The sequence below is a fragment of the Pezoporus occidentalis genome, unplaced genomic scaffold (genome assembly GCF_034315485.1).
Source record: "Pezoporus occidentalis ecotype Australia unplaced genomic scaffold, CSIRO_AGI_Poc_V1 ctg11, whole genome shotgun sequence".
Lineage (NCBI taxonomy): Eukaryota > Metazoa > Chordata > Aves > Psittaciformes > Psittacidae > Pezoporus > Pezoporus occidentalis.
In genome coordinates this window covers 4911841-5056019 of record NW_026912886.1, presented here as the reverse complement: position 1 = coordinate 5056019, position 144179 = coordinate 4911841, and the positions used below count along the sequence as shown (strand labels likewise).

General features: G+C 36.8%; 1 protein-coding gene across 5 annotated transcripts; it reads right to left on the bottom strand.

Annotated features, from left to right (window-relative positions):
* Positions 1-29189: 29189 nt before the first annotated feature.
* On the bottom strand, positions 29190-141883 carry WDR72 (WD repeat domain 72). Of its 5 annotated transcripts, none has more exons than XM_062628122.1 (20): positions 141747-141883; positions 131790-131951; positions 130632-130738; positions 127423-127501; positions 124279-124453; positions 123674-123750; positions 122231-122350; positions 120275-120420; positions 119817-119913; positions 118415-118556; positions 117678-117920; positions 117068-117288; positions 115541-115736; positions 99502-99707; positions 80688-81505; positions 77836-77927; positions 75887-75969; positions 70557-70668; positions 37053-37151; positions 29190-31152 (listed from the first exon to the last, which is right to left on the bottom strand). In XM_062628122.1, the coding sequence occupies exons 2-20, from the start codon at positions 131940-131942 to the stop codon at positions 31097-31099; spliced, it is 3222 nt and encodes a 1073-aa protein (XP_062484106.1). In that variant the 5' UTR covers positions 131943-131951; positions 141747-141883; the 3' UTR covers positions 29190-31096. The 5 variants fall into 5 exon arrangements, with proteins under 5 accessions (XP_062484106.1, XP_062484096.1, XP_062484126.1 ...); XM_062628112.1 differs by lacking the exon at positions 141747-141883 and adding an exon at positions 141372-141464; XM_062628142.1 differs by lacking the exon at positions 141747-141883 and adding an exon at positions 141372-141464 and having other exon boundaries at positions 123674-123747.
* Between the last annotated feature and the right edge of the window lie 2296 nt (positions 141884-144179).

Genomic DNA, 144179 nt, shown 5'->3' with positions numbered 1-144179 from the left:
GGGTGGGGCTTATTTTTGCGTATGCTGTGTTTGACTCTCAGGACTTAATTTCCAAAAGGAGAGAGTGCCTTGGCAACAGCCACAGTTATGTATCTGGAAATGATATACTGCTCTCTTTTCCTAAATATATTATTTCTCATTAAATAACTTTCATTTAGGGAAGTAAACCTTCAAATAAAAAGACTTTGGGGAAACCAGCTGTAACTTTTATTGCAAATGTGTCTCTGAAAATATATGTTATTTGCAAAACAATGATCTAATACACAAAACCTTTGTGTTATCAGATTTATATGATAAAAGGGTAGTTTTTTTACTAATCTCTTTGTTTAGGATTAGCCCTCACTTATTATAACTTTCTGGGTAAAATCCATCTCTGTATGGGGACTGCAAGGGCCCAAGAATTACTTGCATCCCAAACAATTGTTTCTACCTGAGGTGCTGTCTAGCTAGGTTTTCAGAGAAAAGCAATTAAAATCTGCCATTTTCTGCCTTAAAAACCTGGAAATCCCTGTAGACGTTAGTAAGGCACTATCAGCTGTGTCTGCTCATGGGATTCTCACACTATCACCAAGTAGGTGTGGATTTGATCCTTCTTAATAAATAGCATTTTTATTTTGATGATAGAAAAAAGCCTGAGAAAGTAGGATCTACCAAATTCTAAATCTGTAGAGATCCAGGGAAATAAATATATAGGAAAGGAAAAGGAAGGACAAATAACCATAGGCTAGAAAAAATGATACAGGATTTAAGAATGCAAATTCTCAGAGGACAGTAACAGGCAAGTGTTAAGGATGACAATGGTCAATACTTTTACTTTCTTTAATGGAGACAGCAGAGAATGCAAATGGAAGCATTGGAAAGCAGCACTTTTACAAATATTTTTTGCATGAATAGGTAGCAAAATATTTTGTTTTGCTTTGTTTTTTACTTTTCCAGAACTTTAGTTTCTTACCCTTTCAATTCAGACTTTCTTTTTTTCATTCCATTTGTCCTATTTTGACTATAAGTGACAGCTATTTATATCACACTTATATTCAAAGAAACAATGCCTTTTATATAACATTTGCTAGTTGAAATTTTGCTCCCATAAGGGCTGTTTGAATTTGGACAGACAAATCTAGGTGAATCTAGGTGAATTAAGGTGGTAAATTTGAGCTTAATTAGGAATAACGGATAATGTTGTTATTACTGTCTAATAAGGTACATATTCAGTAGCTTTAAAAAACCCAGACATCTTCCTGCTGGGAGAAACTGAGTAGTCTCCAGTGCTTCAAGGTACCCTGGAGAGTTGCACTTTGACAACTACATTCCCTGTCTTTTGGAAAAGTCCCTGAGAAATTGTCTCATGTAGAAAAGATCTGTTTAAGAGCCAGAGTCCAACTGGATCACAAATATGTTTATTGATTTCAATACACAAGGTGGTCCAGTTTCCATTCTCACTTACATGTGTGTGAGCTTGCTGAACAGAATTGCTCAGATGCAAGTCATGGTAGAGCCTGGCCTACTCAGTACTGAAAACCATTTCACAGTGCTGTACACTATCCTAAAATTTACACATTTACACAACAAGGAAAGATGCTGCAGGAGTCTGCCTTAAAAAAATTTAGAGAATAGGAAGATAACGAATGTGGACTATGCATAACCATGTAGCCTTAAGATTTCTACACATCCCTGGCTCCTGTGTGCTCTTTTTTCTGGCTGAGTTCAGCATCCCAGCAGACACTGTCTGCTCCCTTTTGCCATCTCATTTCCCATCATCTACTCAGATGTAATGCATGACTCCTCCCAGTGTACCATAAATTTCAATTCACATTTCCAAATAGTTAACAAAGAATGGTAAAACACAATAGTGTAAAACACGTTCGTCAGTCTCCGAATTAGGCTGCTATTGGCTATCCAGGAACATTTCAGTGTGACCGAGCTCCTCCTTTCTCTGAGGGAGGACAGCTAGAGTCACAAATATTGTCATTGCTGGTATCAGTGTCACCTCTGAGACAAACTTTTTCTTTCTTGTACTATTTTCAGAAGTAATAGTTAAGAGGACAGTTCAAGAGTGTGTCTATTCTAGGAAGGAAAGGAAAAGCCTCATTGTAGCATCTGTTTCTGCCTCTTAAGTACCTGCTTTTTATGCTATTGAGCTTGCTCTATCTGGTGAGACATAATGTCATACTGAACCTGTCTACCCTTCTTTTGATCACTCCACCAGAAAGTGGTTCTCACTTTTGATTGTACATGCTCTTTTCATTTTTATTGGTGACTCTTACCTAACACTTCTAAAAGCAGTGCAAAATTCCTATTGTCCTTAAAATGTACTTTGACTCTGTATATTCTCCACTAGTTCAGCATGCAAGGATGCTGTGCCTCAATAAAAAAGCAAAAATCAGCAGCAACTCAGAGAGGTGGTTCCATCTGTCATCACATTTACCATGCATAAGAAAACAAAATACAGAATTCCTCTTATAAATAAACCCTACCAACACCAGCTATGTAAAAGATATGGCCTTTCTTCTTTTTCAGTGCTTGCTGCAATCTAATACACTGATGTTAAAGGAAATTATGGGACTGTGATTTTATTAATATGATATTAATCAAAAAGAAAGAATAATTACTTTTCTTGTCTCTGTGAAAATTACTTTCTCAAAAAAAAAAAAAAAAAAGCTCTTGTGAATCTTTTTTCAACATTACCCTTGTTTCATGTCTTACTGTCTTCTGTTTATGTCCCTGGTGAAACAATCACAACCTACCTGTCTGAACTGACCCACATCGCTCTCCCATCTGAGTGCAGATAAAATAAGCAAAGAGATTACAAGATTAACTCTTCTGTCAAATCTTCTGGATGTTGTGAACAATGCATATATAAAATGCAATGGTAGGCTGGACTTTCAAACTGCTGCTCACTTTAGATGTTAGCAGCATCTCATCATCTTAATTAACCTTTGCACTCCTGTGTTCCTTACATGCTAGATTCTTGCATATATTAACCCTATCTATAAGCAAAGTCTGAAAAAATATCTATTTAAAGGATAATAAGCACTACAGTTTCCACCAGCTTTTGCAAATGACATGGTTTAGGGGTGGACTTGACAGTGCCGGGCCAATGGTTGGACTTGATGAACTTAAAAGTCTTTTCCAACCTAGCTGATTCTACGATTCTATGTGGAGTATCATAAAGGTATGAAGAAATGCAGCCAAGTAAAAGCCATCAACCCATCAAACTGAGTAAACTCTATCTTTGAATGAAACCAAGAGAAAACTTCATATTTACCTGATACCGTGTTTCAGTCCAAATAATTGATATTTATATTTGGCTATAGGTACATTTTTACAAGGGCATGTAGTGATAGGACATGGAGAAGGGTTTTAAACTGAAAGAGGGTAGATTTAGATTAGACATTAGGAAGGAATTCTTTACTATGAAGGTGCTGACACACTGGAACAGGTTGCCAGGAGAAGTTGTGGATGCTCCATCCCTGGAAGTGTTCAAGATGGGGTTGGATGGAGCCTTGAGCAACCTGCTCTAGTGGAAGGTGTCCCTGCCTATGGCAGGGAGGTGGAACTAGATGAGCTTTAAGGTCCCTTCCAGCCCAAACTATTCTATGATTCTATGATTCTGTGATATTAGACTTGGATCTGACTCACAGAGAAAGGATTGTTCATGCTTTGTCTCGTGTTCAAACACTCCTCCACTGTAAACTCTGGAAACATAACTTTGGGCACAATTCCCTTGCCACTCCACAAACCAAACTGAGATGAGGACAATTATGGGAATCTTTCATCTTGCAGAAGTGAGGTAGCAGAGGGGGTAGTTCTATAGAGGCAAAAACTTCTAGTGAGACATTATCATTTGCATTACACTCATACATGGGACTACATACATAAAAGATGAATGTAGGAGAGTACTAAAAGGTTGATTTTCAGGATTTCCTGGATATTCAAGGGTTCAGCATATATTTCTTTCAGACAGGATGCTGGAGAGAGACTCTTCATTAGGGACCGTAGTGACAGGACAAGGGGTAACGGGTTCAAACTTAAACAGGGGAGGTTTAGATTGGATCTAAGGAGGAAATTCTTTCCTGTTAGGGTGGTGAGGCACTGGAATGGGTTGCCCAGGGAGGTTGTGAATGCTCCATCCCTGGCAGTGTTCAAGGCCAGGTTGGACAGAGCCTTGGGTGGCATGGTTTAGTGTGAGGTGTCCCTGCCCATGGCAGGGGGGTTGGAACTTGATGATCTTAAGGTCCTTGCCAACCCTAACTATTTTGTGATTCTGTGACAGCTGAACAAATGCAATTTAAATGAAAAAAACCTGCATGTGGACTGCTGGTCAACTTCCCAGACCTTTCTTACTTGCCAGTGTAGAAAGTCAAAGATGAAACAAGCATTTAAAAATATGTCTGTTATATATTTAAAGGTTTTTTTAACAGAAGAATCAGCTTTAAGTAGGTTTTAGGCTCATCAAATAATGGCTCCTGCATTTTCCCACAAATGGTAATTTAATAAATATAGCAACAGGATTTTTAAAGGGTAGAAGAGATCCTTCTTCAGGAAAAAAAAAATTAAAAAAATTTTTTTTTTTTTTTGTTGGTTTGCTGTGATTACAGTCTCTTAAGAAATTTACTATTTTTAAAATTTTATTTATATAGAATTTTTTCCAAAACTATTGTTTAAAATCATACCAGAAAGTTACACAATTGTACCTAAAAACAGGTGTTTGAAAAGTACAGCTATAACTAGAGTAATTTTTGAAAAGGAGAAGTTTAACTGAAAGCTACCAATTGAGCCTTAAATTTTCCCTGAGAAAAGAAACGTTTTTGTCCAGGAAGAATTTGTAGATTTGCAGAACTTCTTAAAGAAACTTCAGTCTTTCCAAAAGCTGGTTTTGCCTCATTCTTCTCTCCTTTTCTCACCCCCACATACTGCCCAGAAATACACATACACACAACACAGACAGGAAAGATGTTTGTGAAAACTGCAGTTTCCGCAATCAAAAGTACAACATTTACTATGGCTTTTATCAAAGATTTCAATTCCCTCATCTTAAGGAAAATGACCCTTTTATTTTGTTGTGGACATAAAATTATGGCCCAGGGAAAATTGGAAGCATTTCTGTTGAGGGAAATCAATTTTCTCACTGCCATATATGATCAACATGTCACAGCCATCACCTAGATAATAATAGTAAAGTACAAGTAAAATGGCTGGTAATACTGGCTTCAGGAGAAAAAAAAAAGGGAAACAAAAAAGAGCAAGATAACACCTTTTTTTTCCCCCAACATGTTTTCAATAAAAAGAGAGAATGCAAAGGTTTCTCCTGTGATCATAGCCTTTCAGAACAAGAGTGGTTTATTTTGTATATTGATAGTCTGAAGTGTTGATGAAGCTGATGAGAAATTTGGTCTTCCTGGAAAATAGTCAGCACTTTGTGTAAGCTGTGCTGGGTCCTTTTCAATCAGCTTGTTAATGGGTGGCTAATAGTAAGGAGATGTGACCAGCCTGAGATTACCCAGGAGTATGTTTATGTACAGGCAACACTCAGAGCACAGAAGCATCTTCTTAATTTGGATACTACAAACAAAGGAAACATCAAATCTGACCTTGCTGGGGAAATGTTAATGGCTTCTACTCATCCTCCTTCTGCCACTTAGCATCTCTTGTGCCCCACCTTGGGAAGCTTCCCGGCAGAAGTGTGCATTAGCAGAACTCTACTCTTACAAAACCCTGGCCCAGACAAGGAGAAAACATTTCAAGTGATTAAATGGTCTTTTGATGTTCACTTCAACAGACATAATACGTCACCACAGTTAAGCACTTCTCCAGTGATGCCACAGTAGTATATACAAGGTAAATCAGAACTGTGTTAAACAAAAGAAAATCATTTAGATTTTCAGGTTAAAATTTGAATGGTGTCAAGAAAAATCAAGAAACTACAGTTAAAAAGTTTAACAGCTGCAACACTGAAAGTGAGGACAGAAACCAATGGCATTTTATTCATTGAAGAAATCTAAATGCGATAGAATCCTTCAAGCCCTGGTGGTAACTGATAATGAATAGTTTCTAGGAAATAAAATTATCATCCCCTCTAGCTCTTCTGCCTCTCTTGTACTTTGAACTTTATAAAAATTTAAAGAGGAAATGGTGTCATTCATATCATGCTGAATGGCAGTGGGCTTACAGAACAAGCTGAGAAATTAGTATAATCAGGTTTGATTTAAGACAGAGTGGACGAAAAAGAAAACTGGGGCTGCTCAATCTCCCAGGGGTGCTGCTGATGCTTTTGGACTGTGCTACTGTTCCTAACGGCTAAATCTTGAAAGAGCATTCTAATTAACTAGTTGCTGTAACATCCACACCTGGAAATAAATCTTTTTACCCTTGCAAATCTAATAGGTTGTGCATTCCTATGAGCTTATGTGGGATCTAAGAGCAAAATTGTTGATACTAGATCATCAAATGAGTTAGACTCTTTGAAGAAAGATGTCATCAAACTGGCCCCAAATATTCAGGGCTTGTTTTTAGAACCAGTTAAGCAATATTTGGTATAGTACACAGATGAATAATGAGACAAGATCTCCCTTGGTTTTGCTCGACCCATACCTTCGAACTACCCCCTCCAAATATGTCCCAAGTGGCATGATTATGTAAGGTGATGCACACTGGCATGATTGCACAGCAAGATATGGAAAAGAAATGACAGCACCAGACTGTGGTCACTTATAAGTATAGCATCTATAATTTCTTTTGGAGAAGTTTCCATTGTTTCTGCAAATGGAATACTACTGGCCAAAAATAAACAGTGATCTACAGGTCTGGGGAATAATGCCATCAGTCTAAATCTATGTACTGTATTACCAAACAGCCATTCTTTTATATGCTTTATGATTAAAAAATTCCCAACAAATAAACTATAAAGCTTCCATAAAACTAGATCTATGGCAGGCATTTTATGTCTTTGAGCTTCTGCAATACAAAAATATACTGGAGGTTCCCCGAGAACCTATAGTACAATTACCATAAATACAATTCAAATAGACATGGTGATTTTTGGCAAGCAAATTGTAATTTTACATTATGCAGTTAAAGCAAAAAATCTCATCTAAAAGTAAGGTTTCTAAATCATCAAATTTCTGGGACCAGAGCCCTGGTATTACTGGATTGACATGCATTATAATAAATCATATAAAATATGTCTTGGTCAAATGCAAAGGTAAGAATATGTATTTGAATATTAGTAGCTTAGAAAAATACAAGAGCTGAGCTCAGACACCCAATTATAGATACTCTGACTCTAATATTTGCTTAAAAAATAGGATGGAAGTTTGTCAGTTCTCCAAAACACAGCTTGAGCAGCAATGGTCAAGCATATTTCTCATCATATATTTAATTATGGAAATCAACTAATCATGCATGGAAATAAAATGCTTCCTTGATAAGTTAAGCCATTTTCACACAGAAAGATAAAAAGGTAACAATTTGGTAGAACAATTACCAATTACTGACATTTTTAATCCTTGCTATTGCAGTATGAGGACTTTGAACATGAAGCCAGGACACTGCTGATGAGGATGACAGAAGACAAGCAGTACTAAGAAAGTCAATTAACAACTATAATTTCTTTTTCACTCACTGTACTGCTGAGGTGTCCTGTAGTAGAAGCAGAAGCAGATAGATACTGCAAACAAAATACCACCCTCTGCTTTTACTTTTTAGCTGAATAGTGCTGATTTTTTTAAAGCCTCAGAACTAGCCTTCCTCTGTATAAAACATGTTCAGGCTCCATGTGCAGAGTACTTCATAGGAACGTTCCATTCCAAACACTCAACACAAGTGGAACTTGTGTGTTGGCTGTCAGATTCCCATGAGAATTCCTTTGAAGGTACTGCGAGAGAGGACCTGGTTTGCTTTCTTACTCATGGCAAAAGTGGGGAAGAGACTTTCTACTTAGGTTGTTAGACAGCAAAAGCATCTAACTTAAACACTCTGGTAGTCACATTCATTATTAACTGTATAAGCAAACAATATGCTTATATTTCTTACAGGACTCCTTGTGAATTTCATGAAAGTCTGCTCTGTCCTCAGTTCCGTAAAGTGTTTAAGATTAAAACTAGTGTGGCTACTAACATGCTTAAAATGAAACATCTGCTTTGTTAAATAAACAGCTCCGTGTAATAATTGAAGTTTAAACATTAAATTTTCCAAGCCTACCTGATCATTCTAGGAATATGCAAAGCTTCAAATTTAAATACAGTCTTTAAATACACACCTCAAATTTAAATGCAGTCTGGAAGTGTGCTTCTAAGGGGTAAAAAGCATAACTGAAATGTGCTAAAAATACAGCGAAGACCTTTCAAATCCTCTTTTAGCCTTTAATCCATTATTTAGCACTTCATTCTTTAAAAGAAACCTGCAGAGCTATATCCTCAGAAGCACAACCTTGAAACAAAGTGTTTTTAGACATGCACAGAAAGCATTAGCAGCTTTCATTGCAAAATGACACCTGTGCACCCATATGTCCTGATCCCTGAAGTCATACTTCAGAGTATAGACTTATCCATTCAAAAACACTTCATCTGATTTATATCAAAGTACCTGCTCCTGACTACAGAGACTAAGTAAATGTCCAGCTCAGACAGCAAACACTGTTGTCTTGAAATCTTTCATTCTGGTGTATTATCATACATTTATCATTATGGTGTTTCATACCCACATACCCATAAATATTTGGCTTTTGGTTGTAGGCAGACCTGAGTGTCATGGAAAGCTGACCTGCAAGTAAGGAAAAGGAAAATTTTATCTCTGGCCTTGGAGAAAGGGAGATAAAAATGAAGGGAAAGCTTGAGTGGTGTGAGGAAAGCTTTTTTTAAAACTAAATTAAGTAAATGCCTTGTAGTCAGTTATTAACTTCGCATGGTTAATGTGGCTGTTTGGTCTAGAAAGGTTATCTGCTGTAACATTTCTTAACATTTTCATAATGTTATCAAGAATTAAAAAGGTAACATTTATCAAACATTCACAGTGTCTGTGAGTGAGAACAAAGAGCAGTCACACAGTTGTGATAACGTCCAAACTGTCAGTTAGAAGCAAGTCCAAATACCTTGCAGATATTTGCTTTTGGATGGTGCATTCTTTGTCATGTAAAAATGTAACTTTTCAAAGTACACGTTACTGATTAAGTTAAAGTCAGAAAATCTTATTTCCATCTAATTATTCCTAAAGCCCCTATGCAAAAGATGGAGAAGGATAATCAATGGGATGATCCAGATAAAAGAAAGCCTTAGCATGAAGAGAAATCAAAGGGCCCAATCCTCCAAATCCTTCTATGATTAGTCTGTAATCGGCAGTGAGATTGCTCATGTGAAACGGAATTTGCAGGAACAGATCTTAAATCTCCCAACTGTAATTTTTCCTAAGAAAAGAGGTGAATAAAAACCTAGACCTAATGTCTTATTGTGTCTGGCAATGTTAAAGAAACAATGGTAGCAGCTACTGAGTTTAAAAGACTCATACCATTCCAGTAGGCTTCAATTTGACCAGTTAGGACTAATCCTCAATGCAGCAAGTGGAAAATGTTGGTTATATTGCTTTGTGTTAGTTTCCTTGCCAGCAGAGCAAGTGAACCCAACAAATGACCATGCTAAAGGCAGCCAAGAAGCTAGGATTCCCAAAACCTTCCTCTACACTAAACAGCATAACCTCTGATTGAAAAGCTTACTATCATTTCAATGTACAAGCTAGCTGCACTGCCTTCACTTTCTAACTTTTCTAGCAATGGCTATTGTTACTGCCAGGGTGTTAGAAGTCGACTAGGGTTATGACATTGTATTCTCATTCACATTTGTGTTCTGATTTACAATTATACTTATGTGGAGACTATTCCAAGAAACTGCAATGTGCAAGTTAGAAAATGGAGAGGCTTGGAAACCATGGAACTGAACAGCCTTGATTACAACCCAGATCAGTCTCAGGTTCACCTCCAACCATTCATTCCCCTATTCAAATCTAGGCAGTATCTGGCACTTCTGTATTAACAGTTCTCATCCAGACCTATTTCTAGTCAATAATAAATAACTCGGGAAGAGTAAATAGGTGAATAGAATTGCTAGTTACAATCTCTAACAAATTAAAAGGCATCAAATCAATATTATGTTTCAGTGGGACTCCACACTTTCCAATTCACTCAATACTTCCTAAAATTATCATTTCACTAGTTAATCAGGGATTATTTAAATTATGTGTCAGCTATGGCTTTGCTGTCAGTGTGTCTTCCATTAAGTCCAGTAAATCCTACATCAGGAAGTGGGACTTGCATTCCTCTGTATTGTAGGTACATACAGAGGCCACAAACTAGACTCTGCCTCCCCTCCTTGGCTTACAGCATCTCTTATAGGAGGAGTGAGCAGACAGGTTGGCTTTGCTTCTGTGTCAATGGGACAAGAGGCATGGACAAAGGGAGCAGCATGGAAGAGATCCTCTTACTTCCAGCTGTAGGTATCCCTAGGAGTCACAAATGCCCCCATTTCTCAGGAAGGAGAATGAACTTCTGTTCTACATTTTTCTTCTTTCTCAGAGTTGCTAATGTCTTAATGTAAAATAGATCAAAATGATAGATAGTTCCTTGTCTTCTTTCTGTTTTGAACACCATGTTACATTGCTTTCTGATGTCCTGATTCCTCTGTATAACAGGTCTTAGAATAAACCTGCTGAACAGATCTGTACACATTACTGATTCTGCTGCCCTTCCTGATAAGCATGAAATAAATCCCTTCTCAAAATATATTGTGGGTTTTGTAGCATAATGCAAAATCAGGGAAACAACGTTGTTAATTGACTGGGTTTTTTTAATTATGCACTTAAAATGTTTGCTATTTTATGTAATATTTTATATTCATTACAATCATTGATGTTCTCCTTAGAGAGCTGTGATTGGAATTACCCAGGCTAGTTCAGGATGAATAATGAGTTCCAGGCCAAATTCTGATCAAGGTTATAACCAACAAGTACAGGATGATCTTTTGATTTCAGTGACACTGCTCTAGATTTATTCTAGTCTAACCAAGATCATTATCAGGATTTCTTTAAAGACATTGCTCTTTCAGATGCCTTTCCAGATTAATTGGCACCAATTACATCCTTCTTTCCCTCTTCCCCCTCAGGTTGATCTGTATGTCAGAGGCTTACAAGCTCTGCTGATTCAGAGCTGAATGAATGCTGTAGGGAAACAAGTTACAACAGTTCCCCTCATCCCTGATGGTCCAAACTCCTTTGGTTTTGATGTAGAAGTCACAAAAATACACTAATCTTTCATTCACTCAGACTTCCTCTTCTTCATTTGAAGAGTAAGAGACACTTCGAGAGCACAATGGGCTGTCTCCCTTCACCTGTGAAGCACTTCATGAAACCTTTATATGCACTTATTTCTTCTTCAGCTACCAGAGAGAGTAAAAAGACTATTGGCATTCAGAGTCAGAAAGTAATCTTTCACCTGGAGAATTGCTAAGCCAGAGGGTATAGCTTAGTGATCTGAACACCTAGGATCAAATTAAGCTTTGGTGCAAGTGAAAGCAACTCTGCTGACTTCAATGGAACTGTGCTCATTTACATCAGAGGTGAATTTGTCCTGCAAGACTGCATGGAAGCACAGATTCAAATCTCAGCAGCCAGGGATAAGTTGAGTGGTTTGTTCACACAGCAATAGGAGAGAACGTTTCTTATGAATGCTAGGTTAGGAAGGGCTATTGTGAATAAAACCAGAATCCTTATTTTCCTGAAAGATATGGCACACCCACAAATGAAGAAGTCTTGGTTCAGAAATGTGTTTGCAAATATATTGCATTTCATATGGAGAAAAAAAAAAACACAAACCAAACCAAAACCAAACCTCCCCTTTTTCCTTTGGGAAATTCCACTTTCTTTTTTTTTTTTTTTTTGCTTATTTCCTCCAAAAATTAATTGAAGACGTCATTGGCTTTCAAAAATGCTCATCAACGCATCTTACCAAAATATGCTCAAACAGTTTTCTTTAAATAAAAAGTTATTTCACCTAGTAAAAATCCCCAAGAACTAAACCATACGAAATACAGAGAAGTTTACAGTTTGCCATAAATAGGAGCAGCCAGCAAGATGCTCATGTTAATTTTTCCTAGGGAATGCCGGTAATATGCTGGTGATAACAGTGTTTTGTCCTGTTCTATCTTTCAAAATGATTTGCTCAAGTAGCTGACAAATTTTCATCTGAACAGAAAACGCTGTTAGACATATTTCAATTGGCTATCCCATATGCAGTATGAATAACGTCACTTAAAAAGTCCATTAAATAAGAATTTGCACATTTTCCCCATTTTTCTGCACTGTTCCTCTGTTTTTATTTTCATTGTATTAAAAACCAACCAAACAAAAAAAGAATACTCTTTCTTCTTTTAAACCATGGGGGATCAATTTGTACTGTATTTTCTTTTTTTCCACTGTACTTTGACTACATATTTTCATGATTTCATCAAGGCTAAGTAATCAATATTTTCATTTAGAAATACGGATGAAAATATTATTATTAGCAACATAAATGTCATTTTCAGACCTGCCATATCACACTTTCACAGGGAAAGTGGAAGGGGAAATCAACAGCAGCTTCTATTCTCTCCTCTCCTGTTTAGACTTCCAGGGGAAAAGGCTCTGGTTTAGTAGCATGCAAAGACAATGTTCCAATATAGAAATCTCCCAACCAGAAAGCTGTATTTTGGGTTTGTGTTTCCCAGACCTCTGCAATAGCAAAGTCCCTAAATGCTGTGAGATGGCAATTACACCTTAAGCAAAAAGATATTACAGATCATTGATTTCTGCAAATCTCCTCTCCTTTGAAGTAGCAGCCCTTGCTTATGAATGAAGACACACACACTTTCACCTTGAAATCACATGAACTTATTTTCTCTATTTAGTCCTGGAAGCACAAGAATTAGGTGTTCCAAATTGGATACATCTCATCTTAAGAAAAGAGGTTTGATCTTGAGAGTCTCACTTTAAGCAGGCAAGATACTTGCATGTGTAGTCTCAGCAATATGATTGAGAATGTTTGTGCAAGTGAGAATTAAGAAAATGAAGTTGGCAGAATGCAGTTCCTGTCTGTCTTGGACCTAAACACTTATAACTTCCGTCAGGTGAGTAAGATCCAAGTCATGCCGCTGTCTCCCACCTGAATGCTTGTGCGCGTGAAGATTCCTTCAGGGAGGAAGGCTCACAGAACTGTGCTCTGTGAAACTACACAGTTGATTGAAGGAGAAAAAAATAGTAGAATTAAGCTCTTCTTTGATTTTACAGAACATTGACTTTTGCAAATGTGACCTTAAATTCAAATTGATTTGATCTTAAATGCAGGAGATTTCATCTACCTTCCAGGCAAATATGCTCCATATGTTAAATACCAGTAAATATAGTTAAGTTCTCCATTGTCTATTAATGGAATACAGAACAGCTTTTCTGTAAAGACCAGATCCTCCCTTAGCAGCAGAGGATTTAAAAAGTCAGAACTAGTAATGATCAGCTGAAAACAAGGGCTTGCGTGAAAGCTGTTAGAGGGTTTGCATTTCCAGTAGGTCCTAAAGCCCATTGCTTGACAGTCATTACAGAAAAATTCAGGTGAAACGGCACCTCGTGGGTTTTTTTTCTGCTGGTGATGCTTCTTTTTTTCTTTACCTTCTGATGATAAACAATAAAACTGCAGTGTTATTTTTAGGAAATACAATCAAAGTCAGATAATTCCTCAGTTATCCCGTGAAAACTGCCCCAGGTTCAGGATTTAAACTGACCACTGCTGACTGGGGTAAGGAATAACTTTTTCTATTTATTAGTTATCTCATAATTGCTTGCTGTAATTTGTAATTTTCTTAAGTGTATTTTACTGCTCACCACCTGAAGAATATTTCTTTGACAATTTTGGCTCCTTATTTGTTATGCAGCCCTCTGATATTGTTCTGTATTGCTTCTATTTTTAGTTCTTGGATTGTACATCCCAGGAAGAAGAGTGATGCTGTTCTCTCTCCCAAAGATAGATTATCCCCGAGTGCCAAAAGCGTGCACAGGAAAAAAACAAAAACAACAACAAAGTGCTCATGGCAGAAGGCTTGATTGAAGCTTTAGGGGACTAATTCTGATATGTTTATTTTCCTTTTAATGGGTTGTCAGCTGAGGAGAACAAACAGCTTTTCCTGCATCCAGAAGCATAAGCATTTATTGGTCCAGATAAAGCACAGAGAAGAAATATTATTCAGGGTGTACTATAAGTCATCACCATGTCTCTTCAGGTAAAGTGCCGAAGTATTTCTGTTGTACAGTTTTCACTGTACAACAGTGCTGCTCTGCGCAACCCAGATTGGTACTGGCATGTACTCATGACCACTGGAATAGTGCAGAGTTTAATTTTGAATATATCCTCTTAATCTTACCCTGTAATAGCCTCTCAGGTATCAGTATTTAGGACATCATTAACAGAAAAATCAGTTTGCCTGGGAATGATATATACTTGCTTTCAGTAGAAGGCTATACACTCATATGCATGTTCTAAACCCTCCAGAAGCTAGAAGGGGTTTGGAAAGCTTCGAAAAGTCAAGGATTGCAGTGTCCCAACTCTGACAAACATATACTGGGAATCCCTACTTAACCAGCCCTTCTTCCTGGGCAAAAGAAGCCTGCTATATTTTCCTCTTCTCAATCCGTATCACATGAAAAGCCTTTTTTTCTTATATTGGCATTGGATGAAGCAAATGGTAGACGCACAAATCACTTTCCCAGCTTTTCAGAATATGCATAATCACAGGATTATTTGCAAAGTGTCTGGGAAAGGAAAACGCATTGATACTGTTTAGATATGGTTCAGAATGCTGTCAAATATAGAGTGCAAAAATACATCTACCCATGCTCACACAAGTTGGCTGGTAGATGTACTACTGACCTGACATTCAGTGTTCTTGTAATGAATCAAGTCTGTCTTTACAGAACCCAGGGGTTACAGCAGTGTGCTCTGGGTTTATAGCAGAAAGTAGTCTTACAGATACATGTTTCCTTTATGTATTTCAAATTGCTTTAAACCATAAGCCTTTCTTTGCAAAGAATTCTTTAAAAAAGTAAACCTCGTAATTGCATCGTATGCTCTGGCTCAGCTCCTCAACTCTCACACTAGGTTTCATTATGACTGCATCTGTGTTGCTGTGTAAAACTGCCCAGAGGGAGACCAGAATGGCCAATAAATGTTATTTCCCCAAATGAATATCCTTCTGCTCAGCTTTGGTGTGACTCAGTTAAACTGCCCAGGGGTAGAACTTGTGGGCATTGGCTCTGTTTATGACCTCCAGTATCTATCTACTTGGCATGTCAAGGAGTCAAATACTCTAGGCAGCCTTTGGCTCTCTGATGTGCCTTTGTGGTGACAATGACATTACCCTCAAAGGCATCCCAAGGACATTCTTAGATTGTCACTAGTTGAACAAATAGGTTTTGATGGTAGCTGGAGCACATGCTGATACCAGGCTCTCAGGAATTGGTGGAACCCTGTCAGACACAGTGGGAATACAGCCAACAGAGATCAGCAACCCAAAAAACAGCTGGGTAACTATAACTTTTCACTGTTTCATGGATGTGAGAAAGCTAAGGTTGCCAATTTACCAACAGCATCTCATTTATAAATTGCCATCTTATTCACTTTAAGTCGATTACTAACAGCACCATTTATACTTTTGGAGAATCTGTGATGCTACTGTTCAAAAAATTCCAATCCCAGGTTCTCTCAGGCATAATCATTCATATATATCAGCTAATGACAATTTAATTGCATGTCCTTATCATCATAAATACTGAAATATTTGTATACGATAATACGTGCTAAAGAACACATTGAATTTCAGTTTCCCATTAATTTCAGTTTGCTATTTATATACAGCATATGGATTTCAACTTTTCCCTTGACACTGGCATTGTTGATCTATGAAATTTTTTGAGTAGCTCTTTAAATTATAAATAGTGCCCAGTTGTTTATTTCAAGTGCTTTCAGTACTCCAAATGTGGTTTAATTGTATTTGAAAACTGCCAAATATCAATGGAGATCAATCCTGTCCCATTGATCTGTTTATGCAGTTAAACATGTAGAATATCAGATTCAGGCTCTAACATATTTAAATACTCCTCTATTGATCAGCTACTGCCATGATCCAGCACAGATGATGGCACAGATGATTACAGGGAACTGCTTGCTCTGGTTTGTTCAGCTGATACCTCTGTCTTTTGAAAAGCATGGAAAAACTGATCCACAGCTCAAAACCTGGGGGTGAGTCAGATGAGCACACAAGTTTGCCATAGAAAAGTGTTCAATCCATGGAAAGATTTTGCATCTGATGTGGGAAACCACAAAAACACATACTGAAAAGTGTGGGAAAGCACACAAAAATCCCTGCACCTTACTTCTTGAATGTGACAAGAGGTGAGTTAGGGAGCTCAGGCAATCTTTGCTCCTTTAAGAAAGCAACAAACTACTGTCCAGGACTGTTTGTCCAGCTAAAGGAAAAAGGTCTAAACATAAGACAGAGAACTGTTTCTGTAGGTTATGGGACAAAAATGTAGACATTTGAGCTCGTGTAAGGATGTTACTTCAGTGTTTTGGATTAGTATGTGATCCTTGTTAGAGCTCTACAAGCAAGTAAAAAATACTTTGCTGTAACCTGCTGAACAGATTTTCTAGAACTAAATAGATGTCCCTTTTATTTATTAAATACTTTTAATATCCATGAAAAAGCTGACTATAGACCAAAGAAACACAGACCTCTTGTATTTGTAGTTCAGAACTAACTGGGCACAGGGAGAGTGCGTGGGGAAGGATGAAGTGTTTGTTGCCAATACCATACATAGATCAGAGCCAAATATGAGATGAAAATCACCATCTTGCCAGTGATGAGGCTTCAAGGGAGCAGTTCTGTGTTGGTACCTCTCAGATAGCAGAGGGGAAAGCACCTCTCCTATCCTCCAGGCATGCACAAGGCAGAAGGGTTTAGATCTTGGGGGAAAAAAGGAGGAGTGGGATGGATTAAAAAGGAAAACTATGCTAGAGGATTGGCTGAGCCCTTCTAGGTCAGGAGATAAAGCAAAGCCATATACAGTTCCAGAGGGTGCCCAATGCGTGTGATTGTTGCAGAGAGAAGAGTGATACAATGAAGTCCAGGAGTGTGGTCTTCCCACTCCTAATACAGGGTCTCAGAAAAACCCATCACTGCTGTGGATGAATAAGCATAGCTTCCTGCAGTTCAGTAACTCTTTCTGAGAGCTGAATGCTTTATCTCTTGGCCCTCTTTGGAAATCCCACCTAGCTGGGTATTACTATGGTGAAAGCAAAGAACAACTACATATAAATTGCTCTGTGGCATTTCAGGTGGGTGAAAGCTTGGAATGCAACCACTGATCATTATTATTTTTTGTGCTTTGTCACCTAGTAAAGGCAAGTAAGAAATTGTCCTTGTCAAGTTTTCTTCAAAATTGAACCTTGCTTCAGGCTTTAAGTAAACAGCCTTCTCGGTGCATGGGAACAGGTGCATGTGGTACTGTCATCAGCTTATCAGATATGTACATTTTCCTGAACTGTACACAAGACAGTGTTTGAACAAAGTCAAAATGTTTTTAAGCTTTTCTTCATATGTTAAAATAAGACTAAATCTATAGCTTAAGATAACCTACATACATGTTATAAGGTCATATTAACTGCTGCTGAAATAAGTTCATGTGATACCAGATTAAAAGAAAAACACTGGTTTTACTTGCAATATTTTTTGAGGAGAATACCACACCTGCTTTAGACTCATGGTTCACCTTCTAGCTGATGACTGGCAGGATTTGGGAGATTTTAGCAGCTGCTGAAAATTAATCTTGACAGAGATAACAGCAGTATTTTGCACATAAAGAAATCTGAAATAAGTAAAAGATTGTGTTGAGTATAGAAGACTTCCTTCTTAGCAGGAGTCAAGCACTGCAGATAATACTGTGCTGGTAACAGGAACTTGGACTAGCACTTATCAATATTTCTAAATTACTAAGAAGAGTCTAGCTAATGATTAGTTTCTTTACACCTTCTGGCAACCTTGTAAAGATTGCTATGAGTTAATATAAATCCCATAAAGTTCACAAAATGTCCTATGCCTACTGGAACTTTGTGGGAAACACTAATTTAATAACCAACCAAGAGGTTACAATACAAAACGTTTGTTGAAGGTACCTTGGTATCTGAATGTGACTGACAGTGTGATGAATGATGATTGCTGAGCTAGCTTTGAACAAGCATTCCTCCTCCAGCAAAGTCAAACAGACCTTGCAGGAAGTTTTGGAATTCACTTTTTGTTAAGGCGACTCAGAGATCAAAATACATATGCCAAATCTTTAAAACTCTGAATCCAACCTCAGGAGTGGATGATTCTTCTCAAAAGAATCTCTCTGGAGCTCTCACATCATCGCTACATATTGGCTAAAGACTCTGATACCTCTGTGCTCACAACAGCAGAGACTTTGCTAACAAAGCCCTGTGCAGCATTCAGAGGACAGTGTGGTGCCCTGTCCTGCCTGCCTGGCAAACTGCAAAATACCTGTACAGGAGTGATATAAAGTATGTTTCATTGTGTGTGCACTTAGTAAATCCTTTGCAGAGGGCTTCAAAGCAGGCAGAAAGAAGTAAATGTTGTCTTTGTATGTGTGAATTAGAAAGCCTCTGTTAAACTTTACCACCTATGTTTAAAGGCTTACCATTCACACAACCCTTCTTATCACAGACAATACAAATGCATAGCATCCAAACACAAATGCAAACCAGTCTCATATATAAAGTGGAAAAAGTAAGGATGGAAGGGGGTAAAATATGCAGGAAGCCATTCTATCCCCATATGGCCTGAAATTTGCTCAGGGTATTATACTTGTGATTAGCAACTGTCTGCCAACTAAAAGGGAGAAAAAAAGCCCTTTGGAAAATTTAAGGAGGATATGGCTTTTAATGAAGATGCAGTAGTCAAACAATAATTAAATATAAGAAGTAAATTATAAATTTATGCCTCACAGATGAAGATTTGAAGACAGGGAAATAGGAGGTAAGATTTTCTTTTTTTTTTGTTTGTTGGCATGTTTGCCAAGACCTGCCTTGTAACAAGTTAATATTTCAAATGTGGCTTCAAATGTATCAATTGTATTGCTCTGGTCCAGTTGTCAGGACCAAAATTAGACCCATTTAACTTTAAAATCTCTTTAAGAGTGTTAAACATACGTGTATATGAAAGTATAGAAGAGTTTGATGCAGCAGTATTATTGATTATAAAAGCACATGGATTAATGCATAAATTGGTGTGTAACACGTATGTGCAGTAAGAAGAGTAAAGCGTTGCCACGTCCATTCCTTCTGCAGTCCTGTCACTGACATTTCTTCTACTGCAACCTTCACATTCACTTTTAAAACAGGACTTGATATGTATTCTACAATACAAGATATTAAATAAATACATATAAAACCCCCATATATACACATACATACAAGATTTGACTCAAAATACTTTAGAATGAGTTAGCCTGTTTCAGTGGGATGACAGCAAATAAACGTGATGCTTTAACAGAAATTTACAATCTTATATTGTAATGCATTTTAAAATGCATTAATAATTTTAATTTAGCATCTGGAATAGGAGATGCTTTACATTCTAACATATATGTTTCAGAAACCGAACATTCAGCATAAGCAAACATAATTTTGTCTGACAGTAGAATTTTTTGGATTCATGTGCAAGATGAACCCTAATAGTGTATTCATACTGTGCTTTCTTAAGACACCACTCAGAATATCTCATAGTCAGTTCAGAGTTATTGCTGTTACTTTAGGCTACACGGGAAAAGATCGTCCCTTTTTTAAAAGTATGATGAAGCTTATTGAGAGAAAAAAAATTACATTTAAGCACTTAGTATAATGTTTCTCTTACTTTTACAGTAGTAAGGGGTTGACAGCATCTAGCTATTATTTACCCACATGCTTACGTAGCTCACTTCCACTATAGTATCTGATTCACAAAACTGAATGAACTGACACTCACAAAACTCCCATGAAGCTGGAAATTTTTCCTCAATTTATAGAGGAACAGAGACTTAAAGAGATTCACATGACTTTTGCCCAAGAGCAGATGAGAAATTTGAACTTGAATCAAACTCAAGTTTGGTTTCAGTGCAGCGTGTATTTATAAACAGTTCTGATGCTCAGGTTACATCTTAACTGACTTACTACAGTATATTACACTCACTTCAGTCTTGTCCCCTTTATTGCTATCTAGCTGCCACGCAAAAGCTGTAACGAAACATGCACAACTGACTCACCTATTATTTACATAACAAAATCAAGAATAAAAGCTTATGCAGCGTGTCCTATCAACTACAGTACTTATATTTGACATCTACATTTATGTACATCATAAGAACTTATATGAGTCAGTTTACCTGCATTTGTGCTGTTAAAGAAATATAACAGCTTGGCTCACTAACTTCTTCTGAAACAACATTTGTGATTCCCTCCCTCATCTGTGGCTGTGGAATAGCACAGACCACTATATTCTCAGCAGTAAAATGGTCTGTCTACTTAGCTAATTTCCCCACACACTCTGTAGCTCAGTGGTGACATATGTCTAATATTTCCCCAGGCTTAAAAGAAAAAGAACTCACATTCTGCTAAAGAACAGCCAAGACCATAGAGGAGGTGAAATATAAGATAAAGTAGTAACACTGAAGGAGAATGAACCCATATGAGACCCTGATTTTTTCAAGTGACACAATACAGACATAAACCTGAGTTGGAAGGATCAAATCTGTATCAGCAGCAAGAGCTAAGCTCTCCAAAACTCAGCAGGACTCAGATCTCCTGCCTGGTCTTGCTCCTATACTTCAGTGAGATGAAAATGCAATAAGAAACTCTGCAAGAACATGTATTTTCAGCTCCATGATTTGATTAATATTGGTAGAACACTTTCAGGATGACTCATAGTGCAATACCATGTGTTTCTGTTGAAGAGGATTCAATCCACTTCTATACTAAGCCTTATCACATCCAATGTACAAATACTACACACAATATGCACTCTATTATTCTGTATATACCCTTTGTATTTATGTCTGTAATAGCAAGTTAAATGTGCCTAGGACTGTTTTCTGGCAATAAAGCCAGCTGCCAGAAGACCCGAAAGCAAGGTTGAGTGAAAAAACTCTTTTACCTTCCAGAAGAGCGTGGACAAACGCTTCCCAGCAGGTGTAGTCATCAGGGGTGTATTAGTTGTTGTAGATCAAGAACATGGAGATTGTTCCATCATTTTATCGATATATATGAGTTTCCATACTGGAGAATGTTCCCTTACTCTAGTTTACCAGTACAGCATTTATTTCTACAGGCACCTTACAGTGAGGGCCCAGGAATGCCTGCTCATAAAAATACATAGACACAGCACTAAGACCATGGAAAAATAATAGAAATACCTCATAAGGGGAAACAGATCAGTACTTAATCTCATGGAGCTGGGCTCAAACAGACCAAGGCTGTCAGAGAAGCACAGCTGTAGGGCCATTTTTTTCCTATCAGCTTTTAAGTATTCTATTTTCATTATTACTTACTTTCTAAGGGTAACTCCAAGCACCCAGGCTTACTAGTGTGATTTCATTAGTAGAACTTCATTCATTAGTAGCAACTCAGCTGACAGTCATTGCTGGTAAAAGGTAAGATAAGCAAAGTCAGATATGGGTTCTGTCAGTATATGGGCACAGTGTTCTGAGAAGAACAGAATGAGAACACTGGTGGGGTTGCTGGGAAGTGTATGTGGGCAGAGGAGAATGAAGTATCTGCTAGTTTTTGCTTCAGATGCCAAACCAAAGCTTTAACCAGTGGCTGTCACTGAGGATCCTACGATAGCTTTCACAAGAACTATCTAATGCATTTCACTCAGTTGTCGCTTTTTCCGAAATCACTGTTGTGCAATGGCATTGGTGTGGAATAGAAGCAGAATTTCACTACAGAGACAGCTACGTTTCAGTGGTGGGTGAAGTGATCCCAGCAGACTTTGTAGAGAACTTTGGGATCCTTACAGATGAGAGGTGCTACATAAATGTCAGGTATTGTTATACACCACTTAGGAGAAATGTTTCCATTTATTCCTCTGGATTTACTGTTGAACATTTAGAGATAATAGTCATTGCTGATAATAACAGTAAGAATAGCATCTTGAACACTGCAGACTGTAGACTGTTCTGCATTCTGCTTGTCTGTAACAGGAGGTCGCATACTGATAAGAAGGAGGAATTTTTTGACAATGTAATTATGGAGAACAAGCTATTTTTCATATTACATGGTCAAAGTGCAACTGTCAGTGTTATTTACATGGCTACATCATTCACAGCCCTGGATTATTGAAAAGATTTAGCAAGATATGCTGAAGGTATTCTGAAGCAAAGCAAGGTAAGCTGCTTTCATGTTGATATCCAAAACAACATAGTACAACAGCTTACTGTACTAGGGACATTTGTTTTATTGTACTACCTCTCTATATTTGTTGAAGTTCTCCTTATTCATTTTATTAATAGATTTTATTTAAATGCATGACAGATGTTTCTAGTTAGAATTTTTTAGAGATATTCCATTGTTATCATGAGTGCCTTTGGATTTTGGTGGTTTGTTTGGGGTTCAAGGAAGGGGAGGACCTTTTTGGCATAACAGAGTTCTGAATGTAGTCCAGCATTGATTTTGATAGGAGTGTAAAAGGACGACTATTTTTGCCAGATAGATGAGTAATTTTGGCTATGCTCTAACAAATCAAATGGCCTTTATAATGCTGGAAAACAGTCCTGCCCCAGCAATTCTCTCTGCTGAGTAACATCTGAATATAAAGGCCCTCATATTCCCCCTTCCTCTTCTGCTTCCCAAGTCTCTCTCAGATTTCTGCCTTCCAGTTGGGGAATCTCATTAATCTGCAGGCTCTATCCCTGTCTCATTATCTTCTCCTGAACATCTGAGAGAGGCAGAAGCCAGGCTGTATTAACCCACTGATTGCTGCTGACCAAGTGATGCCCCTGAGCCCTTTTGGAAGCAGCTTTGGCTGAATAAAAGCTGCTGCAGGATACAGTCTGGGACTGAATACTGGGTGAGAAAATAGGAGTAATCTACTGTGGGGATTCATTTTGTCAAAACCTTTCTGTGCAAGGGAGCAGAATCTAGCTCTATGGAAGCCATTCAAGCTTCCCTCTTATTCCCAGTGTCTTTTGGTATAGAAACTGTAAAAGCATTAAAATGTACAGAACTAGCTCCTTCCCTCCCTGCTAGCCAGAAAGGGCCCTTTCCTGGATAATCCAGAAAAACTACCCCCAGGAAAAGGAGTAAATGCTGAAGAAAATGTAAATGTTTCTGAGATTAATTTTATACTTCCATCCCCTATTAAGAATGCCACATGCGAGCTAAATGCAGTGGGTACTGTACCATACACTTGCAGGATGCGGGTCATGGCTACATGTATCCTAAGCAAAGTCCCAGAAATTCCCAGTCTTCCTAGAGTATTGACATTTACATCCACCTCCAGCAGCTCTGTTCAGAATTACCATAAAAGATCAGAGTGCAGCTTGGAGGTCAATGTGATCATAATTTGGCCATGCTGGTATATTTACTCTTGCTAATAGAGTTTACTTCTTTTTATCTTTCCTTATTGCTGCTTTTACCTTGTTCTGTCCCTGTGGAAGTTTAACCACGGCCTATCAGGGAGGAAAAAAAAATCAAAATTCTGGGAAGAGTGTGATAGATTTATCCCACACACAAGGAAGAAGAGAAACAACCAAATAGCAGAAACACAGATGAGCAATAGGCATTGTAAAAAAGTGGGGTAACACAGGGCACTACATGTTCTGGGAGCTAAGCAAAAAGCTAACGCCAATAATGCCTGCTTATAGGACATAGCTGAATAAACACGTAAACCTACAAAGACACATGTTCATCATATGATAGATGGTGGATCCACCTAACTCTTCCCAGAGATTTCTTTATGGAAACCACCAAAGAACCTCTGTAATTTAATCACTAGCCACTGCAACTGCCTGACTGCTTGTTAATTACTCAGACAATACCCAAATTGTCAGACCAAAAGACCACCCAATGATTCATTGGGCTGTCACTCCATATAACTGAAGCAACAAATATAAGAAACAGTGCCTGGAATGAGTCTTCACTTCTGATGTCTTCCCTGATGCTTTTCTCAGTTTACAACCCATTAAAAGTGTTCATCAACTTCTTTAAAAGCTTGAAATCTTATTGCAGCAAATCTCAAGCTCCTAAGGAGCAGTGATACTCCAAGGTGATTCTGCAAAAATACCTCTTAGAAAGCCATGTTTGGTAGTTCTCAGAGTTTCTATATGATATTGCTCAGACGGTTTTGTCAATTCAGCCTAACAAGTTTGGGCAGGTGTAACAAAAATCTATCGAGCTTTTTATTATGTAACTTTGGTTGTGTATTTTACTTACAAAATGCCATTACCACCCACACAGCCCTTATTATATCCTAACAAAACTTCTCTGAGGTAGGGCCTTGCAGGTATTTCCATGCCACAGACAAAATACTAACACACATAAAGTGATTTCAAGTTTCCAAGAGCTTTTAAAATATGTATTCTTTATAGGTCATAATCAGCACTAATATGAACTGTTTGAATCTTAATGCAGTTTTGGTTGCAAGGCACAAAATTCTTCCGTAAGTGTACTACCAGTGTGACAGAGGAAAGGTGAAGAGATATTTTTATTACTTAAGCAGTGGCATCATTCTGAAAATATCAAATTCCCCCATGTGGATTTGGGAGACCTTGAAGCAGCTTTCTGACAAATATCTGCTCACTGGCATGGAATCTAACATTGACTTAATGGTTGCTATGAAGTGGGGAGTAAAACCCACCAAATCTCCAAAACATGCCCTATAAGCAGCTAAAATATATTTGCTCTTGGCATGAATTTATGTGGAAGAGGTGTAAAAAGGGAAATGCTTTTCCCATTCACACTGTCCAATACAGCAACTGTAGCATTGGATTCAATGTTATGCAGGAGAGACAAAAGCTGGCTATCCCAGTGTTTTGATGGGCCATGTATCCTGTTGCTGGTTTTTTCCTAACCATCATTAATTCTACTTTTATTGTTGTCAGAAGTTTTATCAGACACAAATTCATACTTTCCCTGTGTTAGTCCTTTACCTGAAGTACATGTATCATGACAAGTGTAATGGCTTTTTGGTTCTTGCCCCATTAGGTATTAGGAGCCTGTGTGGTCACAGATCATCCATTGACCATAGCTTGAAGCTGTAATGGACCCTCCAGTGTGGAATTCTGTCCCCTGAAGATTGTCTGCCTGACTACAAATGGCTGGATGATATACTGGGCCACGGATTTCTACTTCATACCATATAACAAGGGCATCAGAGGGATATTGGTGCCTGTTTCTCTCCCACCTTCTGCAGAAGCCTGGAACAGACCTGTCCAAATTTGCAGCTCTGGCACTTCGATGGGGATAGTGAAGCGCCACAGTCTGCCTACTTTACCAGGTACCTTAGCTGATTCCATGCTCAGTGTGGATTAAACATCCACCAAATGCATGCCCAGATAGGATTCTGTGTACTGAGAAATGCTTTCCATTGGATATTTAATCTCTCTGTTACTTCAGCTGCTACTGCTTAAGAAACATGGAGAGAATTAGTGCCGATCTACTTTGTATGACAGCTTACTAAACCACAACCGTTTGCCTCCAGCATTTAAACAGTATTTCCTAGTTCAAGCAACTACAATCATTATGCCTTTTTGTGCTAGTTTTTTCCTCTGTGCACAGTCACGTGTGTAACACCTGCTTTTATCTCCCAGGGCCTGGAAATGATCCCACAAAGCCTCCCTGAGGTTTCAGCTGATGCTGCAGAGACAGGCTGCCAGACAGCTTTGATTCTGGGTCTCAGTTTTGTTGCCTCTCTTACAAAACCCCTCTCTACTTCTTAGCCAAAGCAAATGTCAGAGCGTAGACAATTCCACAATGCCAAGCTAAAAGATATCTGGACCTTCAAAATGTTTTTTCCCAGGATAATTTATGATATTTTTTATAGATCAGTATGATTAGTAGAGCCCATAGCACAAAATCCTACACTGTGTATCCCACTGCCTTTCTCTGTCCTTTGTATCATTGACAAGGATACCCACAGCCAACAGCCTTCCTGCCCAAGCACCTCCTAGCTGCATCTTATTCTGCAGAAATGGGTGTAGGGATTATCCTAGTAAATCTCAACATTTTTCAACTTTCAGAAACACCCCGTGTGTCCTGGCACCTAGCACAGGAGAAAAACATACTAGCAATTTAATTTAGAGAAAGAAAATACATCATAACGTACAAACCCCCCAAACAGTGGCATCTATATTAATGCAGGTATTGTGCCTTTAGAACACTGATATAACGAAGTTACAGGCTTCATTAAAGGTGTAGATATAACCAAGCTGATATGCACCTTTAAGGTAATCATGCTTTCAGTTCACCCTCAACAATAATATTCTTAAACATGGTGTTTCAGAATAAACTCAAGAAAAAGCCAGACTGAATTTCAAGGCTTGAGTGCTGCTGCCATCTACATGGCAGGAAGACTATAAACCAAAACAAACAACAAAAATATGTATGCTGCATCTATTGGGCAGGGCTGCAAGTCTGTTTGCCAGTGTGATTATGGAAAATACAGTTCTGAAACTCAACAGAATCTTTTATTCACCTGAGCTTCTGTGCAGAAAATTCACGACTGAGAGTATGATTTCCCCAGGTCCTGATTATGAAGAAGTTTAGACGTTATTTAGGTAAGTTTAGACATTATTTAGATAAGGAATATAATAAGGAAAATATTATTTTACTAATGTTGAATATTTTTAATATTTCTCTGCTGAGTATTAAGCTTTCAAATGCTAATATATATATATATATATATGTCAAATCTCCCAGTTGCTGTAAAAAAAGGGAGTAATGAACTTAAGGGAATGACATATACTACTTATTTCAGCAATGCTATTTTCCACAGCTATCTTACTGAGAGTGTTGCCAGAAGAAGAAAACCAGTTTTTATCCCTGTTTATAAGACACAATGTAAATTTAGGCTGCACAACTCACTCTTCTCAAGCTAAGGTTTCTAGAAATACATGACAGAAAAAGAAAAGTGCAATTAAATTTGTACTGTGTAAGAATTTCATCAAATGCACAGTCCACTCTAAAAAACCCTTAAGCTTCATGTTTAAAATTCTTTAGCAACTTGCACTGCTTCACCTTGACACTATATTTGTACTTACCCATCGCACCATATCCAGGACACTCGGATTCATTGGATGACAGGGAAGGTAGGCTTCATGCGATGTGCCTCTGTCCCGCAGCACAGTTCTTGGACACTCTAGACTTTCCAGCAGGTGTCATTCAAGAAACAAACTTCCCATGGTCCCTCATAAGACAATTCCAGGTTATTGTGTGAATTTTATGTTGCATCCAACATAAAATTACTTCTTCAAAACTAAGACTGATGAATTTTCACTTTGAGAATCTACGAATTCAAATTACAACCCATCTCAAACCCTAGTAATAATCCTAAAAGCTTTGTCTAACAGTTCAGACTGCATATCCTGTGAGTAAGGAAAAGCAGGAAGACCAGCCCTTGAAATTCCTCTGCATCCTCTTCTATGCAAGAAAAACGGCCTGCAAAATTCAGCAGAGATATCCAGTACAAGAAGCAGGACTTTGTTGTCACAGATGCCCTGTCAGGAATGTGCATGCAACTCCACGGTTTTGTTAAAAGAGTCTCTTTTTAAAGAAACACTGAATCTCTCATACATATTTCAAGTTCCATGTCAATTTGCTTTCAGAACATCTTTCATTGGACTGGGGAAGAGCATTGCTCAACAAAACACAACCCAAAATACAACAAAATACAGAAGCCATTGATTTCAATGATCAAATTTAAAATATGTAAATAGCACAAGAGATTTCAAAATATAATATTTTGATTTGGAACCATAAATATTCAAAGTTTAGGAATATTTCAAGGCAGGAATCTAGGTCAGTGACCACTTAACAAGTATGAATCATTTGGAAAACTCAAACCCCCTGAAATCAAGGAGACATCAGTGAGTTTTTGTTTGGGCTTATACTCAAGGATCAGTAACTTGCTTTTTAATTTTCTGTTAATAATATAATGAATTATGCACATAACATAAAAAATGCCTACAGGCTCTGAAAGCTGAAAGTCTATGTTCAAGACAGACCCCTGCATATATCATCTTAAAACTGCAATTTCATGCTGAAATAATGCTGATGTATGTGTGGGTCGTCTCACATTTCTGTGGTATCTCTACCTTCTTCTGGCTTGCTTGTTCCTCCTCTGCTCTTTGCACTGACGCCAGTGCTCGTCTTGACACAGCCTGGCCGTATAAGCACTAGTGCAAACCTAAGTGAGGAGACATAGAAGCATATGGCTGGAGAGGGGAGAAGTCATCCTGACTATGAAACCACAACAGTTTATTGAGCCCTGTGACTTCCGGGGGATCAAAAAAAAAAGACCTTGCTCCTTAAGCAGTTTAGGCATTCATGAATTTTTTAACCCCATCTAAAATTTAGACAACTAATCTAAAATATCCTCCCTTTGGAAGGATTCCTTCAGTGTAACCCAATGGAAAAATATATTCTTAATTACCTTGCAACTTCGTTATAAAATCAATCTCCATAAGCATTAATACAGCAGTACATCAGACTGCATTAGTATAGAGACGTTTCTTCAGTTATGGCTTACAAGAAGCAATTGCAGGAGGTTAATATGTATTTTTGTATATAGCTCTAAAGTTGTCACTTTGATGCAAAAAGAATGTTCTAAGCAAGAGTTCATCTTGAGCATATACTATAAGACTGGTATTTGAAAGACATCCAGACCACATGGGAAATATGTTTGCTTTACTGGGAAATAAATGTACCTACAAAAAAGTTCCTGCTTTACCTTACTGACACTGCAATTATAATTAGCACAAAGCACGCATAAGCATGTGCCAAACACCAATCATGACTGCACAAACCATTCCAAAAGGCCGTCTATATTGGCAGGCTGCTGATGTGCACTGCTTTGCAGAATTAAAGACAAGCAATCAAATACTGTGTTGCACAAATGTAATTGCTACTACAGCATTACTGGGTGTTATGGACAATGCCAATTCCTTGAGCTATGAGACCTCTTTGAACCTATCAGGTTTTAAAATAGCTAATAGAAATAGTCTTAAGGAGGTTTGTTACCCTGGCACTAGGAACAGAGCTGGCCCAAGCGAGCAGATGCTGATGCAAAGCAGGAATGTTTGCTGTTAAGGGAAATGGACATTTCAATGCCAGTGGAAGCCTACTGCAGCAAACCAGAGCTGACTGGTGACAAGGATGTGTGGCAAAGGAGATAGCAAGGTCCATCCTTTATTTGCCACTTATTTTACAGACTGCAAGGTTTCTATAGAGTTATTAAGTTCCTCTAGTTATATTCGCAATTTTATTTTTTACATTCTTGATGTCTGCATCTCTGATTTAACCATAAAAGAGTATATATGTCAGCTGAAGACAAGTCCTGCTCTCAGCTGTATTGTACAGGTATAAATAAGTCAATGAAATTATCCCAGACAACCAGCACAATAAATGAAAGAACGAAGCTATAACACTCAACATCCAGATTGTTTAGTCACCGTAATTCAAATACAAGCTCATATAAGCAAAAGATACATAAAATATCTTTATCTTCTCTGGATTGCAACCTATTTTAAAGACATATTCTTTAGGTGAATAAAAAAGGAAATGCTACTTCTCAAAAGGCCCATCCATCAATGTTTCTGTAGACCTCGCTGCATCTAGACTGCATTTAGAGATACAGACTTATGAGATATAAATAAACAAACAAACAAAAAAAGGTTTAATGTTTGTTTAACCCAAATCAGGCCACAGTATGGCAATAGAAACCTGGTTTTGTCACTCCTGCAGCCACGACATTCCCCCCCAATTAAGAAAGAGATTCATTGCCAGGGAATCTCTCCACACAGAAGAAATCTTCACTCTGCTAGGTAAGGCAGCCTGACAGTTAGGAAGGATCACATCAGATCATTATCTCACCAAAAAGTACACATCCAGAAAAGCACATCAAGTCCCTTTGGCTTCATTAGCACTCTGACAATTTGCAATACAGAAAGTGAGCTTACTGCTCTGTGTAGCCATTATTTATCAAACCAGCATAAATCCCCAAGAACATTAGGTGTTCAATGAGTCTAATAAACTCCAAATATTCTCCAAACATAATAGTATATATTTTTTAAAAGACAAAAACGTATAGTTACTTTTCCCAGTGAGCACAAATAGAAACTCAGTATCATTTCAGAAGAGGCCTCCCATCAGCTTCTCCAACTTCATTTTGGTACTACATTTCCAGAGATGACGGTGATGGCAGTACTTATAGAAAAGGAAAATTCACATCCTAGATACCACCAGATTTATAATGTATTTCCCATGCTCTTCTCTGCAAATAACATTTGTTGTGTTTTAATTGTTTCTAACTACTCCACGTTCATTCCTTGAAATGCAAACAATGTTTCTAATTATTTCAAACGCATTTGCTTTCGATCGGTGTTAAAATGTTACTGGTAATAAAAGCCAGAAGCAAGGAGAGATAAAATTTAAATTTTAGGTATATAAAAGACTATTCAAACCGATGCAAATTTTTATGGTAAAAGTTCTAAGATTTGTGATCACTACATAAACTAGAGAAAAACATCTAAAAATAAAGAGTTGATATTTTCTATGCTAGAACTATCTAAATTTAGTTAAATAAACATAAACCTATTAGTGATGGAAGTGTGAATTGAAGCCAATAAATCAGCAAAAAGAAGCTGATCTTATGGAATGTATTTGTTCTGAAAATGAATTGTGAAATGCATACAATAACAACTACAATAATCCAGTTCATGTCCAGACCGCATATATTCTTTCTTGCTTGTTCTTGTGCATCTTCTAATTCTTCTGGCTAAGCAGGTTTTTCTAACACACCTTGCAGGAGCACACCTTAGATATCCAGGGATGTGACTTCATGTCATCTGAAAAAGAAATGTATTCATGTGCCTTAACGCTTTTACAATTTGAGGTAAGAGGCAGGATTTTTTATAGAGTACTAAGCTCTATAATTTTTGTTACAGAATGAAAACTTTCAGCACTATCATGCTAGTGTTAACGAATATCAAAAGTCTACCTCCAGAAGACTCTTTACACTATAATTGCTATAGCACAGGGGGCAATATGGAACACAGAAGAGCTCAAGAGCAGAAATGGCATTCCTCAAAAAATTTTCACCTGAACAACCTTCTCCTTTGTCTTCCGTTTTTGTTTTAAAGGAAAACATTCCAGCGGATCAGCAGAGAGCTAATTTCTGTTCTAAAGGAATAGACTGTTGATGTTTCCTCTGCAAATGTAATTTTCAAATTATGTGTATTTCCTTTTAGCAGAAACAATCGTACAATAGCTGTAAACAGGAGTAATAGGAAGTTACACTAATGAGACACTATATTTTAATTCTGTCATGTCTTATTAGAATTCCACAGAAGAACACTTTCAATCATCAGTTTTCAGCTTCATGATTTCTTCTCATTTGACATATGGTAATACTTACAACCTGAGTTTTAAATATTACTTGTATCAGGAACACTGCCTAAACACATGCAACACCTTCTATGAGTCCATGATTATGAAGAAAGCTTCACACGCTGCATTTTCCCAATATAATGGATATCTTGTACATTTATCATATCATCTATCATCTTTCTGTCTCTGTGTCCTAAAGACAGAGGTGTACGTTTTCCTGATGTCCACTGTGTAGTCTTCTGGTTTTAGAGTTTACTATTAAAAACAAAACCAAACCTGTGATTCAAGACACTAATAACCTAAAATGCTGATAGTTTGTGACACTGCATCTACTGCAGTGAAGCTCTTATGGGTTCATCTCTGCCTGCATTCCAGAAATTCTTTCTGGAATAATTCCTAGACAAAACCACTGAGCAGTATGGGTGATCAGTGCCTGAGATCAGCAGGCTGCCCCTACATTGCATCCTAATCCTGCTTATTATCAACAACCTCAAGCACTCCAGTCCACAATCTGTCCTACTTATCATGATGATGCAGACAGAGAAAATCATGCTTTTCTAGGGTGTTTCATACTTGGAAATTTACTGACTATTTATTTTTACATTCTGCCTGTGTACTGATAAACAGCCATATTGGTGACACAGGGATGATTTCAATAACATTCTCTTCAGTGGATGAAACATGGAGCTGGCAAGTGAATATTCAACAGAATAATCATAACCTGCCTGATAACAAGATAGTCGCAATTTTAGTGCTGTATTTTTAAGCACGTTGTGGCTAATAAGAATCTGTTCTTGATACATTCTCATTTCTATTTGCTGCAGTTCTGTCTCTCATAGACTGTATTTCATGGACAGTCAGAGATCTTTCCCCTCTCTATGCCAAGGTCTATCTCAGATAAGCAAGGCTGTGGAAACTGTTTGGATATTCACTATTATTTGCTGTTCACCCAGAATCACATTCTGCCTTGAAAAGTAAAAAAAATGAAGAGGGAAAAATTTAATATGGGCAATGTTTCTGGAATGAATGGGTGGAAGAGATCATGAGCTGCAGAAGGATCAGCTGACTCAGGTAGAGACTGGCTACTGAAGGCCATAAGCATATAGGGCTCTTACCATTTACATGGTTTTCATCCAGAAGATAGAAAACACTGTAATTTCTGTCTACAGCTTCCAACTCCATCTTCCATTAGAGAGACTCAATTTCCCCCTATAACCAAGTGAAGTAACAGTCTGTTGCCTAGACTACTGCAGTATCTCTGCAGATCTTCATAGGAGATGGCTTGTGCTACTGCTTGTAGTGCACTGATTAGGGCATATTTGGAGTTTGATGCTCAGCCTGACCACAGGATTGAGTAGACTGATAGAGGGGATATAGTTAGGAGGAAGAGAAGGCCTAGGTTTGGGTCTATGAGGGGAAATGGGAGGGGGAGTGGGGAAATAAGAGGCAAAGGACATTTGTGCCTACATTGTTTCCTGTCACTTCAGCTAAAATCTACTGCTTTTTCTCACCAAAGCTGTACTTGCAGAACCCTCCTTAGCGGGCTTGCACCGCATATGAAAGCTAAGACACCTCAAATTGTGTCAATCCTCTTACATTTTGACTGACAAAACTCAGAGCGTTTTCAATCCCCTCAAAACCCTTCTCAAGCAACTCCCTTTGGACAAGACGATCTGCCCTCTGGAGGGGTGAATTTTCCACCACTGTTTGTACAAGCAAACTTGGGTGAAGAGCTCAGACCTAGAAGTGTAACTTACACATCTGTGCTCACCCAGTTGTGGCCTTTTTCTCTGTTTCCCTGAACGTGGAAAATTTGTGTGATAAAACAAAAAATGCTGCTGAGAATATTTATTTATACTAAAGAAGCACTCTAAGGGATAGTGAATTCTTTATAGGAGGTTGATATGATCAAAAGTAAAGTTCTATAAAAGGCTGATGTAATTCTTATCAGATTATTACATTTAAGGCCAAAGCAGAGACAAGTTTGAAAAGCCAAGGCTTTGCATGTCAAACAGAAGTAGTCCTCAGCATGGGGGGAAAATGGCAGTGATAAACCTACTATTAGGCATCTGGGAGAGAAACCCAGCATCTCCTCTGTGTGTGGGCTAAAATAGACATGAGCCACTATCACAGATAATGGCAGCTTGTAGGCACATGAAGGGAGCAACTAAAATCCATTTCACTTAGACAAGAAACTGCAGTCTGATATTTACGTGTGTCCATCACATGTGAAAAGTGTTTAGTGTGAATTATCCAAGAGAAAAGTGCAGGTTGAGGGGTTTTATTACCTATCTGAGAGTAGCTCTGATCACACACTGAATACAAGAAATCACGGGTAAATCTCAGATTGGTGTCTTGGGTAGTCAAATGGAATCCTGCTATTCATCTGAGTATATGCCTTTTTCTACAATTGCTGGAGGCCCACGTCCAGAGCAGTGAGAACATGTTCAGGACACAGAAAATGTGGAAGTGAAATAAGCACAGTAAGCTTTATGTGATTTTAGGAAATTAAGATCAATTTAAAAATAAGTCTCAGCTGAATGTCAAGGTTAGAGACTGCTCCTTTCACGACTAGAAAACAGAATTCACAGAGATGTCTGTTAATGGCTGCTCTAGAGCCTTCCTGATTCTTGTACAAGTTGTACTAAAGGACCCTTTCTAGGAATAGCTGGAATTCCTTGCAGGTGCATTGTCATATTTTCACCTTTTCCTCATCAGGAGAGATAAGAAAATTAACGTATTTCTTAACACCTTTTTTTTCACATATGACAACATATTGTAAGCGAAGCGGAAGAGGCTCCGCAAAACACATACAGTGACTTGAAAATGAAAACTGCAAAATGGAGTTTGTAAGTTTGCCCAGACTGTCAAAGACTTTGAAGTCAGAGGCTGCACCAAACCAAATGCTGACTTCCCAGGCAGATTCCAAGATACTATTCAAAGTTAATGCACCTGAGAAATACTAGAGAAAATCATAGCCAACGGATTGTCATATTATTGTTTCAATGTTTGCTACTAAAAGTAAACGGTAAGTTTTAAGTAAATGTATTGTGTTACCAAGTCTTTCCTTTCAAACAAGCACTTCTGTCAGAAGTGTCTTAATTTCTTATCACAGAATTTCATCCGCACAAGGAGCAATAAATAATTCATGTTCCTAGCTCTTTGTTGTGTGTCCCTGAACTGCACAGAGCTGGAAGGCTGACAGCTGTGTCAGGACAAGCACCAAAGATCTGACATGACAAGTGACTAACAAGTTTCTTTCAGTCTATAGTGAAAGAAGACAATGGCATAAAGTGCAAAACCGAAATCCTGAAACAAAATGAAACTGTTTCTTTCTCTTTACCTAAGTGTTTGCTATGAGCTTATTTCCGACCCATAACCTCTGGTCATTTTATAGTACTGCCCAACCCCCTTTACTCCTCACATTCGCCTGGCCATTTACGCCTGTCCACGGATCAATATGAGCAATTCTTGGAGAAATACGATGTCTCCATGACAACCAAGCCACAAATTCTCAGTGGAAAGCAGTGAGACCAGTAGTGAAATCTCCTGAGGTTTTCAGACCTATAAGACAAGATGTCTTAAAATGCAGGAATGGACAGAAACAAAAGCCAGAGTAATTCATTGTTTATTACTAGTTTAATGATGTCAGATGGACCGAATGGAACTCAGTTTTTAAGTTTAGATGCTTTATCAACATGTATTTTTGCCAGTCAATATTACCTCCTGACAGGCTTTTATCCTTTCCATTACTTCATACAGATATGCAGAGTGCAGAATTGGATATTCAAGTTCCCATCCAAATGTGTACACTTTGCCACAGAGAAGTAATTTAAGGTTAAAAATAATGTTCTCTTTAAGGTACGTGAGTTCTTTATCTGGACACTTTAGTGTCACCTCTTTTTTAATTTTTAAAGTGTTTTAATTCTCTCTCACTTCAGAACAATCACAACTTGGACAATCCACATTTTTGCCCATAGTCATCATTGAAGGGACGGTAGACAGTTTCTGAAGGAGCTGCCATGCACCACCGCAGGTGTGGTAAGGAACCAAACCTGGCTCCTTCCTGAGCAGATTATGTATCTCTTTCTAATCTCATGCTGGTTTCTGCTGTACAGTGGTGAGTCCAAGCCTATGTGGCTTTAAAACGAATATGGATTTACAATTCATTGGTTTCAATTATTCCAACATATACGGGTGTTCATTTCTGTGGAAAAGATGAAAAGGGAATGTAGTTCAAATCAGGTATATGACAGCAGTTGAACTCCCAAGGAATCTTGGAGGAGTGGAGTGTGCTGAAATATAATCCCCCAGACATGGGTCCTATCTGGGGTCTGAGATGACTTAGGGGACCTGACATGGATTTCAGACTGCACCCTTTGACTGAAAATTAAATCTCAGCAGTGTTCCTTGGGGAAGGATCAGGGGACTGTTGGCAGCTGCCCCCTGTCAGCACAGGCTGCAAGATTTGGAAATCTCTTAACTAAGCTGACAGGCCGCAGAGACGATGAATCAAAAATATGATACACGGATCAGCACACAAAGATGCAAGAGGGTACACAGAGACCAGATAAAGCAGGGAAGGGAAACAGCAAGTGAAGAAAGATGTTTAACTCTTTCACTAATGAGTACTACGTGCAGGTTACATATGTGGTGTATGTGGGTCAAGCTCACAGTTTGCTTAAAAGATCTTAGTATTTAGTCACAAAGAATGTTTTTAATCAGCTGTGACTCGATACACTTTATATTTAATTGTTTCCCTTTGGGATTCATTTAATAAATTTTGTAGTTGTTCCATAACGAGAAAGATAATGAAACTACATGAAGATAAATCTTTTAGTCACCAAAAAGGATGCACTCTATGGATGTTCTTGTATTTAGCTGAATCAATGTTAAAAGCCATTAAAATGAAATAAGGATTGTGAGCTGATTTAAAGAAAAGGACCAAGCTATTTAACACCACCAATTTTCTTTCCCCCAGAAATACAGCATTTGAATGTCTGCCGCTACACTCAACTGCAGTATATACAGTCCTAATTTTTCATAATCTCATGCTACCTTCAAAGGGTCAGACACTGTACATATATTAAGTAAGCAGTGTAGTCCAAAACTAATTATAATGAACTAGTAGTGTCAGCTTTCTTTTTGGTCATAAAGCCTTTATCCTTTCTAAAACCTGAATTCTTGATGAAAGAGGAAAGGATAACAGCTCCACACTGTGACCCCTGGAGGTGACCATTAATTTGACATTGCAGCTGCTAAAAAGGAAACAGCATTACAATGTGCTTTTTTTACAGACCCAAAAGCTGTGTCAGATTTATCACTTGATACTTGGTGTCTGTCTTTAAATGCCTCTCACCTGGACTCTCAGACTCTTCCAAGACGCATCTGTCAGGCGTATCCTCCACATCTTGGAAGTTTGCCGAGTTGGAGCTCTTGTCATGCTTCAGCGCACGGGCTGGAGCAATACAGAACAAAAACGGGGGAGGGAGAAATGCAATGTATTCACAAACAAACACTTCCTGGCTTTCTGCAGAGCTTTCAATGCTGAAGACATAATTTGTAAACACAAATAAGAGATGGAAATAAAACAGAAACTCTAAGTACTTATATGCAACCACAGCACAGTTGAAAAATCTATAGACGAATTCATTCAGGGAGAAGTTTGAGGTAGTGGCTTAAATGTGATCTCTTTGAAGGAGAAAATCATTTTTTTCTTACAGAATCCTAAAATAATTAAATAAATTAGAAGCCATAAAAAGTGCTCATCTGTTTCACCAAGGAAGCCAGTAGACAATTGTAATTACTGCAGTCATTCACCAGGGAGAGAAATGGTGTCAGCTTTAAGATGAAAATATGTTGTATATAACAAGCTAAAATGTGTAATAAAATCAGTGATAATGCCAAAGTGCAGTAAAAACCAGACTGAGTTATGCTTTAGAGATTGCCCAATTTGATTTCTTCTTTTACTTAATTGCTAAAACCATTTTCATTTCCGAGCAGGAAAGTATCTTCATGAAAACAATTATTTGTCTGTGTAGGACAAATCCCACATAAGTCTTCCTGAACAGAAGAGAGGTATTTCTCTTGTCAATGTCCTCTCTTCTGCTCCTCATCATCACGTGGAGCCACAAACACAGTTTGACGATCAAATACAATTACTAAACAATATTTTATAGAAAAGCACAGTAAAGACTCAATCTCAGTTTTTCAGTCCCATTAAAACTCTTAGCTCATCCCGTTTCTTAGGAAAACAGTGGTGACAAGGAAATACCTTTTTTTTTCCTAATCCCTAGAAAACTAAACAAGGTTCCAGACTTCCATGTGGATGGGGATACCAATGGCTATACACAGTCTCAGTGTAGTTTTGTCCTGTTCTTAAAACAAGAAATTTGTTATAACTTTTGGTGGATTTTCTTTTTATTTTACCAAATGAATATTTGCTGCAGGATCACTTCATTTAAACGGCCATTTAAATTTCCCAACATTATGAGTGAACCAACAAGGCCTCAGGGCATTATTCAGACAGGAAGAGCTCAAAGGACACATATTCCACTTCAGTGATTTGCACTTTCCCTCAGTTTGGAGCTATTGATCCCAGGTCACCAAAAGGTTCCATCATTTTTGACTCCTGCATCTACACAGAGTCTGTTTGAAGCAGTCAGAGCTTCCACACAAATGTGGAATCAGATCCTTGAAAATATAACATTTAAAAATGATAAATAATAAAATCTACTATAGTGACACCATGCATTTCACCTTCAAACAAACAAACCAACAGAAGCCAGTAAGTTTTGCTTAAAAACCTGCCTTGGACAGCAGCTAACCATCCAAGATTAAAACTCTGCTTGGGTAAAGGAGGAACACTGGTTAAATCTCTAAGCTGACAAAAAGCCAGTAGACTGTTATCAATGGTCAGCGTATCCATGCTGTGACGAAGTGGATTTTCAGTTCTTGTCTCTGCCATGGAAGTGCTGACATGATAATTTGCATGAGGTGACACTGAAGAAAAGCTTATAAAATAAATAACAAATGTCCTTGTTTACACATGAAAATAGTATGTTATGTGCAGGAAGAAATGTCTTCAAAGATATCTGTACTTTCCTCTGTTTCTTCCTCCATGTAAATGATTTTCCAATACACCAATCGAAGGCCAGAACTCCCACTTCAAGAAAGAAAACTTGAAAATATCATGTTTTCAAGAAATTGTTCTGTGCCAAATTTATGAAAACATTCTTTCTGGAGCAGTTCTTCCCATTCAGCAGCCAGCTCCACTGCGCTGTGATAGACTGAGTCATAACAGCTGCATGAATTTAAAAGTCAGAACTGCTCTGAAGTAGAACAATAGGAAAATTTCCAGCAGAGTACAAAAGGTGGCTATGCCTCTGCAGACAAACAGAAAATCGTAAGAGGTGTCTCCTCCAACACACAAAGCAGTGACCCAAGATTCAGGACGAACCTTTCAAAGCGCGTTGTGTGTTTTTACCCAGTGAAGAACTCTCACAGTGAACCAAGAGGGGAGATGCTTTCACAGTGCCAAGCACCAGTGTCAGAAGATGGCAGGTACTTCCCTTGCTGGAAGTCTGTGCCATAATTGCTCTTGAACAGGATTAGGACAGACCTGTTCAAGTGCCCTCCCTTTGTCCCAGACCCTGTCACCATAAGTCATATAATTTAAACTGACCTGCTTGATTTTACAACAAAGCGGAGCTGAGCAGGTGTCTTTTAGTGAAGGTACCACCTGAGAAATAACTCAGAACATAATGAACAGAAGTCAGCTAGAAGCAAGTCCACACAGATGAGATACATCAGAAGGAAGGTGTGAAGTGAACAAAAAAGAAACCAAGACAGGCTGGCAAGATCCTCTGACAAAGCAGGAGGCTCTCTCGATATGCTTGAGTAGAGATTGAAGAGATTTGGGGAGATTCAGGAGAGGATGGAGTCATTGAAAGCCAAGAAAGACAAAAATGATAAAGGGATCACAGGCAGAGCTGATAATGCTGACAAATGACAAAAACCAATGATGAAACACTCACATGAATAGTTGGTGGCCAGGAGCCATTAGGAACAGTTTAAAGGGAGTGGAAAGCATGGATGGAAAGGGCTTTCAGAGGGGCAGAGAAGCAGAGCTTTAGCACAGCCTGTGTAAAAACAGCTCTCAGAGAACGTGGGTCACCAGGAGAAAGTGAAGGAAGGAAAGTGCGTATTTCAGAACAGCAGGAGACAGGCCTGGACAGGCTCGGATGGGGTCACTGCTGCGATGTGTATCTTAGCCCTGTCACTTTCTCAGAAGTACACACACCTCCCTAGACAAAACACAGGCAAATAAACTTCACCACAGCCTAGTTTGTGAAGTTACACAATAAGCGTACGTGGTGAGCAAGAAAGGGACATAGGAGAGACCTTTAGCACTTTCTCTCTTAAAATATCACATGACATGATACAAAAATATCATAAAAGAACAAAGGGAATTGAAAAGTTAAAAATAAGGACAGAATGGACTGGCCCACATCCAGAGTGAAAGTAAAAAATGGCATTATATAATAATGAAAAAAATGAAAAACTCTTAACCCTGAGATGTACATTACTGTATTTTCCTTTAGGGAAACAAGATTTTATGTGCAAATGTCAATAGGGGAAATACAGGATGCTGACGGAATTTAAGTTATTTAAACATAACAGTGTGATCTTTATTCATTCTGAGGATACTCTGTCCTACTTTGGGTTTAAATGGACCTTAAAATTACTTTTGCTTCCATGTGAAAGCTAATTTTTGTAGCCAAAGTGATGTAAATGTCTGCAGCATAAATGAGCTCCAAATCTACAAGTCAGAGAAAAAGTAAAGAAACAACCATCCCTCCTACAACAACTCCAATGACATTTTTTTCCTATTCAGTACAGTGTCATTTCAATTATTACATAGAAAGTAAAAATTACCTTTGTTAGTACAGAAATAAGGAAAAGTGACAGATTTAACTGGGGCAAATGACCTTGAACTTAGCATGTAAAAATGACATAAATCCTCATCGTACAGGATCAATCTTGAGAATAGCAGCAATTTTTTCTGATTCATCTTAATAAGCTCTTAAGAGTTGTTTACCGAGCTTGATAGCTATTCTCTTACATTATTGAAGCAGGAAAAGACATTAAAAATACGTATGGCATTTACAATAGTAAAAGAATATCATTAAGATTGTAGTATTCAATGAAACATGTATGTAAATAGTTTCATACATATAAAATTCCACAAAATGAAACCAAACTATTCCTTAAAAGAGATCACAGCCTGACTGCGGACCAGTCTATGAAAGAGCAGTCTTTGTGTGAATCAACTGTTGAATTATAAGCTGTTCTTTGTGAACATACACTAATCACTAATCACAGCAACAACTCATCACTATCATTTATTTCTTCATGTTCTGTTTAAACTCTGAAAACATCACACACTAAATAACTGCCTAAATAACCTGCTCTGCACACCAGTTTTCAGAGGGCAGACACTGGAGAGAGAAGTCTGCACAACACAGGTGAATAAACCAGTTAGAATTTTCTGATAAGATGCCTTTGTATTGATAAGGTGGATTAGTAACTTAAACGCAGTCTGTCTGCAGAGAAACTTATTTGTTATTTGCTATTCAAAAGAATTGGATAAGGCAAGATTATTTTTTAATAAAAAAATATTAGGCAATATAGGCTATAAATGATAAATATATTTAAGGTCCAGTGCAGAACACAAATCAACCTGAATCTAAATAAAACTGCATGAAAAAAAAGCTGCAAAGGGAACAAAATGCTGGTATTTTTTATTTCATAAATGGATAAAACAATTGTGCTGCAATGCCACTTCTAAGATGCATGGGATCTATGGGTGCCTACCATATTACATCTAAGAAGCTTGATGGCGAGCAGGGCAATAAATGCTTTGAGTAGCATTTTAAAAAGCAGATTTCATAGATATCATAAAAAGCACAAGAACAGCTGTACTTGCTGACACCAAATATCATCAGGGTTGGACTCCAACAATCACACAGTAATACTCCTAAATGCCAATTTGAAACCCAGGGAATTCCAAAAGTTGGGGTTTTTTTTCTTTAAACATTGACTAACCCACAGTTGTTCCACAAACTCCTCAAGTTTCCCTTAAACACAGAGAATTTCCACATCCTTAACATCCTACTCCCTAACTTGTCTTAACATTGACAAGCGAGCTCCATTGCTTTACCACATAGGTAGGAATTTTGTTTGCACATGTCGCTATTAGATTAATGTGAAACTTTTCCTTGTGAGAGAAAAGGAATGTGTTTGAGCCCTGCACACTCTCTCCATGATGCTTGTGACTGAGCAGTCCTTTGGTTTTACCTTCTTTTAACCATCTCTTTTCCAGGTTGAGGATTACTGCCCTACGTAGCTTTTTGTGCGTGATTTGATGCCAACCAAATTGGTTTCACTAACATGAGAAATGTGCAAAACAGTCACGAAATATTAGCATCACTCACCACAAGCACCTGGAAACAGAAAGAGCAGACATTGAAGTTACACTGTCCAGTATGGAGCACCCATCCTTCTGCTAGGGTGGCAGTACTCTCTGCTGAGCAGAGCAGAGAGTTGGGTAGGCTGGGGATGTGCCCTGGATGTCACCAGTGCTGAGTACAGCACACAGATTGCTTCAGAGGTTTTACAGGAGATACTCCTGTTTACAGAGCCTGCTGTGGTGCCTGCCTTTGTTGCCACTGCACAAACGCTGTTGACTCATGCTCAGCTTGTGATCCAGATTCTTTTCTGAGAAACTTACCTTGCTATTTCTTCCTCATCCTGTCTCTTTGCAGAAGATTAATCCCACCTGAGTCTAGATCCTTGCTCTTGTCCTTATTGAATTGAACCCTATTTTTTTTCCAGACCATTTCTCAGGCCATACAAACCCTAATTCATCTCACTGACAGAAGACATCAGTTGCTGGTCCTTTCATAATTTTCAGTGTCATTTAAAAAAACCCTGCACTGATGTCTGCAGTTGTCATTTAACTGAGAGTGGCTGGCTGTTACCTTCTGTGACTAAATATCATAGTGGTCCAATTTTCATTGCATTTTAATTTTAAAAAGAGAAATTAAGAAATTAACCTGGAGAAACACATTATTAGTCTAAAGTGAGTGCTGAAGCACATGGAAGTTGGAACTCTCCTTGAGAAAAGCCAGTACGGAATAAGTCGAACTGCAAGCTACAGTGATTTAAATCCATTACACAGAATGCAGAATTAGGACCTCAGTGTGCAGAAATACTAACCCATGCACCTGAGCTTGCTCTTGCACCGTGTGAAGTCACACGCAAACAAAGCTCATTCCACTCACTAAGTGAACTGCAGCTAAAGAACATTTTTTCTTCTGTAGTGTGAGGCTTCTTTTAAGGTTTCTGTATATTTTAAATTACCAAAGCTCCTGAAACTTCATTTTCCTCCCTGCCTGTACAGCTGAGGACAGCATTGCTCCAGACAGGAAAACTGAAATTTTCAGTGATTCTTTTCCCAATATACCTTGAAGTTTTATTCACCCAGAGGGACTTCCCTACTTCGCTCAACTAAAATATAATGGCATGTAACAAATTATGTTCTCAAAGGACATCCCATTTTTGTTTCATTAGTGCAATGAAACATTCACTCAATTTTAAAGCAGTTGTCTTGATCTTAGTTGTGATTTATACCAGAATCTGTCCATGTATTCTGTGCAGTATATATAATAAAACACCTAACTAGTTAAACTCGTCTCAGTGGGTTCTCCTGCAAGAAATAAAATACTTTCCCATAAAATCCCACACAACATTCACAGCACAGCTCTGTAGCACATGCTGTGGTAAAACTCAGGAGCATTTAAAAAATGGATTTTTAAAGAATTATTATTATTATTATTAAAGGATTTAAATAATTAATTCTTCTGTCATTATGCACTCACTGCTTTTTCTCCTCAATGTCTTCCCAGTTAGCAGGCCCAAATTCCTTTTTCCAGCATCACTAAATGTGCGGTAATGCATGTTTAACCAACGTGATCATATGTGATCAACATTATTAATGCCTCTCTCTTTCTTTCCCCCTAACAACCCTCCCCCCAGCCCCTCCAGTAACTGAGAGGCAACAGAGAAACAATATTTACAGGAATTGGTAAAGAAGGCCAAATTCTCAGTTCTGATGCAGATAATCAGCTTTGGGTTTGTTTCTGAACTGAAGCACAGAGCATCTTGTCACCTGTCCCCTTCTCTAAAAATATATAGCAAAATCCGTCCTGGTTTCTCTTCATTAGATCGATAGTGTGGGAGAGTACATAGTGCAGATATGGCTGCTTATCAGTGTATCAGTAGCTTCTATAAAACCAACAAATAAAGAAATACTTCACACTTTTAAAATCACAGTATTGACAGTATTGACATTATTATCTTCATGACAGTAGATTGATTTGGTATTCAAGCAGAAAAGCATTAATCAGGGAATTTTCAGAAGGTTCTGGTTCAGTCCATTTCTACAGAGGAATTCTAGCTGTATATTACTTTAATTTGCTTTTAAAACCAAAATGAAACGCAACTGCACAGAACAGTTATGGCACTGACATATCCCTGTGCATAATGTGAACGCTACAGCTTGCGTACTTTTCCTTTCTCTTGATCAAAGCTGTCCAAATAGCTTAATCCATGGGAAAAAAAAAATATACACAGAGCCTCTTTATTAATCTCTTCTGGCCAGATTATTGTTATTCTTTTGCATTATGGCCTTGAAGATGTATTACTGATAGGGAGGTAAAGCCAACTGCAGCACAGCATGACTCTACTGAATGGCTGCTGTATGAAAGTGGAAGTACTTATTTCCAAGACATTTCTGTGATGCTCCCTACTGTTAAAATGTTATCTGACTTAAAAAGATTTTCAGTTCAATTGTAAGCAATAAGTAAACTCAGGCAGTACAGTACTGTATACTGAAGAGCTTCACTAGCTGGTCAAACAGGCATTATTCCAAGAAACTAATGTTGTATAGGACTGCTTCCTGGTGGCTGAGACCTCTGATTGGCAAAAGACTGGACTTTTCAGTCAGCAAGCTAGTTACCCATGGATGTGGCTCAAGGCTGACACACAGATTGACTGGTTCACACTAATTTACTTCACACAGATTCCATTTATCTCCTAGAAGATCCCCTGGCAGCAGCTTATAATGGCATATCCTAGGATGCCTGCCTGCATGAGTTTTTAAAGCGGCAGAGCTTGATGAATCTAAATCCAGAAAACAGTTCACAGATTGAGGACTAGGTGCAATCAAAAAACATCAAGTAGCACAGCTGGGACTTGCTAGCTTGCTTGACTGGTTTGAGCAGCTGAGCATTAACTACGCTTGCTTTCCTGCTGGCAGCCCTGTGTCACTAGGACAAATCGGAGCACTACCCAACAGAAAGAAGAAAAAAGAAGAAAGGAAAGGAAAGAAAAAAGAAAAGGGGAGAAAAGAGGAAAGGAAAGGGGAAAAGGAAAGGGGGAAAGGAAAGGAAAAAGGAAAGAAAAGATAAAAGGAAAAGGGAAAAGGAAAAGGGAAAAGGAAAGAAAAGAGGGTGAGGAGTAGAGATTATTGCATTGCATGGATACTATTAATAGATGCAAGAAAACCTCATTAGAACATTTAATCTTTATTCAACTGCAGGATTATCAAATAAATAATTCTCTGGGTAGCAAGTTTTGAGGCTAAGAGTCTAGAAAATATCTTTTGGTCACGCTAACAGTTCCTAGGAAAAAGACCTGAATAAAACTAAAGCCATTTCTTTCCTTTTGAATATAAACCTATAGGCAACCTAGTAATACACGTGCAATGAAAAATAGTTACAAAGGTACTGGATTTTATGTTATAAAAAGGCAAGGTAGAGGTCAATGCAATCCCTTGCCTCCATAGAGAACAGCAGACTTCAGCAGGAGCAAGCTTATAAACTGTATTTTTAAAAGGACTGAAAATACAGGTTTACACTGTAGCTCCTCAACCTCAGAGAGACAGAGACTATTCTTTAAAGTCCTTCTCAGAAAGGAATCAAAAATTAATATTATTAGACAGTAACATTTGACAGCAAATGCATTGTGAGAGATCCAAAGCACATTTAGTACTTAGGAGGTTAAAGACTCAGCTGTAGTGCTAGTTGATGAAAAAGTAGGATTAAGGCTTTAGTATGAGTCTTGACATGATCATGTTGTCTGCCTGCTGTCTTAAGCTTCGAAAAACAGCTGGGATCATCTTCTTATAAGCTCCAACTCAAAGATGTTTAAGCAGTTCCAAATCCAATTAAAGAGAGGTAAATATAAGGAAGGGCCCTACTGAGCCCAATCATCTTATTTTTTTAATGAAAACCAGCATAATTGCAGGTTACACAACTCCTTAATCTCACTTTAAACCTAACAGACTGCTGCTTTACAGTGCACATGGCAAGCCCAGTTAACCCAAGCATTCTGTGTTGGTGTGCTTAATTTCTGATCATTATCCTTTATTATCTTACTTGTAATCCTAAAAGCCTATGATTGTGTCCAGATATTTGGCAAGGATTGTACCTGGATATACAGGGATTCTGCTTGTAAGAGTAATGGATTAATTGGATAGTACTGCATGACTAGTAGATAGTTTGCAGTGAAACTGCTGTGCAGTTTTTACTTTGTGAAGTCCACTTCCTTCTTCTTCTGTCCCTGTCCTTTAAACAAATTGACTTTTTGAACATTAGCAGTGTTGAGGTAGTAAGCTATCTATTCTCACCACTAACATGGCGGTACTATCTATGGAAATTACACTGCCCTACAGAGTAGGCTGCTAACTGAAATCCTCTTCACAAAAGTTAACAGAAAATAAGGAAATCCTTTTCTTTTTTTTTCAGAGGGATCTGCATGTTCAATATAAAACTGCCTATCTCACATGCATGACCCAATCATAGTATTATTACTTAAAGGCTTAGAGAATTAGGCCACTTATTTTCTATGCAGTGAAGAGATTTTTGAGGTGTGCATATGTGATCAGATTGTGTCAAGGTATGTATACTTAAATGCTTACAGCTAATACCATGAAAGCAAAAATCCACATATGTAATCCTTCTACTTTGTCCTATAAATATGCACAAAGACATTCTCCAAGGATGCAAAAGCAAAATCTCATCGGGGACTACTTCAAATACAGGCTCCTCATGTCTGTAAGAGCAAGAAGGAAATTTAAATGATCACGAGCGAACTGTTTGCAGTAGCTGTGTTACATTATGCATGATTCTTGGCTGCAGAGGATTTAATTAATGATTTCTAGTTACATGGTTAAGATCTGCAGTGAACTCATGTTTGGAGAAACAAACCAACATCTGACAAATTTATATCGTTTTGTGTTTTTTCCCAAACATCATCTACTAGGAGTTGCTGTCCTTTTTTTGCGTAGGTGGAAATCTATTTTGTATATACTGACAATGATTCTGGGCAGAGCTACAGGAGCATGGACCTAGATTAAGGCAGCTACTCTCCTCATGCAATTGAAAACAAAATCTGGACTTTGCTATTCCATGAATTAATAAGCAGTATTTGTTGATATGTGTAAGTATCAGGAAGGTGCATTGTTGAACTGATGGATGATATGCAATTATATTGCTAATTAATGTGGACCGTTTGTTTCAACTACCATAAAACAGACACAGGTTTAAGAAACAGACTCTCCCCTTTAAGCTCCAAATGATATGTCTCCAGAAAATGAAGGTGGCATTCCCTCAAATAAGATAAACAGAGAGCTGTGAAGTACTTAACAGATAAAAGATGACCCCTGTCTAATACTGCACCTCCACTTCCCTATGCTGAACCTTATTCTTCAGGCCATCAGCAAGATGTATCTGTAAGTGAACAAAAGAGCCTGGACCCTCCGCTTTGAGGCAGGTAATAAACAGGTAAGACAGACACTACAGGGATTTCCAAGAAGACAGGCATCTAAGGAGATGACTGACAAGTGTCCCTGTGGTTCAGAGGCCATTTGAAACCCCATGTGTGAGGAACTAAAAATAATGGTTCAAAAAATGCAGATGATCTGCTGTTGATAGGTAAAACATGCTACAAGACTATGTTCTTACTGGAGTTAAGCATCATGGGGGAGATGAAGAGCAAAGGAGAAACACAAGTGTGAGCTCTTACACGTTTTCTTTGCTGCATTCAAGTGCTACATGAGGGTGTGAGTGAGAAACAATCTAGATTGAGAAGAAGCAGGATTTATTAAAATGTTAAATTCTTTGCACTTTGCTTAAATATGGTTGGTAACAGGAACACACTGCTCAGTGCTGCCCAACTTAAAAGGCTGCAATCAGTTTTGGTACTGCCCCATTTTGACCACAATACTTGTGTCTTCAGCGGTATGAGGTTTCTTCCGCTTATACGAAAAGTTAATACTTTCATATTATCACTTTGCTGTAAGAACTGCGACATTCAGAAAAGAAACATGAAAGGTACCATAAAATCTGCCATAAAATTATGAAGATTGTTGAAACAACATTACATTCACTGGCTGTATTATTGTGGTAGCCAAGTCACTAGTTAGAATTTGATATTTTGTTGATGTAAGAACATTAGTTTCTTGCTAATTCTGAAAGCAAAAATTTCTATTGCTCTTTGCAATATACCTAGTAAAAAATACCTGGAATATCTTTATTTAGGTATTCTGAAAACTACCTCTCTCAGGATGTTGTTTATTTGTGCACATTTAGATTTCAATTCACACATAGAAAAGTCAGGCATACACTGGCTATCTGGAAATGATCCAGTCCTCAACAAGAAATTCCATATGGAAGTGTCCCACCTGTCTCCTGCAGGTACTTCAAATTGTATTGCTAGTATTCTTTTTTACTGGTTGATTTGTTTATGTTCCTACATGCTTTCAACTATCAGCTTGTCTGCACAATCAGAGGTGAATCTAGGGACAGTTGTATATATACCTTTATATATGGAAGGATAAAAACAAATTTAGTGTTTCAGGAAACAAAACTGCCACTTCAGGAGATCACTAAAGGTTGCACTCCAGCTTGTAACATGAGTGAAGTGGAAATGCCAAAAAGGCTCCTGCACAAAAAAGGTACAAATGTGCAGCAGGACCTTGACTGCAGTTTCAAAAGCACAGTGCAATGGCTGCAGCATAATTAACAGAGAACACAGCATTCTTGTAAAATAAATCACAGAATGCTCAGGGCACTGAGTTCATCTCTGTGTTAACTAGGTGCACTTTTAAACAAAGCAATAGAGCTGCTCTTGATTTACCACAACCTGAGTTTGGCCAAGGTGGTTGAGATGAAGCAAGCAGTATAGAAATGCTAATAGATGTGTAAAAATTACTAGAACAGATGATGTACACTAAAATGACTTTCCATAACTAGGCTCAAAAGAGCAGGGCCAAGTTCACTTCCACCAGAATATAACTGGCACTCTGGGATCTGCCTAAGCTTTTCCAAAACAGCCCAATAAACTCTCAGCTATAAAGTAACGCCTCAACCTTACTAGTCCAATGATTTGCCACTACACAGCTGTAGCACAGCAGTATACGCAATTTCAATTTCAATTAAATGCACAAAGCCACCAAAGCTCACAGGCACCCCAGTTTTTGCACATCCCTTATCACAGTCAAATGACAAATGCAGGTGAACTTCTAGCTATAAACTGCTCCATGGCCTGATGCTTTTTCCAGAGGGGAATAACCTACCTCTGCCACTTCACATCTTTACAGAACTGCAAGAATTCTTGGGGCAGTATATGAAAGAATATCTACAATGCATGTGGCCTTTTGGACATCAAGTGTATACAAACAGATCTGCTGATTCTGTAATGCATTTAGTACCTAGAGTATGTTAATTAATTTAGAGACATTCTTTGTTCCTAGGAAAACCTGAAAGGCTAAAGAACAGATTAAAACTACTGTACCAATGTGAAGAGTTAAACTCAAGTTTAGAAAGTTGGGATCACAGCAGTCTATTACCATATTGTATTATTACAAAACACATTTACTATATCTGACACTTTAATAGTTGCATTCACAGCTTCCACTTCAGGCTTCATTCCAAGGGAATCACTCAGTCATTCAGAGCTAAAGGAAAGTGAAAATGTGCTTTAGAAGAACCAACCACTTGTTTTGTTTTAGTTCATGAAGACAGCTGTTGAGTGCAAATGAATAGTCAGGGCTCACTTCCCTTGTTGTATTTTTATACTCTTACAATGCCACCCAGTGAAGAAGGGATTTTTTTTTAAATCAGTGTCCTCGAACTGCACATCCCTTTGGATGTATATTCATTTTCTTCTCACTTAAGTTTGACTTAATACTCAATGTAAAGACAATAGATCGTCCTTTTTCTTTGTTCATTTAATTCTAGCAGTTAACCCTACTTAATGTCAGGAACACTGATAGATACCTATAAAAAGATGTCAAACTCTGAGCAGTTAAATGTTTGTTAAAAGAGAAAGATAAAACTTTTTTCACTAATCTACTTTGTATTGTTTTCTATACATTTTTCTTCTAATTCCACAAATTGGTTTTGGCAGTCTTGGTTTCTTTCATCTACAGCAATGGCATGCCATTTTCCACATTTCCAACCTAAATTTTAGAATCTTTGAAAACCTTTTATGTACTCTGAAATGTATCCCTGATCTCATTTGTATACACACCTTCTGCTAAGTATCTTTCATAGACCTTCAATATTCATGATATGTGGAATGAGAATGATAAACGCCTTTTTTCACTTTATAAAGGACACTGGGATATGTGCTACGGTATTTTGCAAGTGTTAATATAAAAGGTGTTTCTCAAACTGTCACATATGGTGACTATTTATTTACCATGATTGTAACAGAATTTGTGTAATAACAAAGGCTGGAATAGGACCTGGGGTGCCCTCACACATAACAATAAACAGAGATGTCCCTAAAACATTCAGAAAGAATATAGAAAAATCTCAGCACAGCTCATCTATACTAGAAATAGGTTACTTCTTCGGGAGCATAGCGTGTGCTTAAAAGCAAACAAAATTACAGAATGCCTGCAAGATACAGATATTACTTATGAACAAGAGAAACTCTGTCCATCAAACTCTGCACAGGGCTAAGTACTACACTGTAATGTTAGCATTTCACTAACATCCAACAGCTTTGGTTAATTTTCAGTTTAAAACAAACCAAACCAAATTCCCCCCAAAATATGTGTGATCAAGACAGCTATAAAGAGTACAAGATTTTCTTAAAGCCAAGAAACTTGTTAAAAGGACTATTACACTGTTACAACTCTCCCCCCAACAAATGGAACTCCAAGCTTACCACACTCTGAAGAAAACACCTCATTCCTACCAAACATTACGTACACCTTGACATCTTACCAGCACACAATTATTTCTCTCTGCTAGTGGAAATATCAAAAGAGAATAGATGATAACCTAGCTGAATACTGAATTATGACAGAGTGGCATGTACAGACAACCAACTACAGGAATTTGAAACACTAAATACAAAGTATTCACAACAATTTGAGTATCTGTGAATACAGATGTCCTTTTTCTTTTGCATAACTTTAATTTCATGGCTGCTTCTTTAAAGTACTGCTCTTATTTATACATATATGGTTGGTTATATTTCAGATATGTATATATTCTGCTACTTAAAGGATATGTATCTTACAGCAACATTTAACATGCCGTAAGTTCAGTATAGTATTACTAGAAGAAATCCATTTCTATGAAAGCTGTATATTCACAGTGTATTGTTGAAGTATGTATTGCATTAATACCTCACTGTGCTTATAAATGTTAATATAGGTTATTTGTTTATTACTACGTCAAGGTTATTCATCATATGCAGTGTCAGAAAGCACAAGCTGACATCTCATATTGTCTGCTTCAAGGGCAAGACCAATGTGACCTTTGGCTCCTTCTTTTAAAAAGGATGAAATCATTCCAGAGGAATAATGCTGCACTGCACAGCTCCCTTTAAGAATCAATCTGGCATTTATGGTTTCCTATTTCCCATACCGTAGTGTGACTTGTTAAGATCTGATGGTTAATTTTCTTTTCAAAGTTTAGTGTTCTAAAATTCCAAAAATATTTTTCTTACTGTCGTATCATTTATGCTTTCTATTTATTGACCATAGAATAAAAATGTCAAATCAGCAGTTCTTTGTTAATTTTGCCAGGGTCTTCTTGATTCCCTCTGGCACTGAAATCATGCTGCCAAGTGATTCCCTAGATCAAGATTGCATTTGTAATCAGAAAATACTGAAAAAATATTCTGGACTCAGTGATTCTTTTTCATTCCAGAATCTGTTACAATCTCCAAGAAAACCATCTTCATGTTTATTGCCTTTTCTTGCTTTACAGTTCTTCTAAGTTCTCCGATATTCAGCTGGTACATGTGTGCAGCTGAAGGGGGAAATGTATTTCGGTTACTGCTGAAAACACGTTGAATATGTATATTGCACAAATAGCGAAAAGGAATCTATTGGTAAAAATGGGAGGTCATCTGTTAACTATGGAGCTCTGCCTTCAGCTGCCTCAGTACCACAACAGTGGTAGATGCACAATTTGAAGCATGAATTAGATTATGAAGCTACATGTGCTATTTCAGAAGGATGATAAAGTACACATGGTCTTGAAGCACACACACATTTGTACAGGCAACTCTTCGAACTTCATCAACCCCAAAGTGAGTACATTTTTAGAGAGAGAGGGATGAGATTCACATGAATCGGTAATTATATTATCTGTGCATGATACTGATTTCACTATAAAATTCAACCAAGGAGAATGCAGCATTCTTTGACCTAGCTGATAAAAGGTCAGAAAGCAATTTTGAATAATAAATGAGACCTGCCGACCTCATGACCCAAGTCTGGCAGGGTCAGCAGCAGCCCTCTCACCAGATGCTGATGGCAGATATACAGACACAGACAGCTCAACTAATGAGCTTCCTGAATAAGGGGTTTAGATCCAGTGACATTTAAGTGTGATGCAGCATATAAAATAAACTTGCAAATATCTGTACTGTAAAAAGCTAAAGTGATATTTACAGTGAGGTGTAATAGGACATGCTCTGTAATCCACACTACAGCAATTATTTTACTACTTTTAGGTGGTCTTCAACCACCAAATATACCTAGCATTTCTTTAAGGTCTTTTCACATGTAAAGGGTTCCCAGTCAGCGGATGCACTTTGAGGAGATCTACTTTGATAGTGCATTTCTTTGGCACCTCATTTAGTACAAATCAACAAAAATTTAAGATAAGTTTAAATTTATTTCATTTAAATTCAAATAAACCTAATGTATTGCTTTCCCAGTGAGTAAAAGACAAGCCTAGATCATGCAAGGCCATGAAGAATTTTCTCCTGATCACTTTATCAACAGCTCCATTCAGAAGGAGTTACAAAGTAGATGGTTCATGAAGAACAGAGGACAGTAAACTAGAATTCATTCTCTCACTCACTGTTAGATTTCACTGTGAAAGTGGCCTAGGGTCACTACTGCATTCCAGACCTTGGAAATGCTAAGATTTGACTTTGCCCTGGGTGCTGGGTCTGATCTCCACAACCTGCTGTCTCATTCTTCGAGTACGAATTTGCAGTAGTGTATCTACATGCTTGCTTATGCTCTGCATGAATTAGCAACTAAGGCCAAATTTCTAAATACCCTTGTTGGAGATTTTTGTGATGCAATTTGTAAAGAAAGAGAATTGCTTGGATTCTTCTGGGGCCTAAATACTTCACCATGAATACAATTAGTTACAGGAACTACAAAAGCTATAGTAGCTCTTCTATGTCTTTTTAAAGTCACCATAATTACTTTTAGAAAGGATGTCCTTTAGACATTGAAATCTAGAAGCTACATTAAAACACTGTAGAAAAGTTATTGTGCTCTATTCAATTCTGTATTGCTTTGCATAAGCTAATTTTAACTTATACAGCAACTGGTATTTAAGAAATCTGAAACTTTCAATATTTGATGGAGCTGGAGAAAAAATGCTGCCCCATTTCACTGAAGGGGAATCTGAGGAATTAAATGCAATGAAAAAACATTTCCTTTAAGTTATTTAAAGCTTCTGCCTTTCGGTTTAACTGCATGCCTGAATGTTCTTGAGTCGTGAGAAAGGATAAAGTAGCTGATTTGCTTTTGCCAAACAATTTATAATTCTGTATACTCCTACAAGATTATTTTCTATTTATCTCCCCTTTAAATTAACCAGCTTTTAAAATTATGTTGATATAGAGCCTGTTAATTTTTCTTGTCTGTCTTTGAGCTCTCCTCTGTTTATGCCACACCTTTTCAGAATCAACAGAAAAGAACATAACCTCCCCAAAAGGACTCGATACCAATGTACATAACTTCGTAATATTTGCAGTATTATTCACCTTCGTTTTATATCTTCACAGTGTATCAGCTGTTCTGAAAGCCACTGTACAACTTTTGACTGAAATATTATCCCTGACATTTATAGATAGAATTTACCTCCATTGTGGTGACTGGCACACCACGAGGGAGAGAGCATCTGTATCCTTCTGATCCAGGGGCTGCCTGGAGCCATTTAGATCTTTTTAATCAGTGCTGATTAAGGCACGTCAGATGACTACCCTCAAATTTATCACTGCCTCTAAACACCTTGTAGCAGCCAATACCTAGGGCAACTAGCGCAAGGGATTGTCTTGACCACACATCCTCCTCCCTCTGCACTTGTGAGGACTTTGCAAGGGGAATTACACACTGTCTCTACATAATCTATCCCAATTTTTCACTGACTCAAGTGTGTGCCCAGAATACAATTTTGGGACTTCAGTACTGTGTGTAGATACCAATTAAACTCATTGTTAGTGAACCCAGCTTCTAAATCTTAGTGTATTCATTTAGGGAACCAGTAATAGCAACCAGCTCCCGCACTACCAGCCTGCATGCAATTGAAATAAAAATTGATTATAAATAGATTAGATTACAAAAGTTGCTCAAAAATCTGCTTGCAGCTTCGCTTCATGTATTTAAGGCAGCAGCATCCTCTAAAGGGGAAAGAATTTCTTACTGCAGCCACTGCATCAGTAAAATATACTTAGCCTTGCTGCTTTGATTTGTCTTGCTGCTAGGTAATACATGTATTTTTGTGAGTCTGCTAGATTTCCTTAAAAAAAACATTACACTCACTCTGCTTCATGACCAACATGAGCTCTATAGTAGGTAACCAGTATCTAATATACAGTTGTGCTCCTAATTCAACCCCTATGCTGCTTCCCCCTCCCAAACAGTGCCTTGGTACTCCAAAGGCACATCTCTCTTCAAAAAGGAATGTATCTGGGATCTTTGGAAAATATTACAAAAAGGGGGGGGAAATAAAGTGTCAGATTATTTTTTTTATGGCTGCCTATTTTATAGCTATGAGAGTACAAGTCATTTTAGAAGTCAACAAAGAGTTGTTCACAAGAGCTTCATGCCCATTTTCCCCTGACAAGACCCTCCAAGGCTGGGCACTATCAGAAGCTGCTGCCTAGCAGACTAAATCATCTATTACATAAATCAGCTAGGTTTGGGTTAATTGTTTGCCGGTTAAACAATGTGAAGCAGAACAGTAGACTCTAGAATTAGATTTACAGGTTTGAGTTACATCTCTTAAGCAAGATCTGAAAATGCTTTAATTGGAGAGTCAGAGAGAGGAGGAGCTCAGGAGATTTGCCTAATAGGATTGCCTTTAAGCAGAAATTCTATTTTTCGTTTCTCAGCAAGAGCCAAAAATGCATGCTGCGGAGTGGATCTCTCTGTGGGCTTACAAGGGTAGAAGTATGGCAAGGAGAAGTCAGGAAGAAATAATTTTGTTACAGAAAATCATCCCAGATAAGTCCAACACACAAAAATTATTAAATACATCTCCTAGGTGTGCTCTGATGTACCCTCTGCCCCTGTGCCAGTGTAGTGACAACTAATGCACGGTGGGCTGCTGTTTTCTACCACTTGTCCTGTTTTTCATGCAGTACAACCACTCCATTCCGTTTTAATTTTTATTCTGCATGTTTATGCAGTGACACGACAATATGTATTTCTTACTACACCCACCAGAGGATCCATTTTTAGTATTGCCTCTGTGCCCTAAATGAGGAATGTGTAAATTAGTACCATCCACAAAAATCAACATGCTTTCCAGAGTGTACAATATTTATTCTTCTTGACCTGGAACAGAGCATTCCCAAAAGCAATTAACATACCTTCTGCTCTCTCTCCTTCTCCTACTAAAATCTCTACAGAGAAAAGTAGAAAACTAGTTTTCCATTTTGGTATGTTTTATCTAGCTTTGGTCCAAACTGAAGTAGTAGTCACCAGTTTTTAGGAAATTGTGCTTTATAGGAGCCACCCTGATACATCCCAGGACAGTTCGGCTATCTGTGGCTTTCATTTTCTGTTAAGAAATCATTTCTTATGCCATTATTTCCCTGAAGAGATTGTTTTATTGTGACGCTAAATGCAAGTTACAGTTTTGCAAGTTGCATAAACTAATGAGCTGAGAATTTTCTCAGTAGAACTTGTACGTTATCACAGTGACAAAAAATAAATGATTGCAGCGTGTTTTACTACAAAGGAACAGCTTCTCCGCACATGCTCCAAGGTGTCAAACAACCCCAAACACAGGGCTTTAACCTACATTCCTTATTAGGACTTCAAGTTACTACAATGCATTTACATGCTTTTTTGTCAAAAATCATCATCCTTTCTCAATCATTAAACTGCACTGAATTTCAGTCTTCTCTTTTGAATTTTGGAAGACTTAAGTGCTAAAAATGCATGAGCTACACAACTGCCTGTGGAGTTTGTGTCCAACTATGAAAACTCTTCTGCTTCCCCAGATTTTACATACTAGTCCCCATATCCAATTTTTAACTTTTACCAACCTTGAAGTCCTTTTTCTGTTCCATCAGGAGTGAAGTTCATTTGCAGACAGCTGCAATATGAGTTTCCTCACCCTGCCCTGCCATTGACCTACAACCTGATCTAAAAGAACCACCTTCTTTCAGAGTGAGAAGTTACTCATTTGCTGTAATAGCTCTATTTTGGGCCTCCTCAGCAAAAACAGACAATTGTGCCCAAATAGCATGAGGTTGTGTCATACCAGCTCTGTTTTATATATACACTGAAAAAAAACCCTCAAAAATGTTTCACTTAAGACTGGCTCACAAATGAGAGGCAAAAAAATTCAGATTTAAAAATAGCCTTAATATATGCTTTGCTATAAAAAAGTATTAGACATTTATACTTCTTGTTCATACAGGTTCACTTTATTCTTCATACTATGCAGCTTTTTCACTGAGTAAAATCTAGTTTTCTAGCTGTCCATTGTATGCAGGGCAGCCTTCAAAAGTTACCATTGCCAGAGAATAAATGAGAAAAGGGAGAATCAGGGACTACAGAATAATAATTGGAAATAAATAAAATGTTTCTGATGAAAACAATTAGTCACAAGCATTACAAGTTGAAATTCAGTTCAGTGTTAAAGAGACAGTTTAGAAGCACATGGTACATTTATCACAGCTCCACAGACAAGTTATTGAGCTGTCTGTGAAAAACAGAGCCAAACAGGAAAGCTTTCAGCAGAAAGCAGTGGTTGAGGTCCTTGATTGATAGAGTTAGATGATGCAAAGCTGTCTGATGGCCTTTCTGCAAAATAAAGTGAAGGAACTCAAGGTCTTTCATGACGATCTCTGACCACAGATGAACAGCTACTTTATTACAGCACAGATTGAGGTTGCACCTTAGTCCATATTCTGCCACTTTTGGATGCACACGGTTAACTTTACCAACAATCCACTGTGTTTAACATAAGTGTCTGCCATCTTTACAGGCTTTAAAAAGGGACAGCAGACTGCAGCAGTTAAAAGCTTTGCCTCTTTTCTGTTTAACTGTGGTAACTGAAAAAAATACAGCCAGTTTTAACACAGGCTTCTTCAATGATAAGGCCGATTATTCAGGGAGAAGTGTCTCATTTAAAAGATAGAGAAAATCCCCGTTGTGCATAACAGCCACAATCTACCTGCTGCTCCTCTTCCCTCAGAAATGAAATGATTTACATTTCCCAAAATGTAATCTCTTTCTAATGACTTAGGTGTGGTTGCATTCTTCACGGACATGATGCCACTGATTTCACAGAACACGTACTTGCAAAACCTGAGGATTATTGCACTGCATTTGCTTTTAGCAGAAATGGAATGCTTATCTCCATGCTTGCAATACCTAGGAAACATTCCTTTTAAGCAAAAGAGCCAACACTGACTGACCAATACCATGTGTTTACAGTTGCCTAAATAATCCTGCCTTGTGGAGCAACTACTAAATTCAGGTGGAAGCACCGACTTCTCTTTAGGTGGGGAATTTGGGATACTTTATTCAGGTTTTTAAAGACATTTAGCTGCCTGTGATTCACATTGGCTGAGGCTGTTCTGCCTTTTTAGTTTGAAAGTCCCAACTTAGAGCCAAATGCTATGACCCCAGTCACTTCCAGACTTCTTGCATGTAGGGCACGGATTCTGCCACTCCAGACCATCTGTGTCACTATTCTCACATAAATGCTGTGCTCTATGTTTGCTTCACATTAAGACTGTTAAGATCAATGCATGTGCTTGAGCCCCATGTTATTCTCCAATATTAACACAAGTATAGGAAGCTAATGAGATTTTCTTTGCTGTTTAAGTACCTAAACTCTGTTTACAGGGATTCTGGCCCTCTCTCTCTCTACAAACTTCCCTCTGGATACCTCTATGCAGCTTTAGGTGCTGGCCTGAAATTCTACAGGATACTTTCAAATCAAGGTGACCGCAATAGGTGGAAAAATGAGGAGAAAATATGTGAGGACTACAACTGTTTATTCCGTACACATTTCCACATTGACTGACGCTTCTGATCTGAATTATTCTAGTCTAGTGCATTTTATATTTGAAGTGCTTTCATTTATCCTTGCATTCATTTGTATACTTCAGTTTGCGTTAATCTTTCAGCTCTAGTGCCCCATTGTGAGCACAAGGGTTTAAGTAGGAGCATCCTCTTACCAGAACCAGTTACAGTAAAGCCCAGTAAACATCTTTCCCCAGAAGGTGTCTCCATAAGCAACTGAAGTGTCAGAGACTACAAAAAAGCACAGTTCTAACATGGAAAAGTTCATGTATTCAGACAATGCTTAAAAGAATTACCCAGCTTTCTAACCATTTCTGTTCTGCAGTTAAGTGATGAGCCTTACTTATATCAACACATTTCCTTACCACCTTTTTGACAGCCTTTTTTTTAAAGTCAGTGTTGATCACTGCTCCCCAAACTCTCTTCCTCAGGATAGCTTTTTCTTTTCATTACCTTAGTTTAATATTTGCTTTATAGGCTGCTGCCTAAATTGTCTCTCGTTATGGAATTCAGTGGCACAGCTATAAAAAGACTGACAAGAGAAACCTGCCTTGAAATTCTGACTTTGGAGTGGCTAGTTTACAAATGCTTTTTAAACTATTTTTACAAGCACTTCTCACCAAATGCACACTTAAAATGTGAAAAATGTATTTATTATGGTATTAGGCCACAGTCACCTGAAAGTAATAATAAAACTGTGAAACCAGTAACTGATCAAGTAAAGCAATGAAACCGAGACTAAAAATAATCCCCGTTCTCAATGAATCAATGAAATTGAGAGAAAAAAAAAACAAACAGCAGAGTAACTGCCAGTATTTACTGTTCAAAATAGAGAGTCTGGTACTTTAGGAAAACATTCTATAATTCTATGAGTTATTTAATGAAAGTACATTCATTAATTCATTAATGCAAGCAGCTGTCACACTTAGAAAAGGAGTACACAAAACCAGGTTCATTAACGACAGGCTGTAAGAGCATCGTTCAGAGTTTGCATTCACAGAACTACCTAGCTCCTTTTCCATGCCTGATGTGGTATTTACTTTGCCCTAAGTACTCAGCTTTCAACAACAAGAAATTACATTTTTTTTAAAAATAACAAACACCAGTAGTAGTTTTAAATTATAACATTTTAAACACCTCATGATATTATTTAGTTGATTTACTCTGACTGGTGGCATACATGCTGCAGGTCTTGCAGGATTTTTATGCAAAATGAGATTTGGAATATCAACTAGGTTTTTCTTCCTGTAGCGTATAAAAGACTCCTCACCACAGTACAACCTGATAAAAAGGAAGATGCTCTCTATTGCTTAGGTTAGATATTGGTCCAATGGAGTCGGGGAAAATTGAAAATAACATTATCAGTAGAGAAAGGCATTGGGAAATAAAAGAGATTTCTGTATTAATCTTTAAATTGATGCTGTGTGTTTTTAACCACACAATTTTAAAACAAACTTTAAAACATTTAAAATTATTTCTAAGTGGCATTTCTCTCTGGTTAATATTGCAAACACTGTTTTCACATACTGAAGGCTTAACTATGAGAAGGATTGCATTATTACATTTTTCTGTTGCATAAATTCAATCTTGGAATAAAAACCCTTTAAAAAACAAAACACCATGTGTGGTTCATATAAATAAAGGTGTTTTAAAAACCTGTATTGACTTTTCCATGTTATTAAGCTTTTTAGACGAATCCGGTTGTTAAATGGTTGTTCTAGTAACTGGCCTGTCATCTGGAAATGTTCTTAGATTGTTTTTTTTGACACAATGTCCCTGCAGAAAGTTGGGCAGTGTGACATAAAGAGCACAGGTTTGCCTATCACGCTGATTACTTGATGTAATAGTAAGCAAGCTTAAGTGAACTGTGTGTCTTCAATCTTTCCAATCACTTAGGGATGGGCACCAGAGGATACCATCCATCATCCATGGCCTGAAACATATGGTGCATCAGCAATCTTAGGCTGACCTAAATGATAGTAAAAGCTGCTATGCTGTTCACAATAAGAAATTGTTGTCCACTGAATTACAGGTTTGTGATTAGATTGCTAACATGGCCAACTTGATGTATAAGTGAAGTGTCCAGGAAAGATATTCCCTAGGATCCTTTGAAGATTAATTTATACCCTTGAAATGTGCACCAATCACAAAATGAAAAAATATGTCAAGATATTTTTCTTGTGAACAAAAAAAGCTCTGCAGTGGTAACAGCTATTAATTTATTTTTGGCAGTTTTAGCCAACAGAATTCAATAAACAAGGTCCTTAAAGGTTTTGGTGGTTTTTTTTTTTTTTGCATTGTTTTGTTGCAAGGCTTTTACTGCTTAACTCCTAAATGCACTGAGCATGACAACAATATCTTTTATAAAAGGGACAGCTCCTCCTCAGATTCTACTCTAAAATCTCATGTACAATTGCAAGTATCACACAAAGACAGCTGGAAAAATACTGAAATTTCTTAAAGCTGCATTATTATATTCCTATCTAGTTGATCTATAAGTATAATACAATATTAAGTACCTATTTTTAAGATATATAGAAAATATATTGTAATATATCTGACCACTGATCACCAAATTATCAGTCTTCTCCATAAAGTAGATTATGCTTCTCATGTTATTCATTTACCAATTTAGGAGAAAATGCATCCAAATCACACAGTTAAGGTTCAAGCTCTACCCCTTAAATCCTCTTTAGGTAATAGAACACAAATGGTGAAAGGCACATTTTAAAAGGCATGGTCAGAAAGTGAAAAAGAACATTGCCTTGTATCTGTGATCTGTATTATCACATAACTAAAAAAACCCGGATACGTTTCTGCTGAGCATTCAAGACCATTCACAAAAACCAGCTTACTCCAGGCTGAAGGAAACACACAGCATCAATTTAAAGATTAATACAGAAATCTCTTTTATTTCCCAATGCCTTTCTCTACTGATAATGTTATTTTCAATTTTCCCCGACTCCATTGGACCAATATCTAACCTAAGCAATAGAGAGCATCTTCCTTTTTATCAGGTTGTACTGTGGTGAGGAGTCTTTTATACGCTACAGGAAGAAAAACCTAGTTGATATTCTGAATGTCATTTTGCATAAAAATCCTGCAAGACCTGCAGCATGTATGCCACCAGTCAGAGTAAATCAACTAAATAATATCATGAGGTGTTTAAAATGTTATAATTTAAAGCTACTACTGGTGTTTGTTATTTTTAAAAAAATGTAATTTTTTGTTGTTGAAAGCTGAGTACTTAGGGCAAAGTAAATACCACATCAGGCGTGGAAAAGGAGCTAGGTAGTCCTGTGAATGCAAACTCTGAACGATGCTCTTACAGCCTGTCGTTAATGAACCTGGTTTTGTGTGCTCCTTTTCTAAGTAAGTGTGATAGCTGCTTGCATTAATGAATTAATGAATGTACTTTCATTAAATAACTCATAGAATTATAGAATGTTTTCCTAAAGTACCAAACTCTCTATTTTGAACACTAAATACTGGCAATTACTCTGCTGTTTTTTTTTCTCTCAATTTCATTGATTCATTGAGAACGGGGATTTTTTTTAGTCTCAGTTTCATTGCTTTACTTTCCTGAAGGAAATTATTCTCTTTAGAGAAATAGTTTTGCAATGATGGCTGCTATGTACAATTACCACTAGAAGACTGGAAACAATGGTTCTCTCTGTCCTGTCCATCAGTCTGCTCCTTTTTGTGAGATACTTTGCTGTCCCCATACGTGTGAGATACATCTGCTTGCTCTGTCTATTAGACTTTCTACTTATGCTTTTGCTTTATTTCTACCATGCCTGTAACTGATGTAAGTTCTTAACCACATACAGGTCCTATTTTACAACATTCCTAACCATGCACTAAACCATTAAATTTTATTACAGAAAAGCATGGGTTTACACTCATGGACTTTCTTACTATTCCTTAATATAGTCCATTGCCAGCAGCGTAATTCATATAATATACCATATATCATACCTTGACTTTGATGACAATGGTCACTAGTGAAAGGGGCTCCTTTTACAAAAAGCATATATTAATTAAATAATGAATTCTTTCCTGTAGATTGAGGATGGCCTTAATCTGCTAAGATTATCTGGGACACACCTATTTGAAAGATCTTCCTAATTTATGTCAAAAAAACTACTCTTGCCTGAAAACACAAATTAAAACCAGCGCCTGCTGAACTTACATAAGAATAAAAAAAAAATTAGATTGTCTCTTCAGTCCAGACAAAGATATATGTTCACTCTCAGCATTAAACTCTCCAGTCTCAGGAGATGCAAAACCTTGACAGCACTCCACTTCCCAAAAGAAACAGATAATTTAGCAACAGAACATTACCAGAACATAAAACTGAACAGTGGGCTTTACTTCTCTCAGATATATGTTGTTTGTTTTTTTCATTTTAAATTCACTTCTGAATCTTAAGGAAAAAGAGAAAAGAAAAAAGCCATCCAAAACCTATCCTTATAAAAGGGTAGTAAAGAAGAAAAGAATACCCAGAGCAGCTATTAATTATTCTACAGAAAGTACCTCCTGGATTCAGGACCCTACTTCACCCTCTTCACTAGGCTATCTGAGCATCTTCTGGTAGTGCAGCAGGTGATGTGACTACCATCCATCATACGAGAGCAACACAGGCACCTGGTCTTTAGGGAATTCGCGATAGGTATCTTAAGCGTGATACAAGTTGATTTTTTCCATAGCAGGGAAAGAAAAAGAAAAATCTTCTGCTGATACATCTGAGGAAATTTATTCTCAAATTCAAGATGCACTGGAAAGGTTTCTGTAGTCATTAACATTTGAATTGCCATTTTTTTGTAAGTACAGTTGAAGTACTAACAAATAATGCTGAAGCAAGATAGGATACTCCGTGGATCTAACTTTGGGCCTCAAAGCATACGCTGAAACAATAAACACAAACCAAGGACAACTGGAGAAAATACTAAACAATATGCATATTAAATTTCTGGATTTGGAAGTAATCTTGTGTTAATCTGTTCTATGTACCATCTGAGTATGAAATGCTATTTCTATTAACCCTGTTTATCTGCTTTGAAACAACACTGACCTCATCTTTCTATAAAAAGCAAAATAGATTCTGGATTACAGAAGAGATGTGAAATACAAATGGATGTAGTAAGACTTCTGAAAATGTGTGAAGATACAGAACTGCATACAGAGATGAACACATTCTCCGTCCTGAAATGTAACAGTTCTGTTGATACACTTTCTACATAGTGATGGCTATTCCTGTACCTCCAACTGGTTCAACATTTGCTTGGTAAGTTTCATAGGCCAGAAAGGCTTCTTCAGTTATTTCCACTTTTTTTTTTTTCTGACACAGATGTCTTGCTCTCTTATTAGATGCTCTTCAGCACTGTTTGGTTGTATTGCTCTGCTGAGTGTTAACTAGACTCAGCTTCTACACCTAATAATAAAGACTTGTATAAGGTAATTCCAACTTTCAGTGTGATTTTCACAAAACATAATGGAAAAATTCCATCTTACTGAAAACTAGATTCCAACTTGCTGAAAACACTACTTGCAGTAGAGTTTGAAGTAATTTCTCTCTTTCCGTTAGGATTTCTTTTTTTTTTCTAAATAAATAATATTAAAGCACTGAACTTGTGTTACTGCCAGATAATTTGGGATAGGGAACATTATAATGGGGGTCTCCTACAGGCCACCTGGCCAGGAAACCAAGTAGATGAGGCCCTCTATAGAGGCAGGTGTAGCCTCACCTTCACAGGCCCTGGTCCTCATGGGGGACTTCAACCACCCCAATATCTGTTCATGGGACAACGCACCAGGGTACAAGCAATCCAGAAGGTTCCTGGAATGCATTGATGACAGCTTCCTTCTCCAAGCACTAAGAGGAACCAATGAGGGTTCGTTTCAACTAAACCATACAGATTGCAAATTATATGCTATTAGCAAGTCTGAACACTGTTTGACTGAGAACAGCAACATAGGCAATGAGATGTTCAGAATAAGGAAGCAAGATGTGGCAAAGAGTGGCTCTTATAAAAAACCCAACAAACAGTAAAAGGCAGAGGAGACTAGACTTGCCCCCCAAAAACCTGGGGATATCACTTTTGGAGTATTTGCAGTTCAACCACTTCTTATTTTGAAGCCCCAACTCAGAACCAGCTTTCAAATATTTGACAGAGTTGTGTTATGATTTGCCTGTACCAAATGAACTTCTAAATAATAGAGACTAAAATGAACCAACAATAATTTTATGTCTGTATTAACAACCCCAAAATAGTGTTTACTTTAAAAGATCTAAATGGGAGATATATTAGAGATTCTTCCCAGTCAGTAAACACTGAAAAAAGCACACAGAAAACCAAATTGTCCAAACTATCTTGCGCATTTAAATTTAGAATACATGTCATCCTTACTACCTCCTTGACCTATCCTTCCTAATGTTTTGGAGGAGTCTGAGATGGCGCCTGTACAATTTGATTTTGTGTAAAAATACACACCAAATCTGATTTCTGCTACATTAAGGAGTTCACTGGTAAAATATATGGCGTATGGAATGAAATAAACTGTAGTTCTAGAACGAGTCTTTAAGCTTACTTCCTTTAGTACTTGACCACTAACATTAAAGACTACTGGATCAGAATACAGTTTTAATTGGATATGTAGGACATGATACAGTGGTATAGTTAAGCTGCAGGTTAGATGGTGAAATACAACATTGATTTGTATTCTTTTACTGGAAATATTTGTAATGTGAAACTAGGATACAATACACTCATTTTTAATGCATATTCAGTGCAGAGGAAAGCTACTGCTGTCACCAGCTTAAACTCAAAGTCCATTCATCAAACAAATGCTAGATTAATTGGTTTGCTGTTTCACTGAAAAAATGAGATCACAGATGAATTTAATGCTCACTAATAGTGATGAAATGTTGATTACACAATTATTTCTTACACTGCTTATTGCTAATGCGCACACACACACACAAAATTGGCCTGCCCGACAATTCTTTTAGATCAGCCTGAAGTAAATCATGTGGAAGATGTAACATACAGCGGAAGAGGGTTAAACTGGAAAAATGTGAGAGATGCCAGACAGGAAGAGATCTGAAGCCAAAAGTCAAGCCAGATGAAAAGTAACAACTGCAAGAAAGTAAGATTGTAGTGGTTTGTTCAGATGTTGCTCTAAAACCAAAGTCTGGACATGCTTCAAAGCACAGAGACTGTGTAAGAAAAGGGACAGTTTTGATCAGTTTCATTCTAAACACTACTTGCTTTAATCAGACATACAGTGAGGCTCAGAAGGACGTTTCAGATTAGACATTTTGGAGGATTCATGTATGACAAGAATTCCCACTGTAAAGATTTCTTCCTGTCGGCATTCTCACTCATTTTAACCAAAAGCTTTGCTTACTTCATGACAATGATGGCCTGATTCAGATTTCAGTTTCCATGAACAGGACTCTACTTTGACCTAACCAGATCAGCTCTCATTACATTTTGTAAACAGAGTTTTGATAGATGCAGAAATGTTCTTGGAAAGAATTTAGGGTGGGTGCATGCAAGTGAAATTTCATCACTATTAAGTACAATCTATTCGTCCTGTTGCACGCGCTTTTTGGCCAATGCAAACGTAAACCCTGGAGACATACTCTAGATCTTCATATGCCAAACTGAAGATACTTAATCTCAATACCCTTGAAAAATTGAGCTAGTCTGAGAAAGCAGCAGGAAGTACTATTGGTTCCTCTAAAGCAATAAAATCTTTAGAACAGCCTGCATACGGAAAATCATCCTAGCATACTCCAGACTTCTTCATATAAAAAGAAAACAAAAAATCAGTAAACTTTGTGAGTTTCACAAATAGGTTATAAAACCCAAGAAAAATCCTTCACTTGCTTTGCTTTAGGATATCTGTCATAACAAAAGATGTTTCTTATTGTCTCAGGTTTTATTTCAGACAACTGAATTGTCCTTTTCTTTCACATGATTTTAATGTGCTAAGAAATGAGCATTTTTGCTTACGCTCCTTAAAACCCATGCTGCAGGGATACATGGATTCTTAACCGCTTATGCATTTAATGGTCTTTTTTCTCAATTTCAATCAAAAAAAGCTATGCACACTGTCCAAATTCACTCATTTCCTAGTTCCTACTAATCTCAAGAACCTTTATCAACCAGAAAAGGGATCAAATGCTATTCTTGAGTTTTTTAGTCAGCAACCAGCTTCCTGCTTGTGATTTCCTTTAGAGAACTGCTAACCTTCTGTACACATTCACATTGCCATGCTTTTCCTATAATTTTTTCTTCTCCCTTTTCCTAGTTTTTTCTTTCTATCCCATTCTCCTTCTCCTCTTTGGCCTTATCTTCTTTGTTTATCAGAAATCCTTCCATGAGTCATCTGGACACCTATTTCTGTATTTTGCTTGATTACTTGTTTCATGATGGATACGGAACCCAGCCACAGCAAGGCAAGCAGTTTCAAAGACTGAATACATTATCTAAATGACAAGCCCCCAAAAAACCTTGAAACTAACACAGTAATGGGAAATGTAAGGATATGAGAACAGATGTGCACTTCTCTGTATGCACAATGTTAAGCCTGAACTTGATTAATCAGATGTTCAGGTTTTCTGGGCATGTAGTATTTCACCAGAATGGAAACAGTAATGTGGCTACAGTAACAAGGAATATCAATGCATTTTATGTCCCTAAAAGTTACTTCTCCAACAATCAGGCAACCAAGTACAAGCTAGCATTGCAATCTTGTGTAATCTTTGTGCTATCAATGGTCCAAACAGACCATGGCTGTCAGGGCTGTCTTTTGAGTCTGTTTAAATACAGAGACAGAATGTATATTTGGACTAATATGAAAAGGCAGTAGCTTGTAACAAAATGGCAGTATGAAGGAAAATACCAGAGACAGAACAACCCTTCTCCTTATCTGCACTTCCTTAACAAAGCCTTAATACTTTGCAGACAGGCAAGAAGATTCATTTGCTATACAGAAAGACACAGTCAAAGAATGACTTCCTAAGAGCTGACATAAAGTTGTCTGCAATTGGACAGATTTCTGAAACCCAGACAATAGAAGTGTTTGAAACCCTCTGCTGCAGGTCACTACACTTCTCCAGTGAACAGAAGCTGTTATATCCCGCCTTTCATTGATTTACCATTACTGAATGGATTCCTCATTTTAACAAAACATATTATTATATTCTAGATATGTCTTTGACAATTTTTTACACTAACCTATGGAATTCAATTGCCGCCGTTAATTTCACTCTGGTATTTATCAGGAGAAGCTTTTTTCAAGCAAGAACCAATTTATTTAATTGAATAGTTTAAAGAGCTCCAAAATCACATACAAAAGACGAGGGCATAGCTAATAGCTTTCAAATATACTTAAAAGCTTGAATCATTAGCAGTTGCTTAAACTGGGAATTTTTAAGCGCAAACCAGAATTTAATGCAAGCTAGTCTTGGTGGTGTGATTTTTCACATTTACATTTTTCACAAATACAAGAGGCAGTTAAAATAACATTCTGTATTTAGGAATAAAGCCTGTACTTTATGCTTTCCTTTCATTTTTTGAGCGTGGCATGCTGCAACATCACATATATCAGTCTCCCAATTTAATATCTAAGCATTAACATCTTAAACACATTTATCCTCAGCTGCCTTAAAAGGTAAATAAATTCAGTTCTTCACATTACACAAAAAACCAAAACTGAGTCACACAGTTCCAGAACAACTCGTGTACTATAAAGGTATTTCAGATAAGAGTTTTTTGCTCCCTATGCATTAGAAGAAATAGGCATTCAAGGATGCTTCAGTGCGGTAGCTAAAATGAAATCACAATCCTACAGACAACACACTTAGGTGTAAAGGATTCTCCTTTCTAACTCTCACCCTTGCAAATATTTTGAGATTCCAATTAAAAGTGAAGCAATTTCTGTAGATGACACTGCAGAACGCCTTGAACATAAGCAATGAATTACTGTTGAAGATACAGGTTCAAATCAGCTACAGGAGGGACTATCCAATTTGTTTGCATCCCATCACTAGACTATTGAATAACAACAGTGGTATTGCCACCATTTTTCATCTGATTGTAGATCTGCACATGGCTAGGTATAGACTACATATGCATATCATAAGATTAAATACTACAAATGAAAAATGAATGAAGAATGCCAGTAAATTTAGTTTATGCAAGTAAAAGCAGATAGATTAAGACTGTAAAATCACTGCCTCTGACTCACATGGCAGTGGAAAACAATGCCATGCTGACAACCTGTTAAATGGTACCATTAACCAGAGATTATCAGTGTTCAGGAAGGAGGCAAAAAGGGATAAAGAGCAATGTACTTTTTCAGAATGATGATGAATGTCAAAAAAATAAAGGAAAACCTCAGCTTCTTTGAAGAACTGAAGCAAAGCTTGCAGAAATCAATGGTAAGATTGCTATCAATATGTTTGGAAAAGGTCCAAAATTATTATCTCTGACATTAACATAAAGAAATTGCAACTGTTTGCATTTATATTTCCTTTTAGCAACATTGAAAGAATGTACTAGGACAGAACACGGTTAACCCTTTCTCCGGCATGCTTTACATTACATTTTAGATGATGTCTAAATACTATCACCCTTAACCATGAAGTAAGGATGCAGGAGCACCCTAAAGAGTTAGGAGCTTTCAGAAAAAAATAACTATATAATATCCTATAAACTTTAAAAATAATAAAAACTGAAGGTCAAATCCTGAAAGTTCTGTTTGTCTTTTTAAAGAAAACTTCTACTGACTTCAGTGGAAATCTGTTGAGTTAAACTAGGTTTAAACATCTCCATATCAAAACTATTAAATGCAATTAAATAAAAATGCAATACACGGATGTTGGCAGCCAAGATTCAGATACCTTTACTTTGGGTCACAGTGCATGATCCCAGTCTTGAATTATGACTTAAAAACCTGAAACAATATTTGACCTTTACCTTGACATTGCACAAGAGGATACCTACTGTACAACCCATACATACAGAGTATTTAATAAGATGATATACCTATCAGGTGAATGGCTAAGACTAACATAATTACTTGTCTTAGTAATTACACTGGTCATGAAGTTACTCTAGGACAGGTTTTTAATAATTTCTGCATATCATTGCATGCCACTTGTAGCTTTACTCTAACATATTAAAAACCACTAAAAAGTTGTTTGGCTCTGAATAAGCCCATCAAGTTTTGCAGTGCATTTTAGAAAACCATGCAAACTAAACCAAAAATATTTGTGCTATTTACAGTGGTAGATAATGTAAGCGTGTAAAACACAAATGGAAAAAGAAAGTTAATATGGTATTAAATACTCAGTGTAACATCTCTTTCCCAGTCTTCCCGTATGTTTTATGTCTATTCCAGAATACATTAAGCTGCTGAAAAAAAGAATGTCAAAAATCCACTGTTTTAGAGGTTATATTTATGTAGTTCAGATCATGGGTATGAAAAAAAAAGTCCTAGCCAGTATAAATGTATATGAACACTGTGCTTATTCTAGCAAAGCAATTTTCTAGTTGTTTGTTGAATAACCTTCAAATAACAAGGTTAAGAACAGTTATTTTAGATATTTGTAAAACTTATTTGCAATACGATTTACTGATTTTATTTCAAACACACTGCTTCCTTTATTTGCATCATACAATCAAAGAAACTTTATGTTTTGTTGTTTAATGTTCAGAGGTGATGCGAGAGCATGAAAGTCTTTTAACTTGTTGACAATCGCATGAGAAAACTCATAGCCTTATAAGTTCAGAAATAGGCTATTTGGGTTGTCTTACACAGAAATAACATATTATGAACTCACTCTTAACTTGTTCTGTGTACTACAGAAAGCTTTTCTAAAAGAATACACTAATAAATCTTCCACCTACAAGGTTAAGAAACATTTTAATGTTATTTTATATATTGTATATGTCTGCTACTTACCATTTCCGTTCTCTACTATGGCAAACGGCTCTCTGCAGATCGCTGTTTTCCTGAAGGTATTCATAGTCTTTTGAACTTCTGCCAGCAGCACTGCTTGCATTGCCTCAATAATCTGTCATGAATGCAAATTATATTGGATGACATCAGTATTTCAGTTATTTATCTGAGCATTTGGCAATTTTAAATAACCACTACAAAATTTTAAGACTCAGCCATTGAATGTCATTAGAAAGTCAACACTTAATATCTTTCAGACACCGATAAGTATGTGTCACTACATTCATATTGAGAAGTAAACATTAACTGGATAGCAATAAATGGTGGAAGTTGTCAATCATGACCACTTCCCACTAACTGAAAATTCATATTTTGTACTCTCAAAACTAGAATCAGTTGTCTACTGTCTCCTTCATTTCCAGGGGTCATGGCAATACGCATTAGTAAAGCACATGGTGATAACGAAAATATCTTTTTTTCCTCCCGTGTGTACAAAAATGCTTCATAGACTGAACAAGGACTTTGCATTTTTGAATTTTTAAGGAGTTTGGTGGCTAGTCCCTATCTGAAAAGTTTAACTAATGTTTTGTGATTATAAATAAAGTGGTAGTCTTCTATTCCTCTAACTTGGATGTGATAATACTGTATTTTTTGTCTAAGACAAAGGGAAACACCACTCCTCAAGTTCCTCTTATCCAAAAGCAGTATCTGCCGAAATTATAAACAGCCTATAAACAGCACTTGCAATAGCTAATGTGCCACACGTGGGTGGTAAGGCTGTGTGAAAGTGTGGAGACTGTATGAAAGAATTATTACTTTTCTTTACTTCAGCAGAGGAGCCCCAGGAGAACTGAGAAACCCTGACGCTTATAAAGCATATGAAGACCTTATATAATGGATCCAGATTTCCACAATCCTGACTCAGTCTAAATGTCAGCGTGGTGCAGAATGGCAACATGCAGACCTTCCCTTCATTTGGCATTTCCTTCAGAAAGGAAATACAGTTCCACCCCCCACCTCAGAAAGGTATTCATTTTCAAGAACAACAAATTTCCTGAAAGACAGAAAGACAGAAGTTTCCAGGACAGTGTCCTCCACCTCAACTTAATCATTAGTTTAAACTGGATATGGAAATTTTAAGTTAAATAACTTTATAAACATCTTGTGTTTGTATGATATTTATAAACAACCTATTAAAGTTATTTAAAGTTTAATATGAAGGGAAGTTGATACGTAGGCTCCCACAAACTGCCTGGCAGAGAAACTCTTTCATCTCACTAATCAAGAACAGTGAATTCGTTGGCTGTCCTCAATCACATTTCTAGCTGCCCTTGTAAATTCAAATCATTAAGCAGAATATAGGCTGTAGGTATTCTTTGTGACAAAATCCTTTATTGAAGACAAATATACCATAGTCAGGTCCACAGCGTAGAAGTTCATAGCAAGTAACCCAGTCCTATGTGTTTTAATGTAGCACAAACATTCATCTTGTTATAATAGCATTTTATTTTACAGGGGAAACCAAAAGCAGTTTCCAATTCCACAAATCCATACATCCCTGAGCTTTGGGGATTGCAGATCCTGACTTTACAGCAGACTTTTACAATACATCTACAATAATTAAGAAAGAGAAGGAAACACTGACATGTTTTCACTGTCCTGGGAAAAGTTTTGACAAAGAAATTTCTTACAGAGGTACATGAAAGAATTGCACACATTATGTGTTTTGCATGGTGTTTTGATCTGCTAAGAACCTGCCACTAATCTGGATCAGATAATCATTACCTGAGCCAGTGCTGTGTATGCCAGCCAGGCAGCATTTGTAATGTCATTTTCTCTAACATCTTAAGACAAAATAAAAAGCTGTTGCAAATGGCACGACATGATATTGTAGAGGCACCTGAAGGTCTCTGCATGCTACTTGTCTATCACCTTGTTGAATCTGCATTTCCACAGTGCTCAGCGTGGTTTCACAAGTTTAGTTTGTCCTCTCACTGCATCTTTCCCATGAATTCGCATACCTCATCTATTGTTATCACCAAGTTTAAAAATCTCCAGAAGTGGTTCCTGTTTCTAACACAACAAATCTACATAAGAAACATCTGCCTTCTTGGAAAGTTTCCACTATATCTTTATCATCCTTCTGGATTACATATACATTACCTACCTTTTTGGTTACTAACGTGTTCATTTTTCCCCATTATTATAACTACTGTTATAAATACTAGCTGCTTTTTAGTTGGGATTGTTAAATATGACAACTTATGTTTCTCCTATGGCTGAGAAAGTATAAATAGCCCGTATCCATCTATAAAAACAGTATAAGAAGTGAAAAGTAATTTTCTGATTCCTCAGCAGCAATGCTAGAAAACAATTCAAGAAGACAAGTGAACAAAAGTTGAGGCAAACTGTACCCTTACATCCATAGTAAGTTATAGTGGCTTTCCTTTCTGCACTTTATCAATTACTAAGTATTACTCTTTGTAATGAGTGGGACTAAGGAGAAAAGTCAATAGACATCACTCCTGGCTATTACTCAGGCCATAACCTATATGGGTCTGAGCCTTGCAGAAACTGCCTCCCACATGCCTCCACAAGGCAGTCACACTGGGGAGCAAAAAAAATATAGATCAAAATATCAGACTTGTATTATCCAGTCTGCTTTCCTCTATTTCTGGATAGTAACTGTCAGGAGAGTTGTCTAGACACTTATACTGTAGTCAGTTGGCTTCAGGTAGACACAAATGCTGTAAAAACAAATGCATTCAGAGACTGTTAAGAGAAATTACCGTAAACGGGCATCAGTGAAGAAGGTACAAGCTTACCAGCACTGCTCTCAGCAATGGCCTTTACATTCAAAGAATAAACCACTTCACATGAAGGCATTGTAATATATGTGAGATTCATCCCACCTTAGTTTAGATGGTAATGGAAATTAAGTAACTGAAAAACACACAGGTGCACTGCAGGAATCAACAGAAAGAAATGAGAAAGTCCTGAGATCATCCACTCCTAAATCTCAGCAGTCCCTCCACAATCTCTGTATTTTTCCACTGGAGAAAGAGGAAGGCTAAAGCATCTACGTTCCTCTTGCAGATGATGACATCAGAGATCTAAATATGGCATCAACAGTTTTTCTGAGGCAATACTGTGCAAAGTTATCAAAGTTCACACTTTCAGCCAAAAAAGGCTCCATAAAGCTGCAATAATATAGTATTATTAATATATTAATATATATATAAAATTAAATACCTATCAGAGATATAGGTAAGTAACTGGCTATTTTAAATGCAGAGTAAGGACAATTCAGGGCAGAAATGCGATCACTGTTTTCTCATATTAAATGTTGCAAGGCAAGGAATTTTTTGTATCTATCTGAAAGGTTGAGCACACTTAAGTAACTTCAGGGCACGATCGGAATATAGCAACAAGCAGGTATATTTTATCTGAAAAAACGGGCACTCACATGAAGACGAGCTTTCTCTTCAAATCATTTGGGCAAAAAGCCCTAGAAAAATATTTTTTTAATATACACATCGTTAGAATTTAAGAAAGAAAAGGATGTCCCTCAGCCCTTCAACTTCAGATCAAGAGACCCCAGATCAATCACTGGCAGCAGGGTTTCTGTTTTGCAAGGTTCTTTTTTGCACAGAATCTGTTACAGGACTGTAAGGAGATGAGGAATCAATAAATGGCAAGTGCTTTGGGTCATGTCTGAGAGTTAGTATAATCCGCTGAAGACCACGATATAAGGTTTTTAAAAGTAGGGTAACTAGTGATGTTTTGGGTAAACGTACATGAGTGCTTAATCAGGCTGCTCAGCATTATTAAATTGACCATAAATCTGTGTATGCATAAAGAAAGCTTTTACAAAGCCACCATACTATAAAAAAAAAAAAAACCAACTAAAATTGTATATAAATCATTGGTTGCTGAACACCCACACTTACTGCCACCATCACAAATTATTTTGGATGTTAAAACTCCTTGTGGCATTTTGGCTGTAAATGACCCAAAATCTGCACTACAAAGCAGGTTAACAAAGCTTATTGCAACTACAAAGCTGTGTTTGAATAAGGTTGAAATTTGAGAAGCATTGATAGAATAGGATTTGCAGTACTTGACAATTTCAGTATCTTAAAGTCTTTTCAGATGACAAAAGTGTAAGGCAGCTTATTTCACACTTTATTCTCCTGCACACTTCTGTGATAGAGATGATAGATCAGCTTACACATTATCATCATATAAACTGATTAGTCACTAAATTCATCAGAAAATCTAAATACATAGATCTCACATAATGAGCCATGCTACAAAAAGAAGCTTCATGGCTATACCCCTCTACCCTATAAAGAGTTTCAGTGACTGACCAAGTCAGCGAGAGATTATATGGATTTCACATAACAATTGCAGCTATTGAAACTGAGGCCCTGTATTCAATTTTATTAAAAGGATTCAAAGAAGCTAAAAAACCCACACCTTATTGTAAGAGAAAAGGAGAAGGTTTGAGGGAAGAATAATGCTGAATAATGCTGAAATAATACGGAAGATATGCAGACAGTGGGAATATAATAAAACCTGATAAATTCAAGATAAAATGCTGAATTCAACTGAATGTGAATATTTGCAGAAACCACTACTGTCTTTCTAATAGAGCAGGGGACTATTGCTGCAGTAACCCTGCACACCCCAGCTCTGCAAAATATTCTTTGCACTTGAAGTGCAGGACAGAGTTGTATTCAATTTTAAAAGTAACATCACAAAAAAAAGAAAAACCTTGTAAGACGTATTTCCCTTTTCTGGAGTAGAATCCCTTCTGGTCATAGTAGGCTGTCTTGAGTTTTATATTCCTGAACATTAACTCACTCAGGCAACCACAAAACTTTATTTAAATGCATATTTTCAAAATGAAAAATGGTCTCCAGATTTCCCTGTTCAGAGTAGTTCACAGTTACCTGTCAACTCTCAAGAAACAGTAATTTATCTCTCAAGACATCAGATTCTTCACTAACAATAGGCATGAGCTTCACCTGACCTGAGAACTCATAACTTACTTCTCTAAGCCAGTCTTGAAGGCTGGTCTAATAAGTAAGGATTTGGGATTAATTATTTATCCCTTTAAGATGTCATTTTCTGTTTCTTCTGTAATAATATATTGGTATATGACTCTGCCCTTATTTTGGCCTTTATTTTTCTGGAGCATAAAACGGCATTTGTAATGTAAGTTACATCTGGTTGCTTGAGAACAGGTAACTTACAGATTCCAAATACTAAATTACAGCCAATGTTACTTAAGGATTACGTTGCAACAACTGACACAGACTATTTCTTACCTTTACAGACTGGTCACTCCAACAACAAATGAGTTTCAGCAATGAAACACTCCCAAAGTCTGAGGAATGATATCTACTTTTACCTGAAACATAGAATTTATGAACTGACATGTGAGAAGCACACAAATAGATATTTAACATTTGAATTTTCTCGCTTCAGCAACATACCTGAAAAGATCTGAAAAAGCGTAACTTCTTAGAATGTGCTTTCACTGGCTGCGATAAGCACAAAGTTTCCAGATAACAGTGTTTAAACATTTCCTATCCTAAATCAGATTAGGTTGGGTTTTTTTGTGGGTTTTTTTGTTTGTTTGCTTGTTTTGGTTTTTTTTTTTGGTTGTTGTTGTTGATTTGGGGTTTTTGGTTTTTTGGTTTGTTTTTTGTTTCCCCTGTAACAGAGGTCTGGTATCCCACTGAGTGTTTTTATCATTTTATTTTTTTTTTTAAGATATAGAGAATGCTTTCAGATTTGAACTTCTTAACTATGGATTTTATCACGTAAATTCTAAAACTACTTGAATACATTTCTTTACCTTTAAACCAGTAATACAGTCTATGCAAAAATACATTAAATAACATTTTGTATAGTTACACATTCAGGTTTTCTTCCCTGCTATTGGGCACCAATACTAGTGTGTGGTCAATATGTCTCAATAAAACAGTCTTTCACTGATCAAGAATAGTGCAGCCAGTAAGGCACCTATCATCTAGCTTTGTCCTCTGTTATACTGCTTCAGTTTCACATCCGTGTATGCCCGAAAGCATTAGGCTCCCATTTTTATTTTTTGTTCCCATCACAGCACACATGTAAATAGATACAGAAAGTCCAGAAACATCAGCAGAATCAAGATTGCCCATTCTGCTGTCCAGTGTGTCCTAATGTCAAAGAACTGGTCACTCCTAAAATGTCGGAGAGATCTGCAAGTCTTAGATAAAATTTCAATTTGCAAATCCCAACAACTGTGTGAACAAGGAGATACAGCATATGTGTTAGATTACTTCACAGGTTTAGGACACTAAGTAAAAGTGGTTTCATGTCTGCAAATGTTTTAGTCATCTCTACACCATTTTCATGCCTTCCATCTACTTATTTTCTATTGTCACATGAATTTATGTTCCATCTCTTTCTTCCAACAGGCATTTCTGCTATCATAACAAGTTCTACAGTTATGGTGCATAGAAGAGTTAGAGAAGGAAAGGTACACTAAAACCTGATTTTAGAGGAGAATATTAAGGCTTATTTACATAGGAGAGGGTCAAGATTTGACTTCAAATAATTTGTGTTATCAGTCTATAGGCATTACTTAGTCTATAACAGGAACACTGATGGTTAGGTAATATGTACTGACAAATACCCATATTCTATTTGGGTTTTTATTTCAATATTCCTTGCTTAGTTGCATATTGTAAACAAATTACTACTTGCTTGCAAAGCCAAGATTGGTGAACAATTGCCTGTGGGATATTAACGTTAAGAGATTACTTTATTCTGCCCTAAACCAAAAGTCTAAGGGCATTATTGAACAGCCAAGATCGCTCTTGTATTACTAAGGCAACAGTTTGCTTGAAGGGCTGTATATATTACTGGGCAGGCACATAATGGTGATGAGGGAGATGGGGGAAGGGGAAGTCAACAGTGTTTGTCTTATTACGTTTCTGTTTTTCAGATTGCTGGAAAATATCTTTAGAAGCTCAGCTGAATGTTTTGCCATCACAGAAAAAATATCCTTGATTCCTCTATTACTTAACAGTCAACTTTTTTTACATGCTTTTGTGATATTCACAGAACTGGATAATTCAGTTTCTGTATCTGCAAACTGGACCTGCTGAAAGCAAAAGAATTTAATATTTTTCTTTTTCGTTACTGAAGAATGATGTATTTTAGCAATAAAAAGCATGCAAAATATTAATATTTAAAAGCTAGTATTGCCACTCCTCTATATACTTACTTCTTGTTAACTCTCCATAAAAACTGGGGAATGAATGTGTTATTGCTTCCACAGTTCGCCATTTGTCATATACAGATTCTGATTTCTGTGGACTAAAAGAATATGAAACTATTAAACGAAACCTGAACATACTTACAGAAATCTTACATCTTAAGGTAGGGTTCTTTTTTTGAAGCAGGTACTCTGATATTAATTACTATCAATCACAATTCAGTTTCTCCTTAAAAGTCACTTGCATTATTTCACCCACAACTTGCTACTGAAGCATTGACATAGACACAACTACTGAAAAATACCATCCATGTCAAGGGACTTTACATTCAGCTTGAAAGTTATTATATTTAAATTTTGTTGTATTAAAGAAACGTCATATTTACAGAGGACTTGTGTTTTTTTTTCTATTACATAGGGAAAAAAGTTCAAGGAAAACTAGCAGTTTTATTTTATAGGTTTCCATTTTTTCACAGTATTAAGTAATTTAGAATATTATTGCAATGTTTGGGATTTCAACAGATGGCTACGATTTAGGAGACTAGTGTGTATATCTACTGTTCTTCGGTACTTTATCACTAATTCAGCAACCTAGCCCTTGAAGACAAAGGATATAAATGGAGGGGAAAGGAAGGGAAAAGCCTCTCCAAACCCCTGCACTATTTTAAACTATTTCTTTTAAATACATTGCTATAGTGACCCTGCACAAACTATATTTAGGTGTCATTTAAAAATAATATTTCACCTTTCCACTTCACTAGAGTCAACAGCAAGTCATAATATTTCAAAAGCCTTGCAATACTAAACAACTCCGAAAGCTTTCAGCTCGAGAGCTTTAAGTTACAGATACAAATCTCAAAAGGCAGGAGAAAGATCTTTTCTTACTAGCTTCTTGTTTCTGTCCCACTTTTATAACCTGACATATTGTCCTGGGCTCAGCAGTAGCAGTATTTTACTGCAGGTTCCTTTATTTTCACAGGCTGAGTCAAGATGCAAGAAAACACATACAGAAACATCAGGACACTTACAAGCTGTTAAAGTTTTCCTAATTCTTTCTACAAATGCTGTGGTGAATTAGAATTCAATACTTAGTTGTTTCCCTTGAGTATGATGTAGCTGCAGCTAAACCAGCTGCCCAAAGAGGTCTGGCTACACACCGTACTTTTAGGAGGCAAACTGGACAAAATAGCATTTCCTTGGTTTCTTTCAAGCTTTTAATTTGGCAAAAGTACATTATGTTAACTCTCACAAACAAAAGTCATTCCAACCCTCAATAAATTATGAATAACAATAAATCGGATAAAAATATTTAATGAATGAACAAACACAGATTACATTAGTTCATTGACACCCCAATTACTTGCAAGAGGAAGAGGTGAAATGAAAGCTGAATCCTAAGATCATGGCAAATAGCCCAAGTCCTGTTCATGCTACTCTTATGACTGGGGAGAGAAGAGGGAAAGGGAACTTCACAGGAACCAAACCATGTCAAAATCTTAAATAAAGCACTCCTGAGCCTTTGAATAATATTAATAACCTTTTTTTTTGTAACCAAAATTTATGGCAAATTCATTTCCTCTGATTTGTAAAAGCATTCACCTTTTTCTACAAGAGATGCTAAAGCTTTTATGGCTTTACATTTCCTGGATAAAACTTGAAATTACATTGTATAGGTTTCACAGAGAGAAGAAAAAAAAAAAGGCATTTATTCTCGTAACAACGTCAATAGTTAGAATTTTATGTGTGATATGTTCCAAATCCAGGATGCTTAAGTCTGGGAAAAATGTTTGATTCTGGTATGCTTACTAACTTCAATTACACCATGTCTTTCCAACAGAGTACTGTATGACACAAACCAAGCATAAAGTCCTCTCTTGGACAGAAAGGAATGCATGTTCAAGCTGGAATACTAAAACAACTTTCCATATAAGAGCTTAGGTTCAATATGGACCAGTAGGCAATGTAATTAGCAATAAATGTAACTTAGAATTATGCATTTGTATTTTGAGATATGCTGAATGGCCAGAGCTTTGTGGAAGATGCACAGATATCTACAGCATCAGGATCAATATTTCTGTCCCCCTTCTTGCCTCAGGGCCATTGCGTCACCAACACTAAAGTTAATTGTCCCTAAAATGCTAAATACAGACCAACCTATGTCTGCAGAACAACAAAAGTCTGTGGACATATCCATTGCCTGATTAGTATGCTCTATTTGGCTTGCTGAAATCATGTTGATCATGCTATTTTTTCTTTAATGCTGAAAAAGCATTTAGGCAATAAATTTGTTTTGAGTAACACAAGTGTTATTTGGGATGGTTATCAGAACTTAAGGGCTGATGAGGCACTCATTCCCAGTAGCTGCTATTATTACTAGGGGTATTGTACTTTACATTGTGTAACTAGGACAGACTGTTCTTGTGTCATGTTTTATTTATCTGTGAAGCCAAGGGTTTCATAGTAAAGGAATTATATTGCTTACAGAGAATCGAAGTTAAAACAACAAAGGTACTTAAACGCACATCTTGCAATGAGCCTGAAGATACCTCAGTATTCTGTTTAGTTTAAACTGTGAGGAAAAGAGTGATCTCAGGAAAAACAGGGTGTGATAATTCACATTCTTGTTCTCTTGAGAAAAATTCTTGCATCAGTTCTCACCTTCTAAGTAGAAAAAATGTAAAGATAATTAAGTTTATCCCTATCTGCTTTTGTTCAAAGAACATCCTATAAAAAGGATGAGAAAGACTTTCTAGAGAAAGACTGCAAACTCCATTGCAAAAATCAGTATTTAAGAAAAGTTTGTTTCATATTTTTCAATTTTTAACCACTATATAAAAGACTTGCAATGAAAAGGTTCTTACCTTTCAATGTCATCTGTAACTGTTGAAGGTATGTTAATAATCCTGTTGATCAAAGCTATTCTGCTAAATAAGAAAAATACTGTTTCCAATCCCTTTGTTCCATAAACATTATTCTCAGGTCCATCCTTCTTTCCAGTTTGTCCTTCAGTTGCAGCAAGGTACTTGTTTGATAAATCAAGCACTCTTTTTGAGAACAAGTTGATTATTGCATGTTCTTCTAGCATGCCACCATCAGTACACTTCCATCCTGGCAACATTAGTGATAGGTGGTTTTCATTTGACACAAGTCCAAAAGAAACAGGATGCTGAAGCCTCAAGACATCTAAATGTCTAACACAGAGATTGTCTATTTCTTTATCTACACCCCATGGTAAAAGACACGACAAAAGCAGTTTAGCTGTATCAGTGACAACGTTCACATCAATGTTACTTGATGGCTGCATTCTGATTTTTCTGGAACTCTTCATTTTCTTCTGTCTTTTTAGGTCACTTTCTTCCAAAGGCCTGGCTGTATTGTTATCCCTACAGACCTGGACTGAACAAAATGTATCTACTTGACCATCCACTGGAGATATGGAGCCAGCAGTTTTATTTCCTTTTAATGTCAATGCCCTTTTCTCAGTAGCACTTTTGGTTCTTTCTAGAGTGTCATAATTGTGGAATGAATTTGATGTCTTTAATCCATTGAGTTGAGATGACAGCAGAAGTTCCTTGAGTCTTTCCAGATCAAATAAAAGAACATGGAAGTTTGCACTGTTCCATCTTGTCGTAACTGGTAAAATAGTAAAGGGCTGCTGGATGCAGCTGGTATCAGTTAACTGAAAGAAAAAATACTAAGTGTTCAAACACAAATCCATAGTACTTTGTAATTTTCAAGATATCAGCATATGGGATAGACCAAATCTATTACCTTCATTAAGTTCAACTTGATTACATTTATTTACTTCTTACTAAGAAGGATTTTCTGCTAAACAGTTTAAGATACACAAAGACATATGCACATAAATACTACAATACAGGATCCCTAGCATCTTCAACTATACAATTATACAGCCATGCTATAGGCTGATATTTCTTCTGTTAAGTCTTACTTGAAGCTAAAAGACTTTTAGGAAAGTTCTGAAGAATACACATTTATTTATTTATAAGAAATAAAGCTAGGGAAACAAATCCTACAATGTTACAGAATTCTTGAAAATGCTGGGAATCTGTATGTTTTGTAGCAACTTGATATATGCCTGAGAAAGACTATGCCTTTTGCCATCTCAAAACATGCAATATTACCTTGAAGTTACTTAATTCTGAGTTAAGCCACACATACTTCATCAGCAATAAAGAACATAGGTAATTAGATATCCAGTTAAAAGTCATGCAGTCAGATAAAAATAACAGAGAAAAAGGCTATAGAGCTACCACAGTGTTTGTGAACATCTGACTTCACCTTGTGCCACTCTATTTCCAATCTGGATCTTTCTGAAATTACCCATACTTCACGAATTGTGCTGGTATCAATACATATGCCTGATTATTGCTGTTAATAAATACCCAAATAAAATAGTTTTGGAATCCTCCGAAAATTTGGTAGTAAAGCATTTCAAATTCTTTCTGCCCTTTTCCCCATACACCTTTAGGTGGCTGTATATTCCCAACATGACATGCTTTTCATGAGAGCTTCCACAGGTTTCAGAAAGCAGAAAAAATTTATTAGTGAGGGCACAGTAGAATATTAACCTCTTTGGCTGCTTACTTACTCCTTTTTCATTAAAAAAGGACTGAATCTACATACCACCTGTTACAAAGACAAATTTCTAACTTTTGAGAAAGACTCGAGATGAATCTGTAGAAGAGCAACTACTTTCTTCCACAGGAGTCATTGTGCTGCACTATGAAGCAGTATTCCATGAAGGCAGTGGGAGGATCATCCAATGGTAAAGTTATGAGATTATGACAACATCTTATATTAGAATCCTGCTGTATCTATTAAAGAGGTATCTTTTACCTCCAGAGGAACAGCACATGTGAAGGAGTATAAATTCCTTGTGGATGCTTTTGCCCTTTTCTGTAAATGCTTGTGGCTTGGATGTTTTTATTGTCCTGCTCAAGCCTATGCTTTCAGCATTGTGCTCAATCTAGCTACTGCACCTTTAAAAGCACACATGTATGACAAGAAAGGTATCACCAAGAAGCAACTTCTCAGCCCAGTGATACTTCCACAAACCATCACACCAGCTCCCATAACAAATGACAGACTTTTCTAGATCACCATATTAGTTTTAATTTTCCTGTGATAATTAGAAATATTTCACTAATGCAAAGAACTGTTTTGTGTTGAAAATAGCTCAATCTTAAAAGAAACCCTCAAGTGGTAGGAAACAGGCAACAGCTGGCTTTATCTTGATTACAACGTTGAATAACTCATCTTTCTCAAGACCACTCTTTACCTATCTCCTTTTACATTCTGATTTTATAGGATTAGCTATTTTTAAGCTTTTAATATTGCAGTTATAAATAACACAAGGATAAATTCTATAATTCTATAGCCTGTAAGTTATTTCACTATTTAGTTTCTGGTATTAAAATAATCTGGCTTTCTGATACTTGGAGAATGATGCTCCCACCAGATGAGAATGCGCACTAAATACATAATCTTATTTGAAGGTCTCCATAGGGAGTCATAAGTAAGAGATTATAACTGCTTGTTCAGCTTTTCTTTTTATGCCTTTCCTTTTCCAAAAAAATACATTATAGGTAACAATGCACTAGGATTATTTTAATCTTTAATGATGCTCTTTCCCAATACATAGGGAGATCCCCATGGAATGCAAACACTGGAATTCACAAGCTAGCTTTGACATTAATAGAAGCTATTGCTATTTGGCTTATCATTTTAATTTTCTCTGTTGTATACATTTATATTTGGTTGATTAACATTTAGAAACCTTTAAGAAAATTGCCATCTAACAGAATATACTGTGACAATGTCTATCTGTTGAGGCATTTGGTGACGCTACTGTGTACGAAGTCACAATAAATATTTATTGGCAATATGAAAGCTTATTGACATTGATCCTAAAAGCATCTACCAAGTTATCTTCGCTCTCTGCCATAGGCATTTCACAGCATTGAAAGAAGGTGGACATCTAAAGCTTCAGACACTAAACACTATTTAGGAAATATGGACAAGGTATTGCCTGTAACATAAGGTGGCAGAAAATGGAAGGAAACCCATAAAACCAACTATAAGCTACAAAGCTGGGAATAACATTGGATGACAGGTATTGAAAAGCAGATTGATAGATATTTACATTTGGTACTGTGACTTTCCTAAAGATTTGGAAGTATTTCACAAAAATAAATCTTACTATATTCATATAAATATTGTCCTTTGCTTTTTCAAATGTACACATTAAGAATTTAATAACTGTAAAAAAAAAAGTTAATAGCAGTAACAAAGCATGACTTGCCATTGAACCACACAGTCCAACTTGGAAGCCGCCCTGTTACCAGCACACAAGATTCAGTAATGAAAAGATCCTATTTCCTTCTTTTCCAACAATTTTTGCTCAGCTCAGACCAAGTTACCACAGGATTGTCTTTCAGACTCAAACTGCTTAAGTGGGTATGCCCAAATATAAATCCATTCAAGCCTTACTGTTCTCCCAGCGAACGACCATATCAAAAAAGAATTAATTCAGTATTCCTTTAATTCTAGAAGTTAAATGACCACCAGGCTACGACATACTGAACACAACCTACAGATTTTTATAATCATTAAGAAAAAAACAAACAGTAGAGGCATCTGCTACCATTGCTATTTATCATTGCTAATTTAACATTGCAATTTATCATTGCTAGTTTTAACTTTTATTTCTGACAAAGCCAACTCTCTGATTCACTATTTACAAGTCTCCCAACTACCAACATTCCATCTACTTTCATTGTTTACCTGAAAAATTGGGAAGATTTTTAAAGCTATTTATTTAAAAATAATCTTCTGGAAACTATTACAGAGAATGCAAACTGTACAACTTCCCACAGCTTCAGTAATTTTGTCCAGATTTTGAAAGCTGATCTTTGTATTCTTTGTTGTTGTCTAAGTGTATGAATCTAAAAGAAATATAAATGTTAAGGTCCCCCCTGCTGTAGTTCAGTTCTGAAAAAGCAGAATGTGCTACCTCTTCTTTGTGCATCACTAGCAGTAAGTCTAACAAGGAGTTACCCCAAAGGAGGTGTGTGTGTTCCTCAAGACTAGTAACTGGTAATAAGTCATGTTTCCATAAAGTGTAAAAACTGCCATTTTTACATGACAATTTTTAGGGCCAAAACCAGGTATTTACTGTGAGGGTACAGATTACCACTTATTTTTGTTGGAAACTGAAGAATAAGAAGCACTTTTTAAATTTTTTGTGTATGCATGCATTACCTCAAAATTAATCTAACAGAGCCATCAGCCATTTCAGTTACTATATTGGCTAGTCCCCAACAAGTACTCAGAAGTATCTCACAAAGCTTCTATAATTAACTATTAGATCTTCATATAAACATTTCTAAATGCCAAACTAAAATAACCTACTTTTAAAAAAATGATTTTGTTTAGAGTTAACAACTTGCTGTTTGAAGCTGAATACTTCAGTAAGGAGGCTAGACTGCCTTTGCTCAAAATAAAGCCATTTGTGTGCCAATAACATTCCTGGTTAACAACTGGAACTTGGAACATTTTTACTGCTTGAAGAGATCTTAATCACTTGATAAGGCTCCCTATGAGGCCTTCACTTAGAAGCTTTAAAGCAGCAAAAAGTCTGATTACAAACTCAAATTACATCCTGGGATTCATGAACCTCTTGTGCATCATCTCTGACTGACTCACAGCAGAACAAGCTTTCTACATGGAGGGAAGAGCAGGATTCAGGGCAGCTTAGAAACAGCAAGCTATATTTCCATACGTGGAAATTATCATCTATGTAATAGCTCCCTATTTTGCCACAGAAGATGTGTGAGTCAGGACAAGAGATACAACAGATTATTTCAGTTTGAAGGCACCTACAACAATCATCGACTTGAACAAAAGTTAATGTGTGTTGTCCAAATGCCTCACTAAGAGATTTAGGGCATCAACCACCTCTCTAGGAAGCCTGTTTCAATGTTTGGTCACACTCTCAGTCTAGAAGTGTTTCCTAATGTCCAGTCTAACCCCTGCTCAGTGCAGCTTTGAACCCTTCCCATGTGTCTTGTCACTGGATACCAGGGAGAAGAGCTCAGCACCTCCACTTTGCCTCCTCAGAAAGCAGTAAAGAGCAATGAGGTTGCCCCTCAGCCCCCAGACTGACAAGTCTGAAGTCCTCAGTAGCTCCCATCAGGACATTCCTTCCAGCCCTTTCACCAGTTTGTTGCCCTCCTCTTGACACATCCAAGGACCTTCACATCCTTCTTAAAGGATGGGGCAACAAACTTAAAGTTAGTGCAACAAACACTGAAGACTCACTTTAATTGATTTATTCTGGCATGGAAGAACTCTGCTCCAGAATTTACAAGCCTGTTCTTCTACCTCATCTTTACCAAATCACCTTAGAAACTGAGGAAAAATTTTCCCGTGTCTATGGGAGGAGGGAGGGAGGGGGCTATCCTTACTGTGGCCCCCAAATACATCAAGCCATGCCATTATCTTTAACAGTTTAAGACGGACATAGCACATAAAAATTTAATGGGAAGTACAATTCAAGTGTTATTTTACCTAGCTGCCTTCTCATCTCTGAAGGCCTGTTTCCACTGGGATCCAAGCTGTTTTAGGAATGCCATTCCACTTAAAATACACACTTCCATTAGCTAGCAGAGATTCCCATACTGTTTCAGCTCCTAATATATATGTACTTTCTCCACACACAAGCTTCCTTTACTAGATACATTCTATTGTAGGTTTTGTGATAAAAACAGATTTGACAAGAATGATCTTGACATTCATTTTACATAAAGGAAATAAAGTGGCAAAATCACATGGTAGATTTTTAGAGAAAATAGACTCAAAAATATACTTAAAGGTCACGTTGATACCACTGAAAAGAAATTGCTCAGTTCTCACAGGATAGGTAGAATCAACTTCTATGTAAAACAAGTCCTTAAGTACTAAATTTGACTGTTCAACAGACTTTTGGCCTTTTTATCCACTGTGCTTTCACTTCATTCCAAACATAATAGGATAAAACTGACATAAAATTGGTCCCAAAGTTCCCAGTGCCTGCAGAATAAATCTTGCTGTATAAAGCACAAATGTGAACTATCCTGCTCATTCTAATTGTTTTTTAAACTAAGTGTCATGGTTTAAAACCAGTCAGGCAGCTCGTTCACTCACTCCCCCCTTTTTTCCCTCCCCCTACTCCCGGAGGGATGGGAAGGAGAATCAAAAGAATGCAACTCCCATGGGTTGAGATAAGAACAGTTTAGTAACTAAGGTATAACACAAATCACTGCTGCTACCACCAACAATAACAATGATAAAGGAAATAACAAGGGAAGAGAATACAATACCTCACCACCCACCAAGCGATAACTCACCCCCTCAGCCCGACCGCACCGCCCGATACCTCCTCCAACCCCGCAGTCCTAGCCTTTGTGGGTAACTCCCAGTTACATCCTGGCCATGACGTGCTGTGGTATGGAATACCTCCTTTGTCAGTTTGGGCCATGTGTCCTGTCTCTGCTTCCTCCCAGCTTCCCCTCCTCCCTGGCAGAGCATGAGGCTCACAAAGCCCTTGGCCAGACCAAACATTTGAGCAGTAACTACAAACATCGGTGCTATCAGTACCGTTCCCAGGCCGAAAGTCAAAAACACAGCGCTGCACCAGCTACTAAGAAGGCGAAAAATGACTGCTACTGCTGAACCCAGGACACTAAGCAATATTCAAGAGGTTTAATTATGTTCCTTTGAGCTTTCTCTTCTGAGAGGGTATATTTTTAACCATTAACATTAAACAAGTCAAAGATCAGTCCTCTCCTTTATCCACCCACAGAAGCTTAAGAAAATGTAACACAGAAAATGAACAAATTATTTTTAGGTGAAATTTTTGATAGATTGAGGTGGGGCAGGCGTAACAGAAGTATTGTCAAAGAAGAGTGGAAAATTCATTAACAGAAGCTGCACTGCTTCTGTTTTATTTGGGCTGGAAGATTTTCTACCTCTTATTTGTCAGAGTTTCTTTAGCAGATCTATACTTTCCTATTTTGACAGTCATTAGACTATTGGCTTTTAATACAGGCCCAGTAGAACATTACACTTAAGCACATGATAAAAGTAAGATAAGCAAGACCGCCTCTTTTAAAGACTAATTATTAAATTATTATTTAATATTATTTAAATATTATTTAATAATAGTATTATTTAAATTATTTATTATTAAATATACTTACTAGAAAGAAATATGCCAATTTAATCAGTAAAATACCATCTTACTGTCTGCTCATGTGTATTCAGTGAAGACATACTATGAACAAGGCACATGTACATCAGGCTTCCAAACAAGAATTTTTAAGCAAAACCCATGGAATCATTAAAAAAATGGAATCATTATAACCACTGCATCTTATAGTCTTTAAGAACTTTCCTTGATATGATGATAGTTTCTGAACTATCAAAATGAAGTTTGAGAATATCAATATGCTTATTTCAATGAATTTAACACTTACTTTTGTCATGTCTCCTCTGTCTGACTTTTAAATACACTACAAAAACAATAAAAACTGTAAAGAGCGTCTACATGCTTGAGTCACTGCTCATTACCTCTGAGGCAATAACATTGACACTAAATAGGATTATTTATGTTTAAAAACTAAGATGTGAAGAACCTTGGTTACAGAAACTAAGGAGAAGGGAGGGGCAGTAGAAATCAAAATGCACTGAGGGCTACATCTGTGTCTGGATCATGCCAGTCACTGGGATGTCAACAAAGTTCATTGCTCATAACTTTTCTCAGAACCATGTTTGGCTCTAGGCTCACAAAAAATAAGCATGTCATACGGCTGCTTGTAAAAGTCATTTAGCTACTCCTACCCTCTTACAGCTGTACTTCATGGATCTGGAAGAACTGTTTTAACTGAAGCATAGCTGCCAAACCTAGGGGTCAAATAATAACTTATATTGCCAATGACAGCTCTATTCTATTCTCCATGATGCTTCATCATTGATGGCAGGAAGCAATAACCATGTTTGGGTTTGCATTTCTTTATATTTTTTAATCCGGAATAGTTTAGCAAATGTCTGCCCATGCATAGGCACTTTCTTCTTTTTAAGCTTTCCAAAGAAAATGACAGCACTATCTATAAGATAAGAAAGAATTATGTTTTGTGGCCATGTTTGCAGGTGCTATCTCACACACAGTTTTGCAAAATGGGAAACCTGTAATTGTCTCGTCGAACTCTCTCAGGAAACAAATACATAAACAATGCACAAAATGGCTGGCACAGTGTAAATTAAAGCATTAAATTCATTTCTAAATCCTCTGAGCCCTCAGCTGCTAGAGATGGTAGTTGATAGCAGTGAAAAAAACTGCCTCCTTCAAATGTGCTTGGTGGACAGCAGCTTGATGATTGGCAGCACAAATAGAAGACAAACGAGAAAGCCTTCAATCTGCAGCTGATGCACAGGAAGAACATGGGGAGCTGAGTTTACAATAGAGAAAACATTACCAAGCTAATGGCACAGGCAATCATTTGACCACCATGCATCTCTGATAGCAGCAGGGCATCCATTTTCAGTTAAGTGTTAGAGTACCTTTTTGCTTTCTCTGACCACTGCAGGGGTAAAACAACCTAGTGCGTGAAACCCACTGACTGGTAATAAATTACTATATTGGATACTTTTTGTTTTCTTTCAGCAATGACTTTACTGTGTATTCCTGCTATCATTACCAATTAAAGGGGAGATCACGTTAGCAAGCTATATCTAACTGTATATCAGTCCCTATGCTCCAATTGCTTTGGCAAGTATCACAGGGTCAAGAGGCTCCTTTGACCTTTACCAGCTAAGTCTCTCTGACCACTCACTATTTGAAGCAATCTCAGCCGAACAGATGGACACTTTTGCAGACTCTATAAAGCTTAGAATATAAAGATAAATGAAATTGTGTTTGTGGCTTCAAACTGGTTTATGAGCATAAAATATTGTTAGCAAGTTCCACAAAAATCTCATTTGAAATAGCATGCCTTAAACCTACACCATGAACACAAAACCTCTATCTACCAGGAAACTGCATTTTTTTTTGTAGTAGCTTCTACAGCTGAAACTAAAAACTTGATATGACTTACATATTTAGTTAGTATGAAGTCACTTCTTTATTTAGAAAGCTTAATTTAATTACTTTAATCATTAAAAGCAAGAAGAAAATTTAATATAGCCTTTTACCACAGGATTGAGTTAGAGCAGCACACAGCATATGATCAAACAGATCATTCAGTGGATGATTACTAAAACAGTTGGATACTACAGGGCATTCAGAGAAAGCCTGGACCTCCATTTCAAATTTCCCTATCTTAACTATAAAAGCCCTTACTCAAAATCGCTGCACCAGAATTTTAGTCACACAACATAAGAGAATGCTTCAAATTCCCTAGGTGATGGCTGAAGAACTAGTAATAATTAGATAAAAATACGGTCTTGCAATAACATTTATTTGTAACTGAAAAATAATCTACTGTTCAACAATAACATTGAATGGTATTTGTTTGAGCTAGATCACATTGGCAAACCTGCCTTAAATTCACAACCTTTTTGCATATATACAGCTGTTTAGTTGCTCAGCTGAAAGGATGAACAATGAAGGATATGCGCAAAGATGCATTTGGTTAAAAACAGTTACACAGCAGATATTTAACTGAAATAGCTCTTACATATATTCTATACACCATCTCTAAAAGAACCTGTATAGAAAGAAGGGATGCAAATTACCAGCTATACTTTTATCTCCATGTTTTACATGTTTTTTAACCATACGCACCTTCTAATCCAATATAGCTCCCATCAATAATCCACACGTACACACTCCCATGTGTCCCCTTGCCTGCCTCCTGGAGCTTCAAATTTAGGGAGCATGTGAACAGTTTCTGCCACTAAAAGTATCCATAGCTTCTGAAAGCAGGCACAAAAGACAGGCCTACCCTGTCCAAAGCAATGCTGGGTTTATGCATAGGGTGAGGATTATGCAGAGTAAAGGTGTTACTACTACACCAAGGTCGTATTTCTTACCTTCAGACACTTGGTTGTAGGACAGAAGATACTCTTGAGGGGGTCATTCAGAACTTTTCTTGTTCGTTTACCCTTTTTAAACCTCAGTACTCACACATAAAGAACTAAGTGTAAAAAGCTGGAGTCAACAGTGGTGCAACATGTTGCTTTCACATGCAATTTGTGCCTGACCTGAGGCTACATCATTTGGACAATGCAGTGCCAAATAAACATGGCAATTCATGATGAATTTTCCCATATGAACTAGTTTAAAGAAACTGCTTAGAACTTGTCTTACATTACGTCATTATACTATTCACTACAACTTTTATCACATTACTGAGGATGCCCAGATCCTCCCAAGAATCCAGCTCTCACACATAAAAGGCTATAATAATTTTTACATCACCAGTGCTTATCCATTTAACGGCAATATGAGCAGAGTCAAGCTCTGTCCTTCCAATACTACAATATTTTGCCCCCTTTTTTATTTAATCCCAGTGTAGAATGTTACCATTTTTGCAGCACTTTGACCAGTAATTGTGTCATCACTCCCGGTGAGTCTGTGGCATAATGTGTGATGAACAGACTAAACCACTGCATAAATACCCCTTTTTATCATGTATGGAAGGCCACTGTCAGGCAGATTGTTGGCCAGATGGATATACTGGGCACAACAAATATTAAGTCATTATGGGAGAATTGCTAACACATCTATCACTCAATATAGAGAACTGGAATGAAAACTGAATGTTTCTCACATTTTGTTTTCATGTCCACACTGTCTCTCCATCACGAATACTGAACTTAAATTTTTCATTGCATTTAATGCAAGTAAATGTATGAAAGTGATTTTGGAGACAAATACCTTTGACAATGTCTCTAATATTATGAATATAGAAACAATATAAAACCAAACTGGAGATCCGCTGCTCTCAAAATAAGTCTGTGACATGGACAGTCTCTGTGCCATGAAAAGTTTAGATGAAAGAATAAGGTGTTTTTAAATGAAGTCTCATTAATTTATATACTCAATATCCAAATACTCTGGTTATATCTTAACATATTAACATATATTGAACATAGAAGTAAATTACCTAAGCATATCTTTAGAAATATATAGGGCTCAGCAATCAGTGGTAGCCAAGACATTTTCAGCCTTACTCAGCACTTAAGAAAACCTGTAAGATGGAAGATTTCTCCCATGTTTCCTAGATCCTCAACGGGACAAACAGTGCTATGGTACTCCAGAAAATACAAACTACTGACTAATGGATCTAGGAATTATTATACTGAACAATTTACTGGATGAATGAACATCCAAATATCTGAGAATAACGCTGAACACAGAGATACTGCTAACACGACCTTCAAAGGAGGGTAAAAGCATGAGATTATTGCTTTGTCCTAAGAAGGATTGATGTATATAAAAATTAAGTTACCAACCCATGGCTGGCTGCTGACTCCAACTGAAATAACATATTTGCCCTGGGCTGCTCTGATAGTGCATTTTCCATATTGGATTATAAGAATCCCACCCATAAATTTATCTACATAAGCACTAGAAAAAAAAACAAAACAAAAAGAAAAATACTAGAAAAGAAAAACAACAAAACCCACTACCACACCACGAAACATGGGATTAAATTCTTAAATATTAATTAAAATCCTGTCTATCTAAGAAAATGTCATTCTTGAAAACACAGGAATAGGCAAGCTGGACTTTACTCACATCCTGTATCATACTAAGATGTATCAGGACAGCTGCTGAGTCTCTATACTCAGATTTCAAACTGTTCTTTCCTTAACAGTTGTTCAACCTTACTGAGGGCACTAGAACTGCATAGGCTTCCAAGAGGACAGTATTTGCAAACAAATATTCCCAGCCATCCCTTTGGCTGAGTCATCCTTTCCCATAAGTACTGCACAAACCAATTCTGACCACCAGAACAAATTAAGGTTTTAGTATTAGTATGTAGGAAAGCATATTAAGAGAATAGAAATGTAAGCGCTGGTGTTGCTTTGTTTTTAATTGAACCATAGTTTAGCTTAATTTCTGCTATTAAACTGAGATAAGAGAGTCAATTAGTTATCTTGAGGAAGGTAGCAGACAGCAAGTCTTTTGCAGAGTATGGTTTGGTGTTGCAAGTCCTAGTTCTATAATTACATTCAAAGTGCCTATGTATTTCTGAAAAAATCACTGCTCATTTTTGGTTTTTTTATTAGGTGTGTGAGGCAGAAATCAACAAAAGTCTCACAGATCTGAGCTCCTGTTAATACTTTTCTTCACTAAATTGAACTATGGGAAGCCAGGAACTTAATATGTAGAATAGAAAATTTTATCATAAGTGTAAAGATTCCACCACTCTCCAATCATGAATGGCGGGGAATTCTCAAGAACATCACTGGACAACTTGCAAATATAAAGGTTGTAACAAAGGTGATGTAATTTATTTTAGAATTATTAGCATTAGGTAGAGCACTTCCAAGGAAAATCAATTTGGCTGATCTCTGAAGAAGAAATCACATCTTAGAGACTAGAAAGTAGTAAAGGTAAAATGTAAGACAGGAAAATTTAAACTGTGTATGACTCCACACCCAGAACTAAAAGAAACAGTAAGAAGTGAAGAATAAGGTATCACAAACAGCACTTCAGTAAGAAAAAATCTCTATGTTTCTATCCATAAAGATATGTCCCTAAAAACTAAGTACAAACTTTGCTGCAGTTTCCAAGGGACAAAGAAGGGTACTACAGCATGACAGCTGACATATGGGAGAAGACAAAGAGCAAAAGCTAGGTTAGCTTCAATAAATGGTCCTCCCATGTGAAATACTTCACAAGGACTATTGATATTGACCTTAAATTATATATGTAGGACACCACAGCACCTTTTTTAGCGTTAGCACAGGGTCCAATTAGTTGTCCACGCACGGAAAACTAAAATTTTATGTCAGTCACCTTCTGTATAGCAGAACGTTTGTAGAAGTACATAGAACCTATATGGAGCACTGAAATACAGAGTTCATGCTTATCAGATTTCTTTTAGACTGTGTTACATTTTATCCACATCTGCAAGAGTAAATCTGCAAGAATGCTCTACTATCACAATGTCAGATTTTTGCTTTGAAGCAGTGGATAGAACACTGAAATCAACAAACGCTTGACTGTCTGGACCAATTAAAAAAATTACAGTAGCTTCCAACAAATCTGGCCTGTGGTCCAATCACTCAGTATCTCTCAGGATCATGATGCCTTTTAACTGGTGTCATTTTAATCTCATAACTGTAGTTATTACTGTAGTTATGTTGCTACCCTGATCCCTTGATAAAATATTTAATTGTGAAATTTCATGGGAAATGAAGAACTGAAACGTTTTGCATCTGAGTTACAGGAAAGACATCTATACCTTTGTTTCGTCACTCATTTTCCTACTACATGTAATTAACATACTACTAAATATAGCTTCTGAACACCAGGCCCAGTAAAAAAAAAAGAAATATCCTGGCAGTAGCAGCATAGAGGTTACCAGCTTTAAGGAGAAGTGCTCTACTTTGTTTTGCTTTGTTCTTAAATAATCCACTTCATAAAAATTATCAAGATCTGTAGTTCCTCATCATAATACTCTAAATATTACAAAAGAAATAAAAAGAAGCCATGCCTAGCATACCATTGTTTATGATACCACTCCTGATTAGTATTATTTGGTATGTGTGCTGGTAGCTTATTAGCATTTTTCTATCAATTTTTCCATCAGTAAGTTTTAACTAGCAGTGATTTTCCAGGCTTCCAATAACAATTTTATTTTCAAATTGCATCCTTTACTATACTAAAACAAGCAAACTGATATTGTCCTACAGTCTTCATTTGTCTTTTACTTATTCTGTGCAGCAATATAACAAAGTAGGTATTTCTTATTTATAATTTCTGTACGTTTTTGTTTCTTTTTTAAAACAGCTATAAAAATATAAACTTTGGCTTTCCTCCTAAGAAAATGCCTCTATTTCAGAAGCATCTTGCCTTTACATATTTTGTTTAGAGCAGAGTATGTATGCAATAATGTAAGCGAATGTTAAATCAGTCACCAAGTTAGACTACCAATACTAGGCATGTCAATTTAAAAAGCATTGAAAAGTGTTATAGTAACTGATACTTAGCTACTCTGGTCATAATTATTTGTAAATAAAAAACTTTTACAGGTACTGTATAAACCCTTAATTAGATATTTTGATTCTATTTCTGCATGCCATTCATTAATACTGAAATAACAGTATTTTAATAAACAGTTGAGTGGATATAACAAACAATAAATATACCTATCATTCCTATAAAACTTCTTATGTAAATAAATACTTCCCCCCACCCCATCTTTGCCTTGCTTGTCTCTGAAACAGAGTAAAAAATTCCCTTTTCTGGTCTAGCTCTTCAGTAGTATGCTTCAGCAGTCCAAAGTTTACACAGATTTTAGAATCTATTCCTCCTCCAAGATTTTTACCCAGAAGAAGTTGCAATTACATTACTGAAATAACTGGAAATAACAGCGCATGATAAACACAGATTTATATCAGATTTCTTTATCTGAAAAGCTGTAACATGAAATGTTTCTGGAACATCAGGAAAACAATTCCCATACATATCCAGCTTTTTATGAGCATCAATGAAATCTTCATATGATGTACTGAAGCATTTCAATCTTTTTTTAAACCACTTTTTCACACAGCTCCAATTTTCAAATATAACTATGACTTAAAGGTATAATGGGAGCCAGTTCCATATCAACACCATGAGTACACGATCTAGTGTGTAGTCTATTGTAATTAAGAGCAGTGATTCAATACCTATTGCTACTGGCCAGGTATCATAGCAACCTTGTGTCACTGACTACTGCTGTAAAACTGTTCAGCACCAGCAAGACTATGCTTCAGGAAAATCTACAATGGCACTACAGATTGTCAACATCTGTGGGGGCTGTTACAGGGAGAACAACAAAGAAATCTGCTTTAAAAACCCCTATGCTTCGAAAATTGACAGGGATACCACAGTAGCACTATGAAAAATAAAAAAATAAAGAGGAAGGAAAGACCATTTTTTTGCCATTTGTTACATAACTTATGCACCCACATCCTAATATCCATCCATATAAGCTGAGAGTTGAAATAATGCTGCATTACCACATTGTTTATGTATTTCCACAAAGCAGTCTTTTTCTTTCTTACTAAACACAAACATCATTCATCACCAACATTAGTCTGAAAATAAAACAGACCCACTTTTAAAATAATATTTAAACTTCCACAAATGAACTCTAGATAGTCTTGTATAAATCTGCAAAAAAAGAAAAAACAGGTTACTATGAACAGGAACCCAATATTGATTTTTCTGCGGTGCAGTAAAGCATCTCCATTCTATTTGGCTGCTGTCAAAGCCACTCTTTAACAGCTGGAGTCAAATTGCACTATTTACAGCAAGAGCCCTTGTCAAGTGGACCATAAGTATTCTAACAATACACTATTCAAATGGCACTTTGCCACACAAATTGCTGACTTGATGAATACCCTATGTCAATGACTAAGGCCAATATAAAAGTTTCATTTTTATGAGAGGTTTTACATTCACGTATTAAGTAAAGCTTCCTTGAAAAACTATTAGGCTATATATTTTTGGTCTTTTGACATTGAAAATAATTAAAATCTGTTTAAATATATCAAGAGGATTTGACAACATTAATATGGATCTTGTGTTAACTGCATTTGTCACACTCATCTGTTATTGGTACTCCCACTGGCACGTGCAGTACAATAAAAGAATTAAAATGGTCAAAACACCATGAAATCAAAGCATTCGGCTTTTGTATCTGTGATTTACATGATGACAAACGTTTTGAAAGAAAGCTTTTGAAGCTGGACTGTTGTGTGAGGATATTTTTCTGCTTTCTTCTTAGGATGGAGAAAAGAGACGGTTACTTTATAAATATTATTTTGCCTTAAATATAATATTAATGATAAAACCATGTAATATTAAACATTAAGAAAAAACGCTGAATCTTTCTTTCTATCTTCATGTGAATCAGCTCACAGTACAAAATAAGGATCACTCAAAAACATAATACCAACAGGACAGAACAGCTACCCCTTATTTTTTCTGTGACAAATCTTCTGAAGTTGAATTCTTTAAAAAGAGACTAAAATTGACAGCTTTAAAAAATAATTAACAATTTAGCATTATTTTAAATTTCTAATACACAATTTGCAAAAGCAGCAAAATGATAATAAAGTACTTATTGTATACATTCATACTAAAGCCTTCTGGGAATCTGAAAATTTTATGATAGTTTCACCTGTGTGATCATTATATGCTTTGTAATACGGTATGGGATGCTGGACTCTGATATGCACAGAACTTTCACTAATTTCATGAGACTGGATTTCAAAATGGTAAAAAACAATGACCCAGAAGAGTCAATACAGCACTTCCTGAAAAAAATGTTTCCTGAACAGGAACTAAGAAAATCAGCAGATTTTGTAACCAGCCTTCATTTCAGCAATAAGAAAACAGTGTTAAAGGAAGCATCAGAGCTCCATGCTCCTTTTGTGTAGCCTGCATTTGGACTTCTGGAATAGCATTAAAGGGACCTCCATTGTTATCGTCTTCTCAGATTTAGCTATACCCTATATATTTAGCCTCCAGCATCTCCCACACTAATCTATGGAACCTGCTGCAATGGGGATGGAGTTGGGAAGAAAAGCTAGATGTAACGGATGACAGATTTTTGATGAATGCAAAGTGGTTTCCTAAGAATAGAACTTCATTTGTCAGGAAATTAGACTAAAATAACAGGACTATAATGACAAAAAGATGAAATAAAAGATATTTTGACAGTCATAGGGAAGTCTAAGAGACACCGATAATATTCTCTCAATAAAAAGTTTTCATCTGATGACTTTTTCATCAAGTCCCAAATATGAAAGTTTAAACAAGAAAATGGAATATTTTACTGTGAAATCAGAGCAGCCAAGATGTTTGTCTGATGAAGTGCTATAAAATATTATTACAACTCCACTGTTGCCTATTGTGATATAAATCCCAAAGCATGTGAAACTTCACACATCAAAATTTACCAAAACCTATTTTCCCATATTCCATGATGAGCACATTTTCTTCCCAGCCACTTCGTAAAAGCCAAGCGATTTTTAATTTAACAGGTATGACCAAAACTACACTCCAAACACAACTATAACTTTTTCCGTTGTTCCTCTTAAAAAAGGCAAGAAGAAACTATTCTTTTTAATGAACAGTGAGATCAGATTCTGTGTCAATGGCCAGCTAGTGCACCATCTGCCCCACAACATGCTCAGCAGGATTACGCTCTAATAAGACTTTTCAGAAAATGGGATCAAACAGAACTTTAGAAATCAGACTAAGGTTACTAAAAGGTCAAAGATAAATATTAAGATTTAAACAATAATTAATATAAACTCAAAATTATATGTAAATTTGTGGAAAACAATGAAAAAAGACTAGAAAAGAAAATTGAAGAATGGGGACTTGGATTAAGCTATACTTTAACAGACACAACTTTGGAATATCCAGTATTTAATTGACCATAATTAATAAAGCCAGAAAAAGGCCTGAGACCATTCTGGAGGCTGTTTTCCACATGCAAGCTGAGGGAAAGCATTTTTTCATCTTTTTTTCATCCTTCAACTATTTCACAGACTTCGGTGACATTCCCATACTTGTGGGAAGATGTTTTTAATCTAAATTCAGGATTAAGGAACAGCGTAACTTTTTATTGCAGAGAACAGAAATCCCAAAACCCGTTAATTAGAAGGTAACAAACAAGAAAAAAACAAGAATGAGGCCCCATTCTTCAAGATACACTCGTATCAAGAGCTCACTGTATTTATCCATTCCTGAGGCACAAACAGGGTATTGTAAAAGTATATAATTATCTTCCAACCTGAATAAAGTAATATCCACCTAATTGAATTGAAAATTGTATTACATTTGATACAGTTTTAATACTTTGACTTTAGGAAATACAGGCTTTTTAAATATCTACATATAACTGGAAAATATAGGTGTATCTAGGCTACAAACAGAATTACTATTGCGTTTTTAACCTTCTCATAAGGTGCCTCTGTATTTGTTTTCTCAGCTTTAACAGCACATTAACACTTGTTTCAGCATGGTATTTCCTTCTGTTCTTTTTCAAAGCAAAGAGAAAGAGCACAACTTCCCCATCACTCACAATTATTTGGTTTAAGGACTTTTACCAGGAGGTTCTGAGGTTACTGCTAATAGGCGCAGTCATAAGCCAGAGGCATAAGGAAATAGGGTCTAACTACGGGTGCAAAGTCTCTGAGAAAATAATTCTGAGATGATCTACTGGTGACCTTGCATAAGGCACCCCCCCCACTCTTGCTCATTTGTTGCATGAAATAGGGTTAAAGATGTAAAACTGAGCCAGTCAGAACAAGCCTTTATAAACTTTAAAGCAAGCCCCCATACCACCTATACAGGACTACTTTCAGTGAAGGTGAAAAAGTAAAGAATTTGGATCACAGCTCATTGCTCTGGAGAAATGCTTTACTTTTCCTTCTTACCTTATCTGAAGATTTTTCTGTATGAGTGAGATCGTAAGAGACCATGCCATATTTATAAAAGCTAGAATGCTTGTATCCAGCATTTTTATTTCTTTTTGACTCCTGAGATACAGGAAGTAGAGCATCTGCCACCATGTATTCCGAATCTTCAATGGCACTAAGAATTGCTTTTGCCGTTTCACCTGTTTCATGTCTTTCCAGTGTGCCTAGAGAAACGAAAACAGAAAATGCATTTTTTTTTTTCAAGAAACTATACTAATTCAAATTTCAGTGTAAGTATCACAGCATTAACTTAGTACATTTCATGTGAGCAGATAAATCATGAAGAATTTACAGATCAATCAACTAATTCCTCATTTTATGGACCGTAAGAACATAATTTTACACAAGGGTCTATTCTACAGCATTATTACATTAAAAAACAGAACGTAATTTCTATAGAAATCACTACAGCAAATACCTTATTCACACAGGCATTGTGTATAATATGTTAAGTCAGATGCAATTTTCAAAAGGAGAAAAAGAAAGTCAAGACTACCACTTGCCCTAACTCTGTTCAAGAATCATTTGTTTTGTTTCCACAAAGCCCTCACAGAGCATCTGTATCATTAACAGTGTAAACAATAACACGCTTATGTAATATTTTAGTGCTGTCCTCTAGTGTTCTGGGTTACAAATAGCAAGGGAAAGCTCAATTTTTTCCTTCCATTCCTAAAAACATCGTTACCTCTCGCACTTTTTAAACAACGGAATATAGCACATGTATCATAGCGGTCTGATTCCTTTAACACTAGACAATCCGGTTCCTTTAACTGTTATACAGTTTAGTTATAATTTTATTTAGTAACAGTTTTAGTAACAGCACTTTATAACTGTCATTAAAGATATGCAAACTGAGCTTAAATGTACTTGAAATGAGCTCCTACTATACGCTACACATTTCCTATAGGAATTAAACTCATAAGAAATTGCTGAAACTGCATGTTTCCTATAAATATCAGAGATAAAAGACATGTGAAGGATTTTTAAAGTATTAAATATCTGCTGTAACGTGAAATGTTTTTTCCCTTAAGTTTGAATTCTTTGTAGCCTCAAGTAACACAACATGAATTTTCCCTTTCCTGCTACCAGAAAAAAATGTGTAACATTGAAGTTCTATCAGTAACACCTGCTAAAAATATTGGACTGGGATTGAGGGATCTCATACAGTGTTTGTGTGTATATGTGTATAAAAACTCTTCATCTGAAATTATTTCTTTGAAATTCATCCATTTCTGTTCACTGCAGTATCACCTCTGTTATTTACAGGGCCAAAAGTCCTTGAATTCAAAGCAATGCAACTGATTCTTTGTCCCCTACAATATCAATCGAATAACATAGATTAGTATAACATTGCACTGAAAAACTGAAGATCAATCCCAGTTGGTTTTAGTATGTAACTTTCTTTATCCCTCCCCAGGATTTGGAGCTACTGTCAGGTATCATCACAGAACTGAATAGTTACTGCAAGGAAAGCTAGTTGCCCGAAGATTTTTACAGTTGGAATATCTACAAATACTTCAAAACAAACCTTGCTACAATGCTCCCAACATTGCAATGTTTCAATAGTTCAAACACAGAGACTATTAATAGAAGCCTACAAGGAAGGATTATACAATTCATAGTAGACATAAGCAAACACACATACTTAAAAGAATGAAAAGTGTTTGCAGCATTACACTTAGAAATAACAGTCACAATAAGTCACTCAGCTAATATTACTTTAGCATCTTTATATACGCAATGTAGTCTTTCAAGCTGTAAGTATATCCTGTTTCATCACAGAACCCCCTCTATCATACACAGCAAAAGATGAACAAAAATCACTAAAAAAAGTAGCTGTTCTCCCTTATTAACTGTGAAGGAATAAGCTTTCCCTACTACCTTCTGCAGTAGTTCCATTATACAAAGAACACTTATATGTGTATACATATACATATAGATACACATACATATCTATCCTTGTTTTCTGTATCACTTGGTCTGTGTAATTCATTACCAGGAATACTGAAGTGCTTCAGAAAGACTATTATCATAACATCCTTGTGAAATTACCGTGTATCATTTTTATGGACAAGTATTAAAGGCAAATATTATACTAAATTTTTAATCAATCCAAGAATTTTGAGGGCATGGCATTAAATTTCAAAGTCCTGATTACATATTTTTTAGCATTAGACAGAACTTGAAAACAGGTTTTGCTAGCTTTAGATGCACCCATATGTGCACACCACCAGTCATACCCTTAGAGCCAGACTGTTATGTGGAAGATTACGTGAAAAATTCTTGTATATACAGAATAGAATACAATAATTTAGGCTATCATACTACAGTAGCAAAAGAGGATAAGATCATGTTTCTGTCACAAATCAAGATATGAGTTGCCTGACTTTTCATCCTCCTATAAATGTATATATACTCAGGGAAAAAAAAATAAATATTTAAGGCTTGCATTATTGTCTATATAACAGAGCTTATTCCCTGGAAATAGCTTCAGAGCCAAATTTACAACTTCTGGTTGAACAAAAGATTTTTAGTCTAAAGGAAAAGAAACAAACCAGAAGTGGTAAAAGTCACAGAAAAGGGGGACAGAAGCATTTTGCCTTTGAAGACCATGGCCTGAATGACATAAAGAGGCAGTCTTGATGTACGTGAAAGTAAACTGATATTTTATACTTTACACGTGCACACATGTATCATTTCAAAATGCTGATAGATGTGCTTCTACATATTCTAGTCTTATGGATGCAAACAGAAACAACTGTGCATGTGTTACTGAACATTTCTGCTACCTACTGAACTCTTTTCTAAGTGTCAGCATTGGAATCATGCTCGTAGGAAGTGTAACATTTTCCATGTGTCGTTTGGAGAAGAGAAAATTAACTACTTAATAATACAAAAAAAAAATCCCTTCTGCATTCACACTGGGCAAGAGATGGGACTCAACCTCTCACATGGAGGCACAATATTTACTATTTCTGGTTTTTAATTTTTAAGCACATTTATAGGCAGAAAACAATGCCCTGGACAACCAGCGTAGTTTCTTACTAACAGAAGTCTGTGATATCTTAAAATCAATTTCAGAAACTTATGAGTTCCATCTTAAATTATTTATATATCATCCACAGCAGCTATCTAAACTCTCTCACAAGTAGTACCTTCTACAAAATGGTTCCTTTATAAAGCATGGTTGCTTGCACATACATCTTAATCATGGATCTCTGTATATGTGAGTAGACATATGTACAGATTTGTGTACATAGAGCTTCAATAAAAGGGCACAAAGGGCATAGGGAAATGGGTGTGATGGAAAGGGGTGGATATTACGAAGTCTTTGTTATCCAGTGTACTCTACACTTCTGAAGAGCCCAAAATACTCATTTCCAAAGCGAGTAGATGGCAGAGACAAAAATAGGTATCTGTATTCTGTGATTCCTAAATACATATTTGAAAGAAACAGGGAGGGAGAGGGGAATGTGTGTATGTGACAGTGACATTCTGATCAAACAGTTAAAGCAATACTGGAGCAGGGTGGTTATTATTCCAGGAAGTTAACTGTCAGGAACATTGTATCTGATATTAAAGAAAACAAAAATAAAGGAGTAAGAAAAGGCAAAGCCTGTATGTGGGAATACAGGACAGAGGACAGAAATAAAGAGAACTCTAACACCTGAAGTATTTTAAACACAAACGCACCCAAAAGCTTTTGATTGGAGAGCATGTCTAACAATGAATGAAAGGGAAAATGTAGGGTTTTCTACATAGCAGCAACACCACTGCTATGACCCCCTACTATACATACAAAATACAGGAAAAGAAAGTCTTTATCTCTCTAAAGCTGTGACCATGGCAACCAAGTCTCAGGAACAGACAAGAGTGGAGTATTTTACTCTCCTGGGCAGCTTTGGACCACCAGATGCGACTGGCTAGAGACTGTTAAAACATCTTATTCTTCTAGACCAAATACTACAAATTGTGTCTCTTGGTGTTATAACTGTCCACACAGTTCTCTGGGTTCTGCTCTTACTGGATGATGTATTTTTACTGAGGAGGTCACACATATTATCCTGCCTCAAGACGAGGTATTCACTGATATCACATGACCTGTCATATCATCAGGCTCCAGTGCTTTCTGTTTGCTGTCACAGCTAAAGTATTGAAAATCCTCAGCATTGCAGTACTGCTGTGACCTAGTAACTCAGCTGAATCTTGCAGCATAACAGTGATCTGTGAATGAAAAATGGTTTCAGAATTGATTTTATTTGAAAAGAGTATGCGGTCAAGAACAAATCCTTTTCTTTAATAGTGGCAAAAGAAAAAAAATAAAAATAACCTTTTAGAACAAGTATCCTCTGCAATATCATTTTAGTTTCTGTCAAGATCTCCCTTTCCATAAATACACATTTCATCTGAAAAGAAATTCCCACCCACTTTCTTCTATGCTGCTGGAATCAGGCAAACAGTTCCTTACTGGAAGAGGCTTGAATTTCACAGGTCTACCACCTTGCTCCAAGACAGCTGTCAAGCATTTCACTTGAAATAGTTCCCCGAACTGCTAGTGCCTACCACTCTAGTATCAAATGGCCCAGAGCAAGTGGAACAAACATTGCATTAAGTAAGCATGTATATTTCCAAGCAACATCCAGACAAAAATAACTACATTCTATCAAATAGAAATAGGAGAGATCAAACAAACACCGGCCTATTAAAATCTAATAATCTTTAAAGGAATATTTTACATACAGGGATAGATTAACAAAGGAGATGCCCTGTGACTATAGCACTGTATAGAGGAGCAAGTAGAATGTCTTGGGAGACCATCCCTGATGTTTTCTTTGCATTTGAAAGATGTCAGTCTTGTCCAACTGCTGTGCATTACAGACATTCTTCAGAATATACATTTTCAAAAAAACTACTGTCAAGATATCGTTTAGCTAAAGATGGCTGTGAAGAGCGCCACAAACTACCAGGATCTTATATATAATGCAGTCTTACATATGCAGGTAAAAAGAGCAGTTCTCCAATTCAGCCAAGTCCTCATCTTGGGATTTCTGCTACAGACACAATAAGCTAGGAAAAAAGACATTAGAACTCCCCTGTTGTCTCCCTGACTGCATTTAAGCTATTCTAAACAACAAAGGACAATAATTCTGTATTAGGAATTGTTGAAATACATTAAATCTGCTAAACTGGGCTGAATGGAAGAGCTTACAAGAGATGTGAGCAGTTTCTGCCTATTTCTTTATTATCACCTGAAACATGGACTGTGGATGAGAATCTTGCCCTTAATGGCTGGAATGAAAACCCTCCCTCATACAAGCTCTTCTTACCATGTCAATCTTCCCCATTTCCACTTTTTTTTGTTTTGATTTGTTTTTTTTTGGTTTGGTTTTGGTTTTTTTTGTTTGTTTGTTTGATGGTTGTTTTAAATATATATAATCTTACTTCATTATTAATAACACAATAATGGAGATCAACTATCAGCTGTAAGAGACACATCCTTTCTAACAGATATACAGCTACGTTCCATACATGTTCCAGCTAGTATAAAGTACATAACAGTATGTGTGCACATACGCATATGAAGATACCTGACTCCTCTCAGTATAAGGGTATGTCCCTAGCTTCTACAGACTAGGCAAGAGATGACACTGCTTTTTCTTTCTGAGACAGACTTTTCCAAGCTCCACTACCCTTTATTATTCTACATCAATAAGTAGTTACTGAACAATGACTCAAATTTAGAGAACTATAAAATATTCAAGTGCAAGCTACAGACTGAACTGAGGTTTACATGTATAAAATATAAGATGCTATATAAAAGACAAAACATTTGTCAGCCTTCAGATAAAACTTAACTAATTAAAACAAAAAGCTCAAACAGTTTCTGAAGCATATATATATTCATGCTTGAGACTTCTCATTCGCATTGTCAAAACATGCTAGCCAATGTTTCTTCATCCTTCACATCTTTTAGAAAGTGATTTAGGAGACAGTAGATGAACAGAGAAACTACAGTAAATGGGTAACTTTCTATCTGTCAGGTTATTTCATCATATATGTTACTTTGAACATACCTTGAATCTCTTTACAGAGCTGCTTGCTTAGAGAAAGATTGTCTAAACCAGAAATAGTTTAATGTTGCATTGTATTACTTGTTTAAAGTTACAGTTACTCTTGGTCCAAGAAGTTATCTTGTCTCAGTTCAGTACTCCACAGTCGGCTTAACTCACTCCCTGCAGGTTTTCTCTTTCTCCAAGGATGCTTCTTAAGCATGAAGGTGGAGGGGAGGAGAGAAATCAAGATCTTAACCCATGTGGTGTCTGCCCTGACTATTAATGTTGACAGTCAGACCATGACCTAAGAACAGAAGAGCTAAATCACTAGAGCCTTTTTCCAAATACGAAAAGCTCCCTTCAGGGGAGTTACAAGCCTTTCAGTCTTCAATTAACTCCTCCTAGTAATGCAACATGGTATTTAGTATTTGAGCCATAGTTTTGTAAAGGGCTATTCTTCATAGTTTCACAAGGGATGATGAAATCAGGTGCAATGTAAATGTTTAAGAGATTATTATTAGGAATATCAAACAAGACCTGTTTGTCCTAAAAGGAGACAGGAGTATTCACAAAAGCCTTGCTTTCCAAAACTATATTTTATAAATTCTAAAATGAAGGAAAGTTATCACACGGGTGTGAATTGAGTACATGTAGAATTTGTGAGAATTTGTGGACGGGGGTATCAGACCCTACAGGCAAACTTCATTAGCCAGGAGAAAGTGAATCATAGAATCATAGAATAGTTAGGGTTGGAAAGGACCTTAAGATCATCAAGGTCCAACCCCCCTGCCATGACAGGGACACCTCACACTAAAACATATCACCCAAGGCTTCGTCCAACCTGGTCTTGAACACTGCCAAGGATGGAGCATTCACAATCTCTCTGGGCAACCCATTCCAGTGCCTCACCAACCTAACAGGAAAGAATTTCCTCCTTATATCCAATCTAAACTTCCCCTGTTTAAGCTTGAAACCATTACCCCTTGTCCTGTCTCTACAGTGCCTAATGAAGAGTCCCTCCCCAGGATCCCTGTAGGCCCCCTTCAGATAAACAGCCTGGGAATAAATGACATGGAAAAATAAACAAAACCAAAACAAAAACCACAAAAAAAAAGCATGCAGTGAGTTTCACAGAAGACTTCCCAGATGTAGTTCCCAAAGACCCTAAAACAGAGTTATACATCAGTCCAGATCTTTAGGCTACACAGTATTTATCATAACCAGAAAGGAAGTGACTCCTATGACTTTGACCCTAGCAACACCACAGCCTTCAGCATATGAACTGCAACCACAGAATTCATCAACTAGGCCACTCTCAAGTCTAATTCTGACCAATGACCTGAAGAGAAAAAGAGAAAATGATGGAGACACAGAGGGAGAAAAAGGGAAAATGAGGAAAGATATCGGAAGAGACTGTAAATGACCAAAGTTTGCAAGGATAAAACCATCACAGGAGTGTAATTATTGTTGCTTTTACAATAATCTAGGCATAAATCCATAGCAAAATAATGACCGTGTTTACAAGTTCTGTTTTTAGAGAGCTGATACTCAAACACTGAAACTATTAGAACCAAGTTCTAAGAGTTTCATTAAAACTGTACAACTTATTTCCTCACAGCCACCTGATGAAACCTAACCCTTAGTTATCTACATAGTTCAAGCACTAATTTCTTGGATATGAGAAAAAAAAAAAGGTCAGACTAAATGAAGGTCTACTTAAAAAAGCAAACAGAAACCCAGCCACACACAACCCCACGCCTTGTGTGATACTTGCATAGATTTTATGAGAGATTTAGAAGACTTATTGTCAACATTAATTACAAGAATATTGGAGCACGCATAACTACATACAAATTATCTTTTAACAGTGTCTGAAAGTGTTCCAGCATTTCTGACCATCAAAATGATCAAAGGTTTGATCTATTACACCACAATTGGTCATTTCATTTTCTCCACAGAAAGAATGATTCTGAAAACAGAAGAGCTTTTACATAACAGGTCAAATTATTCAATGTGGCATTAACATAATGAGAAATATTTTCAGGGTATTTCCAAACTTGTTCATTTGTTTCATACAGGTTTCTTTTGTAACAGAAGGGATCATACAGATTGGTTTGACTAATGCTAGGCACTGCATATTTTATAAGGGGTGCCAATCTTACTAAAAGCATGTTTGAATTTACTGATACCTGTGTAGTTTTTAAATGCTTGAGCTCAAGTTTTCTATGCTTGGCTTCCACCTTAAGGTGGTGGGATTTTTTGTTTCTCAGCAAGTGTTTCAAATCATTTATCATTCAGGTTTAAGTCATGAAAGCACACAGGTGTTTCATAAAATCTTCATACCTTGAAGTATGGAATCAAAGCTGAACATCCCACTTCTGTGAAATGCACTGTCAATGCTGAAGTCTAGTTTTCACTACAGTGACAATTTTAATTGAAGCACCATTACTTTTTTTGTTTGGTCAAACAAAGCCTATACAGAATACATCCCACATGCTGACATACACAGAATCAATCTTATTTCAGTCAATGAAAGTGACAGTCTTTCATTTACCTCTATTAAAAAAGCAAGGGTTTTTAATACGTTTAAAACACATGTAGGAAATTATGTATAAGAATCAACAACATGTTAAGTTTGCAAAGAGAGGTAGTAATAGCAAAGAAAAACTTAGGTAGCAGGCCCTTCTATGCAAGTGTCTGGTACACTGTACACATTAAAACACTTTTTAATATTATGGAACACCTAGAACATCCTAAGAATTATTCTATGGAAAGCACTGCCATTTGTAGGATTCCTGCTTTGTCTGGGTGCAGAAGTTAGAAACCAAAACAACTGTGATGCTTCTGCACTTAGCAGGAAAATGGCAGAAATATTGTTACTATGCACCCAAATAATGCGATACCCAACACGGCAAAACACAAGAAAAATATATTCAAAAAAGGATACAATTAGAGCACAAGTAGGGAAAACAATACACATTAAACAGTGAGGATAAAGCAATATTACAGATATTTAGTAATTTTTCTCAGGAGTTCAGAGGTACATGGAAAGAAAACTAAATGCAGAAGTACACAAATCTATTTTGTGCAATTAGATTTGCACAAATGATCTTTACATCTTTTGAGCTATTTAAAGGTTAAATGTCTTTTCCTTCCTACGTGTACAGTTACACACTTTCCTTTGACAATTTGTTTTAATCTTTGTCATCTACAGCAATTCAATTTTATGTAGAAAATTTTAGTTGTCCTTTATTTTTTATTCCATGTCCTGTATGTAATTAATTGGCACAGAATGCTACCAAGTAGCTAAGGATCCACAAACAATTTGGAGGAGAGGACAGTCACTGAATAAAAGAGCAACCAAGCAGGTACTATACTTAAGCTTTATATTCAAATGCCTTATGAATTTTATTTCCCAGCAATGCACATTTCAAGCAGGTACAGTAAAATCACCACTGCCATTAACTGAAACACAGATTAAGTGCTAAAAATCACTATGATCACCACAGCTCTTGCATAGCTAGGAAGCACAATGTGGAAAAAAAAAAAACAGTACTGAATTGGAAAATTATATATAAATAATTTAAGCATTTTGTAAAAATCTGTTAGACATTTTCAATCAAAAATTAATGGAGTTCCTTGTTTCTGAAGGACTGGAGCCTTCAAGAGTATTCAGTACTTTTGCAAAATTAATAAATCAGGTTTTGTGTATTAAAAAAAAATAAATAAAAAATGCCCTTTTGTATGAGAAAAGCAAGACCCCCTAGGCTTGGGGTTTCAAATATGACACAGTTTTTTGAACTTCGGTTTTAGAACTCACAAACCATTTTTTAAAAACAGCTTCTACACAGTTATTGAAAAATTATAATGGCAGTAGTACAATAACACGTGAAAGAAAGCACCTTTACTGATCCACTTAAAAGGATCATAAAAAGTTTCCTGCATTTTGGACACGGGTCCTTTGTCACATGGAGTACTGTTTAGGCTGGCACTATGAATGCAAGTGAGTGGTATCTGCACTTGACTTTATTCCAATACATCATATTAACAATAACAGTAGCGACAGTGTCATAGACAACAATGCAATAAGACAATCCCCAGTGTATTCAGATAAACAGCCTGGAAGATGATAAAGCCACCACATCTTCTCAAAAGGACTGTAAGCATACACTTATTTTTGACTATACAGGAGATCTGACGTCAGCAGAAATACTCTTCAGGCATATGTTTCAAGGGGGCTTTAGTGTTGCAGCTAGCATCAAGATGCAAGAAAGTTATCAAATTTGCACTCCCTGGTCGAGTATGAAAAATATCACATGGCAATGTAAAGTTAAACATGTCTTATGATAATGAACAGGAAGTTCTATTAAATGATGTTATTATATTTTTAAACTCACACTAAGCATGTTGTAAAACAATAAAACAGAACGAGACTTGCAAAGCAATAGAAACAACAGGAAATTAGTAGACAATTCATTGTCTACAAGTATGATGAACTTCACAGAATGAAGTTATATTAAGCTAGTACTAATTGAAAGGCTAAATCTACCTCTGATAAATGGAGATTGCTATCTCTGAGCGAGGAAGATTGCTCTTTAAATTCTACCCATTCCTTCCTTGCTCTGAATACATATTAGCAACGTGGCTCTGTAGACATGCTACCATATGTTGTATACTGCAAGTAAAAAAGCACTGATCCTTTTATTACTACATATTATCATACTGATATTTACCCTTTTAAAAAAAAGTGAAGAGACCAACTGTTTAGGAAAATGTAAAAGCAATACAGGTAACTATTTCCTTATTGAAGTGGATTTCAAGTGGTGGCTATTGGAAAAAATATTCTGCACTTTAATTAGAATAAAATTTGTTATTGATTTTCGTATTTGTCTTCTAGCACACATAAGTTTGGAGCATATCCTGTACACATGCTATGTTAATATTCCAAATGTATTATTAGATCAATATTTGTCATGGAAAGATATTCTACTATAATGGAAAGTTATAATGGAAAGTTGCCCTATCAGCATATTAAAATTTAGGTAAATGCACTAAACTACACAATTAGTTCATGGCTTCTGTTGTGGCTTGTTGTTTTTTTACAACACTACCCCCCATGCACGTGTAATAATGACATTTGAACTTAGAATAATTTCTTTGTTCCAAAGGACTACAAGGATGAGACTGAATTTATCTTATTCTAGACCTATAAAAGCAGCAGGGAGCAAGTTATGCCCCCCTCCCTCCTCCTCCTCCTTTAGACTTCCCTTGTAGTACGTGGGGAAAAAGACTTTTACTTATTCCTATTTCCTTCTGTTCATTATAAAACCAACATGAGCGACTAGCTCATAGATAGAGGACTTAAGTATAAATAGAGTTCTTAAGTATAGATAGAAATCTCAAGCTAGATAAATTTCATTTGAAGTCAACTGCACTCATGGTATTCAACACATTTCAGCATAAACTATGCTGAAATGCCTATTTATTTGGACTAAAGGCAGCCCACAAATCTCTGGTAACCTCCCATTCACTATGTAAAATAAGGTATCTTTGGCAGTCTCATGAACAGAGGGTACAACACATTCTACATGAAGAAGTACTAGTTTGCATTTTAATCTGCGTGACAACATTCCTCCCACAACAAAGTATAATAAAAGCTATTATGAAAGCCTTCTAAAAGACATATTTATAAAACCTCAGAATGTTTTCTGAAAAAGTACATCAGCCTCTGTCACAGGAAATTGGACAATGAACTGTTCTGTACAATGGAGTCTTTTATCTGCTTAAGGGGCCTGCTTCTTAATTACCTGATGGAAGAACAGTTTTGAAGCTAAACTGGTATAACTGAGAGGCAGTCATAGGTACTAGATGCCCCTAAACTTTTGTCAAGTCTTCTGTCAAATTCAACAGAATTATTGGCCACTCTACACCAGTGTAAATATTGAAATATTAATGCAAATTCTTGAACCCACAGCCTGAAGTTACGCACAGACTGGCTGTTCTCCCAGTTATCCATTAACTCCAGTACAGTAACGCTGTTCAGATTTATTTTTATTTTTAACTGCAAACGTGATACAAGTCTGACAAAATCAGGTCCTCCCCTTTCACTTAAAGAGGCAAAGCTTCAGTCATGAAGCTAACTGCACAGCAAGAAATAAAACAAACACTTTTTAACTACAGAAACAACAAAAGTTTATATTATGTCCATTTGCATAATAGAATCCAAGCACAGGGCTACCACTACTCTTCACCCTAGTTAACAGTTAGGGAATACACTTGCAGGCATAAGCATGTGGTACTATGCACAGCTGCCTGTTCACTTGCCAACAGATGAAAATCATGATGAAAGGCTGCTGTGTTTCTGGAGAGGTTTGTCTGTAATGCTGTGTACAGCTTTCCCATATAGCTGAACAATACTTCAGTGACACTTGGGCAGAGAAGGTATCTACATAGCTCTTGATCTGGGTCAGGCCAATTTCAAGGATCAACGCCATGACCTCTTGTGTTCTCCTGCAATACAGATATAATTCAACATTAAACCAACTATGCTACATCCTAGTAGGCTTTCCCAGGTATTCACCCTAGATGGCACCTTTTAGTCAGCAATACCTAACTGAAATAAAAAATAAAAAAATCTGTTAATTGCTAATGTAGCAAATAACTGCATCCTTTCTTGTGTTACAGCTGTTTTCCTTCAGAGGTGGTGATTGTAACTCTTATTCCTGTTTGATACTAGTAAAAGAAGATATACAAACAGCAAGTAAAACCCACACTTTTAACTATCTGCCCCCTTTCTGAGAATGCAACAGATACGAACAGTGGCATCAATTTTACTTCCTCTAACTTTGAAATAGACAGCATTTTTACATATGACAGTTACAATACACCCTAATTTTTGTCTCTGTGGTACCATTCCAATCCTACGCTATTAAATTTCACTGATGTAGAAAGAATTCACTATACTTTAGCACAAAGTTATCCAGCTGTACTAAATAAAATTGCATTAAAGATGTAATTCTGCTCCAAGCCCTCCTTTGGGCTGCCTTGGGCATTGTATGGTGATAGAAGCTATTAGTTCTTATGCTGTTGAGTGCAAGAATTTGCATCTCTATAGAATTAATGAGTCAAAATCATTTTTCATATTGTTAAGCACATGCAGCAGCACTGAATTTACTCCACAGTACTTACTGTCTGGAAATCTAGGAAAGAAATTGTTTAACTGAAGAACCCCACTGCACCAAAATGTGCAATGTATCCCCATTGTCAGGGGTTAATTCAAAGCCACCACATACAGAACTGCCTTTTCTACACAGACAGCTCTTTATATCAACAACCAAAAGTTTCAGTTTGAAGATGACAGAGTGAATTATTTAGCAATTATTTATTAGCTCCAGAAGTCTGGAATACTTGTAACCTGTCAGCACCATTTCTAATTAGTATTACACATTCCTGAAGTAATAATAAAAGGCTGAACAAGTAAAAAGCTGAGAACTTGCACAGTTGGCCTTTTTTTAGATGTGGGATATATTTTAACCTTCCAAATTTTTACCAGAATACACACTTTACACAAAATATCTAGACCAAAGAAAAAGATATTATGTTTATCTTAAAATTGTGAAAGTACAAGACACAAGCCCCCTTAGTGCACAATACAAGCACAATTCTGTTGTGCATCCTCCTGCAAGCACTACTGCACAAGTCCTACTAAAGGTATGCCTTGATAAGAAGTAGTGTTTCTTCATGCTGCCCCTACAGCTCTAGAAATAAGCTTTGTTACTAATTCAACACAAATTTATTTTTTGTGATATGATGAATTAAATTATACTCTCTCATATCATTAGCATAGGTCTTCTGGCTTGAAGGTTGGGTGGGGGTTTTCAGTTTGTTGTTTTTTTTTAAGGATATAAAGTGTTGGATTGACATTCTATGTGGTCTGAGTCCCTTTATAATCCAATGTCTTTTCAAAAGGCACATGAAGACTTGCCACCTTGTGAACTTTAACCTTAACTGACATCACAGGAGCACCCAAGGAGCTGTTGCACTGTACCCTACAAATATAACAATAGCACAGACTATGAGGAATCCATGGCAAATATATTGTAAAAGTATGTATGAAAAATAATCATTACATGCTCAAGTTTGTTTTAAAGCTTTAGTATCTCATCTATTTCCTTTCTTAAAGTGATTAAGTTCTGATAGTAACTGAGGAAAATCATTTTCAAATTATAGCTATGACAACAGATTTATAAGGAAACAAAAAATTCTGTTTGTTCCTTATTACACTTCTGTGCTCAATTTTATTGCAGAGTTTCAAACACATGCTAATCCTTTGGTCAAAAATTACTCCACTAGAAATGCTAACTAATGTGTAAGTACAATCACCTTCAAGGATGCCTCACTCTCAAATTGATCTGTACTTAGGAAACAGCCTACCTACTGTTACATGTTTTTGAGAAGTATCCCTTTTAGCTGTGACATAAAAGAAAACATCTGATATCAAGGTTACCCACAACTAAATTTCTCAACTGTTTTCAACATCAGTTTTAAAAGAGCAATGAAGGTGTAGACAGAACAGCCGAAAACCTGTGGCATCCTTACAAGCTTCTCCATAAAACTGTGTGTATTTGTTAATGATTGCTGAACATTCAAATGCCTGCTCTCGTTTCCCTTAGTTACAACAGGAATCTAGTATAATATCTTTCCATCCTACCTTTAATAGTTTACCACTAGTAAAGGTGACTTTCTGGCGATTGTTACAGAAAAAGCAGGTAGACAATCAAATTAATTTCACATTTTTGCTTTTTGGTAAAGGGGCAGATAAATAGTATACATAGCAGAGATAATATATAGCATATAAAGGGGCAGACATAACAGTATAACAGCTTATACTGTTAACAGAAATACTATTTGCATAGAAAAAGTGCGTGCTGCCATTACAGAGGGGTAAATAATCATGGATCTCATAATAGCTTCAGGTACAGAAAAGAACACATTGGAGAGGAGGCATTCTTCCTTTAGAGGAATGAGAAAAGAGGAGAGGAAAGTAACAGTTTGTAATCTTGCAAATAGGCTGAAGGAGACTAGTAAAATGAAGGGATTAAAGTAACAACAGGACAGGAAGAAAGATCCCAAGACAGTATTGTTCCACAAATCCTCCAAAAAGAGGACTGAGCAGAAGGGTAGAATCCATTCCCCCTCCTGACCGGAGAAAATGAACAGAAAACATCATGCAACTAGATACATACCAGAACACACATAAGAAGGATGACAAATATTTATCAGAAAACACAATTCAAAGCTATGCAGGAAGCAACAGCAAATAAAAGCAGGATAACAAGTTTAGAGTACCCTAACTCAAAGTCTAATGTTAACTTTTGAAAATTTTACCTTGTACTGTTTTTCCCAGCACTGCAACTAAAGCTAAAATTCTAAGCAAAGCCATCATATAGTCACTCAGCAACAGTAAGACACCAAAGAAAAACAAAAACAACACTGCATACAACAGTCACACCTTCCCTTCTGTGTTTTTCAACAGAGATGAAAAGAATTTTTAAATCTTAAAATGCAATGCAAAAATGAGAACTTCATATTACTAGCTCTAAAAAAAAAAAAAATCACACAGTATAAATCCACTTTTTTTTAACTTACTATAATTGTTAGTTCAATTTCATTTTATTCTAAACCTTTTTATTTAAAGCAGCAATTCAGTACATTTGAGGAAAAAATAAGCACCAGAAGGCATTTCCTATGCCAGCTTAAAAATATTAAATAGCCTACTAACACAACACACTTGTAATTTATGCTGAACTCATTTTGCAAAGTCCTTCATTAAATACAGATATATTGTACTTTAAGCTTTGGTCTTTTAAAAATTAGGTTTGTATAACACCACATGACAAACAAAACTTCAGGAAAGTAAACAAAAAATCCCTCTGTGTTTTCACCTGTTTCAATTTCCCAAATATAAACCGAATCGTCCTCACATCCAACAATTAGCAGATTTTCAACAGGGTCAAATTTTATCTTCTTCACAGGAAACAGGTGCTTTCTGGCATGTAAGAGACATACTCTCTTCTGAAGGTGTAGAATTGCTACAGAGTGATCACTGCACACACAACACACTATACCATGGTCTTTTAACTGCAAAATAGAAAGAACTTCAGTTTCAATACTAACCAGTCACAACCACATCATTTTAACCAGCCTCATACAAGTTGCCCAGTGATTTCTTTCCCAGTACATACTCATTTTAGAAAATGTTTTATTTCAGCCTGTATCTCCAATTTGTTTTTACCAGGCTAAATGTACAACTGATCTCCTGACATGAAAACATACAATCTCCCCTGTTTTTTCAATTAAAAAAACAAATTAAAACACTTGATTAATAATACTTTGCCTATCAAAGCAGCGATTATATAAGCAAATATACAGCAGCAGTTCTAGAGAAAAAGGTATTAAAAAGTTACCTTTAACCAAACTGCTGTTCACGTAACAAAATTGTGTCAGGTCTTATGACACAAAAGCCAACAGTAATGTATTTCTAATGAAAAATAGGGTATGCTACACCACATGGATCTGATTCCGAAAAGCCTTCCTTTCCGTACCTGTAAGTAATTTTTGGTGACACACAAAGGAATTCACCCTATGGAAAGATTCATCCCCGTAAAGAAAATTGAAGCACTGCCCAAGCAGGCATTAAATCCAGCCTAGTTTTCAGAAAAAAAAGGCTAAAGGAAGCCTTACAAATATTAAGAAATTACGCCATTGCAAAACATCTCATGGACTATTTAATATCGGTATGTAAGTGAACTCTGAGTCAACCTTAAGTATCAAATATGATTTCACAGGCTTTCTGAGAGGAAAAAGATGAAATCCCTATCCCATGGAATACAACGGGGACAGGATTCATTCCACAAATTTTCATACTGCATTCACTACAATAAATCTAACATTTTATTACAAATTTCACTTAAAATATACAAAATTATTCTGAAACTCATAAATGACAAAAATATGTATGCAAAGGACCACAAGAATGCGTCAAGAACCAAAATTAACCATACAAATTTAGATTAAAATACTATTGGTCCAAATCTTTCCTTACTATGTTCTAACCCCTAGCCTTACTGATTACACTTTTTAACTTCAGAAGTTAGGACATAATCAGATTAACATGAAGACTGATAATCATGATATTAAGAACAGTGACTAGAATGTAAAGAGCTTCAATCTAACATGTCACAGGTTTGAGATCATTTTTCTTAACCACTGAAGTTAAACTCATAAGAAATCAACCTTCTGAAATTAAAAGCAACTTGCAAACAAGATAATTAATGAAATATAAACTAAGGATAGAGTGCTCAAGGATAAAAGTATTGCCAGATGGTTTTTAACTTTATATACGCACATATCTTGAGATACTTTTTTCTGTTTTTTTTTTTTTAGACATAATTTATTATGCTTTTACTTACTTTATAGTTTTCTGGAGATCGCAAAAGCTCTGTCACTGGACCAGCTTGCAGATTAAATTGGTGTAAAATGCCTCCAGTAAATATATCCCAGCAGATCACAACAGAATCCTGGCCCCCTGATAACAGCCAGCTTGGATCAAACCTTACCGATTTATCATGTGGATAAAGTAAACAAGTGACTCTGGTACTATGACCATTCAGAACCTTGTAAGGTACATTATCTGAAACAAGGTAGTACACAAATTATTTCTGCTCTTTATGAATAGTTCTGTATTTTATAGTACATTTCATAAAATGTCAGGAGACTCAAAAGACTAAATACAACAGTTCTTTACAGAGGGGTAAAAGACAAAGATGTCATGATATGGGCAGTAGTTGTTCCACGTATCTCACTTCCAGGTGACTCCACCCCCACTCGATCCCCACAGCCATTTCAGGACTCCTAACAGAGCAAAGCACCTTAGTACTACTAAGCTGTGATCTAACAGATCAGTTAAAGGGGAAAGGAACATCCTCATCTTTCATTTTTCCCATTCAACCCCTGACCATCACCCCTAGGCAGTCACCTGTGCTTGATTAAGATTAATTCAAAAAAATCCTTACAACTTACCTTTCAAAGATGTGTTTTCCAAAAGTCTTGCTCTTGCAGTGTTTAAACCCAGCGTTACAAAAATTTTCCCATTTTCACATCCACACACAAGCTTATCGAGACTGGGTATGTATACAGAGGAACTGACAACTGCACTTTCGATTCCATCTTTAGATGCACAAAGATGATCAATAATGCCCTCTGACTTTGAATGTTGTTTACTAAAATTATCCTGAAGACTCCATGTTGCTGTAATTGGGATCTCTAGAGGGTGTGGGAAGTAAGTCAGGGATTTATTATTTTTTTTTTATTATTCAAACCAAAATAAAAATCCAACCAAAGCAATATATTTTTTTGTCTCCTCATCACTTCCCAACTTATCCCTTCTGCAGCCTACGGACAGAAAATCAGTAGGTGCTATTCCAACACTAGATTACGTCTCACAAAGCCCCTTCTTTTATACCTCCCTATGAAGAACAGTAAGCAGAAGCAACTAAGTAAATTTTCATGACATTTGATACAGAATTATTTATGGGCTGACAGCAAGGAAACAGAAACATTTTCTGTTCTGTGAAGAATTTCTAGACACCCATCTTTGTTAGTGTTTTGCCCCTTCTAACTCCAGGCAGTCATCACACAATGAGTAGGTGAGCCTCACTCCCTAGTGTGAAAGTATTTTCATAAGAATTTAAGTTTTAACGAAAATTGACTTTAAGACATAGTTAAAATAGGGTATCAAGGGCACAGAATTTTCAAACCTTTTGGAGAACCATCAAATGTTGATACGGGGACATCAGGAACATGCCACAGAGTGATCCTTCCTGAAGCTTCACCAGAAAAAAGAACCTTATAGAAAGGCTCCTTTCTTTCATTCATGAAGCCCATGACAAAAGAAAAACTCTGCCAAAAGAAACAGTAAATCAATATGCTGATACAAAGGAAAAAATGTGGATACCAGGCATGTACGTTGGAAGTGAATGCTTAGCTTTGTGCTGTGGAGCTGTCTTGGAACACCAAATCAAGGTCCTTTTTTTGCATGAAAGTAAACCGGGAGACGTGTGCAGGAGGATAAAAATCCCACAAGCAGATACTTTACAGTAAATTATGTAGATGAAAGGCCATCAGCACAAACTATTTTGTTCCACACATCACGTTTACTTCATGTAGACACAGCTTAATACTGCTCCTTCAAGACAGTTTAACAACATCCCCATATGATGGATATATTTTACAAGATTGAAGTTTGTGAGTAAATTATACACTAAGCAATTCTACTATCATGTTGTTAAGTTTATAATTTAAGAATGAAGATCAAAACTGATCATGACAGGCAGTTTTGTTTCTCAAATCTGCTATAAAATTATTCAGATAGGTAAATATAAAAGCAGAAATATTAGAAAAGGGCAGGTGAGATTATTTTAAAAATGCATACGCTTTGAGGGAAGTATATATGAGCTTCCTAACAACATTGTAACCCACAGCCATGTGTTTTGGCTGTTTCTTTTCCCTCACAATATCTGACCTTTTGGCATCCTTCAGCAGTTATCCTATCTGATTTTAGATCACATCATTTGGGGGAAAAGCTGAATGGCCTGTGCTATTGTCCTTCAACCGAAAATGAAATCTGTCAGGCTTTGCAAGAGTATGCAACAAAAATGCTTTCTAAGAGCCTGTATTTGTCAGCAGAAAGAAAGAATGCTAGAAAACATCACATAAGTTTATATTTGACAATGTTTCCAGTCACATACCCTTGCATACCTTGAGAAATTGTTTAAAGACCTGCTTGAGCTCTCATATAAATACACAAGCTAATGCAACTGCAAGCAGGAATTAAAGCCACATCTTCCAATAATTACTATTTCATAAACAGTATTAGCAATACAACTAAAAAATTACTTCAACCAGCCTTTCTATAGCTGAAAAGGCAGGATTTTTTTCCTCCCTGGAAAAAGTATCCATTGCCAAGAACTAAGAAAAAAATATGATATTAGTTTGCAAGTGAAAAATTAAAAAAAAAAAAGGGATAAGCAAGTCTTATTCAGTGTTTTCATAGAACAATAAAATCTGTCAACGGACTCATTTTTTTAGGGACCATTCAGGTAACTGCAAATAAATAATGACTGAATTTTCAAAGCTTACTCTAAACATTTGTCAATTTACCTTTTTTTCCTTCACATCAGTAAAGCAGAGTAAATGAGGATAAACAGTTTCTTTCAGCACCTTGCCATCAGCAGGATATGTGCTTTTAGAAAGCCCACTGCATTATCAAAAAAAAAAGGCAAAAAAAAAAAGCTTTAAAAAGTCAGATTTTAGAAAGCAGAACAGCGACATCCAAGATTCACAAGTTCAATTAAAAGTTACCGAATAAGTAATTACAAGCGACTTTTTGAAATCACAGCACCAGCTGCCCAAGTTCTACATGGCTAATCTTATTCCTATGTCCCCTGCTGTGTCAAACAAAGACGGAGGGCTGTCAAACTCAGGGTAAACCTTTGAGTGCCAAAGTGGTTTTGTTCTGGTTTTTGATCATTTGCAACATGCAGAGATTTTCCATAATAAACCTCCCAAAGTTCATCTTGTACCTGAACTTTTTGTGTGAATTTCCCATCTGAGCCCACCTGTTCAGCAGCTGGTAGATGTAACTGTGACCATCTTCTGTCCAGATGATAAGTCTGTAAGCTGCTAGCACTTCTCCACCAGCAAAGCACTGACCACTTCTACAAAACTCAGTACAAAGCAAGGAGAAATCACAGTAATCATAGACCTAAGCTCAGAAAAGAAAAACAAAAAAAAAATATAAATATTAGACATTCATTTTAATTCAAGCTGGTTTGAGGCAATGGGTAATAAGTAGAACTTGGCTCTTTGTAGTCTAACTCTTTTAAAGCCAAAGCAGTTTTCATACTTCAAACTGCTGCAAAATCAGAATCAAGCCTTACACTTCTGAAATAAAGTGACAACAGAAAAGAAACAGCATTAAAGCCTTCTGTTATAGTAGGTGATTTTGGATTGGGTTTACTTCCTTGCCTTGCATTTATTAATATTTACAGGACTATTAATTTCTTATAGAGAAGTAGGTAATGAATTTAGCACAAACATGACATGGAAGACTAATAGAAGCTATAAATGCTTGAAAAGAGGATCTGCTGGCATAATCACAGCACCCATCTTAAAAGAGTTTCTTTTCTTCTTTGGGAGCAACAGATTTTTCTTTTTCACAAATTAACTGAAAGCAAAGAACATAATCCCCTTTGCTTGCATGAATTCTTCCATTTCTAGAGCTAGTAAAAACTTACAACTTGTTTACTTCCTCTGACCTTCCCGTTTTAAGATAAAACAGGAAATGACTAGGACAATCTAGGATATTGTCTGCTTGTTCACATTCCTAGTGGCCTCATAGAGAAAGTAGTCATAGACACATTTCATTAATTTATTCCAGCAGTGAGAGGAACTAGGATTTCTATGAATTATTCATAGTTTAGTTCTATTCATTCTGTAATTTCTAGTTAATCTGCTTTTATAAGCTTTTCATTACTACAGAAGTGGGTTAAGGAACCACTCTAAACACATATGAATCTCTCCTATGCTTACATACCTTTCTAATTAAGGAGTAAGATCATCATAATTTTTTAAAGCTGTAAATTCATTGAAATCTACAAGTTGAAAAACCAGCATTACTTATGTACCTATAACATTACCTTAAGCTTAGAATGCATAATGGAGATAGCACAAGAAACATGCACCCCTTGTGGAAAAAGCATTATAGAAATTAACAGAAAGCAATGCATGTTACACAGATTTTGCCATGAAACCCCTATCCACTGTATACATGGAATTTCTTTATAAATGCTTCTGTACAGACTTTTTAAATATCCCAAGAGAAGTCTCAAGGATGCCCTACAAATGTATTATTCAAAGTTCAGGCAGGTGCATGGGGAATTTCCCCACCCCCAACAGGAGTGGTGTTTGGATCAGGCAGATGTTGCACTAATAGCTCAGGATTATTTTTTATATCTAGGAAAAAGAAACAGTAATTTTAAAATAAAGTTCAGTTTAACTGAAATTTTAAATAAACTAGTAACAATTTCAGCAACTACATAATGCATTTATTTTCTTACAGCTATAAGAAAGAGATACATTCTGGGGCATTTAGTTTTGCTGGCATCTATTAGTGGAATCCAGGCTATTGCTCCCGATGGAATAAAGGCCCCTGGTCACTGAGAAATCACAGACTGTGATTACTTCTGTCATACTTGCAACAGTTTTTGTGCACCTTTGTCTCCTTTTGAAATGCACTGTGAACAGGACTGTAACACACCCAGTGTTCTAAAACTGACTAATAACGTAATCCCCTTTCTACCCAATGTTGAACTTCAAAAACAGACATACATTAATAAAACAATAAGCAATCTCAGTCAGGCAGTCACAATAGCAGAGAAGGGATGACACTATTATATCTGACAATTAGTGAAAAATTTAAGCTGAGAAAAACAAGTATCTGCATGTAAAAATTACATTAGCTTTTAAAAGTTATTAATAAAATTTAAAAGAAAGTATAATGCTCAATAATGTACCTGCCAGCATGTGGAGGACACAAGAAGAAGGAGCCTCTCTGTGTATGTACAAAACCGTACCGCTTGACAATTTATACAGTCCAGAGATTTTGATTCCTTCTCACAAACACTTTGTCTCTCCTTTACAGCACAGAGGAAGAAAGCCATAAGATTTATTGTAGGTATTTGATCTTTAATTTTTAAGATAGAAACAAACCATTGAAACTAACTTTATTATCAAGACCGTGATGCTCAAAATTATTATATTTGAATTTTTATTAATTATAGATTAAATCACTGAAAACTAATGTTTTCTGCTTCAAAAAAATATCAACAGTATTTAAACCTCTCAAAAAGAGGTATGCTAGTCATGGAATTATGGCTACCAAACTGCAAACTATTCTTATTGCCCCTTACAGCTCCAAGTAAATACAGCAACACTTACTCAAATACAGCACTTTAAAACATAACATAGCTGGATTGTTACTAACTCTGCACCCCTCCCTTCACGAAAGAAGGTCCCAGGCAGTAAAAGGATGGCACCATACCGTATATGCATCTCTGGTGTGTAACCTATTGTTAAGGTCCTCAATTTCTACAGTGTGACAGTATTTTTTACCCTAATAATGTTTAGAAGGCCCTCCAGAAACTTTGCAGGTAAACCAAAAATGCATCACAAAACCACTACTATGGTATCAAACTTGACAGAGTCTGAGAAGCTCAATTCTACCCATTAACAAGTAGTGCTGTGGCATGCTCTTCAGTTTGTCAAGCAAGGCAGTAATTTATTATGGATGCTCAGAGAAGACTGTTGACATCTCACCATTTCTGTTGATGATTCATAGTGCTTCACTGTAATAGTGAAGTCCCTTTGTGCATATAGCTCTGGGTCTAATTCAAACACAAAACATTGTATTCCAATTCTAACGTGTGCATGTCAAGTGACAGCTGCTGAGAATATTAACACAGAAAAGAATAACCGAGTTTGAAGATGGAGAAATAGGGCACTTGACACAGCAAGAGTCTTTTCCAAGTGAAGACAGCATTGTCAAATGCAGACAGAGGAAAACAAAGTCTAAAAGACCATTCTGAAAAAAGCAAGGAGGGTGAAGAGGGAGTACTAAGGCCAATTTTGAAGAGCTTTGAATTTAAAGGACAGAGTGAAGGGGTTCAGAGAAAGGAATGACATCAAGACAGCAGGAAAGCATTACAACTTCAGCATTGTGGAATATGGAAAGACAAGAAGCTTGGGCAAAAGACTGCAGTTGTCAAGGCAAAAGCTGTCCAAGAGCCCAACTAATTTTAAAAATGCAAGGGTGTGTTTTCAGAATTGTTATAAAAATCATCTAATTCTGTTTAATACATATCCAGAAAATTCTAATTTATCTTCTGCTTCAAGGCACTCTTAACTTGAGATTACTACTATGTTTTCATATTGCTGTTTTACACCTCATACAAACTGACCTGTATGCTATTCAAAGATGAAGATAGGTCCCACACTTTAAGAGTTCCAGTTATAGACACTGCAACCAGCGAGTCTTCTGTGAAGAAGTAGCAGTGAGATAGTCAACATGGAACCAAGTTCAAGCAGTGTCTAATACTAAAAGAAAACCTTGGCATAGACACTGATGTTTCATACTGCTCTAAAACATGGATTCTACAGGACACTTCAGATGAAATATTTCCACAAAAATAACCAATGGTAATAAAAACACAGGACATGCAAGCAAAGAGTGAATATTTATTTTGTCCAATCAGATATATTTTAATAGAAGACAAAGAATAGTGGGTCTGCATACTTTATTTTCCTGATATTACACAATTAATTTGTACATAAAACCAAGAAATTAGTTGCTTATAAGCAGTGTAGAGGCTGCTTGTTTTTCTCTTTGAGAAACGTTAAATAAAACATAACCAATATCAGGAGTATTAAAACCACCTTCTTAGGTGCTGTCAATGAAATATTAACATGTACATAACGGCTTTGTAAAATATGATTGGATATTAAATCAGGTAAGTTTGTTCTAGCTATACAGACATTTTATCACAAATACATCTAGAACACATACCTTGAATTCTTGCAGAGTGTACAATACACATACAATTTACCCAGTCAGAAGACTGAGATGATGATAAAGTGTGAAGAACATCCAAACTCTTAGCATCAATAATAATAACATCTTGATATTCTCCACAACAAAGAAGCCAGCCTTCACCTGTCATTCGGAATGAGCAATGGTAATACTGTACAAGTGGAAAGAAGAGAATCAGCATACAGAACTACAAATGTGCACATATTTTTCCAGTTAAGCATGTCATACTTTGAATTATAATCAACACTTGAAGCGTTTACTAAAAATCTACTGCATATGTGAGACCATATAAAATTTTCCTAGCGACACAAGCATTTCACATATTCAGCTGTATGCCTATACTAAATCTTTATAATGTAAGAGATGCTTTGGACTGAAAGCAGATCTTAAATATTAGGATTTTTAGAAGAAATCAAGCTGCTACTTTGCATTATATACTGCTAAACAGTTTGGGATTTGTTTCTGAGGCAAATATTTGATAAAGCTCTAGTTAAAGACATAAAGATGAAAAAAATCAAGTGGAAATGCAGAAGATTCATAAATATTTTTGTCATAAGGAATTTTCCATTATTTTCTAGGAAGAATTTCTATTTCACAAGATATTATTCATCTTGACATTAAGTGCCTTAGTGTTAAGATTCATTCTTTCTCAACAATCACAAAGAAAAGGAAGAGACACATAAAGTGCCAAGGAACAGATGACAGCAGTGCAAACCAACTATGAAGACTCCTTTTCTGCCAGGTGCTTTGTATGTTTGCATTTTATGTAATATCTATCCATATTTGCACACATAATTGCTATAAATGCCTAAGCAGCCACCTCAAATGGAAATTAAAGTCATTACTATACTTAAAGGGAGCAACTATGTAGTCAGAGGAAAACATCAGACAGACGCACGACACTGTGCCTAGTTTACTAAAAGTTCTCTGTACATTCATGTTCTGCTTAAAAAAAAAATAATTCTTGGTTTATCAATTAAGTAATTGAAGTCTGAAAACAAAAGCGGCATAAATAACTGGGAATAGGATAAGTACTATCACAGATATTACGAATGACCAGAGGCAGAGGTGCTTAGCAGTAGGAACAACTTGTAATTACTGTTCCTCTTAAATTAGGCTTGAACTGGAATATCTGTATTGTCAGTTAGTCCTCTGAGAAAATCCCACACTGATTAAGATCCAAAACGGTTAAGAGTTGACCCTGGTGTTAAACTTCATTTCAAATAGCAAATATTCAGTTTGCACTGCTTGACATCTGCCATTTATAGCTGAATCATCTACACCAAATAAAACCAACCTACTAAACCAGATAGGCTGCTTAATTAAAACCTACTGAAACACCAACAAAAAATAAAGCAACAATTTGAAACAGTGATGCTATCAAAATCTGTGTGCACTAAGCCTCCCAAACAACAACATTATGTAGGAAACTGTACTCTTTCAGTTGCTATTATGCCACAGGCAACCTTTTCCCATGGAATAGCAGCAAAAGAAAAATCTTATAAAAACAACTCACAAGAAACACCCCCCCCCAAAAAAAAGAAAACAAACACAAACCAGCAAAATCCATTATAAATGTCTGAAGGTTGCATTTTAAAAATAGTTTCCCCTCCTAGAAACATCTATACCTTTTCCTAAGAGTTTTCTTGTTAGGTATTCCTATTTTCCTTTAGCCATCCTCCCTAAGTTACAGAACTAAAATCTTTATCTAGCCAAAATTAAGTTTAGCTCAGAACTAACAGAGCAGTAACAGTTTTCTAAAAGTATTTGCTACTCCTACTTGAAAGGTAAGAATGAAGATTCTGCCTCTAATCTCCACAAAAATGCAGAGATTGTCAGATAATCACCCAGGCCAGGTCTGCCCAGTTTGAAGCGGAACTCTGCCATAACTTTAACTATTGAAATCTAATTAAGCAATACCACAAAGCAGATCATACCACACCTCTATTATAATTGACATATTTTATGTGTGTGTATACATACATGTAAAAGGATTATATAAGCTTAAACATATACAGAAAAATTATTGAAGAATAAATTCTCTTATTTTTTTATATTTATACACACATCTATATGTGAAAATACATTAATAAATTATTTTTATAAAACTTTTATTTGTTAATTTGCTAAAACTGTTTCCTTCCCCTTGATCGTTAACAACTATGTTCGAATTCATCCTGTCAACCAAAAGAGTGTCATAAAAAAGTTTCTTCTTGAAACTTTAAAAGATCTCCATTCTGAATTTGGCCAAAGTCTACATCACTTAAGGTCTCAGATTTCCACCATTTGGAGGTTTAGTTCTACCCTAGATTTCCCCACTGAAGACAGCCAGCATCTTAAGTAACCCAGAAGCCCTGAGCTGCTCTTCTACTAATACATCCAGAAATAAGCCATCTCTCTGAATCAAATCCATACATGCTGGGCTCCTTAACCATACACGTGTATTTCAAACACAGCCTCAACAGTCCAACATCTAGATACTTAGTGTACCTGGATACAGTTCAAAGCACACACTTGAAATTAAGTGAAGTAACATTCAAAGCAATTTGGCCTCTGAAAATAAGGGTCCTGTCTCAAGTTCTACAATGAATGAAAGTGTATTTTCAGAAGTGGGGCAGAGCAGTCTTTTGGAAGTCAGCAGTTAGCCATCAAAACTTTGCAAACTTTTAAAAATAACATTTCAGCATACTATCTCACAATGTTTGGCTAAATTGCTTGTACTTCTAAAATATGCCATCAAAATCTAACATAACATTTGAAGTTTCAATGCAATTTAAACAGAGGACAAGAGTAAAGATTAAGACACTTTCACTTTGCTACCCAATGCCCAAACTTTACACTAAGTTAATTGATATTGCATTCCAAACATTTGAAGCTTAAAAAGAATCAGTTTGATTTAAGGAGTTCAGAGGAACGTAAAAGTCTGAGCTCTTTTCTTAGGAGGAAGTCAAAAAAGGAAAGATAACAGATACAAACCTACTTACATTACAAAAATTTTCTCCTATTAAATATGTTATGAGCTATACATTTAAAATTGTATGTTTCTGAAAAATACCACATTTATTAAGCGAAACTGTTCTTGTAATGAACAGAGAGTCTATGAAAAGTTGCTGTACTTACATGGATTGCTGTATGCCTATAAGGAAGCTTTGCGTTCTCAATGCACTGTCCACTAGTGACATTCCAAACACACATCTCCCTGCCAAAGATAACTTCATATTATTCTCTGTCATTTCTACTCAATTGGCTGGAATAATTTTGTGCCACCATGTTGTTCTTTCGTGCTGTACTTAAGTGCAGTCTGGTCCGTTATGTGGCTTTTTGTTACAGATTACTGGGTAAGAAAATGTTGTAGTCATTATTAGGAGATGACATACAGTGTCTGTCTTTTTGTTTTGGTAATTACACCCTGCTGCCTTGCAACAAACCTGACTTTAAGGCCAACTGTAGCCTACAACAAATTGTAGGTATACTGCCATTACAGCTCGTCAACATGTCACTGTAACTATCTGTCGTTGGAACTATATCCTCCTGAAAATGATTCATTTCACTGGACTTAAACCACACGTCTTGAAAGACATAATGCATCTTCTGCAGCATTAGACTTCAGCTCCGGAGAGGAGCCGCAACTTCTGTTAAAAAGAAACAGTGCCACCATGAGGCTATTCCTGAAATCTGTTAGCGGTACAGCAGCATCGCGCCTCGACAAGCTAAATGGCTGTGCAACATTCTAGCTATACTTAGTTACATTAATGTTTGAAAAGAGACAAATCAGCCAGGCTTCCTCATTCTAGACATTATTCAATGCGCGGTGGGACTAGAGTACAACGGAACCAGTCAAATTAAATGTTGCGAATAAGGTTGCATGAGTTATGTTGTCATAGTTCAGTCATTTTAAGCTTCGATGCTTTTAGATTTTACTTGGACACCAAGCATTATTTCCACAGTTGAAAATAATTTTGTGATTTCTGAAATTACATTCTATGTATGAGGACTTAAAGAACACATCAGGGAAAAGATTTTATTGTATTAGAAATTCCACTTAGTGTTTTACATTTTAATCCACACACTTTCGCATTTTATGATAATCTAAAAATATTAACTTACAGTTTTCAACTGAGCAAAAGCAGTAAAATCTATGTAGCATCATCATAATGCATAATGCAACATCAGCTTCAGTAGACCAAAATTCATAATTTAAACAGAATGCTTATGCTCCTTATTAAAGACTAAGGTAGTGAATTTCTCATCAGAACAATTACATTTATTGCTTTAGCTATATTACTGTGATATATACATGCAAACGTGCACAAATGAGACCAGAATATAAATTTTGCATTTTGCACTCTAAGAAATGTATGTTGTACTAACAAGGAATGAGTGATACCATATGTTGATAAAGCTGTCCTACAGCACATGCTAAATGCATAGTGAGACCTAACTGCAAAGTGAGACTTTCTGAATCACAATGAATTGATTTATAGATCTCCATATAAAAACTACAGAAATACTGTTCAGTACTCATCCTTCTGGGACAAGACAGTTATACAAACACTTGAGATTTTGAAATGGGATGGTGGGAGAGCATCATCTTTAATACAGTTTCTTCCACCCTCAATACAAGGGAATGTAAGCTTGAAAATGGCAGAAGTGAATGATTCAAGGCCAGGTTGGACAGAGCCTTGGTGACATGATTTAGTGTGAGATGTCCCTGCTGATGGAAGGGGGGTTGGAACTAGATGATCTTAAGGTCCTTTCCAACCCTAACTATTCTATGATTCACAAGCCAGAAATGCTGTTCAACAAACCCGGCCTCTCCTGAAGACAAGGCTCACTATTTGTAATTATCTCAACTTCACATCACAGCCTTCCAGGGATCAGTGATGGATGCTTTGCCCTTATGTACTACAGCTGAAAAGTCAGCAGTAATTTGGTAAAAGTGAACACTTAAAGAGGCCAGAAGACTGTCCAGTCCTACATACACGCATTCCAAGGAAGCCTGATGATCCCTTCAGAGGCAGAACCTTTTGGAAGTGAACATCTCTGTGTGGTATATCCATAGCAAAAAATATCATTCATTTCTTCACACTTTTCACCAGAGCTTTTTGGAAATACAGTATCTTTTCTCACAGTATGATCTGGAAACAGTACTACAGTAACAGAACTTCACAATTAAGATGAAAAACAGTTTTACCTCTGAGCCCTTGAGTAGAATTGAAGTAGGCCAGTACAAAACTAGTTTTATAGACTTCTCACCCTCCTTTCTGCACATAACCAGAACTGTTTACCACTATCTGCCCAGTGGGACAGTCTAACCTCAGAAGATTAAGAAGCCTGAATCAGTCTGCTTAAGTTATCCCTTCCTTGTATACTTATGATTGAGAGAATCAGGCCAAGAACCTAGCAGCTGGAAAGTATAAGCTCCTCAGTGAGAAAGTAGTAGCCTTAAGATGCTAAAAAGGTATAGCTTGAAGAAGGGCAACTGACAGGAACTCTTCACCTGAAGAGGTTTTAACAGAGTTGTTAATTGGAAAAGAGGGACCCAAAATGAGAGGAGAACATCATTAAGCAGCCAGACAGAATTTTTTTGAGGAAAGCCCTTAAGGAGGTAAGAAGCTAGCTCTAACTACTTTCAGTAGCTGTAACCCTGAGCAGATGGGCTACAAAACCCAGCTGAAAAGATTACCAGATATTCAGAGAGGGAAAAAAGTCTTGCATGCTAACCTAGCAGAACTGCACAATTTTTTTTTGCCTGACATGATGAGCCAGTCACAATAAACACAGGAGAAAAGCTGCAAGATCAGTCTCTCAAAAGGATATACTCCAAAACAGCAAGTCAGATTCGAGCAAAGACAAGTAATATATATGCCTTTTATTCAAGGGCAGTTGTTTATATGCTTCTATATGTACTCAATGAGCAAACACAACCTGGATCAGGGTACATTAACCTCTTTTACTTATTGAGTTCTTAAGAGTGAACTTGGGAAGGAACAGAAAAAAGCACCACAATATTAAAATGCTTCTGAATCCGCTGCTTCCTTCCAATAGCCCATTATTCGCCATTTGAATGGGGCCTAGCTAACTCTCTGAATGATTCATTTTCCTGACTACTGACTGGATACCTGAATCTGCCAAACCCTTTTGTCATTCAAGAGATGAGCTCTTACTTAGACTATTGTATACAGGCAACACAATCATTATCCTAAGTTGCTGATAACCTTTCCATATCACAGAAGTGTATTAAAAACCTGCCAAATGCAGAATCTGACCTACACCTGCCATACATTTCATCATTTAAGAAATGCATAATTGAATATTCAGTTACCTACCCATTTTCAGTGGCACTTACTACATATGGTTGTTTCTCAAACTCTCTTGCTTTTGCCAAACAAGTTACAGAAGCAGTATGGCCGAAGAGAATTTCTTTAGATGAAATCTAGGAGAATAATACAATGGTTTAACATAACACTTTCAATTTAATCATAGGAGATATAAAAGCAAGAGAATACTACTTGGAGATGTCATTATTTATGAGTAACTCTCAATCTGCTTTGTTGTGTTTTTCATCATATTTCTGGAATGCACAATGATTCGAATAGATTATGCAGTTTGTGTAAAGTTCTTCACTTCCGGAAGAATTCATGGAGTATCAAGTATTGTAAAACAAGTGATAGGCAGAATATCACTGCCCGTCACCTTTCAACATGCAGCAAAAGTGGCAGAGTGAAGGAGACAACTGGTATAGCAAAGCTCTTAAGCGTGGGTTTCATACAACATGTTTAATAATCCTTTTGATTAGCTTCCCCAAATGCAAAGATCTTAATAAAAAAAGGTAGCCCCATAAAAGTGCAAACTAAAGTTTCAGGATATTTGTGAGCACAAATGGGACAGCCAAATGCAAAAAGAATAGAACCATAGTCCTAGGAACACAGAATAAAAAACTGGACTTGCTTTGACTTTGTTACATTCTCAGGAAAATAAATATAAAATAAGCAAAGCAATACCAATGATATGCTAGGGGCTTTGCATCTTAACTACACTGCAAATGCATATTTCATTTTACGTGTTCCGTCTTTCTACAAATTTTTCCATTGCTAAACCTGATAGAAAGCTCTGGTTTTATAAATAGATACTTTTTTACTTAAATGACAAGCCATGCTCAGCACCCGATTAAAAAAAGCTTTACAAGATAGGAATGGTGACATTTCTATGTTTACTTGTTGTCATCACTCACTTGTTATCATACACCATCTCAAATTATAATCCACAGGTCACAATAATACATGAAATTTTTTCTGAAGTCTGCAAATAACTGATTGCTTATTTAGGCATTTCAGCAGTTTTTGCTCAAGGAACTACCTACAACAGATATCACATTATCTTTAAAACTTAATCTAAGTAAGTGCAAGTCTGCATAATCCCATTCTTAACAAAAGATAAAACTCCACTGTGTCTATTTGGCAGACTGTAGCAAAGCAGACACAAACCTTTAATTCTGATGAAAGATCCCAGAAACATATTTGCCCTTCTTGACTTCCCGTAACTATAGTCTGCTGGTCATCTGTAATCATAATAGCAGTGATACTATGAGAAGGAGCTACTTTCCCCCACACTGCCACAGCCTGTACTGATACCTTCATAGTCAGCACCTGAAAACAGAAACAAGTCACAATGATTAAGAAACATGAAATGAAAGGGAAAAAATAAAAAAAAAAAAATCAGCCCAAAACTTCATGCAATTCAATCAACATCCAAAAAAGGGGAGCTACAAAATCCTTATTGCTGCAAAAGAGTTAATCAGGCATTGAAGCATCACACAAACACTTTAAGGATAGCTACGTGCTAATAACATATATGCAAAGCAGTGACATACCACTATTTTAAAACTGAGGCATTCCTAAATAAGACCAGAGTTACCAGGAACTAGTACTACCACAATACTGAAATACCAGCAACAGAAATCATGTACTACCCCACACAACCTGGCTTAACTCTGATGGGCCCATGTCACAGTCATCATCTTCTTAATTTTGGTTGGTGGAATATGTACCATGTCTTCCCTATTGCCCGCAACCAGCAGTGCTGCTATTCTTAGCAGCTAACTACCAGAGCATGGACATGGCACAGGAACAGGGTGTCACTAAAGAGTCTGCAGTTCCTATAAGGATAAGGCAAAAGAAAGAAGTAATAGGCACGGAGGAACAGGTGGTGGGTCAGGGACGAAGAGGAAAAAAATGTGAGGCCCAGAGCAGCAAAGCACTATTCCCTCACCATTCAATAGAATCTCCTGGAGAAAAGCCACAGAAGAAAGGTGGAGGCAGAGTTGCAAGCTGAGGAACAGGGAGAACAGACTCTTTCTGCTGCTCAATTCACAAGCCTCTTGTAGGGGAAAAAAAAAAAAGCAACAACAAAACCCAACAAACAACCAAACAAAAAGAAAAACTAAACACCATATAATAGATTTTAGCCACTACGGCAAAAATATAATAGAATTGTCCAAATTAGTTAATTAGTTAATTCAATACAGATTCTTATGAACTGCCTTTCCAGGAAACTATTTCAGTATATGTTCAAAACACAGTACTTATAAAACATCCTAAAATCCTTCTTATTAAAAAAAAAATAAAAAATCCTGCTTTGCTTGCTTTTAGACTTCATGTGTGTTCCTTTTAAAAGCAGCTCTGCTTTTTAGCTGGATTCTGTACTTGCCTTGCTTCAAACAAAAGCCCTGAGAAAACTGCGTTCTCAGTCACCTCACAAGCCTTCTATCACATTGTTTACTGCTCAAATTCCCATGCTCATGAGCCTCAAGCATTTTCCTAGAGTATTTCCAATGATAACTTCAAAATGAAAAACAAAAAAAACAGTAAGTACCTGCCCGTAAATAATTTGGCACTTAAAAATCATATTTGTCCTGTTTAGACTTTTCAGGGGACCTTACAACACATCCAACAAGTATGTCTCCTTTGGGTCAGCTTAGGTGAAAGGATGGACTGCTAAAAACAGACACAGATGAGCAATATCTTTAGCACATCTTTATCTTTTTATCTTTATATCGGAGCCTTACACTAAGGTGGCAGTGCCTAACTTAGCCCAAGCAGTTTCCATATCTAGAAGTCACCTGTATCAAAGCTCCCAAATTAACTGCAATATACAACAGCCTCCAGTAGTCATTCCCTGCATCCTGTGACAGCTATTCTCTCCTTCATTTTCCCAGAAAGCCTGCACAAATGTTTCTGAAGCATCTTTGTGAACCTCCCTTCCCATTCAGTTTTCAGGAGAAAATGCCAGAAGATTGTTGTCACCTGCTCCTAGCATCAGGGAGGGAGGGTATGAAGTTGACTTGTGCCCAATAAGTGAGTCCTCTGAAAACAGGATTTTCTTGAACTGTACTGAGAACAGTTTTAACTACCACCAGTACACAGACAGCTGACAATGAGCAACGAAAATGTTTGTGTAACTCAAAGTTATCCCCAGGCATAACTGAACAAGAAACAAATGTTAAGACCTTCAGATGCACCATTGACTAGGGTCACTTAAATACTGCAGTTACTCTTCTCAAAATACTGTATGTATGTCAGCTACTTGTTATCTAAACAGCATAATACCATTTAATAGACACCTCAGAGCCCCCACTAACCAAAATACACCTTTCAGAGAAGGTGTGCTCCTATTTATCTTGAAGGGGACACAACAGAGTCCTCAGCACATCCCTAGCAAAAATATATTTAAAACAAAACAGGTGCCAGAACAGTACAGTTGGGAGGGATCAGACAAGAGACATGACAGTAAAGCTGAAATGAGAGGAGGCAGGAAATGCATGGCAGCAGATGACAGCCAAAGGAAGTAATCTAGGAACAATGTGAAGTGACATGAAAAGCAGTTCCTGTGATAATTCCAAAAGGACCACAGGACAGAAAGAGAGCACAGAAGCAGCTTTTAAGCTTTGCTTTAAAAAAGCCTGTAATACAAACTATCACTAAATCTAGCATGGTAGCAGCTAAAAGCAGGGACACAGACAAGAAGTATATCTGTTATTCCTATTAAAAGCCTTAAGTAACACAGAACTGGAGGAATGGTCTTGCTTTCTGACGAGTACACAAGACAAAAGGCTCAGCTCTTGAAAAAAAGGGCTGAGAAGACTGGTATGGCAGACTATCAAGGTCCTGCCATACAACCTCAGCCAGAACATCAAAGGCAGAGAAAGAAGGGTCTAAGAGAAAATTAACTGAAATCAGCAGTTTATTAGGCTAAATCACATTTAGTTTCATTTTAAAGCTCTTTGTGGGTATCACACAAAATCCTGAGACATGTTATTGATCTCAGCTTTAAAATCTGACTTTTACAGAAGTTATTTTTTAAATGTCTAGTCACATGAAGTATTATGCTTACTGGTGAACACTGACATTCTTTTCTCTTTCAGTTTATGCCCTGAAATCAAAGTTGTTCTAGCCAAACTCTAGTGATATGCTTTCAAGTATCAGCTAAGCAAAGAAAACTCAGTTTCTTACAAAACAGCTTACAAAATGGTGGTTGCCCAGTTAACAGTTTGATAGGCTAAATCCTGAGTCTTTCAAACGTGTTTCCTTGCATATCATGTAGTAATTTATACTTGTGCCATGGGAGCGTTCAATTAGTGTAAAACACTGTAAGACAGCAGAATTTAGATTTGTACTGCACTGAATATGAACTCATAAATTACATTTTCTTGTAAAAGCAGCATAGATTCAAGATCAATATTCTTAGCAGAAGGCCTACTGCTGAGCAAGTGATGAGTAACAGAACTCAACCAACCAATAGAAGTTAAAAACTAAAACTGGTAGAATTTGCTAATGTATAGATCATCTATTTGCACACATTTTAGATATCCATGAGTGTCATATTAAAAAAATGCTACTAAAACATTGGCTATACATTTCAGTCTAATTCTTAGAAATAGAAAACAGAAGGTATGTGAACTTCCGTGTTAATATAACAGTCCTTAACTTTTTTCCTCTTGCTCCCTTGTTAACTTCTCTTTTGGACTAAGGGATTTCAATGCACAAGTACTTTGCATTAAAGTTTTGATTTTAAGAATACCCTGACTTTCCTAGAAACACCACACACTCGCATGCAGATATCCACATTTTGTCTGATGATACTTACCTTTATCAAAGCTATTTAGTAATACTGATGGCACCTACAGCAAACTCTTTTTAATAAAATCAACTGATATTTATCACACTGTTCCCTTAAAAAAAAAAAGTAAAAACTGTTTCCACAAAGTCAAATATTGCCCAAGGCGTATCTGAGCTCCATGTTGCTTATCAGCACAAATTCTTCCAGCTCTGCACACTCAAGCGTGTCTGATCTGCAGTATTAACCCCTCATTCAACTTCAAATCCAGTTCCTCAGTCCCGCTCCCCATTTCTCTCTGCTTCAAACCTAACAAACTTCTTTTTGACCTGCCCTTACGATCACACTGCTAAAAACTCATGACTGAAAACAAAAACCCTCTTCCGAGTTAAACCCATACCAATTCACCCCACCGCTAACTTGTGCCATCCTGTCTCTAGTTCTGCAGTCACACCACAAAATTTCTTACCTTGGAAAATTATTCCAGTTTGCACTGCTTCATGGACTTTGACTGTACTACTTCAGCAACTTTGGACCATTTGCAGTGTTAAATTTTCATTCAGAAGGCCGAGTATACCACCTTTTATTCTACAGGGGCCGTGAGGTATTTTAAAGAGGCCAGAGCGCAGGAGGTCTGACCTTGAATGCCCTTCTAAGCACATAGTAATGCAAGGGGTTTTCCTCATCACTCAACTGTTTTGACTGGGACTGGTCACATTTATGGATAGAGAAAATACCCTGATTTTTGAATGAATTAAGAACACACCAGTTCTCACATACATAAATGTTCTTAAAACTAGGAACTGAACTTCCCAGAAGCTTAACCTCAAACAGTTCACATCATAAAGCACTGGCTGTGACAAAAACCTCCTCCTCTTAGCTACAGTCCATAACAGAAGCTACCAAATTGGAATTTATAGTTCATTTATAGTAGAAGAGACTTCATAAGACAAAAAGTCACTCTACAGGCAACAGTCAACCTGCCAAAAAAACTTGTCTGAGTTTATGTTCATACTTATTTCATGCTTCAATACGAGTTTTCTCAAGATCAGTTTGTCCAGGTCAATGTGTGGCAATCAGTGTGGGCACAAGAGATGCAGAAATTGTCTTACAGTCCTGAAAATATTAAGAGATTAGCGGCATTTAACTGTGTGCATTGGATTAAAAATACAAATAATTAAAACAAAAGCACACCAACAAAAAGATAGATGGTCCAAAGTGATTAAAACAATTATTGACAGCTTTAGGAGAACAGCATGTGTCTTCTCAGTCTAGCAAAACTGTATTGGTCCAGGTTTCAATGTTCTTAATGGCTAAATAAAATAAGTTTCCTCCACACACATCCCTTTTTAGATTCATCACTGTAGTTACAAACTAAAGTGTACAAACTAAATTTTAGGCAGAGCTTAGTAGGTTTTCATAACAAATTCAAAAGGTACATTTGCTTGTAACCAATTTCATTCTCCTATTCCGGTCTATTCTTTGGCTTTATCTGACACACATGCTCTTACCACCTATATAAGAAAATACAGGTTTTATCAATATTTTTGTACTGTTAGTAAAAAGCTAATTAGTTCCCTAAAATAGCTTTGACTTGCAGTCTACTAATGTTTACTGCTTTCATAACTTTCTCAACTTTATGATGTAGATGTTGCGCTTTCCTTAAAGATAATATACTATATTTTTGCTGATTATCAGAGATATCTTTCCCTAACTAAAATAATTCACCCATTGTTCACAATATATAGCAAATCCATCTAAGAGGCATAAATAATATATTGCATTTACAAAATACTTGATAGAAGTATCTAAAGTACAAAATCTGAAGACAGAGAAGTGACAAATTGCTGTCTTTGTAAGCCTGCAGATGTACCACAGCCACGCTCCTGAAGCGGGTCACAGATCTACTGTTTATATAAGTTGCTATTCAGAAATCCATTGCAACCACGAATCTGAAAATACAGGTCAACAATACTTTGCAATTTGTGAAGCAGCAGAGTAGGCACATATTTGTATAAGTGTAAGCAGTGGAATAAATTAGAAAAGATAAATGCTGAGACAGATTCTTAACAGAGAAATTGAAATAGAATGGAGATATAGGGCTACAGGGCAGATGGCAGGATGTGCAATTCAGGAAAAGGTAAAAGGTATATGAGGCTAGGTAAGTGAGGAGAGAATGATGACCACAGAAACCGTATTGAAGACAGCAAGACAAGACAAAGGTAAAAGACATTAGAAATAATTAATAGGAAAAAGCAAAACATAGAAAGGTTATTAAGATATTTTTAAAAGGTAATTAAAAGCTAGGTTGCATTTAGCACATCAGACAAGGGAACTAACAACTGGCTCCTTTAAGATGCAGAGTCTGCTCTCTGTAGGTAGAGCAGCAAAAATATTTCTGTATTTCAATTTTTTTTGTTAACATACCTAACCAGATAGCAGGCAAGAAGTAAAATACTTCTACCAACACTTGCATCCTATGGCTCACTTGCTTGTGTTTTAATACATCCTGCCAGAACCCTCAGTACTCCACACCTTTTTCCATTCTAGTTCCTTTTTTGCAGCTCTACCCTGAGACACTCCCTGCCTGCTTGCCTACCACTATGGTACCAGTAAGTTCATGGGACATCCCTGGAGACATGTCAGGGCTGCAGCCTAACCTGCCCAAGGACTCACTGCTGAGTGACATCCAGATCCCTCTTGGGGTGTGAATGTACTGCAGTCCAAGGGAGCAAGAGGCTGGGACCAGGAATCAATACAACCCATTTTAACTAGCAAGAACCACCTAGTAATACCTTGTTTGTATTTCTTGAACGAGTGACACAAGAAACACTTATTTCATTCCACACAATAATTCACCACAATCAGAAAGAGCACAGTAAGGGCAACACCATCTCCCAGCTGCTGATTACATCAAAGGTTTGCAGCACAAATTCAATTTTATGATGTTAATCTCAGCCTGCCACTCAGAAATTTTCTCTGAGGGATATGATTTTTCTCTGGATTTCATTTTAAGAATGATTTTCTTCTTCTACAATCAATAAAGATATGTTTTCATCAAAAGACTCTATCTTGGCAGAATTCAATTGGCCATCTCAAAACCTTTTGGTGACACAATATTAATTAAAATAGTTTATGTTGCACCTAAGCTGGAAAACGGGGCAGTGAAAACTCAGCACACTTGTGCTTTGTGCAGTCCTAAGGTACAGTAGAATAAATCTTCACCTCCTTGAAGTTATCATTTTACCCCATTAACTGTTCATTATTTTAAGCTTGCTAGAAAAGTGTCATGAGATGCTCTTTTGCTAAGTAGAAAAAATAAAAGATGTGTGAAAAACTAGAAATTCCTAATTTTTTTCCACTATTAAAGGCTTCTGAACAACGATATAACAGCTGCTTGAACATGTTAAAAATTGATACATGTGAGCTCGCTAACATCGTTTTAGGTCACATATGTCAAGGATACTGCATATATTTGAAGTTCATGTGGAAAAAGTATAACAAGTGCTTGGAGCCATAAAAGATGTCTTTAAAGAAAGAACAAACACATTAAAGAAAAAGAAAACACGCTTGTTTTTACTGTCTGAAATTTTATGTCTGACTGCTTTATGAAGTACAAACATAGGTCTCTGCACAAACAAGATGCTGCTAAAGCACTATACAGAACTATATATATATGAATTATTTGCCACTTCCAAATCCATAAGCATACAAACAACATCACTAAGTCATCTTCAGTAGAGTTATATTCAAATTGTGAAATGTCTTACTGAAGCAGAGCTTTAATCAGGTCTTAAGAAATTCACCCAGCAATTCTTACAGGAAAGTACATATGACAGAAAAGGGCCATCAGTTTCTGCAGAAAGCAAGCTTTGATTTCAACAAAATTGAATCTTACTGATTTAAAGACAGGTTTTCACCTTACATATATTAAGTTATCAAATTTTATAAAAAGTAAGTTTTTCCATTTGAGAAAGTGCTGCTTCCTTATGCCTGTGAAGAGACAGCTCCTTATTTTTCCTTAACTGTAAATCATCTTTTGATCAGACACGTATCATGCCCTTTAAAAGAGTCAATGATCATAAAATCATCCCCCATGAATCAAAGGGTGTACTAAGATGGTGTACTAAGGGCGTGTAAACTCCAAATTTATGGACCACATAACTTGGAAAGTCTAGAGAGTAATAAACTTTAAACCCGTGTCAAGACTTCCCACAAATGCAAGTCATTAATGTAATCCACAAGAACTTTGATCCACTTTCATTTTTTACTAAACATCACAGAATCTGTAGTACTAGCCATAATTAATCCTGCATAATTCATTCTTACTTACACTACTGCAACAGAAGATATAAAATCTGGCAAAGTCAAGACACATGAAACATAAAAAAAAACCCAACTTACAAAAACATCAAACTAAGAGGCAGTGAATATGCATCAAAGCTCTACGTCACTCATTTTGTCTTCCTTAAGTGACCTTGAACTCATTTAAGATAAAAAACCCCACTGATCAGAGAGGTGATGTTTTTGGTTCAGCTACACTGTACTCAGGAATGTTTAAATAACAAATAAATTGGAACCAGACGCTGGAAATAAAACAACTGAAACATTTCATCAGCCTTTGGGTTTTGGACAGTGATGTAACATTTGCTAACTACTGGTGTAATTAACTGCATCATAATGAGGATTTCCAAACTGACAACAAGAACTTATTTTTCCATTTTGTTCTTTGAACACTCTTGATTATCAAACAGGCCTCTCCACAGAGCTCTTCACTATGGGGCATGCACCTGTTTAGTGTAAACAACTTTGAAAGATTTATTATATGTACACAAACAGATCTGCTTAAGTAGAGAGACACTGTCTATTATGAAGCAGAATCAAAGTCCATACCTGATTCAATGCATTGCAATGCATGGATTGCAGTTGTAACTACAATAAAGTTCTAATTTTAACACTGAAACAATTTTAATGAGAAAAACCTGGTCTTGTGTAACCAATCCTACCACCTGACACAAACCTTTTGCACAGAACTGGCTCACCAGAAAGCCATTTCTGCAACGCATTCCCAAAACATCATAGTTCTTTACCAGCAGCACATCTGATATGCTAAATCTCATGATACTTTAAGAAAATACTACTACTGTTCATAGCAGTAACTAGGAAAGTGATTGTGACAGAACCACCACAGGGCCCCAAGTGAGCCCTGGGTAATTCCATCATTGAGCAAGTCTCAAGAGACATTTCTAACTGTTTTCAAGAGAAAACAGAACTGCTATAGAATAAATATAAATTTATCTCTAAGGCTTTGCACCTACTCTAAAGGCATTACTAAAGTAACACAGAAGCATTTTCCCATTTCAGGGAACTAGTATTTTGAACTCTGCTATGTCCTCATATTACTTTCTCCAAGAAGTCCACTGAATAAGTATACTCCAAGACAACTGATGGAATATATGTATATGTATAACATATGCATAGTAATATGTATGTATCACTAGATGATGTCGGAAAGGGAAGTTCAGACACCCACCATCACAGGTCAAACCTGAAAAATAACGAAGCTATACAGCTGATACTAAACGTACAGGGTACGAAACGGAACTCTCAGAAACTTGGCCGACATCGGCCCGAGTAAAGAGAACAAAAAGGCTTCACCACAGCGGAAAAGCTCTGAAGTACCCGATGTTACCACTGCTCTCGGCCAAGACAAAATCCAAGCCCACCCCTCAGTCGCTTTCCTAAGGCACCCGAGGTAGCGGAGCCTCGCGGCCACACACACCTGCCCGGACGCGCAGGTGAGGTCCCAAAAAGCCGCCCGAGGCTCCGCACTGAGGCGCGACCCCGCTGCCGGCGGGCCAGGGAGACCAGCACCGGGCGGGGAGAAGGACCGGCGGGGGAAGGCAGCTGACAGGAACCGTGCTGAGCGGCGAGGCCGCGGCACAACCCCTTACCTGCAGCGGCTGCAGGCACCGCCAGTGGTTAAGGACCGGCCAGCAGCACCGAGAGCGCCGAGAAGAGAGGAAGTGGAGCGCAGCGGCACAGGTTTTATCCCGCTCGGGAGCGGCTACACCCAGCCCGGCCCAGCCTTGCCCTGCCCTGCCCCGGCCGCGAGGCGCCCGCCGAGCCTCGGCCTCTGCGCGGCGACGGGAGCAAGGGCAGCGCGTGCTGCCCGCAGCTGCCCACGGTCCCGTCAGCGCCCACGGAGAGGGTCTGCTCCGGGGGCCGCTTTCTGCTCCGGGGGTTCAGAACGGAAAGCGAGAGGAAACAAGGACTAAAGTAGCAACCTGTGAGGTGGTGCCTGGGCTGCTGCCGCCCTGCTCACCCACCTGCTCCTCCCCGCTCCCTTGCGGCTCAGAAGACCCGTGGTGGAGGGGCGGCCTGCTCGACAGAGTACTCCTTGCTCCGTAATGAGGTACAAAAAACTTCTTAGGTGTCCGCCCTGCTTTAAGTACGGAGAGAAGAGTATTTCTGCGGCCGTAGGGGCAGCTGCAGGTGGTGTCGGTTCTGCACGTCTCCGGTCAGGTGCTCTTTCTCAGCAGCTCCGGGTTTGAGGGCGGTAAAGAGTGAGTTGTGTGCCTCATGGCGTGAGGGCTGCGCATCGTTGGGGGCTTGAGTTTCTCAGCTTCAGGTGTTTCTTCTCATAAACGCTAAGTTCTAGTGAGTTAACGTAGTGAGGAGGAGAAATGCGATGTTTATTTGTTATTGGTGTGTTTCGTTTCTCTTAAAAGGTCAATTTCAGAGAAGCTATGGTATATGAAAGGAGACCATTATGAGGAGCCAAGTTGAGCTGTTCTGTACATGTGGGTTCATCTTAATGAAGCTGTGTTGAAGTAATTATAGTTTGCATCTATGGGCTGTGTTTTAGAGGTAAGTGGATGGAATGAAAAAAGAATATGTAAAGTTAGTAACGTTTTGAAATGTTTCTCCCCAGTTTCTGATTTTTATTTGTTTTAGCAGGTCATTACTCAAAATAAATATGAGAATACTTAAGCTGCTTCACCTAATGAATGATTTTATGAAATGTTATAAACCCTGGAAATAGAACCTTAACGGAGATGGTGGTGTTTAGTAAGATAGTATTAGGCTAAGTGATAAAACACTGGAATATAGTATCTTATATGAAAACTTAGATGTAGCTTTTCTCTGGGCTTACTTCTGGGCATTTTAGTAATATTCTAGTTGAAAACAAAATGAGATGATACAACATAGTTTAAAAGCCATGATATTATTTTTCTCAGAGAAGATGAACGCTAGCCCTTTAAAATCAGTAGTGGTAATTGGAATTTCAGTTAAAGTTTTTGTAGTCAAAAACGCTTATCAAGAAAGTGAAATAATTGTATGAGACCAGGTAACCTAATGGATAAACCGGATATTGCTTGTGCTTTGTGGCACATGATGTGAATTGTGAATCCTGCCTGTGAACCTAAATAAGTTATTTCAACAGCTTCTCCTTAGTCATCAGTACATGAAGGTTGCCATAAGACAAAGTTGTTGCATACACTTCAGCATGATTTAACACAAAGGGAAGGCTACTGCAAAGACCTTAATTACATCTTGTGTTTAGAGAGGGTCATGAAATTGATTTCTATTTTGCCTTCTAACACTGTATTTTTTTACCTTGGTAAAATAAATTATTCTATAAAAGCAGTGGACATATTAATACTATTTAAATGTATTTACAGATGCACATCAGAAATAGTGGTTATGAAAGCTGTATGTACCATATATACTAATTACACTTCGGGATATTAAGAACTGTCTCCCCAAATCAGGTTTTATTTCATTCCCAATCTTTATGATATGAAGCACTGTGTTTAAAGATACATAGTTTTTCAAGTGTTGTAAATGGTAGTTTTTAATGTAAGGTGCATGTGATAGTGTCCCAAGCTATATATGTTGGCTTTGTTTTTTAAATGGTTCTACCTAAACATAAAACATCCCATACTTCGTATAATATTTGTGTAAAGTTTTAATTTTAATTTTAATAATTCATGTTGGAAAGAGTGATTGAGCTGCTACAGGGCCTTTATTATGGGAAAAACAGAATGAACACATACTTACCAATCTACCTGCCATGGTATCAGGTGGGTTTGCATATGGAAACAAATTACAAGGATTACCCTGGCTTGGAATAGTTTGCATGAATAAGTTATGATGTTTGGACTGTTCTTGAGTTGAAATCCATAATGGATCATAGCGCAAGTTAAATGTATCACAAGTTGAAATATCACACCTGACAAATGGTAAGGAAAGGGAGAACATGCACAAAGTAATTAAAACTGCCCATGCTCTTGAACTCAACAGAGACCACTTTTTCTTTCTGTTGAGAAAAAGGAGATCTGTTGTGGACTGTTTGATTTCCACAGCCTCTCCAAGGGAGCGAGGGCAGTTCACAAATAAAATATGTACACAAAGAAAATCCTTCCATGATTTAGGCAAGGAAAAAATCTCTTCTAAAGGAAAGACCATGTCTTTTCAAAAGTGAGCTTTCTGTATAAAACCTTCAGTCATCAGTTGCTAGTTGTATTCTTGAGGCATTACTTTCACATGCTGTTATAGAAGGTTTGCATTCTGATTCTAGTTCTTCACCTTTGTTGTGACATGCAGACCACCTCATTTCACACAGGCATACTTGTTTGTAACAAAAGGGCTAAAATAAGCTTTTCTGAAGTATATCTCAGATTCTTTTGTTGAGGAGGATTTATTTTGGGTTGATGACATTGATTCAGATGTGCCATGTTGTGTTGCAGACTTTGGCA

Coding starts and splice junctions, on each gene's coding strand:
- WDR72 (XM_062628122.1), bottom strand. CDS start 131,942: ATGAAGGTATCAGTACAGGCTGTGGCAGTGTGGGGGAAAGTAGCTCCT. Junction 124,454..127,422: donor ATAGGCATACAGCAATCCAT/GTAAGTACAGCA, acceptor CCACTTGTACAG/TATTACCATTGCTCATTCCG. Junction 70,669..75,886: donor GGAGTGACCAGTCTGTAAAG/GTAAGAAATAGT, acceptor CATTCATGACAG/ATTATTGAGGCAATGCAAGC.